The 144179-nt window shown below is 42.5% G+C and overlaps 3 protein-coding genes and 1 pseudogene across 25 annotated transcripts; 3 read left to right on the top strand and 1 right to left on the bottom strand.

Moving 5' to 3' along the window:
• Positions 1–12071: 12071 nt before the first annotated feature.
• gnrh2 (gonadotropin-releasing hormone 2) lies at positions 12072–12982 on the top strand. The gene is made up of 3 exons (XM_029684101.2): positions 12072–12209; positions 12360–12443; positions 12944–12982. The coding sequence occupies exons 1-3, from the start codon at positions 12072–12074 to the stop codon at positions 12980–12982; spliced, it is 261 nt and encodes an 86-aa protein (XP_029539961.1).
• Positions 12983–20411: 7429 nt separating this feature from the next.
• LOC115143600 (uncharacterized) lies at positions 20412–24267 on the top strand. Its single transcript, XM_029684100.2, has 6 exons — positions 20412–20601; positions 21633–21992; positions 22490–22588; positions 22757–22843; positions 23308–23341; positions 23703–24267. Exons 1-6 carry the CDS (start codon positions 20553–20555, stop codon positions 23719–23721), a joined length of 648 nt encoding a protein of 215 aa, XP_029539960.1. The 5' UTR covers positions 20412–20552; the 3' UTR covers positions 23722–24267.
• A 10586-nt stretch (positions 24268–34853) lies between these two features.
• LOC115143599 (T-cell surface glycoprotein CD8 alpha chain-like) lies at positions 34854–36931 on the top strand (annotated as a pseudogene).
• A 3618-nt stretch (positions 36932–40549) lies between these two features.
• LOC115142755 (calpastatin) lies at positions 40550–112657 on the bottom strand. 23 transcript variants are annotated; one of them, XM_029682438.2, is made up of 33 exons: positions 112500–112656; positions 110667–110756; positions 78726–78821; positions 56438–56503; positions 54584–54733; positions 54149–54244; positions 53653–53781; positions 52720–52842; positions 52301–52345; positions 52084–52185; positions 51873–51953; positions 51066–51101; positions 48555–48641; positions 48309–48389; positions 47768–47842; positions 47516–47590; positions 47198–47239; positions 46918–47016; positions 46708–46824; positions 46451–46564; positions 46071–46184; positions 45618–45839; positions 45394–45492; positions 45130–45246; positions 44786–44899; positions 44494–44583; positions 44265–44369; positions 43954–44046; positions 43462–43500; positions 43195–43311; positions 41989–42018; positions 41761–41867; positions 40550–41572 (listed from the first exon to the last, which is right to left on the bottom strand). In XM_029682438.2, exons 1-32 carry the CDS (start codon positions 112551–112553, stop codon positions 41769–41771), a joined length of 2997 nt encoding a protein of 998 aa, XP_029538298.2. In that variant the 5' UTR covers positions 112554–112656; the 3' UTR covers positions 40550–41572; positions 41761–41768. The 23 variants fall into 23 exon arrangements, with proteins under 23 accessions (XP_029538298.2, XP_029538299.2, XP_029538307.1 ...); XM_029682439.2 differs by lacking the exon at positions 112500–112656 and adding an exon at positions 111757–112090; XM_029682447.2 differs by lacking the exon at positions 45618–45839 and having other exon boundaries at positions 112500–112657.
• Positions 112658–144179: the final 31522 nt, after the last annotated feature.

The raw sequence follows: 144179 nt of genomic DNA, 5'->3' as shown, positions 1-144179 counted from the left end.
GTCTGCTGCCTTGCTTTTGATTTTATTTTCTCATTTTTTAAGAATCTATATTAAAACTGTACTGGGACCATTTTGAAATGTATTTGATGTTTTTTGTTTTGGCTATTTTTAATTTGTATTATTATTGTTTTAAATCATTTTTAATTTGCGTTTGTTTCATTTTATAGTGTTTTGTTATTCAAAAATTTGAAAATATATGTATATATAATTATATATATGATAAAAATTATATATAATTATATAATGCCAAATGGCCTTTCAAAGCAAGATACTTGTTCAAACCTAAATAAAGTGCTTGAGATTGTTTATTGGCTACACAGCATTATCTGGTGCAGTCTGCAATAGTTACTGCAGTTCAGTGCTCATTACAGTTAATTGTGTGCGTGGATGCGCATATGTATATGAACTCAGGACACTGTCTTTCAAAGATAATTTGTAAAAATCCAAAAATATTCATTGTAAAGGGTTTAAACACTGTTTCCCATGCTTGTTCAATAAACCATATACAATTAATGAACATGCACCTGTGGAACGGTCGTTAAGACACTAACAGCTTACAGACGGTAAGCAATTAAGGTCACAGTTATGAAAACTTAGGACACTAAAGAGGCCTTTCTACTGACTCTGAAAACACCAAAAGAAAGATGCCCAGGGTCCCTGCTCATCTACATGAACATGCCTTTTATGCATGCTGCAAGGAGGCATGAGGACTGCAGATATAGCCAGGGCAATAAATTGCAACGTCTGTACTGTGAGATGCCTAAGACAGCCCTACAGGGAGACAGGACGGACAGCTGATCGTCCTCGTAGTGGCAGACTACGTGTAGCAATACCCGCACAGGATAGGTACATCACACCTGTGGGACAAGTACAGGATGGCAACAACAACTACCCGAGTTATACCAGGAACGCACAATCCCTCCATCAGTGCTCAGACTGTCTGCAATAGGCTGAGAGAGGCTGGACTGAGGGCATGTAGGCCTGTTGTGAGGCAGGTCCTCACCAGACATCACCGGCAACAACATCTGTTGGATCGGAAGGTGAGGGCTAGTGCCATTCCCCCAGAAATGTCAGTGAATTTACAGGTGCCTTGGTGGAAGAGTGGGGTAACATCTCACAGCAAGAACTGGCAAATCTGGTGTAATCCATGTGGAGATACACTGCAATACTTAATGCAGCTGGTGGCCACACCAGATACTGATTGTTACTTTGGAATTTGACCCCTCCCCCCCACCCCTTCAGGGATACATTATTCAATTTCTGTTAGTCACATGTCTGTGGAACTTGTTCAGTTTGTCTCAGTTGTTGAATCTAATTTTCATACAAATATTTACACGTTAGGTTTGCTGACAGGGAGAGGACGTTTTCTTTTTTTGCTGAGTTTACATATGTACGTGTAATATATATACAGTTGAAGTCGGCAGTTTACATGCACTTAGGTTGGCGACATTAAAACTTGTTTTTCAACCACTCCACAAATAAGTTAAATAATCTGTCTGTAAACAATTGTTGTAAAAATGACGTGTCATGCACAAAGTTCATGTCCTATCTGACTTGCTATAGTTTTGGCAAGTCAGATAGGACATCAACTTTGTGCATGACATGTCATTTTTACAAAAATTGTTTACAGACAGATTATTTCACTTACAGTGAATTGTATCACAATTCCAGTGGGTCAGAAGTTTACATACACTAAATTGACTGCCTTTAAAAAGCTTGGAAAATTCCCCAAAATGATATCATGGCTTTAGAAGCTTCTGACATCATTTGAGTCAATTAGAGGTTTACCTGTTGATGTATTTCAAAGCCTACCTTCAAACTCAGTGCCTCTTTGCTTGACATCATGGGAAAATCAAGAGAAATCAGCCAAGACTTCAGAAAAAAATTGCAGACCTCCACAAGTCTGGTTCATCCATGGGAGCAATTTCCAAACGCCTGAAGGTACCATCTGTACAAACAATAGTACGCTAATTTAAACATCATGTGACCACGCAACCGTCATGCCGCTCAGGAAGGAGACTCATTCTGTCTCCTAGAGATGAACCTACTTTGGTGCGAAAAGTGCAAATCAATCCCAGAACAACAGCAAAGGACCTTGTGAAGATGCTGGAGGAAACCGGTACAAAAGTATCTATATCCACAGTAAAACAAGTCCTATATCAACATAACCTGAAAGGCCACTCAGCAAGGAAGAAGCCACTGCTCCAAAACCGCCATTAAAAAGCCAGACTATGGTTTGCAACTGCACATGGGGACAAAGATTGTACTTTTTGGAGAAATGTCCTTTGGTCTGATGAAACAAAAATAGAACTGTTTGACCATAATGACCATCGTTAAGTTCGGAGGAAATAGGGGGACTCTTGCAAGCCGAAGAACACCATCCCAACAGTGAAGCACGGGGGTGGCAGCATCATGTTGTGGGGGTGCTTTGCTGCAGGAGGGACTGGTGCACTTCACAAAATAGATGGCATCATGAGGCAGAAAAATTATGTGGAAATATTGAAGCAACTCAAGACATCAGTCAGGAAGTTAAAGCTGGGTCGCAAATGGGTCTTCCAAATGGACAATGATCCCAAGCATACTTCCAAAGTTGTGGCAAAATGGCTTAAGGACAACAAAGTCAAGGTATTGGAGTGGCCATCACAAAGCCCTGACCTCAATCCTATAGGCAGAACTAAAAAAGGCTTACAAACCTGACTCCGTTACACCAGCTCTGTCAGGAGGAATGGGCCCAAATTCACCCAATTTATTTTGGGAAGCTTGTGGAAGGCTACCTGAAAGGTTACCGTTTGACCCAAGTTAAGCAATTTAAAGGCAATGCTACCAAATACTAATTGAGTGTATGTAAACTTCTGACCCACTGGGAATGTGATAAATAAAAGCTGAAATAAATCATTCTCTCTGCTATTATTCTGACATGTCACATTCTTTAAAATAAAGTGGTGATCCTAACTGACCTAAGACCGGGAATCTTTACTAGGATTAAATGTCAGGAATTATGAAAACGGAATTTAAATGTATTTGGCTACAGTGCATGTAAACTTCCGACTTCATCTGTATTTGTGTGTGTGTGTGGTGTGTGTGTATGTATGTATGTATGTATGTATGTCTTGTTAAAAGTTTGGACACCTACTCTAACAGGTTTTTATTTTGACAATGATATACATTGTAGAATAATGGTGAAGGCATCAAAACTATGAAATAACACATGGAATCATGTAGTAACTAAAAAAGTGTTAAAACTAATCAACATATTTTATATTTGAGTTTCTTCAAAGTAGCCACCCTTTGCCTTGATGACAGATTTGCACACTCTTGGCATTCTCTCAAACAGCTTCATGAGGAAGTCACCTGGAATGCATTTAAATTAACAGGTGTGCCTTGTTCAAAGTTCATTTAAGGAATTTATTTCCTCAATGCTTTTGAGCCAATCAGTTGTGACAAGGTAGGGGTGGTATACAGAAGATAGCCCTATTTGGTTAAAGACAAATTCCATAATATGGCAAGAACAACTCAAATAAGCAAAGAGAAATGACCATCCATCATTACTTTAACCCTTTGTGTAGTCTTAACATTCTGTTTCCTCCCCTTGTCCTAAGGGTCAAAAAGGACCCGCCTTCACTAAACGCCTAAAATAAATCAGCTAAATTAAATTTTAAACCCCAAATATATTTTGTATGAAGAAACAACCTGTCGTTCATCACAAACTGTGAATATCTGGGTTTTCCCTCTTCCCAATGCAGAAAGTCTGCATCTAATCAGTGGACACCACTCGTATTTATTACATCACACCTGGCATAATGGTTTTCTTTACTAAAGTAGAGGTTTATTATTATTATTATTATTATTATTATTGCTAAAGGTACTGCATAGGTATAAACATGATTATTATTTTTTTGCGAGAGATAGCACTTGTATAGCCTAAGAAAGTAGCAAAAATGTGCAGAAAGTTGTTTTGAATGCATTTTATTGAAGGGAAACAATAAGTCTTGAACTTTTTTGACAAAATAATATGTTTTTAAACTGTACAATGAGGAATTCAACTGCAAAATAGTAGTCTACTCCTATTTTTTTAACTATTGCCCCCACCCACAAGGTGTATAACAACAATAAATAAGAATAAAATAAGATGATGGATAACAAAACGTGAAGAACATAAATCAATCAACTCTAATTAGCACATGTAGGACAGTATGCAAGTGTGGGTGCATGAACTTTGCAGATGTATTTCTCACATGTGCAGCACATGGTATTTGTTTTACAGTCCTTTGGGGGGCAGAATTGACATCTCCTCCTCTTGCCTGCACCAGCTGCAGCCTCAGCTGGATCAGGACAGTTTTCACACGCGCTGCAGAGGCTGCTGTGTGGGGGAAACGCTCCCTTCTTTGAATGTGTTAAGTTACAAGTGCCTTTCCCAGCTGCTCCAGGAACACCCTCTTGTTCCGCTCATCAGGCATTCAGGTAGGGTTGATCTTGTTCCAGATCACGAAGGCATTGTATGAGGACACATCAGTGATGTTATGGAAGATGACCAGGAGCCAGTGGGCAGTCATCCTCCTGCAGCTGTAAGTTCCAATCACCTTGTCCAGGTTGTCCACGCCTCCTTTGTTGTGGTTGTAGTCCAGGATGATGGCTGGCTGGCTTCCTGTCCTCACGATCACTGGTCTCAGCCGTTTTGTGCAGTGAGCTCAGGAGGACCACATTCTTGTTCCTCTTTGGGAGGTAAGAATCTAGAGTGGGGGTGAAGGCAAACTTTGATGAGAACGCCTCACTCCCCCTTGTTGAGAGGAGTGCAGGGGGGAACTCAGGCTTGTTCTTTCTAACTGTGCCAACCATGGTGATCTTCCTCTTCAGGAGCTGCTGGCTGAGTTCAATCAGTAGCACACATATCAATTTCTCATTGTGTTTTTGTGGTGTGTGCATGATTTTATAACTGTCGGGTCTATGACCCTAAGACAATCTTTATACCCTGGTGGTGTACAGCTTTCATGGAAATATGAACAAATAAGTGGTTTCATTTTTTCTAATGTTGGGGTCACTCTAGGAAAAGAAAAAGTAATTTCAAGTTGAAAAAATATAATTTAGGGGGGTTTCTCTGCTGTTAAACATAGTGGCGGGCCATTTTTCACCCTTAACCCTTGTTGTCTTAAGACATGGTCAGTCAATCCGAAAATTTCAAGAACTTTGAAAGTTTCTCCAAGTGCAGTCGCAAAAACCATCAAGTGCTATGACGAAGCTGGCTCTCATGACGACCGCCACAGGAAAGGAAGACCCAGAGTTACATCTGCTGCAGAGGATAAGTTCATTAGAGTGAAATGCACCTCAGATTGCAGCCAAAATAAATGCTTCACAGAGTTCAAGTAGCAAATACATCCAATGAATCAGGCCTTCATGGTCAAATTGCATCAAAGGACACCCAATAAGAAGAAGAGACTTGCTTGGGCCAAAAAAACATGAGCAATGGACATTAGACTGGTGGAAGTTTGTCCTTTGTTCTGATGGGTCTAAATTTGAGATTTTTGATTCCAACTGCCGTGTCTTTGTGAGATGCAGAGTAGGTGAACGGATGATCTCTGCATGTATAGTTCCCACTCCTGAAGCATGGAGGAGGAGGTGTGATGGTGCTTTGCTGGTGACACTGTCAGTGATTTATTTAGAATTCAAGGCACACTTAACCAGCATGGCTACCACAGCATTCTGCAGCGATACGCCATCCCATCTGGTTTGAGTTTAGTGGGACTATCATTTGTTTTTCAACAGGACAATGACCCAACACACCTCCAGGCTTTGTAAGGGCTATTTGACCAAGAAGGAGAGTGATGCATCAGATGACCTGGTCTCCACAATCACCCGACCTCAACCCAATTTAAATGGTTTGGGATGAGTTGGACCACAGCGTGAATAAAAAGCAGCCAACAAGCACTCCATCACTTTTGACTGGTACTGTGTGTGTGTGTATGTCTGTGTATATATCAGAGGTGGGACCAAGTCATTGTTTAACAAGTCACAAGTAAGTCTCAAGTCTTGGCACTCAAGTCAAGACCGACAAGTCTCCAGTCAAGTCTCAAGTCCTAAACTTTGAGTTTCGAGTCCTAAACATGTCATGATGTGCTCTTCACCAAATGTCATACCATTTCATATTTTAAACAAAAATAATAGTTAGTATATTACATTTACGCAAATCATGAATGTTGTTAATATATATATTTACAACTTTCCAAGTAAACTTTATATTTCCATAGAAATACAAGGGTAGCCATGAGAAAGACCTCCCCCCCCCCCCCCCCCCCCATAGCGATCAACTATCAAGGATCACTATGGGGCGATGTAGGCTTGCACACAATCACCCAACCTTAACACACACCCGTTCCCTGTGTGGTTACAGGCTAACGTATGGCATTAGCAACGGGAGTAACATCAGGCAGGATTTAGGATACCAATTGACTAGCCAGTTGTACCTCAATCTTGGGTGCAATGATCACGTTCCCGCACTGACTGTTCGGAGGCTCATTGATTTAACGTTACGTTAACCTACATGCAACACGAGCAAAGTTATAAATGATGTAATGTTAGCTGTCGGCTATATTAACTACGACTTACCGTTCTTTGTGCAGCTTCAAATGTGGAAAATCTGTCATTGCCAACAAAGGGTATATAACAAAGTATTGAGATAAACTTTTGTTATTGACCAAATACTTATTTTCCACCATAATTTGCAAATAAATTCATTAAAGATCCTACAATGTGATTTTCTGGAGAAAAAAAATCTCATTTTGTCTGTCATAGTTGAAGTGTACCTATGATGAAAATTACAGGCCTCTCTCATCTTTTTAAGTGTGAGAACTTGCACAATTGGTGGCTGACTAAATACTTTTTTGCTGAATGGAAAAAAAAGCTGAAATAAATCATTCTCTCTACTATTATTCTGACATTTCACATTCTTTAAATAAAGTGGTGATCCTAACTGACCTAAGACAGGGAATTTTTACTAGGATTAAATGTCAGGAATTGTGAAAAACTCTGTTTAAATGTATTTGGCTAAGGTGTAGGTAAACTTTTGACTTCAACTGTATATATATATATATATATAAAAATCCAATGTTATGAATATTGCTAGCAAAAACAGAAGAAACAACATTTTAATTATATACCTTCAGTAGAAAAAGGGAATATCTTCTTTCTAACAATGTCAACTTTATTTCTCAACTCCTAATAGATTAATTACACTAATTGGAACCAATTACACTCACTGGAGTATCTGACATATGCTTTGAAAAAGCCCCTGCGAATACCAGTCACAAGTGCTGCTGGCAAGCTTTCTTGACTTGGACATTCATTTTTGCCAACACAATGCTAACCTTTGTTTAAACAGCAGCTACAGTATTAGCGAACGCGTTTGGAGTTACTTTTCTATCTAATAGGCTATGTTACTGTTGACACTTCTTCCAGTTATAATGTGGGGAGGTCAAAATAATGCTAAACTATATACCAAGTCTATTCCATATAAAATGTTGGTTACCTGTCCTTGCTATTTATTATTCAGCAGATGAGAGAAGACGTGGGGGGGGGGGGGAACATGTTACTGACTTGCCTAGTTAAATAAAGGTTCAATAAATAATATAAAATAAAAACATGATGGGGGACGCTGGTTTGCCTGGGCAAGAAAACGTTGAAGACCCCTATTTTAATCCATATCCAAATAATCCATGATCTAAATTATGCAGCTTGTCGTAAGAACTTGATTGAGCCTACTCATACAAGGATATGGATATCTGGACCTGGAAGGCCACTGTGTGTGTAGGCTTTTATGCACTAACACACCTAAACCAACTAACCATGGTCTATCCCACGGGTGGGCAAACAAACAAACTCATTATACCCTACTTTAAAAATGACTGAAACCAAATGGAAACTGTAGAAATCATAGTGGACTTACATTCATAGAGATCCTTGACTGTGTCCAGCTCGCTAATAATCACCTAAATGAAAGCTAGACAGTCAATGAGTATCAAAATTTTCCCAAATTATAGATTTTTTTTGCAAATTTCACCGGTGAGGAAATAGGAAATATAACCAATTTTCTGTGCAGCCCTCCAGACCTCGTTGCGGGCCCCCAGGACAAAAATAGTTTTGACGCCCCTAGTCTAATAAGGATCAGGTCCCTCCTGTTATTCATTATGGTTTAAAAGGCTCAACTGATCCAAGATCAACTGATCATACATCCTACTCCTACATCCTAATCCTACATGTTTTTTGAATACGGGCCCAGGTTCTCCTGTTCCGTTGGCGCATCTCAGAAAAGTTTGGCGGACAAGGCGATGTCTCCTCGGTGACTCATGCAGTGCTCTGTCATCATGTCCTTCTGCTTCCTGCTCTCCCCTCGCGCTGTCAGTGCCGTGTCAGTCAGCAGATAAAGTATTTCTGTCTAAGTCAACAGAGAGACGACACTGTCAAACAACTGCCTGATAGGAACTTCCCCTATGCATTTTAAACATGAAAATTAGCCACTCTCCAATTGATACCCCTTCCCCCAATCAAAAAGGCCTGTCAGACCGGAAATGAGAGTGATGGTGGCGGCTGGTATGTTTGATCGTGCTCGTGTTTGCTCGTCTGGTGTCCCCATGGTCACCGTGTCCTGGCGGTCACTCCAGTGTGATGGAGGCCATGTGACAGGCCACGGCACCACTTTAAGCATGGGCAAATACAGAGGAAATGGGATTTGGCCTAGGTCAGTGATCCTCAACCCCCGGACTGCAGACCAACACTGATCCCTGGGATGATGTTGACTGGTCCCACATACTGTTAGCTAAATGACACCAATTTGGTCAGTTCTCAAGTGATAGTTGTACTTGTCAGTGGCAATTTTAGCATGTAAATCTTGGTGAGGCTAAACATAAAAAAATTGGGATGCATGCCAGCAAAGCCACTACACAACACAACACCAAACAATACATTAATTGCACTATACCAGTGACAAACGGTGCCTACAAACTGTTAGGATCTACATAAAGCTGTCCCAACAGCAGAATACCAACAGCAGTCCCAACACCTTACCAGTGCTACACCTGGCTATTAGCGGAGCCTTGTCTGGCAACGAAACAGTTCATTCAGCCTCATTTACTGCCTTTAAAAAAAACATAGCTGATATGGCTGACTTGCTTAAACAAATGTGGTTTCTACTGGCAATTGAGATGTACAAAAGGGGACGACAAGCAGATATAATGCTATCGATTAAGACATTAATGAGCGACCTAGGACGAACGTAGTCAATATAACTAACTATTTGTTCAGCACTTTTGAAATGTACAGCGACAGAATTCAGAACATGGGCTGTTCTTACAGTGTTCTCCCTGTACACCAAGTCAGAACCGTAGGATAAATAAAGAGGGCATATAAGCATACAATGAAAGCTCTTACAATATTCAATAATTACATTTCTCAAAAACAGGTTATAGGCTACATGTGCACCACCAAGTCAGAACAGTAGGCAAAATTAAGAGGTGAAAACAGACCAAATTGTTAGGGATAGGTACATGGGCTACTAACAGCTTTTAAAATGATAAACTTGGATCAGCTAACACAACGTGCCACTGGAACACAGGAGTGATGGTTGCTGATAATGGGCCTCTGTACGCCTATATAGATATTCCTTTAAAATCAGCCGTTTCCAGCTACAATAGTCATTTACAACATTAGCAATGTCTACACTGTATTTCTGATCAATTTGATGTTATGTTAATGGACAAAATGTGTTTTTCTTTCAAAAACAAAGACATTTCTAAGTGACCACAAACTTTTGAACGGTAGTGTATGTGTATATACTGTAGGGTGAGTATCGGTAAAGTGGGACACTTTCTGAAAATGTGTTTTCTGGACACCTTACAGAGCCACCCCATTGTCTTAACCTCCAACATGATACCATTCTAAATATCTTAAGAACTCTAATACACTTTACAAAAGAGCAAAGCAAGAAATGTTAAACACAGGATGGATGACTCTTCTACAAACGCAAATTGTGCTGAGACCACATTTTTTACGTTGATACTGTCAAATTGAGACACCTTGATTGGCAAAGTGGGACACTTAATTATTTATTGTGAAGAAGGATAAATTAGAGGATATATGAGTAATTTCAATATTTTTGTGATAAACTTCAATTATTCATACTAACATTCTTTATGTATTTTTGTGGAACATTAAGATTGATAATTTACTATTATTATTATCATCATACTTTTTTATAGTTATATGGTGTAGCCTATATGTAATTGTATAGACTATAAATAAAATGAACTTAATCTCGGCCTATCAGCTCAACATTCTAAACACTACACTCTAATGGACATTTTGTAGAATGAAACCAGAAAGACCTTATCCCTCATCAGTTTCAATGACATTTATTGTCACCAGAGTCAAATACAGCAAAATAAATGTTTTGTTGTCATATACCTGTATGGTTATGAGTATACAGTAGTTAGCTAGGAGTTTTTATGTTGGTTAGGTTATATTATTCTAAGTAAAATGCAGCTATGCAAGCTTTTTCTAGCAAGGAAAATGAAATTGAACATTTGATTATTCACCTCAGAACCCTATGTCATTTTACTAACCATTATGTGTCTAGAGACACGTGTCATTACACGGGATGCCACGCCCATAATGATGACATCATACCCACTGAACCCTTTTTTAATCATTTCTAACACACAGGCATTGATTGTTGGTTATGTTATTGTACACATGCAACGATATCCGTTACAAAGTGTCCCACTTAACCAATACTCACCCTGCATCACTAAATGTGTTGATTTTGGTGTTATAGGGGGCAGGGAGGGAGGGTGAAATGGGGGTATTAGATAGAGTGAGGACGGACATCCCGAGGGAGGTCAGGACTGTTTGGCGATGATAATTGGAATTGAGCGGATCTTACGGACACACCATGCGTCCCTAAACACCGCTCAGCTGACCGCAGGGAGGGGAAGGAGCAAAGGGGTCAGCGATGGGCAGGGCCAAGTGGCGTGGGGGTGGGGACATAAATTGAGGAGGAAGAGGATGCTTCAGAGATGCCATAAGAGACCAGCTCTACAACACTCATTATCGGCTCAGGAAAAGTGACGTGCCACTGAGTTGCTGTATACCAACAGGTTAATAATAGGAAGCAGGGAACAGTGGACACAGACGTACCTGGGGGGCATCAACAGTGACAACCGATTAAATACCACAGTGATTATCGAACTAAGGGTCTAAGGTAAGGATTGCTATGATTTTTGCTCTTGAGTATCAATGGGTATGAAGTGAGATCTTGGATAGGATTATTGCATTTGCTTTGGGTTTGATGCTGTCTATGAATAATTCAACGTAAAAAAAAATCCTTGATATTTATCGTCCTTTTACAATAAATATTACGCTGTTCACATATTCTTTATTTTCAATCCTGCCTTGGTGGAATCTTGAGAAGAAATGACCTCAACAATTGCCTATGAGAAACTAATCTTTAAAACCCACTGCAAAATGTGTTTGTGGAGATTCCCCCCCCCCCCCCTGCATAAATATTATTTGATTGTGTCAAATATATCTCCTGCGTTGGATAAGTTATGAGTGGCACAAAGAAAAACACATGTTAAACTTTAAGGCTTGTTGCGTGTTGCTGTTTGCCTGTCCAATTGTTCCTCTTCGCCAACATTTGGATACCCTGATTTGCAAGTCTGGCCGATCAGAAGGCGCCATCACACTTCTGACACCAATGTCACTACCGGCAGTAGTAGGACAGGCCACATAATCTGCGTTTACACAGACAGCCTAATTCTGATCTTTTGCCCAATTATTGGAAAAAGATGTGATTGGTCAAAAGACACATTTGTTTAGATAATTTTTGGGGGGGGAATTGAGCAGCCTGTATTAAAGCAGCCTCTCGCACTTTCTCTCGTTACTGAGGCATTCATTGTATAACCAGCCCCCATCCCTCCCTTTCTTTCCTTGTGAAGCCTTATTGCACAGACTAGTGTCGCATGCTGTCTTCACCTACAACTTCCCTCTCCTTACACCTCTCCATCCCTCTCCACTCAGATCCAGTGATGGTGAGTGTGGCTAGACTGGTGTTTATGCTGGGGCTGCTGCTGTGTCTGGGAGCCCAGCTGTCTTCCTCCCAGCACTGGTCCCATGGCTGGTACCCTGGAGGCAAGAGGGAGCTGGACTCATTTCCCACCTCTGAGGTGGGTCACAGTACTACAATCTCAATGACTCAAATGGATATTACATACAGCACTTTTCATCAGGAGTCAAGACGGGTGTTTTTAGCACCTGTCTGGGTAACACCCAGTAGCCATTTGTGTCACCATCATGCTGTTGTCTCTCTGTCTCAGATTTCAGACGAGATTAAACTCTGTGAGGCAGGAGAATGCAGCTACCTGAGACCCCAGCGAAGGAACATCCTTAAAAACGTTATTGTGAGTGCAGTGGCGGGACGAAAGTAATACATTCATTTAATGATACTGTATCATGTGGCAATCATATAGGGCAGGGATAGCTCAAATCTGAGCCTGAGGGGACGGAATACTTCTCGTTTTCTTTTCTACGTGGTCGATGAATAGGCAAATGTCGCGGAACATTGCATATGTGATGCCCTTTTCACTGTCAGAGGCATGTTTGTTCTACATCATGTATTTCTATCTGATATTTCCATAATGTTGTGCCCTGATGAATGTAGCCCTGGTGTCCCAAGTCTAAATCAGTCCCTCATTCAGGGTGAATAATGAAATGCCACTAGTGTGTGCTCGAGCATAGTATTATTATTTGTCTACAGGTGTTACAAGCATGTTGCACATCCAGGGGTGGAAATGGTGGAGGGAACCGGGTCCGGAAGTAAAATAACTTTGACATGTGGAATAAATTAAGGCAAAAAAAAAATACTGTACCTGTAATTCTTGTCATGTTACTCTCTTTGCAGTTGGATGCCCTGGCCAGAGAATTTCAGAAGCGAAAATAACCTTAGACAACTTATCAACCGTGGCTGATTTAAATCCTTCCTTGTCTCTGTCTGTTTCCTTCATGACCTCTATTCTAATCTCATGTGATTTGGTCCAATTTTGTGGTTCATCCACTTTGATAATCATATAGCATCACTCTTTACCATTTGCATTCTCCTTCTGTCCCCTTTTTGCTGCTGTAGACTATCAATTACAGATGTAACATCATGCACATGCCATTTCCTTGAATAAAGTATCTATTTTGTTATTAATGTCTTCATCATTGTCCTCTCTTTAATTGATTTGTTTCAACGAAAGAATAGGTCAAGAGGCATATGACGAGAGCAATGTTATCCTTTTTGAAAACATGATTTGAAAATGCAAACAAAAAGAAAAACAAACATGTGCTCAGTTATTATATGCACATTGAGTACAAAATTCGAACTTTACAGAGAGTAAATAAGATCTCAAAAAGCAGAGAGGAAGAGGCAAAGCGAGAAGGTTTACTCCGCTCAAAGTCTGTCCACAAAAATAAGACCACTAAGGGAGGAATATTTGTATGGTGGTCATTTACCTTCACCATTTTTACCTTCACCATTTTAAATATCAATATCAAGTCAGAGTTGGGACATCCCAAGGAACCCAGACAACAAGGACCATTCTGCAACATATTGTTAGTTATCTATGCAATGCACATGCGCTGCTCAGGTAGGAACAAAGATGGAAGAGCAAAGTATGTTCTCCGCTGCTATTGGAGTCAGATACTGAAAATAACATTATTTCTACTCATAACGTGGGTTCTGTATAAACACTAATAATACCAATGTTTCACAGATTGAAAGGGAGTTCAATAAGAATGTGAAATTACAGTTCGTAGCTAAAAAGCTAGGTGGCAAACAATCGTGTTTCCAACTTGAATGTCGTTTTGCACTTAGCCTTGTACCTACTCCAATAGCTAGGTCCAAAGGCACGTTGTGTTAGCTAATCCAAGTTTATCATTTTAAAAGGCTAATTGATCATTAGGAAACCCTTTTGCAATTATATTAGCACGGCTGAAAACGGTTGTTCTGATTAAAGAAGCAATTAAACTGGCCTTCCTTAGACCAGTTGAGTATCTGGAGCATCAGCATTTGTGGGTTCGATTATAGGCTCAAAATGGCCAGAAACAAAGAACGTTCTTCTGAAACTCGTCAGTCTATTCTTGTTCTGAGAAATGAAGGCTATTCCATGCGAGAAAATGCCAAGAAACTAAAGATCTCGTACAACGCTGTGTACTACTCCCTTCATAGAACAGCGCAAACTGGCTCTTAACAGACTAGAAAGAGGAGTGGGAGGCCCCGGTGCACAACTGAGCAAGAGGTCAAATACATTAGTGTCTAGTTTGAGAAACAGACGCCTCACAAGTCCTCAACTGGCAGCTTCATTAAATAGTACCCGCAAAACACCAGTCTCAACGTCAACAGTGAAGAGGTGACTCTGGGATGCTGCCCTTCAATCTCATGAGAGAAAAGAAGAGTGCTTTTTGTTAAAAAGAAAAAGAAAAAGATCTTACCTCTTCTATGCTTGGGCCAAGATTTACCACAGGGGGGCAGCAGTCGATCAATCCAACTCTGCAATCTTGGAGTCTGTCACTGCCATGAAAAATACTAAAATGAGCAAGCACACATGTGGTCTTCAACAAATCTACTTTTCTAGATTGTAAATTAGAATGCATATCTGTTATGTTGACTATAAAAGATATCAGGTTCTTAGGAATTAGGGCTGAAATGACTTTACTATTAGTTAGCTACAATGTTGTAGGACTGTGTTACTCTCAGTGTAATACCATTAGCTGTAGGAGGAAATGAAAACAAATGTATCTCTGATTGAATGGAGAGGTTGCCTGATACCTCGATCTACATACCGGTAGATCTCGTTTCGAAGAGAGTGAGGATCTCTGGAACAATGTTCTGCAGAAAATGCAATGTGTCTGTGTTGGGTCAAACAGGTGCAAGTGGTAAAAATGAGGACACTTGGCTTGCTATGGTTTATTGTAGAATGAATGACAGTTTATATACAGCAGTTACATCTGGTGTATATTTGAACAATGTCAATTGGATCATTGTTATCAAGATTCCAATGTTCCATGTTTTAATTACTTTTTTTGCAAACAATAATACAAACATACAGATGGTAAATAATGCTTGAACATTCTTAGATCTCCTACACTGTGTTCCTGAACAGACATGAGACTAAATGTTTCTCCATTTCAGCTTTGCGACTCAAGAGCCCAACAAAGGCTTGACTGTTCTGAGGCGCGTAGAGATGCTCTGAAGCCCTCTGAGATCTCCTGTTTTCAAAGAATCCTGTGGTTTGGTTCGTTGTCTCTCTCAAACCCTCGACCCCCGTAGAGCTGTGCCGTGCCCACATCCTCCTCCTATACGACCCCCACCTAGGCCTTGTCCCCCCCCCCCCCCCCCCCCACACACACACACACACTCTAAAAAACCAAGCTCCATAGCCATACAGTTTTAGTTAGGCATTAACAGCTTACCATTTCAGAATGCTTTTGCTTTACTGCAGCAAGGTACATTGTTAAAGGGAGGGTTCACCCAAATTACCAAATGTATTTTGTTACTCAGTCCTTGGAAAGGGTATGACAGCTTTGGTTTTGTTTACCTGACTTGACTGTTTCCAAATGCCAACCTTTTAGCATTTGTGGCACAAATCCAAAGCAAATCAATGGTACCAATATGAGCATTTTTCACACTTCACTTAAGTTACTTGGACATGAAGAATGTAAAATGCTAATATCAATATCATTAACTTGCATTAGATTAAGCATTTGGAAACACTGGCCTGGTAAATAGACCAAAGCATGGATTGCTGTCATATTTGTTCATAACTTGTAATTTGGGTGAACTTTCCCTTTATGACAAACTCTCTCGCAGGATGACGTTAAATGCCAAGTTCATTAGCAATTATATAACAATAACCGATTTTATGAAAAGCATTTCTGAAAAGTTCAGTTACATGGACTTTTAAGCACTTTTTTACTGCATTGTAGTACAGGGTAACTTTGCATGACCCCAACTGTATTTCTCCATCACCCTGCAATATATACAGTGAGGCTCCAGAAGTATCAGGACTGTGACACATTTGTTGTTGTTTTGGCTCTGTATTCCAGCATTTTGGATTTGAAATGATGCAATGACTGAGGTTAAAGTGCAGACGGTCAGCTTTAATTTCAGGGTATTTTCATCCATATCGGGTGAACGTCTGGGAAATGCAGAACTTTTTGTGCCAAGTCCCCCCATTTTAGGGGACCAAAAATATTGGGACAAATTCACTTAAATGTATTATAGTAGGCTATAAGTTTAGTTTTTGGTCCCATATTCCTAGCACACAAGGATTATATCAAGTCTGTGACTCTACAAACTTGATGAATGCATTTGCAGTTTGTTTTGGTTGTGTTTCAGATTATTTTGTGCCCAATAGAAACGAATGGTAAATAATGTATTGTGTCATCTTGGAGTCACTTTTGTTGTAAATAAGAATAGAATATGTTTCTAAACACTTCTACATTAACGTGGATGCTACCATGATTACCGATAGTCCTGAATGAATGGTGAATAATGATCAGAGAAAACGTTTATATCATTCCCTCAAGACACACAAATATCGTACCCTCAAGACATGCTATTCAAACCAAACTTTATTTGTCACATGCGCCGAATACAACAAGTGTAGACTTTACCGTGAAATGCTTACTTACAAATCCTTAACCAACAGTGCAGTTCAAGAAGAGTTAACAAATGATTTACCAAGTAGACTAAAATAAAAAGTAATAATAAAAAGTAACACAATAACAATAACGAGGCTATATACAGGGGGTACCGAGTCAGTGTGCGGGGGTACAGGTTAGTTGAGGTCATTTGTACATGTAGGTGGGGGTGAAGTGACTATGCATAGATAATCTCCCCTGTTATTGTAATGGTGAGAGGTTAGCATATCTTGGGGTTAGGATCTTTGTGCGTCTAACTTTCTCACTCATCATTATTCATTCAGGACTATCCGTAATCATGGTAGCATCCACGTTAATGTAGAAGTGTTTAGAAACATTCTTATTTACAATAAAAGTGACTCCAAAATGACACTACATTATTTACCATTCATTTCTATTGGGCACAAAATAATCTGAAACAACCAAAACAAACAGCAAATGCATCCAACGAATTTGTAGATTCACAAGCTTGATGTAGTCATTGCGTGCTGTGAATATGGGACTAAATAAGTACTTAACTTTTGACTACTTTAATATACATATAAGGGAATTTGCCCCAATACCTATTAGTCCCCCCCCCCCCCCCCCCATTTTAGGGGTCTATGTACAAAAGTACTGTAATTTCTAAACGGTTCGCCCGGTATGGATAAGAAATACCCTCGAATTAAAGCTGCCAGTCTGCACTTTAACTTCATAGCCATTGTATAATTTCAAATCCAAAGTGCTGGAGTACAGAGCCAAAACAAAAAATGAAATATCACTGTCCCAATACTTTTGGAACTCACTGTATCTGATGTAATGTTCTTACCGAAAGGAAATCTTTTGGAAATACAAAAATGAACCAATTTTGCGGATCGTTCCACATTCTATTGAATTGTATCCCTTAGTTGGTGTGCTGTGTGCGTCTCTCAGGGTGCCCATATAAAGGCAGGCATAAAGGGGATATAAGATAATGTACATGAACAAAACACGAAAGCATGATCACATGTGGGTTGTAAGTGAGTGGTGTTAAATATATTTGTTCATGAGAACCAAAATTAAAAACGTATCCACAACATTGAAAATCTTGCTGTAAGGTTGTGAACAAGTAAATGTGAGTTACAATATTTGCTGTGAAATATAATTTTTTAATATGAAAAATAGGCTACTTATAACTGAACTTTTATTGTAGGAAAGGTAACCTCAATGCTGCTTCACATCTCACAGTGGTAAGGTTCATGCTTTGTTGAAATTGTCAAGACTCAGACATTTTCAGGTATTTATCAGGTTTAGCAATTACAGAAGTACTCATTGAGCTTCATTTTTGGTTGGTTTTGTATTTCTTTGACATGAACTGGAGTTGAGGTAGCTTGATCTGCAGCCGTGCTCCAGTACTCAGTGCGGCTGCAGCTGGGCTAGGTCACACACCTGGGCAGAGAGGTTAGGAGAGGTGAGACTTGGTAATTGTGCAAACTAGTCACACCAGAAAAACTTGGCCTTTGTTTTAAATGCATTGGTATAAAACAATTCCATATACAGTGCATTCGGAAAGTATTCAGACCCCTTGACTTTTTCCACATTTTGTTACGTTACAGCCTTATGCTAAAATGTATTCAATTAAACATTTTCCTCAACAATCTACACACAATACCCCATTAATGACAAAGCAAAAACAAGTTTTTAGAAATTGGCAAGTTTATTAAAAATAACAAACAAATACCTTGTTTTCATAAGTATTCAGACCCTTTGCTATGAATCTCAAAATTGAGCTCATGTGCATCCCGTTTCCACTGATTATCCTTGACATGTTTCAACAACTTGATTGGAGTTCACCTGTGGTAAATTGATTGGACATGATTTGGAAAGGCACAAACCTGTTTATATAAGGTCACACAGTTAACAGTGCATGCCAGAGCAAAAGCCAAGCCATGAGGTCGAAGGAATTGTCTGTAGAGCTCCGAGACAGGATTGTGCCATGGCACAGATCTGGGAAAGGGTACCAAAAATTTCTGCAGCATTGAAGTTCCCCAAGAACACAGTGACCTCTGTCATTCTTAAGTGGAAGAAGTTTGGAACCACCAAGACTAGAGCTGGCTGCCTGGCCAAACTGAGCAATCGGTGGAGAAAGGCCTTGGTCAGGGAGGTGACCAAGCACCCGATGGTCACTCTGACAGAGCTCTAGAGTTTCTCTGTGGAGATGGGAGAACCTTCCAGAAGGACAACCATCTCTGCAGCACTCTACCAATCAGGCCTTTATGGTAGAGAGGCCAGACAGAAGCCACTCCTCAGTAAAAGGCACATTACAGACCGCTTGGAGTTTGCCAAAAGGCACCTAAAGACTCCCAGACCATGAGAAACAAGATTCTCTGGCTCTTTGGCTTGAATGCCAAGGGTCACGTCTGGAAGAAACTGGCACAATCCCTACAGTGAAGCATCGTGGTGGCAGCGTCATGCTGTGGGGTTGTTTTTCAGCGGCAGGGACTGGGAGACTAGTCAGGATCGAAGGCAAAGATGAACGGAGCAAAAGTACAGAGAGATCCTTGATGAAGCCTGCTCAGGATCTCAGATTGGGGCGAAGGTCCACCATCCAACAGGACAATGACCCTAAGCACACAGCCAAGACAACGCAGGAGTGGCTTTCGGACAAGTCTCTGAATGTCCTTGAGTGGCCCAGCCAGAGCCCAGACTTGAACCCTATCTAACATATCTGGAGATACCTGAAAATAGCTGTGCAGCAGCGCTCCCCATGCAACCTAACAGAGCTTCAGAGGATCTGCAGAGAAGAATAGGAGAAACTCCCCAAATACAGGTGTGCCAAGCTTGTAGCGTCATACCCAAGAAGACTCGAGGCTGTAATCGCTGCCAACGGTGCTTCAACAAAGTAAAGGGTCTGAATACTTATGTAAATGTGATATTTACGTTCTTTAAAAAACAAAATAGCACCTATTGTTTTGTCATTATAGGGTATTGTGTGTAGTTTGAGGGGAATAAATAAACTTAAAAATATATATATATATTTTTTAAATAAGGCTGTAACCTTACAAAGTGTGGGAAAAGGGGTCTGAATATTTTCCAAAGGCACCGTAGTACAAAAATAGTGTAGACCAGCACTGTTGTTACAGATTGTAAATACTGCCGACCCTGACTGAAATGTCTGCCTATGGTTCCAGATGTCCATCGGTTGGGAAAAGTCATTGTTGATATTATGGAATTGTTCACTTTGTTGGTCCATGAGCGTTACTTTATTCTGAGTAGATACATCTTTGTGTAGCATCCCCTTTACTGCAAAGTAATAGCAGTATATTCCTGATGAGGGTTATAACTGGTGAGGTAAGTTTCTTAAAACCAAGTGAAATTATTTAGAAAGTGTCTGGGCACTTCTACAGCATACCGCAATAAACATTTTGAATTAGGAGTCAAAAGTGTTAATGTATACAAACTTCAAAGGATGATGTGTTTTTAAAATTATATTTTACATGACTGTATCATACACTTTTGATAATAGTGTATGATACTGGGACATATACAGACAAAGCCTTTTGAGCAATCAACAAGAGGATATGAAGCGTCTTATATGTGGAGAACTTCTGACATGTTGCCATTAGATATACATTGAACTTCATCTCCTCTCTTCATTAGAAGTATGTGTGTGTGTGTCTCACTCTCTGATAGGCCTGGTGCGTGGCTGTGTGTTGTCACGTAGGGGTGTTACCCAGGCGACACTTGGCCATGTTAGTTCAGTTGCTCCCCTGTTCTCTGACAGATGCAGAAAGGGAAAAGGAAGCAGTTTTGCCGACCCTCAGCTAACCCTCGAGAAGACACGCATCATAATCACACAACCACTCAAGATGACCCCGTTGGCAATGGTATGGACAACGGTGTGCTTGTGGAAAACAGGTAAGGACCCCAATATTCTCTCTACCTCACGGTCAACAAGTTATTTTCTGTTGAGGTCTCAGGAACAGCGTGAGGCCTACCTTGACAACTAGTGAGAGTCAGAATGACAAGTGTATGCGCTGTTGTTATTTACTTCTCATTCCATTTTGGCGAAGGTTGTTATTTCTGTCTAGACGTGTGTATGTTTGCAAGAAGGTTTGACACCAGGAAATGTTAAGTGTTAAAGGAGTGTGGATGAGGCCCCAGTGTTTTCTTTGTATGAAGTCCTGTCAAATATTTTTGGTGATTTGAGTGATACGTTGTTTTAGTGATGATCGGATAAACGTCAACGAAAAACAGTAGGCCGGAGCCAAAAATGCACAGACCTTCAATAATTGTCACATCTCCAAAACATGACTGACATTCAACGACAACCAATAGCTTTTCTTAAATCCAAACGAGAGCTCTGAAGATAAGATATGTATACATATTTCTGTGAAGCATTGCATGTAAAGAAGCGAAGCGAAACAGTTCAGCATTGTCTCTTGCAACGTTTGCCTCAGAATGTCACCTTTTATAGATAAGTCTCTCGTCTAACCTTTCTGTTGTGTTGCTACATGTCATGGTTCCAAGGTGCCATAATTTAACACTTCCATTCTTGCAAAATTATCGGTTTGATCACAGTGTTTGTGTCTATCCCTCCACCACGTCAGGTTTTTTTGCTTCATTTTAAATGGAACAATCTCGACCCTTTATCTCATTCTGTCTCGCTTGATGTATTTCTGGTTAAATGTACCTGTCGTAAATAAACAGGTTTCAACAACACTGTTGAAAGCACAGTCATTTATTTACAGTGAAGCACAAGCAAATAATGTTTCAATCTAGTAAAAAAGAGCATATCAGTGTTACGGACGTCCGTCATGTCTTCTTATCATTGTGATCTCTGCACAAATGACAATAGGACCTTCATTTCATCAGTATTGTTGGTCTTCTTTGATGTGGCGACAGTTTGTCCAGCCAAACTCAACCCCCATTCACTTCTCCTTTTCCAGTGTACAGCCTGACACCAACCGAGTCCCACTTCGTCCAGTATCCCCCAATCAACAACACAGAGGTCGTCAGCTGTGAGTGTTCCAGCCGCTCCTGCCAGACAGTCTTTTGGTTCCGCACACACCACAACAACTCCGGCTTCCAGTTCCTTCTCAGCCTCAACAATGCTGAGCGGACCATCTACGGACCCGGGGTGGATGAACACGGGTTCAAGGCCAGTAAAAGGGACATGGGGAGCAAGGTTGTTTTCACACTGCGCATCATTCAAATAAAGGCAGAGGACGCAGGGTTGTACTCCTGTATGCTCCAGAACCAGAAAGAGAACGAGTTGTGGAGGCCAGGAGTTCTTCTCAGACCTGGAGGTGAGAGGAAGCCATTACTCTGCACGGCACTGACGCTTCCCATTGTTCATATGACTGATTAGAAATGAGAAGATTTCCTGAATCAATCCAGAATTCCTAAATTTCCCTCCTAGAACGAGTTACACGACTGTGGAACTCACTCACATCTGCCATATTATATTTAGAATGACCCGGGAACACAGCAGTTTCCTCATTTTCCATGTTCTTCCCGAAACAGTTCAACCTTTGATTCAGATTTCGCTTTGTGTCCCTTCAGAGCTGGGTTGGAATTCATGACCAAATATTGTGAAGTCAGAACGTCAGTGCGGAATTCAGCCTTGTTATAGAAAATAAAAGCCTTTAGAAGTTTCCCTTGCGACCAGTTGCAGACCTGTATTTTGAGTTGTCATCCTTAAGCTTCTTCATCTGTCCAAATCTCTCTCCGTTATGTTTTGTTTATTTTCTTTCTCTCACAGTGTGTCTCGTACGTTTGTCTGTCTATTTTTGTGTCCCACCAGAAACTCGCCCAACATTAACCCCTGTCACGAAGCCCAAGGCCAAGCCCCCAGGAATCCCAACCGGCCGCTGCACCAAAAGGAACTATCAAACCCCAGAAGGTGAGGTTCATAACTTTTAAGAAGTCTGTCTAATAAGTTGTTTGTTGTCTGCGTAACAAGTTGAATGTGTTACAGGTTCATTTTGTATGTCTAGTTATGTTACAACTGGTTGTATGTTGTGTTACAAGCTGCTAAAACACTGTAACAGTGTGTTGTATTGGGTTCCAGGCTGTGGCTACAAAGTTCTGTGGCCGTTGGTCGGAGTACTCCTCACCCTGGCTGTGGCTTTGATCTACACACTGTACTACTTCAGCCGTGAGTGTCTTTTCGCCTTGCTTACCTGCCGGTAAAGCAACATAGCAGAAGCACCCAGCTCCAGTGCTGTTTGTAATTCGGATTGTCAATTGTCAAAGACACTGCTCACGCAGGGCCTAATCCTTACTTGAGATGTACGTGCTTAACTCTCGTGTAAACTGTGTATTGATGTCAATGGAATATTTGCGGGAAAACTTGAGTTACGTGGATATCAAATGATAAATGAAGCCCGACCAGGGACGAACAACATTTTAACCTGCAACATTTAACGTTTGACAAGGGAAAGACAATAAAGTGCATTATTTTGGGAGTAAGCAACAACATCGTAATTGATGTATTCTGTGTGGGATATCAGTATACCTGCTGCTCCTATGGGGTTGAAAGGGGGAGACAGTAATGTATTCATGTTTATGACTGTTAGTATGCTGTTCTGAATTAATTGTGTGTGTGTGTGTGTGTTGCAGGACTACCCAAAAAGTGTCGACATCAGTTTGCCAAGTAAGTTCCATGTGATGTTTATCTTCTCCTCCTCTCAACACAATAAAATATCTCTACCTGCTTCTGTATGGATTTCTGTGACTTACTCTTTGACTCTTTGATCTGAGCCTGTATTCATAAAGCGTCAGAGTAGGATCAGTTTAGCCTTTTAGATCACAGTGAGTACGATTACATGGACAGCGGGGACCTGCTCCTATACTCTGAGCCGTTTTGTGAATACAGGTCCTGGTCACGCTTCTAATCTCAAATGTTGTGTGATCGATCTGACTTTCTCTATAATTGAGACAATCTTTGTCCCTGTATTCATCTCTGTGTAGTTGACTCTCTTTGACTGTTTGTCTGTTTTGTATCTGCCTCACAGGAAAAGACCAATGAAGTAAGACAGAGAGCCCGCACTGCAGACTCTGAGACAGTGCTCTATGTGTCCTTGGCTCTCCTTCCAGGAATCCAATTCGACTGAATCTGAACACGGTTTTATTAGCATGTCACTTTTCTATTCTTTGTTCATTGCAGCAATGAACTTACCTGAAAATGCAACTGTCTAAAAGGAAACCCTTAGGATGCTGTCCACAATGTTACTGCCTCTGGCTATGGTTTTCTAATTAAGTGGATGTATTTAACAGAAGACATGTTTTATGAACTGGTATTACTCTCATGTGCTAGTATACCACAAATGCAGCTTTTAATAAATCAATAAAATACATGACTTGTAAATAGGTGCATACTGTATATCTATTGTTTTGTGTTTGCCATGCATTGCCCATCTGGAAGAACAATACCGTGGTTTGCCTATTGATATTTGGCAAAACTGTACTTTCAATAGAGTCAAAGCAATATGAAGCATTGTATTCTGGTTCAGTAGCCTAATGTGATTATTGTCTGTGTGCATCATGTGTTGATGAATAAAATCGTTCTTTTTTATCATTCATTACTTCATGTCCATTTACTGTCATCTTATCATAGGGACCAGAGCGAGGTGTGTGTGTGTGGTATTTCCTTGTTTAACTGTTGAGTGGGAGACTTTTAATCTGACTGCGTTTAAACACAAACATAATCAAGCCTGCTCCACCATTTCACTTCATATTGCATTGAACAGAAAGCAGAGACATGTAACACACTATATAAAAACTGTCTTTCTTGATGTCAACCACAATATTAGTGTGTATATATATAATAAACACAACGATAAGGCTTGTATGAAACAGCATGCACGCCTGCAGCAAAAACATCTGTCTTCCGTGGTTCTTCAGGTCTCAGCGAGTGAACAAGACCCTTTCCTGTGTGACAGAAAGAGAGGGCACGAGAAAGAGAGAGGAGAGAGCGCACTGTGCACACTGAGACGCTATCACTCTTTCTCTGTTCTTTCAACTTTGAGCCCCTCTTCTTGACGCTGAAACAAAACAACCACAGAGCGACCACAGAGCCCGCCACAGGCAGAGACAGAAAGAGAGAGAGAGGGAGGGAGGAAAAGTGAGAGAAAACACTGTCGTCAGACATGAAAAAACCCTCAACTTTATTAAAACTCCTCTCATTGTGTTGTCTCATTCTTTATTTCATTTGATATTTTGTCATGACTAAATAAATGGGAAAAGTTGACTGCAGTGGTTGAGATGGTGGAAGATAAGTGGGCATCAGAAATGTACACAGAATTTCAGTTCATTGTTACACTTTATTTTACAGAGTTTTTATCTAATCACTTTGTAATAATTAGGGTAACATGGGGTAATTAGCCACCTGGGGTAACCATTTCTTCCCCCCAACACATTCCCTGTTTGCTGTCACAGATCCCCCCGGAACTTTCATCACGCACACCTGCCCCATATTCCCACTGACTAGTATTTGTATATATGTGCCCTTTGTTCACCATGGTGCTGTCTATTATTGTTACAATGTCCGTTGGTGCGTGCGAGTACCTGTGCTGTGTGTTTTGGCTTTCGTGCCATTGTGGATTGCGCAGATGATTACAGGTCTCGTTCCTTGTGTTAATCATTGTGCGCGTATGTTCATTATTCGAGGTACTCCTCGCTCTTTTGTTTGGGTTTCAACCCTTTGTTTTTTGTATAGTGTTTGTTTGGTCTTCGTCCCCGTGCCTTTACATGGCACGCCGTAATTTGGGTACAATAAAAACCCTTATTACGCATTCCTGCGCCTGTCTCCCAAATCATTGTAACCAAGGTCACAGTTTCCACTACTCTTGCTCAACTAAAAATGTTATCTGTCTCATTTAAGTCACTTTAACAATTCTTATGTAAATTTATCAAATATTTCATCATTTAGATAAAGTTAAAATATATATATATATATATATATTAATCTGATTAAGTTAGATCTATAAACTTGTGTATAGATACAGTATATACCATTAGGGGAGCCTAAAGATAAATAATCCACTTGTTTAGAGATACACATTTTTATCAGTTTTTAATAAAGCAGTAGATCTCACTAAGGTGAGAATGTTGGGGGTAACTGCCTCCCCCCTCCAATGGGGCATCTTGCCCACCCGGCAATCCAATGCAAGTGAATGGTGCCTAAACTAGCATTTACCAAATCATCTACAAGTAAATTAATCGAGTTACACAGTTATCTTTTATACTTTACGATGACTTGGACATGGTTTGTCGCGAGGCACCTTACACAGCACTAGTTACCCCACGTTACCCTACACATAGTTTTTTTTTAAAGAGTAATTGAAAAAAGCATCACTATGTATTTGGTAGCCTATGGTTGACAAACAATGTTTCTTTGTCACAGGTAACAGAACAAAAGTACCCATTGATACTATACTAAATACATAGGAAAACACTTTATTTTACAGTCCTGCCTGGTAAACACCAGTGGAAACAGTACTATCAAATTAACATTACTCATTTCACTTGCCCTAAATCAAGCATCCTATGTTCTTGCTCTGCACATCAACATGTTCCAATTTAGTGCACATGTTCACAACAGCCAATACATCTATCTGGAATGGTATTTGGTTATCCTAAAGAGAGATGTACTGAACGTGTATTAGAATAAAATATATATACAAAGAATAGTAATCACTTGAGAAAAAATATATCAATGATTGTTACGGAAGCATATACAGTAAAAACTATCATTGAAAAGTAATCCTATGTTTTAATATATGGTATCTGTATGAGCATAGTAAAAAATAACGTATATCCCTTTTATAAATATTCACTTCAGCAAACACACATTAGCCTATGAATGTAATGTGTAATAAGGATTATATGAAAAAACAAGAGTACTCCTAAAATTCTTCTTCTCTTTTATGTTTTTGAAAGATATCAAATCAAATCAAACTTTATTTGTCACATATGCCGAATACAAGTGTAGACCTTACCGTGAAATGCTTACTTACAAGTCCTTAACCAACAGTGCAGTTCAAGAAGTGTTAAGAAAATATTTACCAAGTAGACTAAAGTAAAAAAATATATAAAAAGTAACACAATAAAATAACAATAACAAGGCTATATACAGTGGGTACCGGTACCGAGTCAGTGTGTGGGGGTACAGGTTAGTTGAGGTCATTTGTACATGTAGGTAGGGGTGAAGTGACTATACATAGATAATAAACAGTGAGTAGCAGAAGTGTACAAAATAAATGGAGGGGGGGGGGGGTCAATGTAAATAGTCCGGTGGCCATTTTATTCAGTTCAGCTGTCTTACGGCTTTGGGTAGAAGCTGTTAAGGAGTATTTTGGTCTTAGACTTGGCACTCCGGTACCGCTTGCCGTGGTTGTAGCAGAGAAAATAGTCTATGACAATTTTATGGTCTTTCCTCTTATTTGACGAGAAAATGAAACAACCAAACATAGCTTTTTATGTTACAAACAATAGTACTATATTTTAGTTAGAAAAGTATATGTTTAAACCTTTGCACAAAATATTATGTAAGTATTGCTGAAGATATTGTTGCTCTTCTAGTCTCATAATGTTTAGTATTTGTAGTCTCAGTTGTAGATTGTCCTTCTGACAGTAGCCATAATAGTAAACTTGGGCACATCCATTTCTGTTACGTTTTCTATTGTTACACCAAAGGCCAATCTACAGCAATGTCAAGAACCACATTTATTTACATTAGTTATTGTTTGGTTTTCCCCCTATTATGTGCATATAACCTACACCACAGTCCCTGTGCATATTTGGTCAAATACTTTACCGAACATTTTTCATCTATGATCACTCGGCCATGGCTTGATTATGTAATGTACGAAACATTGAAATATAGTTGACTATACACAGTGATTAATTCAACAATGCTAGACAAAACATTTGACAAAACATTTGAATGAAGTGCTGTATACAGTTTACATTTACATTTTAGTCCTAAACAAACACAGACAAAGCATTAGCTAAACTTAACGCATAAAGTTAAGACATCAATCTTTAGAAACAACGGAAACAATGTCAACCATGATAATAGATATCTCTCTCAGACAGCTTAAACTGAGAACAAATTATGTTGAAATATTTCAAATCTGCATCTTGAAAGGCCTCATGTCATTGGCTTCAGCATTCCCAATTAGAAACCCCTTAGCAAAATGTATTTAACTAATGTAGCCTTAGTTCATTTACAATGGACTGATAATATACTTGATCACTATTGTTTTACACACTGTCCTAGTGTCTTACAAATTGTCCTATTGTCTTACACATTGTCCTATTGTCTTACACATTGTCCTATTGTTTTACACATTGTCCTATTGTCTTACAAATTGTCCTATGGTCTTACACATTGTCCTATTGTCTTACAAATTGTCCTATTGTCTTACACATTGTCCTATTTTTTAACACATTGTCCTATTGTCTTACACATTGTCCTATTGTTTTACACATTGTCCTATTGTCTTACAAATTGCCCTATTGTCTTACACATTGTCCTATTGTCTTACAAATTGTCCTATTGTCTTATACATTGTCCTATTGTCTTACAAATTGTCCTATTGTCTTACACATTGTCCTATTGTCTTACAAATTGTCCTATTGTCTTACACATTGTCCTATTGTCTTACAAATTGTCCTATTGTCTTACACATTGTCCTATTTTTTTTTACACATTGTCCTATTTTTTTTTACACATTGTCCTATTGTTTTAAACATTGTCCTATTGTCTTACACACTGTCCTATTGTCTTACACATTGTCCTATTGTCTTACACATTGTGCTATTGTCTTACACACTGTCCTATTGTCTTAAAAATAGCCAATTCCATATACTTTTTTGGGGGGTTACACATCTGCGAGTGTATACTTGCATAGGTGCATGTACGTGTGTACATAGACTGAAAGTATTTGTCCTTTTGTAGGCCTGCATAGGACAAAGGCAAAGCAGATAGCAAGCTACTGCTCCGTGTCAGCTGTCATGGGCAGCTTAGTTGTTTGGAGAAGGAGGTGCTTTCTGTGTCCATAAGTGTCCAGATATCGGTGTCCTTTGAGTTGCTTGAATCCTTCTCAACTGTAATGAGATTTCTTGATTCAAATAAGGTATTTAAAATCTGTCTGTCTGTCTGTTTGTCGAGTCGGCCATGGCTACTTACTGTACGCTGAGTTCACCCAACTGAAACTTCTCCGTCTCTTCCCTTCCCACAATCCATAGTGCCCCTATAAGGGCAGAGGAAATGATCCTAATACTGCTTTTGTTGCATCTCCAATGACGGGAGCCTTCTTCTGACTACATGTCAATGGCACGTTACTCACACTCTCCATTTGTCTAATGTGGTGCTTGGTGCTAAATGTTCAGGGAACTCTCTTTCTCACCGGCATCCCCCGGTCATCCCCCCCACGTACACACACACACTGTTTGGGGTCAGAGAGGCCTCGGTGTGACTAAGACAGGGAAGCCCAGGTGGGGGTAGACAGAAAGCACCATGGATGGTTAGGTGAGTCAATGCCGATACAAAGGAATGGAAACTGGCTAACTGTCAGGGCCCCTCTGTTTCTGTCTGACTGGCTCTTCCTGGACACCCACCTTCTAACTACAGAACACACCAACACAATCCCCCCCTGCTGACTGAAAAGGTTATGAGTTATTGTCTCAGTATACAAGATGACATTCAGATTTGGGTTACTATAGTATAATCTAAAGTAAGTAAAAGTGCTCTTTCCTTTTCCAACGTAAAGGAGGGGCATGAAGGGACACACGCTGTTATTGCAACATTAACCAAACGAGAGGAGCACTTCATCTCTAAAATGGAAAGTCAAATGGAAGCGTGTTTACGCCCACATCTGCAGGTCGAGTGAAGATTGCTTCATATTGAACATACAATGCATTTGGAAAGTATTCAGACCCCTTGACATTTCCCACATTTTGTTACATTACAGCCTTGTTCTAAAATGGATTCAATTGTTTTTTCACTCATCAATCTACATACACTACCCCATAATGACAAATGAAAAACAGGTTTTTTAGAAATTGTTGCAAATGTATACATTTACATAAGTATTCAGACCCTTTACTCAATACTTTATTGAAGCACCTTTAGCAGTGATTACAGCCTGAAGTATTATTGGGTAAGAAGCTACAAGTGTGGCACACCTGTATTTGGGGAGTTTCTCCCATTCTTCTCTGCAGATCCTTTCAAGCTCTGTGAGGTTGGATGGGGAGCGTCGCTGCACAGCTATTTTCAGATCTCTCCAGAGATGTTCGATTGGGTTCAAGTCCAGGCCACTCAAGGACATTTAGAGACTTCCTGCGTTGTCTTGGCTGTGTGCTTAGGGTCGTTGTCCTGTTGGAAGGTGAACCTTCGCCCCATTCTGAGGTCCTGAGCGCTCTGAGCAGGTTTTCATCAAGGCTCTCTCTGTACTTTAATCCGTTCATCTTTCCCTCGATCCTGACTAGTCTCCCAGTCCCTGTCGCTGAAAAACATCCCCACAGCATGATGCTGCCACCACCATGCTTCACAGTAGGGAAGGTGTCAGGTTTCCTTCAGATGTGACCCTTGGTATTCATGCCAAAGTGTTCAATATTGGTTTCATCAGACCAGAGAATCTTGTTTCTCATGGTCTGAGAGTCCTTTAGTTGCCTTTTGGCAAACTCCAAGAGGGCTGTCATGTGCCTTTTACTGAGGAGTGGCTTCTGTCTTGCCTCTCTACCATAAAGGTAGAGAGTGCTGCAGAGATGGCTGTCCTTCTGGAAGGTTCTCTCATCTCCACAGAGGAACTCTGGAGCTCTGTCAGAGTGACCATCGGGTTCTTGGTCACCTCCCTGACCAAGGCCACTCTGCCCCGATTGCTTGATTGCTCAATTGCTCAATTCCTTCGACCTCATGGTTTGGTTTTTGCTCTGACATGCATTGTCAACTGTGGGACCTTATATAGACAGGTGTGTCCCTTTCCAAATCACGTCCAATCAATTGAATGTACCACAGGTGGACTCCAATCAAGTTGAAGAAACATCTCAAGGATGATCAATGGAAACAGGATGCACCTGAGCTCAATTTCAAGTCTCATCGCAAAAGGTCTGAATACATATGTAAATATGGTGTTTCTGTTTTTAATTTGTAGTAAATTTGCAAAAATGTCAAAAACCTGGTTTCAGTTTGTCATTATGGGTATTGTGTGTAGATTGATGAGGATTTGTTTTTCTTCGTCCATTTTAGAATAAGGCTGTAACATAACAAAATGTGGAAAAAGTCAAGGGGTCTGAATACTTTCCGAATGCACTGTGTGTATTGAAGCTAAAGTTATGTTTCCACACTTTTACAGGATGTATAGATTACAGCGTTGCGCCACAGGTGATGTCACTTGGCTGATCGCATGAGTTGGTTTCTGAAGCCTACACTCTTCCGGTAAGTCTGTCTTTGAGTCAGGACTCTTTCCATCGAATGTACAGAAGCTTCTTTTTATATATCTTAGCTAACTGAAGAGAAACAAACCGGAACAAAGGTATTAGGAGAAAGGACACCGGATTTTCTGGAACAGACCAGTAGAAGTGAAGGGAAGAGGAGAACAGGCCAGTAGAAGAGTAGAACAGACCCGTCATTGGTTCTGTCCAGCGTGCTGAAACTGTCATGTCCTTGGCTAAGTTTTGAGAGTGTGGCCAAACTTCTAATATAATGCGGGCGACACATTCGCCTACGCCTACGCCAGGCAAGAAATGATTATAATAGCCATTATAGGGCTGGTGAGACTGTAGCGTAATAGCCTATCCATGTTGATATGCGTAAAGGTGATAAATGAAGTGGATACATGAGTCTACAATGAGTCTAGACTACAATTGAGTTGCCTTTTGAAAAATGTAAATGTCTCAAAACATTGGGTTCTGCAGGCGGGTTTCCTTGCTCATTTTGACCTCCATCCTCAAATCCTCCCCACTGAGTCATCGATACAACAGGTGCAGTCATTCTCGTTTCCTCGACTTGAATCATCAATGGAAGTAGGCTAAAGTTAAACGTGGCATATTTATATAAGGAACATCCCGTTGGGCAGATATATCAATTCAACGTCTATGCCACGTTGGCTCAACGTGGAAACAACGTTGATTCAACCAGTTTGTGCCCAGTGGGATGAGTTTGGAGGTTTAAAATGATTAAATATGAAGGCATTAAACCTCTCTCTTAGAGCCAACATTATACCGAAATTATATCTAAATCCAAACCTGGTTTCCAGCAGGCTACTAAGAGAGACACATCTAATTTTCAAAACGTTTAAAAAAAAAGTTTTTTAACTGTCATACAGATTAAAACCAACCATTTCCGGTGGATTGACAATGAAACCCTGTTTAAAGTATCCTCCTTTTTAAATGAAACCATACAGAGTTGGGTACAATTCCAACTACATCCTCCAGAAGAGACAGAACAAATATTACAGCAAATGAAAAACATCAATGTACCAATTTGTAAGTCGCTCTGGATAAGAGCGTCTGCTAAATGACTTAAATGTACTGATAGAGGAAAACCTTGTTTCTTTGATAAATAAAAAGCTATAAGGAAGGTATCATGTTTATGAATGACATTGTAAATAAGAACGGTAAAATTGTCACACCAGCAATTATCGAATGTGTATGGAGACGTGTTCTCAATTACAAAAGTAATTCCAACTCACGCAGCTCTGCCACAAAAATGGAAGTAATTACTAAAAAGAAAAAGAAATGCATGGGTTTGTCTGCCTTCAGTGAAAAACCATGCATGGCTTAAAATGACTAGTGTAAATCGTAAAATGGAGCAGTTTCACTGAAGGTAGAGAGGTTTGACAACTATGCCGTATAAAGTTCAAGATAGTTGGGAACGGGGGTTTATGAACGTATATACAAAACAACAATCGATACATCAATCCGTTATTTTCACTTAAAATATTATATAAAATTCTTGCCACAAAAATAATGCTCAATATAGGTTTGATTTATTTTACCTTTATTTAACTAGGCAAGTCAGTTAAGAACAATTTTTTTTAATTTTTTTTTTTAATTTCACCTTTATTTAACCAGGTAGGCTAGTTGAGAACAAGTCGCAACTGCGACCTGGCCAAGATAAAGCATAGCAGTGTGAACAGACAACACAGAGTTACACATGGAGTAAACAATTAACAAGTCAATAACACAGTAGAAAAAAATGAGAGTCTATATACATTGTGTGCAAAAGGCATGAGGAGGTAGGCGAATAATTACAATTTTGCAGATTAACACTGGAGTGATAAATGATCAGATGGTCATGTACAGGTAGAGATATTGGTGTGCAAAAGAGAAGAAAAGTAAATAAATATAAACAGTATGGGGATGAGGTAGGTAAAATTGGGTGGGCTATTTACCCATAGACTATGTACAGCTGCAGCGATCGTTTAGCTGCTCAGATAGCAGATGTTTGAAGTTGGTGAGGGAGATAAAAGTCTCCAACTTCAGCGATTTTTGCAATTCGTTCCAGTCACAGGCAGCAGAGAACTGGAACGAAAGGCGGCCAAATGAGGTGTTGGCTTTAGGGATGATCAGTGAGATACACCTGCTGGAGCGCGTGCTACGGGTGGGTGTTGCCATCGTGACCAGTGAACTGAGATAAGGCAGAGCTTTACCTAGCATGGACTTGTAGATGACCTGGAGCCAGTGGGTCTGGCGACGAATATGTAGCGAGGGCCAGCCGACTAGAGCATACAGGTCGCAGTGGTGGGTGGTATAAGGTGCTTTAGTAACAAAACGGATGGCACTGTGATAAACTGCATCCAGTTTGCTGAGTAGAGTATTGGAAGCTATTTTGTAGATGACATCGCCGAAGTCGAGGATCGGTAGGATAGTCAGTTTTACTAGGGTAAGCTTGGCGGCGTGAGTGAAGGAGGCTTTGTTGCGGAATAGAAAGCCGACTCTAGATTTGATTTTAGATTGGAGATGTTTGATTCTTATTTTCAATGACGGCCTAGGAACAGTGGGTTAACTGCCTGTTCAGGGGTAGAACAACAGAATTGTACCTTGTCAGCTTGGGGATTTAAACTTGCAACCTTTCGGTTACTAGTCCAACGCTCTAACCACTAGGCTACCGTTGAACAGTCAGCCCTGTGCAGCACGAGGAAACTGAATCAACAGATCATCTCATTTGTTACTGTCCTTCAGTGGCTCGCTCTTGGAGTCAGGTCCATGAATGGTTGTTAAATCATAATGTCTGTGTTCAGATGGACCTACAAACAGTGCTAGCAGATCTTGAACAAATAACACGACCAATCAATGGGAAATATGATTATATTCTTAGGTAAAGTATTTATTTTTAGGGCAATCTCGGTAGAAATTGTACAAATACAGAGGTTCAAGACCCTCGTAAGACATCCCAGTAAAATAGTAGGAAGTATTGCAAAAGGAAATATTAAAATTGTAGAGTACTGGGAAAGATGGGTTAGTCTGTGGACATCTGAGGGTTGAAATGAAGATTAGAGTGCACTGTGTGAGTAAAAAATAGCTGTAAGTGTTGTCTATTAGTTTACTCCAATCAGGGAAGGGTTGGTAGGGTTGAGGAAAAATAATTTACAAAAATGTACTTTTGGTGAACTATTTCTTGCATTTAGGGGGCGATGTAACCAAACATTTATTCACATCACTCTATCTTTCATGAATAGGCCTTGTTATTTATGAGCTTTATAGTGTCAGATTGTTATCAAAATTGATCCAAAAGTTATCCAAATTCATTTCGATTCAATGTTATTCTATTTGCACAAGAGAGGAACCTTAACTAATCTTATAAGCAGAGCCTCACCCTTCAAAACAAAATGTATTTGAACGTTATCTTACAGTATGCCAGGATCTATGGCTGTGTGAAACTCTTTCAGGGTTATTTCAGATGTCTAATCTGTTAATGTCTAGGCTATCTATTAAACTTTGACACCATGCACTGATTTAGGCTGTAGATTAGTGAAATATAGGCCTATAGCCTAATTTGGACACGATATAGGCGTCCTACATGATAAGTACATTTTGTTGCAAATATAATAGCAATACTACAAATAAATAACATATTCAAAAATGTGTTAACATTATTTGAAACAAATAGTCTCAAGGCTCGATAATAGCCTTTATAATTATAGGCCTGCTGATGATATTATTCGGATATTCTTGCAACAGATGTTTATCAACCGGGCAGCACAGAATCTCGTCCTCAAAAGTGCAGCTGCTGCTCTTGTCTTACATTCATTCCCCCTCCGTTGAAAGTTTGACTGCATTCGTATTTGGCCTAGTCTTTACCTCGTTTTTGTCGCCACAATGTGCTGTGGGTGAGCGCACAGACCGCGTGCAATTTGTGCACAAAGCCGCCAGCCTGTTGTGAGGCGCCGCGCGGATTGTTGAGCTCTGCTTGAGCAGCCTTTACAGACCACCTGCAATGACTCCTGCAAATGATTCGATTTAACAGTGATGAGAAATGACTTGGGGCGGGGTTTAAGGTCGTTTTGAGCTCCTCATCATACCGGGTTCTACTGTACATACCATGATGGAGATCTTGGAAGTATTGCTGTGCCAAAATACATGAAAATGGGCCAAAAGTGGTTGCAGACACTTGTTTCACTGTTCTTTTGTCAAGGTAAGCATGGTATAGCCTATGGAGTTTTTCCCTTCAATGTAGGGCGGATAGTTTAAACAACAGTGATCGATGGATTTCCACGTCGCCAGAATACATGCACTCTAAAATGCCTAGTTCATAAGTGTGGCTATATATAATGTTTTAGCTTTTTCAATCTGAAATACAATTAGCCTAGGGAGGCCTATATGCACAACGTTCTTGGCATTCATGTAGTAAACTGACTAAATAGGCAACTTTTATTGGAACAAACAATACCATTGTAATAAATAGCATTGTCTACTGCTATTTAAATTTCGATGTGAAGGGTAAATTCATTTGTGTTGTAGGTTTGTCTCTAGACTGTCTTATTGTGAACAAAATGGTTTTAGGCTATACGCTTGTAACCCAGTTGTATAATTGATCACGTTTCAGTCATTTCCTTTTTTTAAAAATACATCTTTAAATAAGAAATGATTTATGTATTTATTTGTTGAATCTCAATTATGTTCACAAACGCTATCAAAAACTCTCGAACTGTGTTCTCTAACAGAGAAAAGGGATAGAGCCCGAAACCTAGGGGCAACATGTTGATTTGGTTTCGAGTGAAGGACAACGCTGGAATGGAGTTTATTGCAACGTTAAATTCCAAGAATTAAGAAAAGCACATACTTTTTTGACTCCGAAGTGTTCAGTGGGGACCAGATAAACAAAGACATCTTGATATTGAAGGCTTTCAAAAAGGCCCGAGATAGTGTGGTCTACAGCGGTGCATCAATCAACAGTAATGCGCAAGTATTTGGTGAAGTAACTTGACTTGCTGGGCCAGGTGAGTAAACTAGCTAGGCTACATTTTATACATTAATTTGATCGGAATAATCCAGTTTCAGACAACAATGGCAACAAGGGTTTTTCAATCAGAGGTTTATTGTGGCCAAAGTTAGCCTAAATAAGTTTTAAACCGTCTGAAAGTTATCCATGCTAACACACCTCACTCCACTTAAAACAACCACGACAACGCCACCAATGACCACAGGCATAGAGGTATCCAGATCTACAACTGCCAAGTTTTGCTTCATCATCATCAACATGATTTAAATCATCATTGATAGGGTTGTTTTGGATAACCAAAGTTACACTGACTGGGTATTTGCCATTATCCAATGTGGCTGAACAAAAATGTGTTCCCTGTTTGACTTGTGCTTTTGCAGTGGGAAAAATGGACCCTAGTGCATCCTGTGATCTGATCATTTGGGCCCATTTGCTGCTGGCTGTGGCTTCCTCTTCCTCCTCTTCATCCCTATATGCCACTGCAATCACGAGTCCTGCATATGTCTACACCCACTCATACCCTCGTGTATTTACGAAACACCCACTTACAGTATATACACTCACATGAAACACCCACTTACAGTATATACACTCACATGAAACACCCACTTACAGTATATACACTCACATGAAACACCCACTTACAGTATATACACTCACATGAAACACCCACTTGCAGTATATACACTCACATGAAACACCCACTTGCAGTATGTATATACACTCACATGAAACACCCACTTACAGTATATACACTCACATGAAACACCCACTTACAGTATATACACTCACATGAAACACCCACTTACAGTATATACACTCACATGAAACACCCACTTACAGTATATACACTCACATGAAACACCCACTTACAGTATATACACTCACATGAAACACCCACTTGCAGTATATACACTCACATGAAACACCTTTGCCCACCAAGCAAAACAAGAGCATTGAACCTAGTTGATGGAAATACAATATCAAAACAGAAGCATATGCTTCATACATACAGTAAAATATGGTGGTGGATCAGTGATGTTATGGGGCTATTTTGCCTTCACTGGTCCTGGGGCCCTTGTTGAGGTCAACGGCATCATGAACTTTACCAAGTACCAGGACATTTTAGCCAAAAACCTGGTGGCCTCTGCTAGGAGGCTGACACTTGGCCGCAGGTTATCTTCTAGCAAGACAATAACCCCAAGCAGTAATCAAAATTCACAAAGAAAAGGTTAATTGACCACAGAATCAACATTTTGCAATGGCCATCTTGGTCTCTGGACTTGAACCCCATTGAAAACCTGTGGTTTGAATTGAAAAGGGCAGTCCAGAAGTGCAGACGAAGGATATCAAGGATCTGGAAGGATTCTGTATGGATGAATGGTCTAAGATCCCTCCAAATGTGTTCTCCAATCCCAATGTCGTTATCCTCACAATAAGTTTGAATAATTTTGACCCCTACCTTATTTTTAAACTTGTTAAACAAAATCTATTTTTTTTGTGCAATTTTAGTAGTATAAAATAATATACTATAAACCCAGGATTTATAATACAATACTTTCCCATTTAAATTTTTTTACAAAAAATTAAACATACAAATGTAGCATACAATATAGCTCAGTATTTGAATCATATATTTTATACAGTCATTTTTGATAATATTTATCAAGGGTGTCAATAATTTCAGGCCTGACTGTATATGTTTCCATAGTAAATACAGTTGAAGTCGGAAGTTTACATACACCTTAGCCAAATACATTTAAACTCAGTTTTTCACAATTCCTGACATTTAATCTTAGTAAAAAATATCCTGTCTTCGATCAGTAAGGATCACCACTTTATTTTAAGAATGTGAAATGTCAGAATAATAGTAGAGAGAATGATTTATTTCAGCCTTTAATTATTTCATCACATTCCCTGTGGGTCAGAAGTTTACATACACTCAATTAGTGTTTGGTAGCATTGCCTTTAAATTGTTTAACTTGGGTCAAATGTTTTGTGTAGCCTTCCACAAGCTTCCCACAATAAGTTGGGTGAATGTTGACCGATTCCTCCTGACAGAGCTGGTGTAACTGAGTCAGGTTTGTAGGCCTCCTTGTTCGCACACACTTTTTCAGTTCTGCCCGCAAATCTTCTATAGGATTGAGGTCAGGGCTTTGTGATGGCCACATTTTGCCACAACTTTGGAAGTATGCTTGGGGTCATTGTCCATTTGGAAGACCCATTTGCAACCAAGCTTTAACTACCTGAGTGATGTCTTGAGATGTTTCTTCAATATATCCACATAATTTCCATCCTCATGAAGCCATCTATTTTGTGAAGTGCACCAGCCCCTCCTGCAGCAAAGCACCCCCACAACATAATGCTGCCACCCCCATGCTTCACGGTTGGGATGGTGTTCTTTGGCTTGCAAGCCTCACCCTTTTTCCTCCAAACATAACGATGGTCCTTATGGCCAAACAGTTCTATTTTTGTTTCATCAGACCGGAGGATATTTCTCCAAAAAGTACAATATTTGTCCCCACGTGCAGTTGCAATCCGTAGTCAGGCTTTTTATGGCGGTTTTGGAGCCATAAAAACTTCTTCCTTGCTGAGCGGGCTTTCAGGTTATGTCGATATAGGACTCGTTTTACTGTGGATATAGATACTTTTGTACCTGTTTCCTCCTGCATCTTCACAAGGTCCTTTGCTGTTGTTCTGGGATTGATTTGCACTTGTATTTATTTATTTTTTTACCCCCTCTTTCTCCCCAATTTTCGTGCTATCCAATTGGTAGTAGTTACTGTCTTGTCTCATCGCTTCTACTCCCGTACGGGTTCGGGAGAGACGAAGGTCGAGAGCCATGCGTCCTCCGAAACACAACCCAACCAAGCCGCACTGTTTCTTAACACAGCGCACATCCAACCCGGAAGCCAGCTGCGCCAATGTGTCGGAGGAAACACCGTACACCTAGCGACTTGGTCCAGCGTGCACTGCGCCCGGCCCGCCACAGGAGTCACTAGTGCGCGATGAGACAAGGATATCCCTACCGGTCAAGCCCTCCCTAACCCAGACGACGCTAGGCCAATTGTGCGTCTCCCCATGGACCTCCCGGTCGCGGCCGGCTGCGACAGAGCCTGGGCTCGAACCCAGAGTCTCTGGTGGCACAGCTAGCACTGCGATGCAGTGCCTTAGACCACTGCTCCACCCAGAAAGACCTGATGTGCACTTTTCGCACCAAAGTACGTTCATCTCTAGGAGACAGAACGCATCTCCTTCCTGAGCGGTATGACGGCTGCGTGGTCCCATGGTGTTTATACTTGCGTACTATTGTTTGTACAGATGAACGTGGTACCTTCAGGCGTTTGGAAATTGCTCCCAAGGATGAACCAGACTTGTGGAGGTCTACAATTTATTTTCTGAGGTCTTGGCTGATTTCTTTTGATTTTCCCATGATGTCAAGCAAAGAGGCAGAGTTTGAAGGTAGGCCTTGAAATACATACACAGGTACACCTCAAATTGACTCAAATGATGTCAATTAGCCTACCAGAAGCCTCTAAAGCCATGACATAATTTTCTGGAATTTCCCAAGCTGTCCCATGGGAGACCCATGTGGTGGCGCACAACTGGCCCAGCGTCGTTCGGGTTAGGGGGGGTTCGGCCGGCAAGGATGTCCTTGTGCTCTATTGACTCAGCTATAATTTATCATTGTGTATTTCAATGTTATACATTCAAGCTCTGCAGTGAAACCCCCATAAAACTCTTAACATTTTATGCCTCAAATTGTTGGACTTCTTCCCCATACTATTCATTTTTGTATATTTGGAGGAAAGCAATATTTTTGGAATACTTGAATGATTGTAACATAGTGTATGTAAAATGTGAGTGTTCGTGTAACTGTAAAGGCATGTTAATGTGAAATCTCCATTACTCATCTCTTACAATCTGAATGATGAGACAGAAATGGTAAAGCTACATCTTTTTTTATTCAAATGTTTTGTTTACAAACACTTGACATCTATTGAAATTCTACTCTACAAGCGTCCAAGGCTGTTGCACTTCGAAAAACAGCCAATATCAGAGGAAGCAGCGTTGTAAAACTTAACAAAATGTACAAACTACGGAGCTGCTTTGCACAAGATAAAGATTTTTCTAATATTGCATGTGAAATCCTTTCTAAAATATATTAAAAAGTATTCTCTGCCCTGCAACAAAATATACAGTAGGTTCCCTATACCAAATTACCCTCTTACCAATAGTGTATTCTACTACAATTAATGACAATTGTTTTTGACATTTTCTTATTGCCATTTTATAGGACAAAGTACATTTAGGCTACCCCATGTTAGCTTCAAAATGTTTGTTTTTCTGTTGTTGAGGCACAAGCAGTTACTACAGACACTTGAATACTGAATACACACAGCAAACCAATTATTTTTGACATTTTTATTAAATTAGAATTCCCATTTCCAAAATATCTCTCAAGTTTTGAGTTTGAGACCGGCACCGAAATACTGTATGTAGAATTCTGTCATACCAGCTTTTGACTTTTTGAGTAGAAGTGATAGCTCTTGGGACTGTTTTACAGTATACAAACAAAGGCAGTTTACAGAGGTAGTGACCACCCAAGTTTACTTGTAAGTGCACTTTCGGAAACCAATACATGCTTCTACGAGGCAAAGTACACACATATATACCCTTCTGTAAAGCGATATCTATCAAGAAAGTAAATATATAGTATTGCATGAGCTATCAGATGCATCCGTACCAAGCAGATCACTTCCTGTAAATCCTTTTACACATTTCAATATTGTAAACTAAGTATTATCATCAAACTAAGCAAGACTATGCTGTACGCTAGTGTCTTATGTTGGCTGTCCACATAATAGAAAACATGCTTTTCTGTGTACAGCAAGATTGCAAAGACATCACAATCCTATATACCCACTATACACTGTTCCTAAACCCAGATCACGCTTACTATTACCCAGATCACTCTTACTATTACCCAGATCACGCTCACTATTACCCAACATTGTAGCAATGTTGAAGCAACATCACTGCAACATTGGGGCAATACAGACTGTTAGCTAGGGCAACACCTCCATTTTATTTTTCTCACAGGATTGGACAGCTGCTCTGTCATTCATGAGGAATAAATTACAACAAACTCTCTCTCTCGCCTTCTCTCTCTCACTCTCTCTTTATTTTGCTCTCCTCATCTCAAAGGAAAGAAACCAAAACAAGTACAATCTTCTGTCATGTGCGAAACCAAGCAGGAAAGGCATTGCACACAGCATGTGTCTGTCTGTGTGTGTGTGTGTGTGTGTGTGGTCATGTTTGTTTTTCATCCAGTATACATTCTCCACCATTTAGAAAAATAGAATCATCGTTCACAGCAGCTCCCTCTAGTGGCGCCTCCATGTGGCAGGGGACATGTAGTGCGCTAGAAACCTGAAAAAAAAACCATACATCAGTCAATCTCACAGAAGACGACAAAAGAATCCTATACTATGATACTAAATCAGACTAAATTGTAAGTATGCTAGTACATATAGAAGCCTGCATTGCAGTATCACAGTCACATTGTTTCAAGTTGGTTGAGTCTTGTAGGCTACTTTTGAAATCTGTGAAATCCTTACCTAGAGGTCTAGCTCTTGCCACCCTTATTTTTGGATCCTGGCACTACATCTGAACTCATCTTTCCAGACAGGTGGTCTTTGGCTGATGGGTTCTCCTCCTGTTGTTTCTGAGACAAAAGGTCAAGTCAATTAGAGGACATTTATATCAAATCACATGAATATGGGCATGTATCTCAAATGATTATTAGGATCTAATTTCATTTGGTTTTCTTAAGGTCTAGTTCTTACCTTTGACTTAGACCTTGACTTGCTGTTGCTCTGCAATAAACAAAATTGACACCTTGTTCAGTGTGGATATAACTTCAGGGAGGGCTATGGTAAAGTGATACGGGAGACTTGTAATAGGTCTCAATAAGACTAGAGGGCGCTGTAAGACAACCAACAACCATATCTGTTGCTCCATAACCAGAGAATCAATGGCAAGTTCATCTTCCAGTGGAAGCTGGTGGGAGGAGCTATAGGAGCTATTGTAATGGCTGGAATGGAATTCATGGAACGGAGTCAAACATGCGGTTTCAATATGTTTGATACCGCTCCGTTTATTCCATTCCAGCCCATCCTCCTCCTATATAATGAGCCCATCCTCCTTTCGCTCTTCCTACCAGCCTCCACTGTTGTAGGTTCAATTTTCTACTATGGGGAATAGTAGATTGACATAGGCTAGTGATTTTGCTGTTCGTTAGTCGTCTTGTTGGCTGAGGAAAAGTAAATGTGGACAGTAAGTATAACATCTTCAAAGTGCGCATCGGAATTAGGTTAGAAGGACCGCAAATCATTGCATCCTCGACTTGCCTGTTCTGTTAGAATTAATTACCATAATCTAAATGGGATTTCTGTCATTCTGAGCATCGTGGGTGGACGGCCCTAATCAGGTAACGCACCCAATGGGTACGGGTAATGCATAATATGCTAAGTATTTTTGCAAGGTGTCATGCATATGAACTCAAGATAGTTTTTTATTGTTACAGAGCAGACATCATCATCATGCCCGGTCTATACAAACGTAAAACAAGCAGGCCCCCTTGGAGGTTCTTGAAAGAGCAGCCAAGGAAGTAAGAGAAGAAGTCCATTTGAGCAGCAGCAAGTGATGGAAAAAAATAGACAATGACACTGAAGAAGTATATTGACAAAAAAAAAAGAAGATGAACATGTACCTGTGTGAAAGAGAGGCCATGATAGAGTAGCAAGAGGCACATAAAGGTCTTATCTGATAATGACATGGAGTCTGAGCTTAAAAAAAAAAAAATATATCAAGAATTTTGCAGACCAGCTTCATCATGGGCTTAGTAGCCTCAAATGCAGAGAGCGTATAAGGGAGCAACACCTGGAGAGTGCGTGACGCACATGCATTCGGTAAGTCTGTATGCCAACTACTGAGAAGTGCTTAAATCAAAACGCGTCAAAAAAAGTCTGTATCGGGCCCTGTGTACGTACCTCCAGACTGGGCTGTGTCTGCTTTGTTGTCACAACTACTGAGGTTGCAGCAGGACAAGGTGAGGAAGAGAAGTCTCTAGACAAGAGGTCGAGGGCACTGCTGTCATCCATAGATGGCTTTAAGGAAGGAGGAACACGGGTCACAAGTGTACATACGGTTTACATGAATTCAATAGGACTTTTATGAGTGGCACTGTGTTCAACACAGTATGACATTGAATACGACTGATCTGTACGATTATAGATACAATTGGACAGAAACGCTACCTGCTTGGGCCTAACATCCGCCTGGGCTTTGGCCTCTGCCTGTGAGGAGAAAATACACACAACCTTATTAAAATATACAGCCTTACTTACACCTGGGGTGGCAGGTAGCATAGTGGTTAGAGCGGTGGGCCAGTAACTGAAAGGTTGCTAGATCGAATTCCCGAGCTGACAAGTTAAAAATCTGTAATTATGCTCCTGAACAAGGCAGTTAACCCACTGTTCCTAGGCCATCATTGTTAATAAGAATTTGTTCTTAACTTACTTGCCTAGTAAGGTCAACAACAAAAAAAATCTTAACGTTTCCCAAACTTGGTTTTTGCATATTTTCGATAGAAGAGCGTAAAAATAACATAAGGGCCGTTTACTACCATTTTATTTGGTGTATTGCATTTACCAAGTATTAGCGTTAGCATTTATGCTATCATTAGCACATTACATTAGCATCTTCAGGAATACCCCTTTTATTTCCTACTACAACCCTGTATATGTTACCTTAAGGTCTTTCTCTGTGTGCCGGTACTCAGCTGGAAGGCTGACATCTCTCTCCCCCATCTTGATAAGCTTCTCCTCCATGACCTTCTTCTCCTAGAATAAGCAGAGAGCAGACTCAGGTAAAACAACAGATAGCATTAGCTCATATAGGCTAAAGGTTTCACTGCAGTGAGGTAAGGCTTATTTTTTTGACCAAGGAATAGCCTTCAACAGTTGTGTTGCACAAGAGTGAATTTCCAGTCGGTCACACTTTAAACTAAATACATCATGTGTAGGCTTAATGAAGCCTTCATATCACTCTTTATAAGTACCTTGACGATGTCCCTGACTGAGACAGGAACGGGCTCTGGGATAGGAGTCATGTTCACTAAGGTGTCTGACAAGGCATCCAGAGCATCTACCGTCCCTGTAGACAGCTACACACACACACACACACACGGTTACATGTCACTGCTGACAATGGGTATCTGACTGAGCCACTAAATGTGAATTAGGCATAGGACAACGATAATCTCACATTGTGTGTGTGTGTATCAGTACCTGGCGGTTAGCAGCAGATTTGACTGCAGGGGCAACAGTTGGAGCTACAAAATCCCCTGCCAGGGCATCCAATGCAAAGTCATCTGTGGCCTACAGACACAAAGGAGGAGAGGAGAGATGGAGGGAAAATGTATATGTTAAGTGAGTTGTTCTGCTACCGATGAAAAACGAAGAGACACTTAAAGCAACCAGACATAAAAACACGTATCGGCTGGTCATAGTTTTATAGAGAGCAGACCAATCACTGGATGGTTTGATAAGTGAGTGACCAATGGTAGAGGGTGTTGTTCACCTGTGTTGGACGAGCTGGGGGGCAGAGGACAGGAGCCTGGACAGTTGGAGCCACAGAGGAAGACATGAAGTCACCTGACAGGATGTCCAGAGCCTCACCTGAGTCCATGGAGGACTGGAGAGAGAGAGAGAGAGAGAGAGAGAGAGAGAGCAGGGGAGGGGAGGAGCGGACGGGAGAGGATAGGGAGGAGGAGAAGTGAAGAGAGGAAGAAGAGACAGTTATGATTATCAAATTCCCTTACACCAATAACTCCTGGTTATCTTTAGTTCTGTTTCTTCTCATAGTGAAAAGTAATGTATTTTTTGATCTCCCAATGACCTGTGCTTTGCGTAAATGAGGCTCACCTCTATCTTGGGAGGAGGCAGGTCTTTGCCTTTGTCCTCTGTGAACCTGTACTCTGGTGGGAGAGTGTCATCCCTTTCACCCACAAGCACAGCTTCCATCTCTGTCAGTTTGCCCTCCTATACAGCACATATAAAAATTAAAAAAACACACACATGTATATACACACACACACACAACAGAGCTGAAATGAATACTATCCTATACTGTAAGCTAGTCATTGTAAGAATTGAATAGAATAACTTTATTGTTCAGTGTATGTATACCGTGACAATGTCCTCAGGTCTGATCTTGGGAGGTTCAGGCGCTGGTTCTGGAGCAGCCAAAGTGTCTCCCAGAGCACTGAGAGCATCCAGGGACATACCCTGGAGAGAGAGAGAGAGAGACACACACACACACAGGGATCAGCTGTGTGCAGGGAAATTTTTTCTTCAGTTGAGTCTCTTACTGCGCCTTAGATTTCTCCTGTGTCTACACGTAGCGTGGTTACCTCATCAGTGGTGGTTTTAGTAGGTGCTGCGGTAGGTGCTGCGGGTTTAGTAGTGGCAGCGGGTTTAGTAGTGGCTCCGGGTTTAGTAGTGGCTCCGGGTTTAGTAGTGGCAGCGGGTTTAGTAGTGGCTCCGGGTTTAGTAGTGGCTCCGGGTTTAGTAGTGGCTCCGGGTATAACTGGGGCCATGCTGGGGGCTTCAAGGTCAAATGTACAAACGGCTCTCTATAGACAGGAAGCAAGAGCAAAACACATACACATATGATATGACCAGACAGTACGCAAGGTATACTGTACATATGCATACACACACCATGACCCAACAGCCAGCAATACACAAGGTACACACACACCTACACAAGCACTTGTACACACACATACACAAACAAACAATATGATTTGAATACAATGAACACACAACATAACTAAACATATACAAAACACCTGTGAGTTTACCTGTGGGGGGTTGTCGAAGTGAGGCACCACGGGGGCCTGGACAGCGGAGGCCTTAGTAGGGGCCACAAAGTCTCCAGCCAAGGCATCCAGGGCTGATAAATCATCTATTTTGGCCTGGGAGAGAGACTCACATACTTACAGCTTATAATGCCTTCCTAAGGCTGTCATAAGATTGACAAAATGGCTGTTATTGATTTTTACTCACATGCCATATTATGATAGCCCTAAAGTAATGGCACTGGAGTGACTTTCACTTAGACGATTACCAATAGACCCATAGAAAATGAAACTATTGGAGGGGTAAATCGATTCAAAACAGAGTTGACCAATTAGTGGATGGTTTGATAAGTGAACGACCAATGATAGAGGGTGCTGTTCACCTGTTTGGGAGGAGCTGGGGGGCAGAGGACAGGAGCCTGGACAGATGGAGCCACAGAGGAAGACATGAAGTCACCTGACAGGATGTCCAGAGCCTCGCCAGAGTCCATGGAAGGCTGGAGAATGAGAGAGAGAGAGAAAACAGAGTACAGAGGGGAGAAGTATGAGTACTGTGACTCAAATCTCAGTATACTATAACATCAGATCCCTTTGGAGGTCGCCACTGGTATTTACTATAGGTGTGGGACATGAGGCTCACCTCTTTCTTGGGAGGAGGCAGGTCTTTGACTTTGTCCTTGGTGAACCTGTACTCTGGTGGGATAGTGTCGTCCCTCTCACCCACAAACACACCCGCCTCCGATGTCAGTTTGCCCTCCTGCAGAACGGAAATGTGCACCAAAACGTTTTACACACGCGTACGCACTCGCACACACAAATGTAGCACAGGCGGAATACAAGTCAAGTGTACCGTGACAATGTCCTCAGGTCTGATCTTGGGAGGTTCGGGCGCTGGTTCTGGAGCAGCCAGCGTGTCTCCCAGAGCATTGAGAGCATCCAGGGACATACCCTGGAGAGACACAGACAGAGGGACAGAGAGGGACATGAAGAAAGAAAGGACAGACAGACAGAGAAAGGGGGACACACAAGGGGTTAGATTGAATGATCAACAAGCACACAGGATGATACATAGTACAACAGTAACAGTATTTCATTGGTTAGATAGAAACTGTATCCCTCCTATGACAAACCTCATCTGTCTTAGGCTTGGTGTCCATTGGGGAGTCAGCCAACTGAAACGCAACAAACGTCAATAGATAACAGCTTCATCACCCGACAGAAGTGTTACATGGAATACATATTTTGCATGGAAATATTTTTTGCTGCCGACACAGTACAGAACCCAACCCGCCTCAAAGCATGACAGGCTGAGCTGCAATGATGGACAACCCAATATAACATTGGAAATAAGTGTTTGTCAATGTTTATGTAGTGCTGATGACATTGTTGCGCATGGCGTATTAATGTGTGGTCATGCCGTAGGACTTGCTTTCTTTGGGGTTACTTACCTTTTCCACCTTAGCTTTCTTGTCCGCGGGGGGAGCAGCAGACTTGGTCACAACGGGAGACTTAAACTCAGCTTTCTGGAATGGAGGAGAGATATTATTTGAGTCCTTTGGCTGAGCTGCAATGATGGACAACCCAATATAACAGTGGACATAAGTGTTTGTCAGTGTTTATGTAGTGCTCGTGACATTGTTACGCATGGCGTATTAATGTGTGGTCATGACGTAGGACTTGCTTTCTTTGGGGTTACTTACCTTTTCCACCTTAGCTTTCTTGTCCGCGGGGGGAGCAGCAGACTTGGTCACAACGGGAGACATAAACTCAGCTTTCTGGAATGGAGGAGAGAGATTATTTGAGTCCGTTGAATACTGTTGCTTGGGTTCTAGTTGAGAGGAAGATGGGGAAACCCTTTGGTAAAAAGCTCACTTGAACCCTTCACTATAAAGCGGTCTTCACAGCAGCGTATCTTTACATGACATAACAGTTGTCATAAGCTATTACAGCCGACATTGGTGCGTCAAAATGACATGACACTGTCATGTTGTTTGCAACAGTATGCAGGGCAGGCTATTCATCCATGACATAGAACCATGACATAGTAACCAGTAGGTGGCTAGAAAGTAGGCAGTCCGACAAGCTAGCCAAAATGTTGCCAGGTGTCATTATGACCATGTTATGTCAATTGACATTCCCTGACATGGCTTTTCATAAGAGTTTACCATGTCACGCTAATTTCTTTTAGAATACAGTTTTACAATGGAGGAGTCGAGTGAAATATCAGCGCTCTTCAGTTACCTTGACGGGAGCGGGTGGAGGGGGAGCGAAGTTGGAGAAGCCTGCAGACAAAGCATCAATGGCAGCCAAGTCCTCCACTTTCTGTTAATAGATGAAATTGTATCACTATCATATGTTAAACATGAAGAGTCGGGGCCGCTGTCTCAACCGAAAGACTATGGGACTAATAACGATCCTGTTACCCAATGTATGTTTCAGGGAACATGACCCATAAGTGATTATAACCTGGAAATAGTGAAGTCTCACCTTCTCCTGTTTCTGAGGGATGGGAGCAGTAGAGGTCGTGAACCCAAAGGAGAGGGAGTCCAGAGCTTCATCTGTGCTCATGGGTTTCTGATACAAGCAAACAAAGCATAGTTATACACAAAGGATTACAGTAAAAGTTGTGTTTTCATAATCTGTCACTAGATGGCGCTTTAGACTAACTCCAACCATTGAAAGAGGGCAGAATAATGTAGACCAGACCACACTGTAGCAGACCAGAAGGAAAAGTACTGACACACCCATTACATTCCCTAGGATCTTACTCGCAACCAAGCACTTGGCAAAGAATCCCTTTACTTAGCATCAGTTGTATTATCATTTTAAAAAAACAACACATAACCAATGGCCAATTTTAGACAACTCACTTTGGCCAAATACTTGATCGGTAAAAGAGTTTGCCTCGTATCCAAAGAATTTCTTAGAAGCAGAGGTATACAACAGAGAGAACTACAGTGCAAGATAAGGTGTGGCCCAAAGTTGGGACAGAGGGTGAATAAGTGCGTGTGTATGGGTCGTTCCACGAAATGGGTTTCTTTTGCGTCCCTTTAAATATTTAAAGTAAAAATAGTGCACCAATATTGAATTTGAAATGCCTGTTATATTAAATTAAGTGCCCTTTTATAGACAACATGAATTAAATAAATCTGAAGAAATCAAAGTGGCAAAATTCTGCATTTTGACATGTCCCTACGCCAACCCAGTGTATTTTAACCCATTTAACAACAAAATTTCGCCAAGTTTCACCATCATCGTACAGCCCTAGTTAATTTGTTGCTTTGACAAAGTCATTTTGTCACGACTTCTACCGAAGTCGTTGCTTCTCCTTGTTCGGGCAGTGCTCGGCGGTCGACGTCACCGGTCTTCTAGCCATCATTGATCCATTTTCCAATGGTTTTGTCTGGTCTTCCCACACACCTGTTTTCAATCCCATTCATTACCTGTTGTGTATTTAACCCTCTGTTTCCGCTCATGTCTTTGTCAGAGATAGTTTATTGTCAGTGTTGTGTTTATTGTATAGGTGCGCGAGGGGTCCTCGTACCCATGTTTGTTTATATTCTGTTCTTATTAGTGTTATGGAGCTTGTTACGTGGACATTCATTAAAAGACTCCATTTTACACTCCGTTTGACTCTCCTGCGCCTGACTTCCCTGCCACCTATACACACACACATTTCTGAAGATTATTATTTATGTCATGTGATTAGTGATTCATTTACATCTGTCCCTCATTTTAAGGTCAACCCTGTTATGTGTACTGAACTCTTGATTTAATATGGTGAAACTATACCTTTTTAAATATTTTTTTCCCCCAAAAGAAACATTGAACATCTAGTCAAATCATAGAGTAAAAGCAGGTGAGCGGTTTCTACTGTTTTTGGCCATGTTCTGGTGTAACACGTCAAAACTTAGACAGGCACATTTTTATTTAACAATTTCAACGTTTTTGTAAAGCTTGCATTTAATTGCCACTCCCCATTGCACACAACAAACTTCCATTTCCCCTGTCACAATTTATGGCTGATTTAAGATGAAATTGTCAACCCTGTTACGGTCAACCCTGTTACTTTATTTGGCACTTAATTGAATAATAGGGCAACATTTTGATTTCCGCCAAAACAGACATAACCAAACGATATTCTTTTTATTGAAAACAAAGTGGGGCAATATGGCTTAAAATTACTAAAATGCTTTCTAAATATAGTAACAATCAAATTCTAAACAACTTTCACATTTCTTATAACTGTAAAATAAATATGATCATACTTAATATTAGCACTATTTCATTTAACTGCCGACAGAGAATGTTCTATTAAACGTCCACTGAGCGACACCATTCAAATGTGTGCAGACTCATTCCAACTTCAGCTTTAAGCATTGTTTCAATTCTATGAAATTATTTTGTATTTTTTCATGTTGAGAGCTTTAAATCCGGCAGAAAATATCACAGTGAGAGGAAACCACAACGGCTGGATTCACTAGACCGTCACCGTTCATATGCTGTCTCCCAGGCTGGGCTGGGTCGCTCAGAGGAAGAGCAAATTTATCTGGATAGTCCAGAAAATGTGACACGTCACTTCCTACACAAATGTGGGGTCTGTGTATGGGTGAATAGGCGTGGAGTAATGAGTGATTGCGTGTTGACAATGTATCCTCTTGTAGTGTGTGTGCACAAAAGGGTGTGGCAGAACTAGAACCGACTGGTTGAGATGGCTCTACTGTTGTTTGCAAAGCCAACACCCCTCAGTGCAATGCAACATTCCACACTGTAGAGGTATCCAACACTGTCAGAAGAGACCGGGGAATCAGGCCTATGGTTTATTTTGTTCATGAAGTGTGTGTGCGTGAGTCCGTGTGTGTATGTGAGAAAGATTGAGAGAGAGAGGCAGAGAGAAAGAGGAAAGGAGGAGGGGGGGGGGGGGGGGGGGGAGTCAATATCTCTGTGTTTTCGCCACAGCATACAGTGCATGGCCTGGTAGTAAATACAATGACTTACCGGGTCATCCTTTGGCTTGACATCTGCAACTGGGGCCTACGAAAATGAAAAGAAATCAGAAGTTCATTAATTACATAGTTGAGTACGCCTACATTTAAATCAACTCTGATCATGTTCAGAAAATAAAGACAAAAAGGTTATTCAAGGGCGGTAACGGCACACAGGCTTTTCCCCACCTGGTCCAGAAACAAACCCTGGCTCTGACCCTCTAGGGCACATCACGTAGATCTGAAAGAATTGCATTGATATGGTAGTAGCTCCATCTTGGTCTCTGATCAGCTTGGTGGACCTTTGGCCCTATTGCTTACACCTATCAAGTCAAGTGTCCAGGGATAGGCTAAGGGCTAAGAGACCTGATGACCAAGAGTTCCAGTCAAGTGTCCAGGGATAGGCTAAGGGCTAAGAGACCTGATGACCAAGAGTTCCAGTCAAGTGTCCAGGGATAGGCTAAGGGCTAAGAGACCTGATGACCAAGAGTTCCAGTCAAGTGTCCAGGGATAGGCTAAGGGCTAAGAGACCTGATGACCAAGAGTTCCAGTCAAGTGTCCAGGGATAGGCTAAGGGCTAAGAGACCTGATGACCAAGAGTTCCAGTCAAGTGTCCAGGGATAGGCTAAGGGCTAAGAGACCTGATGACCAAGAGTTCCAGTCAAGTGTGTAATGTCAAAGTCAGTACTGTAGCGCAACGCTAAAGACACACAAACGTAAAGCTCTCTAACAGCAACATAAGTGATGATGACGACGACGAGGAGGAGGAGCAAGAGGAAGGAGACTTGAGGAGAAGGGGGATTAAGAGTTAGGGACTGACCATGTCCTCAAATCGGTATCCTGGGGGCAGTGGGCAGTTGTTCCCCCCACATATCACTCCCTCCTGATGGGTCAAGCCATGCTGTGTGACACATGCAATAACACACATTGTTACATTTGGTGACTGGGTGGACACACACATACATTTATCCAACTCGCACCATGCGCAAACACACACACACACACACACACACTATGTGAGGGTGCTGTACCTCTATAACCTCTGGCCCGGTGTATACGGGGGCTGCAGGGGCGAGAGGCTCTGCCGAGGGCAGGAAATTAGCCAGGGCATCAAAGGGGTCCGCAGCAAGCTCCTACACATGACACGACAACTCAAACACAAGCAACGCAAATTCCATGCCATGCCATTCATTATTTTTTGGGTGCAATATAAAACTCACAGAGAGAAAAGATAGATCAATGATTTACCTCTTTGGCTGTCTTGGCTGCTGGGGGACCTACTTCCACCTGTACCTGCAACCCAGAGCAGGAGAGGTTAGTGAATACAACACTGGGTTACTATCTGTGACACTGCTCAGCTCCTATGCCCAACTGAGCTTCTGGGTGGCTGTGGACTCAATTCAATCAAACCCACAAAGGTAATACTTACGCAGGAGCAAAAGCACTCTCTTTTTCCTGTCGTCAAATAAAATATAGAATGGTACAGTAAACATTCCTCACCGCTTCCACTGCTTTAATTCACGGCTACATTGTGTGAAAACAGAGAAAGAATGACAAGGACACAGGAAGTGATCAATGATAACCCCCTAACACCAGGGATAGCCCCACCCCCAAGAGTCTTCTTCTACTATGGCGCAGTTAATATCGAACAGTAATCCGGAATCTACCTTGGTCTCTGGACCTTTCTGAGAGGGGCCTCCAGCCGCGGCACCGCCTGCAGAAACAGCCTGGGGCAACTTAGCAAGATCCTTTTTAGCCATGTCAGCTTTGCTTGATGTGGTGGGCACACTCTATAAAAAGGCATATGGTTCACGCCATTAGACGAGGTGCAGAGCAGAGCTCAGAGAGCTGCGCATAGCCTTAGACTGAAAGTTTAGTAGAGTGATAGGACGATAGTTAACAGCTTAACAGCTTATCGCCCATAAGGATAATGACAAAGGCACCATGATAAGATAAGTGCCTAATCAGAATGTCATTTGCCATCACCGTTAAGAAAAGTATTAGGACGGCAGTAAGCACCCCTGTAAGGCATCAAAGAGGGTACAGCGAAAACAGAAATATAACAACAGGTCCCCCCAATCAACGTAAACCAGGTAAACAAAGCCAGAAGCAATACAAGATGTGGTGCAATGCAACCAGAAGAAAAAGTTAAAAAAGGTGGAAATACCATTGTGCCTTCTCTGTGGTGACGTGTCAGACACCGTTTGTCTTGACGTGTTGAGCGTAACACAAGTATGGACATGCTGATAAGACTCAGTCGCATTAGAGCAGAAGTGTCCGTTCAATTCCCAGTCAGACACCCGAGGGCCAGAAGTAAGGAAGTCCAAAAGCAGAGATATGTTTTGAAGGATATCGCCGGAGAGAAAAAAACGGAGAACGGATACTATATAAAAGGCGTGGAAGAATATGAAGATAAAGAGAGTGACTTAAACCTCAAGGTCACGGGGAGAGATTAATGACGAAGAAGACGTGGAATAGTGACCCAGGAAGAGAGTGTTGAAAAGGGGAGTGAGTTTAAAAAGAGAGCCAGGCCGGGCAAAGAATAAAAGATTGAGAAGAAAGCGGCCTCGCCCCACACTCATCGACAGTCTGCCATCTACCTTAGCTGCCTGTTTCGGGGACTCTTGGAGCTTCGGTACGTCAGCTCTCCACGGTGTCGCCGACACTCCGACAATGTTTACTCCCCCAGGGGCAGGAGGTGTAGCTTTGGCAGGGTGCATGGGTGCAGTCTATATTTAAGAGGAATGAGTTAAAAGTCAATGGCTACAACACAAACAGAGCGGATTCAATATATTGGCACCCTTTAAATTCAAATATGTAAAGGTGAATGGGGCTCCAGTGAGTATGAGGTACAGGGGATATTAAAATCTAAAGTAGGCTAAAGTTGTCCCTAGACACTAAACTACGGTCAGTTTGGTATTCCCTTCCCAAATTGGTTAAGTTAGGCATTTAGAGAGGGTAAGCTGATCCTAGATCTGTGCCTACGGGCAACATCGACCTGGAATCTGAAACCCAGCAGTCATTCAGGCCATTAAGAGGTCCAGGGCCAGAGGATGAGACCATTACTATATTTAGTTGAGGGGTGTTTGGCATTACCTTTGGGGTGTCTTTAGGACTGCCTCTGGTCCCAGGTGTTGGTATGTCAATAACAGTAGCACCTGCTCCAGCAGCGTTTGGAGAGACAAGTGTCGTCTACAAACCAAGAAGCAGGCGTAGAACACATTATGGAAACGTGGTTCAGAAAACCAGCCAGCAACATGTTATGCACATCACCAATGGACAGTGAAGGGTCCTAATCCCGTACTCCAGCATGTAAAAAAAGCACAGTCAATCAATAAGCTCATAGGGGTCATTGTGAATAGTGACGTAAGCAGATCGGAACACACCCTAGGCCAAGCTGTGAAGGAGGCAATGGTAAAGAGTGAGATTCCATTTAACAGAGTGTACACTATGCCCATGGGAACGCATTTGGGAAGAGAGTGAAAGATGTCAGAATAAACCATGATTGTCCCACAAGAATCTCCAGTCTACCTCTGGCATCTTCACTTTGGCCGCTCCACTCTGCTTTGTCCCGGCTGTCGTAGGACTTCCTCCCGCTGCGACACCACTTCCTGTGGTTCCACCCATTGTCACGGACTCCGCCCTTGGCTTCGTAGCCATGGTCGAGGAGGCAGATGCACTCTGCAATGCAACAAGGATTGTGATTGGCTCGGTAACATTTGATTATTTTCAGCTTGCCTTATCCAATTGCTTATCTATATAAAATTCCGTGCCTAGTGATGCTTTCCCCTCAGCAAACGAACAAAATGACTGACAAGTAAAAATGACGGCGATACGGCAGAGTATGTACATAACCGTGTGCGTATGCATACATCTCTACATAGGTATGCAGTGCATGCATATGATACAAGTGAAACATTAGTAGCTTTCCTAAGTGGCAAACTGTCTGTCACATCTTCACAAGGCAAAGGCATTTTCACTCTTCCTGGGTTTTACGTCAGATACCAGAACAGGTGACATTTTATGTTGTGTTGTCATGGAGTTGGGGGACACGTGAATACGCCACCTCGGGTTGGCATCTATGCCCTGTGCTGTCACCATGGAATTGTTTGGGCATAGGAGAGAGGACTTTTGGAATAGATTCAGGAAAGAGATTCAGGGAACTGATACATCTTCTCTAGGGAAACCAGTTTGGTAATTCCTTTATCCTGAGTGGTCAGTGACCTACCTTAACCAAGGTTATAAACTTTGTGTTTTGCATGTTGATTAAAACCCATTTACAAAAAAAACTACTTTCAGTTCCCCCACTGCCAGCCCAAACCCACAACAACAAAAACCGACATTCAGCCAAAGGAAGTTTGTCCAATCTGTAGTTCCCTATAAATATTGGGCTGGAGACCAGTTAAAGACAGTGCTGTGCAATGTGTGCTGACTATAGGTGTTCTCTGTAGTTAAGCTCTCTCTTTTCTGGAGAGAAAGCAACTAAAAGAGTGCTACTGTTTAGCATAGAGCTTTTGCACTGACATTAGTAGGGAAGACACTGACTGTTGTGTTGCGGCTGGCCAAGTACATCGCTACTACCCCCCAGAACTAGAAATACTGCCCCCCCCCCCTTCTCCATAACAACCTATTTTAACAGCCCATTTCCTGAATGGGTGACAACATAACAACACTGGTGTGGAATTATGTCTGGAGGTCATCACCTATACAGAGTCAAGAATTTAAAAACGTGTTGCAAGCGCTGCGTTTTCCCTCAATAAAGCCAAGCACAAAATAAACACAAAATACCAAGCCTATTGGAAATGTATAGAATAATTCAGGATATGTTTCAAACATTCTAGTTGGAAGCAATTGCAAAATCAAAATGAGCTGAATAACATAATAACATAATAACATAATAACACATTATAACACATATAATAACACATATCTAATTCTAAAGCCATTGTTCCACTCCCTGAACATTTGGGTGTGACCAACTCTTTGCCTGAATGGGAGGAAGAGGGGAGTGTTGTTTTTCTATGTGATCTTGCTTTTTGTTTCCCCTGTCCTTTATGGTGTTATGGTAATAACACAGACTGGGACACACTGAGCAGCCGCTACTCTGTCGCAACAGGAAATATATTAACAATACCAAGCATCGCCCAAAGAAGGGGTCAAATACACTGGAAGCCAGATCAGAAACTGGGACCTATCCCAAAGAAAAGAAGGTGAAGGCTGGGCAGAGGAAGAAGAGGTGTGTGTGTGTGTGTGTGTGTGTGTGTGTGTGTGTGTGTGTGTGTGTGTGTGTGTGTGTGTGAGAGAGGGGGAGAAAGAGAGAGGGGCATGGTGAGAGAGAATGAGAGAAGATAGGTTAAGGAGTTAAGGAGTGTGTAGTAATGGTACCTCAAATTGTGCTGGATTCACGGCAACCTGGGCCACTGAAGTGGATGAATATTGTCTGGGCTGCGACTGGGGAGAGAGAGAGAGAGAAAGAGGGAGAGAGTTAAAAAAACATAAAATGAATGGAGGAGTATCACTTATAGTAGGACACACAGACTTAATCCTTGTCAGAATCACTGACGCAATTAAGCATAATCTTAACTTGAAATTAACCACAGCAAATCAAAACATTCCATGCTGCTCAAATGTCTGTACAATTTCCTCATAAAGGTAGGTGTAATTTCAATCATAGAAATATCATTAATAGAATGGACCTATCCCTTCAGACCACAGCAATATAGCTGGTCAACACTGGCATTTAAAAGGTGCAATAGGCAATATGTTTGCTATAATTCTAATAGTTTGTCTAATTTCAGTTTATGTGACAAAACAAGCAATCATTGTGTAGAGTCATTGTACCATCTAAACCACTGTAAAATATGTTTTCCATAGCCCAAAATATTGTATTTTCAAAACCGAAAGTAAAATATAAAATTGTTTAACTTAAGCACAGAAGCATGGAAATAGTGCACATAGAACAGATCTACCGCATCTTAGACTTGCTTTCTATGAGAATGACAGATCTATAACTCACATTTCTATGTGAATTTGGTCAGGTTTCCCAAAAAGTTAAATATTGCTGCTTTAAACTAAATTTGAAATGACGGCCATCTTTGTCTAAACCTCGCTCGTCCACCCACCGTCGAATGTGAACTTAAATGGTCATGTTTATTCTATTATCTATGATTTCAATAGGTTTCCTATGGAGGATTGACCGTATAGTTTAAAACAACAGATAAGTCAACATTCTCTGATGTGTGGACCTCTAACCATGTTTGTGGTACCATTTGAATGTCTACATTTCAATTGTATTCCCATTTTAGTACATTTATCAGCCAAAACATGGACACCCATGCTATATTCAAGAGCATATTGTGTTTCAACCGATGGCGAGCACAACAAACACCTCAGATGATGTAAACTAGGGTCTAAGCTATAACATATGCAAATATGAAAATAATCAAGAGTTTATGCATTTTTTTGTTGATAAATTACGTTTAAGGGAGAAAAAAAATTACAATAGAAAATAAAAAATGTATTACAAGAAAGGATAAAATAGTTTAACAATACTGTTTGTAAGCTTTTTACTTTTCCAGTGATGAAGACATGTATGTTTCATGGTATGCAACTTTGATGTGGTGCTGTCAACTCTGAACACCTTTATTTCTTGAATGTTTTGGTATTCAGGTCCAAAAGGTCACTTTCTGAACCCTTCTAAAAACGGGCAAATATGTATTTAAAGTGTTGTTCAAATCAAAAAGGGGTGCTGTCAAAAGGTGATTGAATTGTAATGGATTTTAACCGTGTGTTATTATAATATAAGTTGTAGTTCTTAATGATATCAATTTTCAGTTATATATTCAAGACCACAGGAGTCGACAATACATTTCCGAGAGAGAGAGAGAAGAGAGAAGAGAGAGAGAGAGAGAGAAAAGAGAAGAGAGAAGAGAGAAGAGAGAGGAGAAAGAGAAAGAGAGAGAGAGAAAAGAGGAGAGAAGAGAGAGGAGAAAGAGAAAGAGAAAGAGAGAGAGAGAGAGAGAGAGAGAGAAAAGAGGAGAGAAGAGAGAGGAGAAAGAGAAAGAGAAAGAGAGAGAGAGAAGGGGAAATGATATGACAAGACTGACACCCCACGTGTCAGTGGACTGATAGCATTATATAATAAAATCAAAACAGTTTGTCCAAAGACCTCTATACAGCTTTTCTCCTGATATTACGTAACCAAGCACATCCCATATCCCTACTGTTTGGTGTATGTGGGATGTACACATTGTGACTGAAGCGGTGAGGGTAACTAACATTGCACACAGTTAGAACCCTTTTGAGTTCCATATAGAACCCTTTCAACAGAGGGTTCTACGTGGAACCCAAAATAGTTCTACCCGGAACCAAAAAGGGTTATTCAATGGGGATGGCCGCAGACCCCTTTTAGATTCTAGATAGCACCTTTTTTTTTAAGAGTGCATAGATTAAGTAATGTTGTCAGAGTGAACATCGAATCAAATTTTATTGGTCACATACACATAGTTAGCAGATGTTAATGAGAGTGTAGCGAAATGCTTGCCTTGTCAAAACCCAGCTAAGGGCCTTAGCGAGCTGGGTTTGAGGCAATCACTGATTTGTACTGTACGTGATTAGATATGTGAAATAATGGTTGCGGCCTGCTGTTTTCACCAGTAAGTAATACTCAGTAATGAACCTCAAAGGAAGGAAGGAAAGGAAGGATGCATCTGTGAAGTATTGGAACAAGTCCCCACTCAGATGGGTTGGGAGGAAGTAGGGAGGGGAAAGTGAGATCACAGACACCCAGGGGCGGAAAGTGGGCTAACGAGTCACACTGCCCTCTCTTTGGATAAATATTTTTGCACTAGGCAACACACCAGACTGACGGCGAATGAAAGGACAGACAAAGAGAGGGTGGAGGCTTGGGCGTGGCACCTGGAATTCTGACTGGCTCATCTTTTGGCAACCAAAGAGATACAATTAGTTTGTTATCTGTAGCTCTATGTTGGCAAAACTATACCAGAGGACCCTACTTGAATGACTCTGGTTTGATCCAAGCTACTCAAGTATGACTCATGTTTATTTCAAATTGAATGATGGTTTATAAACTAAAACAAAGACGTTGATTCAAAAGGCATTTGGTTGCACATCTACTCGTGATCATGGCAGCAAAGGAACACGGGCATCTCACTGCGAGCTTTCTCCTCTGTCTTCCAACCGACAGCACATGACAAAGGAAGTGGCTTTGGGTGTGTAAACAAACTGCACTTCTCATTTCTAATGCAACAAAATCTACTTCAACAAACCCCACTGACTAACTACCCTGCCCAACTGACTAACTACCCTGCCCAACCTAACCTAACCCTAACCTAACGTAGCAGGCGTAAAATAAATGCCTGAAACTAGATCCCCTACATACTGGTCTTGACGAGAAGACTGTAGGAGGAGGTTCTCTTCAGCACTGTTCAACCAATCCAGTAAATGTGGAGGAGGAGTTACGATGGAGTGTTGCCTTGTTAACAGCCTCAATTCGTCGGGGGCATGGACTCGACAAGGTGTCGAAAGTGTTCCCCGGGGATGCTGGCCTATGTTGACTCTAATGCTTCCCACAGTTGTGTCAAGTTGGTTGGATGTCCTTTGAGTGGTGGTAACCATTCTCGATACACACAGAACATTGTTGAGTCTGAAAAACCCAGCAGCGTTGCAGTTCTTATCTTGCCCATTCACCCTCAATGGCACACATAAAACAATTGAGGCATGGATTGTGTAAGGCTTTAAATGAATCTTTAACCTGTCTCCTCCCCTTCATCTACACTCATTGAAGTGGATTTAACAAGTGACATCAATAAGGGATCATAGCTTTCACCTGGTCAGTATATGTCATGGTGTTCTTAATGTTAATGTTAAGTATACTCAGAGTATAACACACACCTGAACACAGAGGCTAACATCAGTACACTATAGATAGCAACAGCAAACCAAGCCCCGGGAACCTGAACACAAGAGACTGACGTCAGTACAACATAGATATACAGAGATTTAACACGGGCACATCACTGTTAGGACTTAGTAGAAAGCTAGATTATATGAACACATGCTCATGTCCGCATTTAACGGTTTTAACATGTATAATGCCATTGTTTTTACTCTAATTGTAACTCCTTATTCACTGTGTATTTATTGTTTGTGTCTATATTATATAAACAAATGTATCTTAAACTCTGCATCATTGGAAAAAGACCCGTAAGCATTTCACAGTTTGTCTACACCTAACCTAATTATATATACTGCTTTGTCGAGACAAGGCCCAAATCCCCATCATCCGCGTGAAGAAAAGACGGAAAAAAAGGGTGAGGGCGGAGTGCCTTGCAAGAATTCGCTGACAAGTAGGCAAACCACCACTACCTTCCGTATTATTGGCCAACATGCAATCATTGGAATAAAAAAACTGGACGATCTACGATTAAGACTATCCTACCCAACGGGACATTAAAAACTGTAATATCTTATGTTTCACCGAGACGTGGCCATTTATGCTCGCTTCGAGGCATGCAACACGGAAGCAGGTATGAGAGCACCAGAGCACCAGCAGTTCCGGGCGACTGTGTGATCACGCTCTCCGGCCCAGACGTATTACCAGGACGTGTACTCAAAGCATGCACAGACCAGCTGGCAAGTATCTTCACTGACATTTTCAACCTCTCCCTGTCTGAGTCTGTAATACCTACATGTTTCAAGCAGACCACCATAGTCCCTGTGCCCAAGAAAGCGAAGGTAATCTGTCTAAATGATTACCGCCCCGTAGCACTCACGTCGGTAACCATTAAGTGCTTTGAAAGGTTGGTCATGGCTCAAATCAACACCATCATGCCGGAAACCCTAGCCCCACTCCAATTCACATACCGCCCCAACAGATCCACAGATGACGCAATCTCAATCGCACTCCACACTGTCCTTTCCCACCTGGACAAAAGAAACAACTATGTGAGAATGCTGTTCATTGACTACAGCTCAGCCCCCTCCTGTACTCCCTGTTCACCCACCACTGCGTGGCCAAGCACAACTCCAACACCATCATGTAGTTTTCTGACGACACAACAGATCACTGACAACGATGAGACAGCCTATAGTGAGTGTGGTGCCAGGACAACAACCTCTCCCTCAATGTGAGCAAGACAAAGGAACTGATCATGGAATATAGGAAAATGAAGGCCGAACAGGCCCCCATTAACATTGATGGGGCTGAAGTCGAGCAGGTCGAGAGTTCTCATTTCCTTGGTGTCCACATCACCAACGAACTATCATGATCCAAACACACCAAGACAGTTGTGAAGAGGGCACGATAACACCTTCTCCCCCTCAGGAGACTGAAAAGATTTGGCATGGGTCCTCAAAAAGTTCTACAGCTGTAGCATCGAGAGCATTCTGACCAGTTGCATCACCGCCTGGTATGGTAACTCCTTGGTATCTGACCGTCCGTAAGGCGCGCTACAGAGGGTAGTGCGTAAGGCCTAATACATCACTGGCAACTGCATACAAGCTAATAGCCATGCCAAACTTACCACGGTCTGCCTTAGCTCTTAATTCAGTGTCAAAAAGTACACACCAGACATCAACTCAGAGACATGTTTGTCAAGTCAAGTGAAAAAATCAGTTGGATCAGTTAGTCTGCATTCACTACACAAGTGTAATGATGAACAGAATTGTAGCACATTTGGCTAATGTGTACCAATGGGATTTCTCGCCTAGTGTGCTAACTGCTAGCTAGGCCTGACAAGAATAATGTTAACCAGGCATATGAGGGCCTCAGGAATGGGAAACATTTATCACCTAGCTGATGTCAGACCAGTGTGCGATAATTGTTGGCCTTTGACATCTCATTCACATTCCGTAGTCGGTGACCTCACGGCAGCAGATAAAGGATGACTGACCTTCTGCAGCATGGTTACTTACTTCAGTTGAACACACTGATTCGCTATAGCTCTTCCAGCCATACCGTTCCACACTCCAGCTATATACAGCCTATGACTAGGGATGGGAATTGCCAGGGACCTCTCGATACGATATTATCACGATACTTTGCTGCCGATACAATATGTATTGCAATTCTCACAATTCTATATGTATTATGATTCGATACTGTGACCTTATTGCGAATTAATGTTCCAAACATTTCTCACCATATATCTGCTGCAGAGGAACAAGAGAGAGCCATGAGAAAAACAAGTTTTGATCAGTCATGGAAATAAAAGTGCTGAAAATAAACTGGCACCCTATTTAAAAAGAAGATGGAGAACAAGCTATATAAACAATGCTTTGGCAAGTTCAGACCCCTTCACTTTTCCACATTTTGGTACATTACAGCCTTATTCTAAAAGTCCATATATATATATTTTTTTTTATCCCACATCAAATCTACACACAATAACCCATAATGACAAAGCGTTAACAGAGTTTTAGAAATGTTTGCAAATTATTATTTTTTTAATTTAAAAATCAGAAATACTTTATTTACATAAGAATTCAGACCCTTTATGAGACTCAAAATTGAGCTCAGGTGCATCCTGTTTCCATTGATCATCCTTGATTAAATTCAATTGATTGGACATGATTTGGAAAGGCACACACTTGCCTATGTAAGGCCCCACAGTTGACAGTGCATGTCAGAGCAAAAACCAAGCCATGGGGGTAGAAGGAATTGTCCGATGAGCTCCGAGACAGGATTTTGTCGAGGCACAGATCTGGGGAAGGGTACCAACAAAATTCTGCAGCATTGAAGGTCCGCAAGAACACATTGGCCTACATCATTCTTAAATGGAAGAAGAATGGGACCACCAAGACTCTTCCTATAACTGGCTGCCCAGCCAAACTGAGCAATCAGGAGAGAAGGGTCTTGGTCAGGGAGGTGACCAAGAACCCAAATGGTCACTCTGACAGAGCTCCAAAGTTCCTCTGTGGTGATGGGAGAACCTTCCAGAAGGATAACCATCTCTGCAGCAGTCCACCAATCAGGCCTTTATGGTAGAGTGGCCAGACATAAGCCACTCCTTAGTGGCGTTTGCCAAAAGGCACCTAAAGGACTTTCAGAAACAAAATTCTGGTCTGATGAAACCAAGATAGAACTCTTTGGCCTGAATGCCAAGCGTCACATCTGGAGGAAACCTGGCACCATCCCTACGGTGAAGCATGGTGGTGGCAGCCTCACACTATGGGGATGTTTTTCAGCGGCAGGGACTGGGAGACTAGTCAGGATCGAAGCAAAGATGAACAGAGCAAAGTACAGAGAGATCCTTGATGAATACCTGCTCCAGAGCACTCAGGACCTCAGACTGGGGCACCTTCCAACAGGACAATGACCCTAAGAACACAGCCTTAGTTTTTGTTTTGTCATTATGGGGTATTGTGTGTAGATTGAGCGAAAAAGCAATTGAATCAATTGTTAGAATAAGGCTGTAACGGACATGGGTTGTGAATACTTTCTGAATGCACTGTCTACACTGGAATTTTGGTGCAGGTACAGCCAACTAGTGCAAAGATATTGCAATATTGTCAAAACTATACCAAATACTGTCAAAAATAATATCCTGATATGTAACTGTATCAATGTTTCCCCCCCATCACTACCTATGACCCCCTATTCTCAAATCCGGCCTCAAGGTCCACAGCATTCTTCCTCTCCAATAATGGACTGATTTACATTTGGGACACCAGGTGAGTGACATTAAATGAGTGACATTAAGCCCATGCTAGTGTACACAAAAGTATGCTGAATGGATTTGTATCTGCTTGAGTGGCACACCAGTAAAACTACCAGTCACAACAACAAGGCTCTCTCTCAGGGAAAATCCCTGAGTAGGTGTCTACCCATGCAGACATACGTAGACAGGTTAGGCTATTTCACCTAGCTCCCAGAACCACCCAGATACCCTTTAATACAGGCAGATAGATAAACAATCAGCCCTACTGCATACAGTCCATTAAGAATCACACAAAGCACTGGCAGGGTAGAGAATAGAGGGCGGGTACCAGGCAGCATAACAACAAGTCTTAATGTCAACAGTGACTGTACAGCAGAAACCAGTCAACCACACACATGCATCTCTCAGGGGCCAACCTAAACAGTGTTATAAACTGTAATCAGTCCCTTTTACTGCTGATTGTGATACAAGACTGGGTGTAACTTATTGGAGTAGGCCTACTTCATAAGTCTAACCGGGAATTCTGTTCTGCTATTATTATTATTATTGAATAATAGCAAAACACTATTATTGCCAATCTGTTAGTAGTTAATGTATAGACTAGCTAGGCCAAACATTGCTTCTATAACTAAATTGTGGCAAAGCTACTGTACTACTGCTTATCAGAAAGTATCAAAACACAAATATTGATTAGCTGAGAGCTAACCAAACACTATTCCAGCAAAAACAAAGAGTAACAAAAACACTATCATCCTTATCAGACAGTTCCAAAACACTATTACTGATTAGAAGTCCAACCAAGCACTACTACTTCTCACGAGACAGTATAACCCAAAACTGTATCACTGAGGTAAAAACGTAGTTGATTTTGGCTCACAAGAGTCTGACCTAGCGCTCCTCCAGCTCACCTGAGTCTAGCCCAGAGTCTCAGTGTTTGTCTACCTACCTGCGTCCAACGTCGTTTCAACATTCCTCATGCATTCCACAGTGAACAGGTCTGTGGGGGGGTAACCAAACCCAAAATGCTAGCCATGACAGCCCCTTGTTTACAGTCAATAAACGGTTCTTATACATGTTCAGAACATGACAGATACATAATGATCTCTCAAAAACTTTTCAACCGTCTCAAACTGGATGTTATTTTGTCCGGGGTCAATATGAGATAAGACATTATAAATATTCACGACAAGTCTTACAATGGGGCGGCAGGTAGCCTAGTGGTTAGAACGTTGGACCAGTAACCGAAAGGTTGCTAGATAGAATCCCCGAGCTGACAAGGTTAAAAAAAAAAACATCTCGTTCTGCCCATGAACAAGGCAGTTAACCCACTGTTCCTAGGCCGTCATTGAAAATAAGAATATGTTCTAAACTGACTTGCCTAGTTAAATAAATAAAAAAAAGTTTTAAATGACAATGCATTATAACCCGCATCATAATACAGAGTGCTCATGTGTTACAATGATTTCTTCTCCATTTCTCATAGTTGTACTGGGTTGTGATTGACATGATAACGGGAAAGGGGGACGGGGCGGGAGTTGTCAGGCTTCTTTTTTATGAGGAAGGAAATAATGAGATGGTATTATTGTCCAAGGTATTATTGTCATTGAAAATGTTATTTGCAAAGAGTACGCAAAGAGGAGTACGCATAGGATAAACATGCATTACTGTAACATTATTGTGTACACAGGTACACACACACACAATGGGAGCTACTGGCAGCCGTTACCAAAACGGGACATTGGGCCAGAATAGAAGTGTCTGTTTTAAGGGACATTTGCCCTGAAACCAGTTGAAACGATCTACGCACACACACAAAGTCAGAGTCCTATAGCCACACCCGAGAAGGGTGTGTATCAATTGGTGGCACAGAAACATTACTCACAGCACCATTTAAATGGTGCATACAGGGGCAGCCAGGAGCCAATTTGATTTATTTTACCTTTATTTAACTAGGCAAGTCAGTTAAGAACAAATTCTTATTTTCAATGACAGCCTAGGAACAGTGGGTTAACTGCCTGTTCAGGGACAGAACGACAGATTTGTACCTTGTCAGCTCGGGGGTTTGAACTTGCAATCTTCCGGTTACTAGTCCAACGCTCTAACCACTAGGCTACCCTGCCGCCCCAACGCTGCCATGGTTAATAATATATTCATATGTCAGTCTGTGTAACCAGGAGGGAGTAGGGTTGTTCCTCCTAGGGGTTTAATAGGAGCACTTCTTCAACAATAGGGTTAATGATAGTCTTTACTTTACTGAGCTGGGCTATGAAAAGTGTTGACTTATACTGGGCCCCACCCCACAGACAGACATGTGAAAAGGGCTGGGTATAGCAACACAGCTAGCTGCTATAGTGATGACAAAACATTTGGCTAACCCGGGGACAAAGTATGTCATTACTTTGGAATTGACTCCAACCCTGATAGCAACAGAAAGCTAGATGCTACAGTGATACCAAATGAGTAAGCTAACCAGTGTAGGCTGCAAAGTATGTCATACTGACTTAAATAGGGACAATTCTGCCTAGTAGTGTCATGTACTGGTTCAGCTTGTGTTATAGCTATGCTAATGGACATTTACATTCAAAGGGACCCATGAGCACCAACATGTGAAGTTCGCTGCTCTGGCCCCCAATGGTGGAACAAACTCCCTCACGACGCCAGGACAGCGGAGTCAATCACCACCTTCCGGAGACACCTGAAACCCCACCTCTTTAAGGAATACCTAGGATAGGATAAAGTAATCCTTCTCACCCCCCCCCCTTAAAAGACCTAGATGCACTATTGTAAAGTGGCTGTTCCACTGGATGTCATAAGGTGAAAGCACCAATTTGTAAGTCGCTCTGGATAAGAGCGTCTGCTAAATGACTTAAATGTAATGTAATGTAAGTTCAAAGGAGCATGTCAAATTGGGTGTCAATGGAAGCTAAGAGTCTATATTTTTGAGAAATGAAGACATTTATACATTCTATACACATTTCCCATCCTACAAATTAGGAATAAGCAAAGGCTTTGATTTCTGGTCAAACAGATGGAAAATGGGTCTTAGACAACATCTACCAGAAAAAAAAGTCAAAAGGTATTAGAAATCAATCAAAACACAATCATGTTGAAGTAAACACGCCTACCCAACTAATATCAACACTTACAGTCGAAGTCGGAAGTTTAAATACACTTAGGTTGGAGTCATTAAAACTAGTTTTTCAACCATTCCACAAATTTCTTGTTAACAAACTATAGTTTTGGCAAGTCGGTTAGGACATCTACTTATTGTTCCAATAATTGTTTACAGGCAGATTATTTCACTGTATCCCAATTCCAGTGGGTCAGAAGTTTACATACACTAAGTTGACTGTGCCTTTAAACAGCTTGGACAATACCAGAACATTATGTCATGGCTTTAGAAGCTTCTGGAAAATGATGTCAATTGGAGGTGTATCTGTGGATGTATTTCAAGGCCTACCTTCAAACTCAGTGCCTCTTTGCTTGACATCATGGGAAAATCAAAAGAAATCAGCCAAGACCTCCATTTTTTTTGTAGACCTCCACAAGTCTGGTTCATCCTAGGGAGAAATTTCTAAATGCCTGAAGGTACCACGTTCATATGTACAAACAATAGTACGCAAGTATAAACACCATGGGACCACGCAGCAGTCATACCGCTCAGGAAGGAGCCGCGTTCTGTCTCCTAGAGATGAGCGTACTTTGGTGCGAAAAGCGCAAATCAATCCCAGAACAACAGCAAAGGACCTTGTGAAGATGCTGGAGAAAACAGGTACAAAAGTATCTATATCCACAGTAAAACAAGTCCAATATCGACATAACCTGAAAGGCCGCTCAGCAAGGAAGAAGCCACTGCTCCAAAACTGCCATAAAAAAGCCAGACTACGGTTTGCAACTGCACATGGGGGACAAATATCGTAATTTTTTGAGAAATGTCCTCTGGTCTGATGAAACAAAAGTAGAACTGTTTGGCCATAATGACCATCGTTATGTTTGGAGGAAAAAAGGGGAGGCTTGCAAGCCGAAGAACACCATCCTAACCGTGAAGCATGGGGGTGGCAGCATCATGTTGTTGGGGTGCTTTGCTGCAGGAGGGGCTGGTGCACTTCACAAAATAGATGGCATCATGAGGTATGGAAATGATGTGGATATATTGAAGAAACATCTTAAGACTTCGGTCAGGAAGTTAAAGCTTGGTCGCAAATGGGTCTTCTAAACGGACAATGACCACAAGCATGCTTCCGAAGTTGTGGCAAAATGGTTTAAGGACAACGAAGTCAAGGTATTGGAGTGGCCATCAAAGCCCTGACCTCAATCCCATAGAAAATTTGTGGGCAGAACAGAAAAAGCATGTGCGAGCAAGCGGGTCTACAAACCTGACTCAGTTACACCAGCTCTGTTTGGAGGAATGGGCCAAAAATTCACCCAATTTATTGTGGGAAAGGCAATGCTACCAAATACTAATTGAGTGTATGTAAACTTCTGACCCACTGGGAATGTGATGAAAGAAATAAAAGCTGAAATTAATAATTATCTCTACTAATATTCTGACATTTCACATTGTTAAAATAAAGTGGTAATCCTAACTGACCTAAACCAGGGAATGATTACTAGGATTAAATGTCAGGAATTGTGAAAAACTGAGTTTAAATGTAGTTGGCTAAGGTGCATGTAAACTTTGGTAACGTTACGGTCTATTTTTGAAACTATCCGCCGCCATTGTCGCAACCCCTATTACCAGCCTGTTCAACCTCTCTTTCATATTGTCTGAGATCCCCAAGGATTGGAAAACTGCCGCAGTAATCCCCCTCTTCAAAGGGGGAGACACCCTGGACCCAAACTGTTACAGACCTATATCCATCCTGCCCTGCCTATCTAAGGTCTTCGAAAGCCAAGTCAACAAACAGGTCACTGACCATCTCGAATCCCACCGTACCTTCTCCGCTGTGCAATCTGGTTTCCGAGCCGGTCACGGGTGCACCTCAGCCACGCTCAAGGTACTAAACGATATCATAACCGCCATCGATAAAAGACAGTACTGTGCAGCCGTCTTCATCGACCTTGCCAAGGCTTTCGACTCTGTCAATCACCATATTCTTATCGGCAGACTCAGTAGCCTCGGTTTTTCGGATGACTGCCTTGCCTGGTTCACCAATTACTTTGCAGACAGAGTTCAGTGTGTCAAATCGGAGGGCATGCTGTCCGGTCCTCTGGCAGTCTCTATGGGGGTGCCACAGGGTTCAATTCTCGGGCCGACTCTTTTCTCTGTATATATCAATGATGTTGCTCTTGCTGCGGGCGATTCCCTGATCCACCTCTACACAGACGACACCATTCTATATACTTCCGGCCCGTCCTTGGACACTGTGCCATCTAAACTCCAAACGAGCTTCAATGCCATACAACACTCCTTCCGTGGCCTCCAACTGCTCTTAAACGCTAGTAAAACCAAATGCATGCTTTTCAACCGTTCGCTGCCTGCACCCGCACGCCTGACCAGCATCACCACCCTGGATGGTTCCGACCTTGAATATGTGGACATCTATAAGTACCTAGGTGTCTGGCTAGACTGTAAACTCTCCTTCCAGACTCATATCAAACATCTCCAATCGAAAATCAAATCAAGAGTCGGCTTTCTATTCCGCAACAAAGCCTCCTTCACTCACGCAGCCAAACTTACCCTAGTAAAACTGACTATCCTACCGATCCTCGACTTCGGCGATGTCATCTACAAAATTGCTTCCAACACTCTACTCAGCAAACTGGATGCAGTTTATCACAGTGCCATCCGTTTTGTCACCAAAGCACCTTATACCACCCACCACTGCGACTTGTATGCTCTAGTCGGCTGGCCCTCGCTACATATTCGTCGCCAGACCCACTGGCTCCAGGTCATCTACAAGTCCATGCTAGGTAAAGCTCCGCCTTATCTCAGTTCACTGGTCACGATGGCAACACCCATCCGTAGCACGCGCTCCAGCAGGTGTATCTCACTGATCATCCCTAAAGCCAACACCTCATTTGGCCGCCTTTCGTTCCAGTACTCTGCTGCCTGTGACTGGAACGAATTGCAAAAATCGCTGAAGTTGGAGACTTTTATCTCCCTCACCAACTTCAAACATCTGCTATCTGAGCAGCTAACCGATCGCTGCAGCTGTACATAGTCTATTGGTAAATAGCCCACCCATTTTCACCTACCTCATCCCCATACTGTTTTTATTTATTTACTTTTCTGCTCTTTTGCACACCAATATCTCTACCTATACATGATCATCTGATCATTTATCACTCCAGTGTTAATCTGCAAAATTGTAATTATTCGCCTACCTCCTCATGCCTTTTGCACACAATGTATATAGACTCCCCTTTTTTTTCTACTGTGTTATTGACTTGTTAATTGTTTACTCCATGTGTAACTCTGTGTTGTCTGTTCACACTGCTATGCTTTATCTTGGCCAGGTCGCAGTTGCAAATGAGAACTTGTTCTCAACTAGCCTACCTGGTTAAATAAAGGTGAAATTTAAAAAAAAAAAAAAAATTGTAAGAAAAAATGAACACATCACCCTTTAAACAATTAACTCTTTATTCTGCCTATAGACAAATAAAACATTTAGAAAAATGACTGCATGACTGACTAGGCCTGGTTTCTGTCTCTACTGTATGAAATCAAGGGGAGAAAAGCATTACAATTAAAAGGTGCTTCTTAGCTTTGACTACCTGTAGGTGCTTTGCCTGCTCTATTTTAAATAAACAGGGTATATACTTGTATAGGCAATATTAAATGTAACCACCGAATAGGGCTGCAAATCGTTGGCTATGAATACTCCCACTGCTTTCGTTATTTCTTTATGTTTTTCTGAATGTGTTGCTAATTGTTGTGTGGAAGGCAGCAGCGAGAGATTGCTGTGTTTTCGCTAACGAGTGGACTCTCGCTTCAGCTCCACCTGACATACGGCTTTGTGATGGTGACGTAAATGACACATGGTTAGAAGTGTTTCCACTCGAGTAGCCGACAGTGGAAAAGCAATGCTTGCAGACTTACTTTGTTTGTTTACGGTCTTCTTACCCTCGTCATCGTATTGAACGCTCCATCCAAAACGTTCCCACACAGCGGATTTGAAAGACGGCGGTACCTCTTCAAATGTGCTTCTGTCTGCCTCGCTAGCGCTCGCCATAGTCACGTTGGAGCTGAGAGAATATTTGTTTTTAGTTTCCGCTCTCTACATGGGGCCCCTTTAGGGAGTTTTCCTACTGAGGTGTCATTGCAAGTCTTCCATTGGTTGTTTAAGGGGGAGGTGGTTGCGGTCACTGCGGTTGCCACATTTTGAGACATTGCTGTGGAGTAAAGTTTGTCACTCCTCAGGAGCCCCCTAACGGCCTGGGGCCCCAAGCAGTTGCCTGCCTTGCCTGTTCACAGGCTGTGCTTCTGGTTCTATGGGTCTGAATGTACAACGTGAGTTTAGTCTGCAGCGCAATAAGCAATTTTTGGAAATGATAGAAAAATGACTGGCAGACTGTGTATTGAACCGAACCGAACGGTTCGACAACATACTGTGTACCGTTGCATCCCTAGTATGTATCCCTAGTATGCAGTAATCATATGCCTATGAACCAGAGTAATACTGTTAGCACTGAGGTGGTGTGCCCCAGTAGGAAGTCCACCATGTGCAGCTCACCCTCCACTATTAAAGATGACCTGAGCATGTCTAACTCTGCTAAGCTTCCCAGTAAAGCAAGAAAAACAATCAACCAACCCAAAAGTATTAAAAATAGCCCACATTAACATATGTAGCTTAAGAAACAAGGTTCATGAAATCAATCATTTCCTAGTAATAAATGACATTAATATTCTGACAATCTCTGAAACTCACTTAGATAATACCTTTGACGATACAGTGGTAGCAATACATGGGTTATAACATCTACAGAAAAGACAGAAATGCCAAAAGGTGTGGCTGTCTATATTCAGGACCACATTCCTGTAAACCTTAGAGAGGATCTCATATTAACTACTGTTGAAGTAATATGACTACAGGTTCATCTGCCTCACCTAAAGGCCATTCTGGTGGGAAGATGCTATAAACCACCAAGTGTTAACAGTCAGTATTTGGATAACGTGTGAAATGCTTGATAATGTATGTGATATCAATAGAGAGGTATACTTTCTGGGGGATTTAAATATTGACTGGCTTTCATCAGGCTGACAACTCAAACTGTAACTAGTGCCTGCAACCTGGTTCAGGTTATCAATCAACCTACCAGGGTAGTTACAAACAGTACAGGAATGAAATCAACATGTATTAATCATATCTTTACTAATGCTGCATCAATTTGTTTGAAAGCAGTATCCAAATCCATCGGCTGTAGTGATCACAATATAGTAGCCATATCTAGGAAAACCAAAGTTCCAAAGGCTGAGCCTAATATTGTGTATAAGAGGTCATACAATAAGTTTTGTAGTGATTCCTATGTTATTGATGTGAAGAATATTTGTTGGTTCGTGGCGTGTAATGACAAGCAACCAGACGCTGTACTTGACACATTTATGAAATTGCTTATTCCAGTTACTATTAAGCATGCACCCATTAAGAAAATGACTGTACAACTGTTAAATCCCTGTGGATTGATGAGGTATTAAACATTTGTATGGTTGAGATGGATGAGGCAAAAGATGTGGAAAATAGGTCTGGCTGGACAACTGATTGGATAAAAAGAAGAAGAAACTACACTATGAAACAAAGACAAATGACAAAGAATGATAGTAAAAAGCTTTGGAGCCCATTCAATGAAATTTGGGGAAAAAAGGCATTCATTGAATCAGATGGCTCATTCATCACAAAACCCACTGATATTGCCTACTACTTTAAAGATTTTTCATTGGCAAGATTAATGGGAGGACCATCCTCCTCAGTGAATTTCATAAAAAGGTACAAATATACTAAATATGTTCACATGTCACCAAATAATTGATTAACACCCAGTAATTGCAATGAAGGTCTACAGTAGCCTCAACAGCACTCTGTAGGGTAGCACTATGGTGTAGCTGGAGGACCGCTAGTTTCCATCCTCCTCTGGGTACATTGACTTCAATACAAAACCTGGGAGGCTCATGGTTCTCACCCCCTTCCATAGACTTACACAGTAATTATGACAACTTCTGGAAGTTGTGCTCCAACCTATCAGAGCTCTTGCAGCATGAACTTATGTCCACTGAATCAAAGGATCAGATAATGAATCATACTGAAGGGCTACAGCTAGCTAGCACTGCAGTGCATAAAATGTGGTGAGTAGTTGACTCAAAAATAAAGACAATATGTGAATAGTTAACAAATTCATTTCTTCAAAAATGAAGGAGAAGCAAGAGAGAGAGACAGAGAGGTAGCTATATATATATATATATTTTTTTTTTAACGTTCAATTACTTAACTAGCCATTGCAGCTAGCTATTTTAGCCTACTCAAACAGAGAGGGATGATACGTACCTAGCTTCCTATGGCTATCCGACACTGGAACTCTTTCAAGTCAAGGTAAGCTTTCGGTTTTATAAATGTATTGCCACCGGGGCCCGGCGGTGTAACTGCTAAACTGCTTGCTAACTGTACACTGTACTGCGTGATTGTAGCCGGTTTACTAACATGTTAGTTCTAGCAGCTATGTTGACTTGATGTTACTTAATTTGGTGACAACGATGTAGGCTGTGTTTAGCGGTTAGCAGTTATGATATGAGATTTGTCTTGGAAAGGTTTTTCTGATTGGTCACTGTGGGGACATTTTGTTGGTCCCCACAGGGTCAAATGCTATTTCTAGGGGGTTAAGGTTAGAATTAGTGTTAGGGTTAGGTTTAGGGTCAGGGTCAGGAGATAGGTTTAGGGTTAGAGTTTTGGGTTAAGGTACAGGATAGGGGTTAGGGAAAATAGGATTTTGAATGGGACTGAATTGTGTGTCCCCACAGTTAGCTGTACAAGACTGTGTGTGGGTGTGGGTGTGTTCGTGTATAAAAGTAGACTCTCTCTTATCCTCAAATGATGTGGAGAATGTTTTGAGTCTAACTGTCTCATTGTGAACCTAATATAATCTCAACAGATCACTATATTTACACCGCCAGCAGCACTCTGATGACATCACAGAGTTCCCTTCCTAGACCCTTGCCAAGTAACATCTTACAGTACGGAACAAGTCTGCCTGAGTTCAACTGAATGACGAAGCAATTTGCCTCCAAGCGATGCATATAAGTATCTGTATTTTCCCCCTCGGTCACATACAGCAGTTTTGAGCTCTTCGCCAAGTTTGTAAACGACATATAAACATCAGAAGCCCCATGGCTTCGTCTGACTGACTTAAGTAACATCTTTGGTGGATATGTCTGCTCATAACAGATAAAACATGACGTCACTCACAACAACAGCGTCTGTCAACTGCCCCCTCAGCGATATGACAAAACCATCAAACTAAATCTATAGGGCTGGCACCAGAAGAGGAAACCACAAATCACACACACATAGAAAAGCTTTGTTTAGGTACATACCATAGATTTGAGTGTATCCTATATTTATCTGGATAGTCCCCGACTTTGTCCTGATGCTAAATTACCTTATATTCCCTATGGATGAAGCATATACGTCCCACAAAACACACATGCATACACTTTCACACACTCACATAAACAGACTAGAGATAAAAACATCTGCTCCTCCCAATGGGACAAGTCTGACAGGACAGTACTGCTCAAGCCCCTCCCCTTTTCAAAAAAGGAAGTGGAGAAGCCTGGATCCGATTGGTTGAAAGGGGACACTGTGCCCGCCTCCTTCACAAGACTAGCCAGGAAAAACAAACAAGACCAGTCAGTTCCACCAAGGGAGTTTGATTAAAATAAACTGCGGTTCACCGGTCTATGGCCCGTGGCGTGACGGAAAAAAACGGTGAGGGAGGAGCGGCCTTCTAAAATCGAACAGTAATCTGCGCCGCTCTGCCATGTTGTCAATAAGGCAGCATGGTACATCGTTCAGAAACATCACGTTTCCATAAAATATATATTGGAATTTTCAAGCTTGTTCTCATTGGGAAGGCAGATAAAGTATTTTTATCAAAAGCAATCACTTTTGAATTTGAAAACAGAATCCTACGCATTACTCCACGTGCTTAACCTACGCCACTTTTGTTCTAAGCTGACTTCGCCGCCAGCCAGAGCGGGGCACCTGGATCACGCCTGGGAGGCAGCCTGGTTCCAAAACTAATGCAATCACTTTTCACCTGGTGCAAATTCCTCCCACCGGGGCAACACGGGCCAGATAATCAAATCCCCTACATGTGTGAGGGAAGGTTTGGGCTGAGTCTTGTGACTGTATGTGTTTGTGCATATGTGGCAGTAGTATAATACAGATACAACAGCCTACATGTAGAAATTAGTAATGATTACTAAGCAGTGAATGTACCGTATGTGTTGTAATGTGAGCTGACCAAGTCCTAAGCATAGTGAAGTGCTGGTCATCGGCATATATTTAATAGTGATAGAGATGGGTGGAGCTGAAGCAGGCTGGGCAGAGGTGGCTTTGCTGCACGGACTGTCTGTCTGGCAGCAGTAGGGTGCGTCTGATACACTCACTGCTTAGGAATCTGAACAGCAGAGCCCCTCAAAAACAGAGAGGCAGAGAAAGGGGGTGAGGGGGAGAGAGAGAGAGAGAGAAGGACAGAGCAAAGAGAGAGAGAGAGTTACAGTTGAAGTCGGAAGTTTACATACACTTAGCTTGGAGTCATTAAACTCGTTTTTCAACTACTCCACAAATGTCTTGTTAATTAACAAACTATAGTTTTGGCAAGTCGGTTAGGACATTTACTTTGTGCATGACACAGGTAATTTTTCCATCAATTGTTTACAGAGAGATTATTTCACTTATCACAATGCCAGTGGGTCAGAAGTTTACATACACTAAGTTGACTGTGCCTTTAAACAGCTTGGAAAATTCCAGAAAATGATGCCGTGTCTTTAGAAGCTTCTGATTAGGCTAATTGACATCATTTGAGTCAATTAGAGGGGTACCTGTGGATGTATTTCAAGGCCTACCTTAAAACAGTGCCTTTTTGCTTGACATCATGGGAAAATCTAAAGAAATCAGCCAAGACCTCAGAATTTTTTTTTACCTCCACAAGTCTGGTTCATCCTTGGGAGCAATTTCCAAACGCCTGAAGGTACAACGTTCATCAGTACAAACAATAGTACGCAAGTATAAACACCATGGGACCATGCAGCCGTCATACTGCTCTGGAAGAAGACATGTTTTGTCTCCGGAAGATGAACGTACTTTGGTGCGAAAAGTGCAAATCAATCTCAGAACAACAGCAAAGGACCTTGTGAAGGTCCTGGAGGAAACAGGTACAAAAGTATCTATATCCACAGTAAAAATGAGTCCTATTTCGACATAACCTGAAAGGCCGCTCAGCAAGGAAGAAGCCACTGCTCCAAAACCGCCATTAAAAAGCCAGACTACAGTTTGCAACTGCACATGAGGACAGAGATCGTACTTTTTGGAAAAATGTTCTCTGGTCTGATGAAAGAAAAATATAACTGTTTGGCCATAATGACCATCGTTATGTTTGGAGGAAAAAGGGTGAGGCTTGCAAGCCAAAGAACACCATCCCAACCATGAAGCATGGGGGTGGCAGCATTATGTTTTGGGGGTGCTTTGCTACAGGAGGGGCTGGTGCACTTCACAAAATAGATGGCATCATGAGGTAGGAAAATGATATATTGAAGCAACATCTCAAGACATCAGTCAGGAAGTTAAAGCTTGGTCGCAAATGGGTCTTCCAAATGGACAATGACCCCAAGCATACTTCCAAAGTTGTGGCAAAATGGCTTAAGGACAACAAAGTCAAGGTATTGGAGTGACCACCACAAAGTCCTGACCTCAATCATATAGAACATTTGTGGGCAGAACTGAAAATGTGTGTGCGAGCAAGGAGGCCTACAAACCTGACTGAATTACACCAGGAGAATGGGCCAAAATTCACCCAAATTATTGTGGGATGCATGTGGAAGGCTACCCAAAACGTTTGACCCAAGTTAAACAGTTTAAAGGCAATGCTACCACATACTAATTGAGTGTATGTAAACCTCTGACCCACTGGGAATGCGATGAAAGAAATAAAAGCTTAAATAAATGACCCTCTACTATTATTCTGACATTTCACATTCTTAAAATACAGTGGTGATCCTAACTGACCTAAGACAGGGAATTTTTACTAGGATTAAATGTCAGGAATTGTGAAAAACTGAGTTTAAATGTATTTGGCTAAGGTGTATGTAAACTTCTGACTTCAACTGTATATAAAGACAAATGGTAAAAAGAACGAGAAAGAGGGGGAAAAGGGAGGGAGTGAACGCAAGAGAGAGAGGGAGAGTGTCACATGGAGCCTCTAGCTCAAACCGCACCCTTTTACAGAGAGGAGCAAGGGAGGGGGGAGAGGGCGAGCAATGATTATATGCTAAGAATGAAAAGAGAGGGAGGATGAGGAAAGACAGGAGCGAAGATGAGAGAGAGAGAAGAAATTAGAGATAATAATGGAGGAAAAAATATGTGGACCCAAACACAAGCATGGACGTGCTTCTTCCCTTACCCAAAACAGTCTTCAAAGACCTTGTAGCTACTATGAAAACACAAAGGAAAATGTTGCGACAGGATATTAGCCAAGCCTTATGTAAGATTGTGGAAAAACATGGCTACGTGCTTGTGTTTAAACTATGATGCCATACGAGCTTGGATTCAATTGATTTACCAATGGTTCAATACTTCCATGTCACAAAACTCAATAGATATTAGACGTCATCTTCTAAGATGCAGAACCATTAAGTAAACAGAAGGGCCTGTCTAGCAGGCTGGCTCCCACTAGTGTCCAGAGACAGTATGACACTTATTGTAAACTACAGATGTGAGTGTTTGAAACAACAAATTCTATTTCCTTCTAAGGGGGAATCCCAAACTCTGTACCATCGTAGTGTGACACTTCAATGTTCCTTTCCATTCAATGTACGTGTTACTTTGTATCTGTAAGTGTCATTGTTCGCTGCTCTGGCCCCCAATGGTGGAACAAACTCCCTCACGACGCCAGGACAGCGGAGTCAATCACCACCTTCCGGAGACACCTGAAACCCCACCTCTTTAAGGAATACCTAGGATAGGATAAAGTAATCCTTCTCCCCCCCCCCCTCCCTCCCCCCCCTTAAAAGACCTAGATGCACTATTGTAAAGTGGCTGTTCCACTGGATGTCATAAGGTGAAAGCACCAATTTGTAAGTCGCTCTGGATAAGAGCGTCTGCTAAATGACTTAAATGTAAATGTAAATGTAAAGAATCAATGTATTCTGTGTGACAGTTTGTTTAACTGACAACGATCAAATCTACAGTACAATACATGGCATGTCCTCAGTCAACTTTTGTTGACAACGACACATGGAAGATAGAATGGGACAGATTATGTATAACTTGCCCTGGAAGGTTTTAGTTGTTTTATGTAATAATGTCACGCAATATTGATATATCCATGCAGTGTATTGTTTGTGTCGTGTAAAAAAGTTGAAAACTATACTTTGTTATGATTGATAATAATGCATGTAAATGTGAAATGCATTTCATTTGTTTAATGTAACATTTTTGTTTTGTGTTTTGTGCACACATACTTGATATCGTGTCTATACACGATATGTACGGGCTGGGCATCAAATGGTGCACAACATGGAAATGAGTGTTCCACAGATGTCTGCACTCCTCCAACCAGATTGGGTCTGTCAAAACATTTCCTAAAAAGGAAAACCAAACAAACCACTGACCTCTCTGCTTGTTACGTAATCACTCCCCTTGGCATTCTTTTGTTTTTTTATTTGTTGTTTTTATTCAATTGTCTTTATCTTTATCTTCCCTACTGACTAAGTCAAGTCCTCCCCACTAGTGTGTGTGTGCGCGCATGCATGCGTGTGTGTGTGGGCGTGACATGCTTACACTGGGGTGGAACAACTCGGGTGGGACCGACTCACTCGGTAACTCTTGGTAACCTTTGGGTGCGTTCTTAAAGCATTGACAGCAGTCATAATCAGGCTGTTGCAGTCGGGGGAGAAACAGAAAGTTGCTGTTAGTGGTTGTCTAACAGCAAGGTCTCATAACATGGCATTGTTTAGAAAAGTTGTTTGTTAGAATGTCAAAATAAGTTATTCTCTAACACCCCCATATCATTATAAAAACACACTCACAAACGAAATATCACAGAAAGGCTTTCTTAAATTTCATTTGAATAGCTTGTAAATGGCGGCAGAGCATCTTCTCCGTTTCAGTCACATCCACATGGGTTGAGAAAAACTCCCTAATGATTGGTGGACAATTGTGCCTCTCATTGACTGCCGTTTGCGAGCATAACATGATGTGATGCATTGTCCGTAAACGGTGACAGACTGACTGATGTACAAACAATAATGATTAGTTGTTTAGGACGCAAGTTGATTTGTAGATCAGTCAGTCTGCAGTTGCCGACTGCAATGCAGTTGACCTTAAACGCGGACATTATGACGGTGACGGCTGCGGTTGACGGGAAAGAACCGCAGAGATGGCAAAAATCAAAAACTGCGTGAGGTGGTGGTACACATGCATATACACACACTCTCATTCAAAACGCACACACATGCACACACACACATATACGCATATGTATATAGCGCCATACATGCACTCAAATGTATTCAGTTTTCCTTGCTGTTATGATTTTTGCATTGTTGTTTTCTGTTTTCATTGGTCTTTGTCTTTTTTTCTCTTTGGTTTATTTTGTTGGTTGTCGGTAAATTGGGGGACGGGGGAGGGGGCATGGGGGTGGGGAATTTTTTTATTTTTTGTGGAGGGGGTGCGGGGGCCTCGGATGGTTGAGGGGCAGCTCTCGGGAGCCTTTGGGGGGGGGGGGGTCTTGAAGGTCTGGTGGCCTGGCGGTTGGGAGCTTGGGCCGGTGGCAGATAGGTCGCTGGTTCGGGCCCCCGTTTTTGGCCTTGTGGGAGTTCTGTCGACGTGCTCTTGAGCAGGGCGTTGACCCTGGTTGCTTCTGTGGGTCGCTCTGGATGGGAGTCTGTTAGATGACGGAATGTAATGTAAATGTTTAGCGCCTTTCACTGCAAGTAGATTGTACATTTTAATATGCAATATATATATATTTGTATACTGCATGACCCTCGATTTTGTGGTTATTGTAAAGTTCATGCAGTCAACATGTAGGCGCAAGTCAGATAACTTTCATCCCAATATGCAACACACATTAAAATATGCTGATCAGCAACTGCACAAAATGTATGCTCTCCAACACGTCCCATATATCTGCAGACAACTGAATACTTAGCCAATGCAAGTCCCCACCCATCTCAGGGATCTAGACCAATCAGATAACTTGGCCTGCGTCATGAACAAATCAGTGCAGGTGGGAGGGTTCAGTCTAGAGATTTTGTTCCTAGGGAGATACTCGTCAAACTGAGTGTGAACCATGGAGATAGTTAGAGGAGGCAGCATTGTATTGGTCCCGTTATAGCGTCTGTAAGAGCATGGGCAGCACTAGCGAGGCCATCTTCTTCTACTACATCTATAAGTTGGTAAACAAACTAAAGGGTGCATACTGCCACCTGGAGTTTGCTGTTTGAACAGGTATAAAGCCAGGGTTGGTGATTTACTGCCACCTGCAGTTATTGAATGTTTGCTCACGAGTATAATTAATTGGCTAATCCCTCCTGATCACCTGGATGGAATTATGTGATCCTTATGTAACCCATAAGAAGTCTCACCCAGTTGACTACTTCAAAATAGTAAAAGTCCTCAATGGGGCTGCATGCTAAAATGGGCTTTTGGTCACTAGTCCTCAATATGGTGTGAACTCATACTACAACTGCAGTGTAACAATAGCTTACTGCAATTGCACTACATGGGTCAGTACAAAGCACAGTCAATGAGGGTAAAAACAACATACTTTTGTATATATATTGTGTGTGGACATCCCTTCAAATGACTGGATCTGGCTATTTCAGCCACAACCGTTGCCGACAGGTGTATAAAACTGAGCACGTAGCCATGCAATCTCCAAAGACAAACATTGGCAGCAGAATGGGCTTAATGAAGAGCTCAGCAACCGTCATAGGATGCCACCTTTCCAACAAGTCAGTTCGTCAAATTTCTGCCCTTCTAGAGCTGCCCCGGTCAACTGTAAGTGCTGTTATTGTGAAGTGGAAAGGTGTAGGAGCAACAACAGCCCAGCCGCAAAATGATAGGCCACACAAGCTCACAGAATGGGACCGCAGAGTGCTGATGCACGTAGCGCGTAAAAATCGTCTGTCCTCGGTTGCAACACTCATTATCGAGTTCCAAACTGCCTCTGGAAGCAACGTCGGCACGAGAACTGTTCGTCGGGAGCTTCATGAAATTGGTTTCTATGGCCGAGCAGCCACACACAAACCTAAGATCACCATGCGCAATACCAAGCTTCCGCTGGAGTGGTGTAAAGCTCGTTTGTCATAGTTTGGGCTAGGCCCCTTAGTTCCAGTGAAGGGAAATCTTAACTAAAGCCTACAATGACATTCTAGACGATTCTGTGCTTCCAACTTTGTGGCAACAGTTTGGGGAAGTTCCTTTCCTGTTTCAGCATGACAATACCCCGTGCGCAAAGTGAGGTCCATACAGAAATGGTTTGTCAAGATCGGTGTGGAAGAACTTGACTGGCCTGCACAGAGCCCTGACCTCAACCCCATCGAACACCTATGGGATTAATTGGAATGCCGACTGCGAGCCATGCCCAATCGCCCAACATCAGTGCCCGACCTCATTAATGCTCTTGTGGCTGAATGGAAGCAAGTCCCCGCAGCAATGTTACAACATCTAGTCTTCCCAGAAGAGTTGAGGCTGTTATAGCAGCAAAGGGGGACCAGCTCCATATTAATCCCCATGATTTTGGAATGAGATGTTCGACGACCAGGTGTCCACATACTTTTGGTCATGTAGTGTATAAGTATAATATATGTATATTTATAGGTCAAAATGTGTGTTTCACTTGGAACAAAGAGGTGAGCTTTTTTTCTCCTATTGTTGGTCAGAGAGAACATGAAGTTATTAAATCTGTTAGGAGTAAAGCTTTGTTGAACAATATATACAAGCTGTCCTATATTCCACCCCTACAGTAGGCTCCTATATGTGGCTAATGTATTTGCTACACCATAAATAACTATACTGTATGTAGGTTGCCTGTCAGAGTTAGCGCCACCCTAAATACACACAAAGAATCCCAATGTCACTATTGACTAGAGAACAACCAAAATGTGTTTTTAAGGGCTGATACCCATTTTTGGGAGTCAAGGAGGCCGATGGCCGATATTTAATGCTGATAATAAATACTATTACATTTTGAAATTTTGGGGAGAAATATTCACAGGGACAACCATGTATGCAATAACAAATGAATTATACAACCACACAATCAATTTCACTTTGTGTTTAGCAATTTAACTACATAACATAATGGTAATAATTGTATTTGAATGGTATGTCTCTTGAAGAACTGGGTAAATCAAGATGTAGCCTAAGCCTATTCACAATACAGGTGAATGCATATTCAATCGGAGTGTATGCATGCGTTGAGTTATTGAGCTAGTTTTGGCTGATTTCAGTGGTCTTTGGTGCTACAGATGAAAAAAAATCTGTTTCCCTTTCATTTGGTCTTCCCTTTCATTTGGTCTACTGATCAACAACATTTTCATATATAAGTAGCCTATTGATTTATTTGATAAAAATGTGCGCTGTCTCCTTTAAGAGAAAAGAGACCACTTGTATGTCATTTAGCTAGGCAGTTCTGCTTGGGCAGTTCTCTCAGGAAGGGAAAGAAAAGTCATGTAGCTAGCGAACTCAGTAAATTAACTAAATGTATGGTGGCAATCAGCTTTGAAATAAGCATATTTTGCATTATTGTTAGCTATCACAAATAAAGTCTTAGTACTTGAGTACCCCTGCCCTATTTGAAAAGGTCCGGTCACACAAATTTCCTAGGTGTCAATGGTCCAGATGGATAATGTAATTTATCGGCATAGTAACAAACCCACACCTCGCAACCCATGCGACCCCAAACTGTTCACATCCCTCTTGTTGGCAGAGAGAGAATGTGCGGTTTCAAAGCTAATTTCCCACAATTCTACACATTTTGCATGGGGCAGAGATTTGGCTGTTTTAAAGCTAATTTCCTGCAATTCTATGCCTTCTTCCGGGTCTTATGTGTGTTTACATGATACCAGGGGTCGAAGCTCGAATGAGTAAAAAAGTTTGGGTCCAGATCCGGTCCACAGTCCGCCAGTTGAGTATGTTAGGTTCTAGGGTAACATTAGTGAACTGACGTTAGCTTCATATCTAGCAAAGTTAGCTCTATGCTGAATGTTGTTGTTTACCTAGCTAGCTACCAGTATGTTACATTGTAAAGTGCTGCAGACTATATGGACATCGTTTTGCCTAACACTAAATGAATTACCACTTTCTCCATTTCTACATTCAGTGTGGCATTATAAAAGTGCAGCATGAGTGGGTAGCTATAGCAAGCAGCACAGACGTTCCTCTAGGACAGGCTAACTAGCAATGAGTGGCACCGGCTTGCAGAAGTTTCACACGAGGCAAGTGCGTTCACGCTATAAAGGGGAATTTGTCTGTGCGGATACTCAAGGGCCGATAGCTGATAGACTAGAAAAGGCCAAAGATATTGACAGACCGATTATCGGACATTCTTTACTTTGGACACACATACTTTGAAACACATGTACACACACACACGTCCACACATCATGTCAGTGTTCAGAAGTTGCCACAGATTGCCAAGTAATTTCTCTCTGATAAGACACAGACATGTAATTGTCATGCAGGTGAATACTCAAAAGACAATTGTCTTCAACATCCCCTTCTGTTGAACTTACTGACATTACAGTCGACTGAATGGCTGCATGAGTGCCAATGACTGTTCTGGGCACTCTCAGATCACATCTACTGTCTCTGTACCGTGCTGCTATATTTAGCACTGTACATTCTATGGTGGAGTGTTTGCCCTCGCTGCCTGTCCATGTGGCTGAGTCCAAATATTTTCAACATTCAAATATTCATGTTGACATGAGGACCAACACAGAGCAGCTCAATGGATGATATCACCTCACCACTGTGTGTGATTGCTCAGGACATTGCTCATTGCTTCCTGTTAAACAGAAACATATTTGGTAACAGCAAATAGGGCTGTCTCTCAATAGTCTTAACTCACTTCCTTTCCTCCATTATCCAGTTATTTTTTCTCTCACCTCTCCGTAGCAATGAGGGAAAGACGACAAGTGAAGGAGGCAAAAGTTAGCGAGGAAATGAACTTATTTTAGAGTATTGGGACAGAGCCAGGGTTTACCTGAACCATAATAGATGTAAATAGACAGGAGAACAAACGAGTAAACGAATTGCCAAATGCCATGTTGTTCAACGCCCTGGTAAAAAGAACATTCTCAGGTAAGCCCAAAGGCCTGGAAATCCTCCAAGATGTGCTTTTATATAACCAGAGCATGAGGGAGCGACTGAGCGTGTCATAATTAGATCAGCAGTCAGGCTCAAGACAAACTGACAGTGGAGTGAGAAATCTGACGGGCTGGACTATCTTTCTGATACACACAGAACCGTACATATTCAAAAGGAAATGGGCAATTCCACGGTAGCGGACCACGTTTTCTCAGAAACTCTTAAATATCTGCTCCGAATTAAGATTTAAAGATGACTGCAGAAAGACCGGGATGTCAGCTATGACATGACACCTTGAGGTTTAAATTTTTTATTTTATTTTATTTATTTAACTAGGCAAGTCAGTTAAGAACAAATTCTTATTTTCAATGACAGCTAGGAACAGTGGGTTAAGTGCTTTGTTCAGGAGCAGACCTACTTTGTCAGCTCGGGATTCAATCTTGCAACCTTTCTTGCAACCCTTACTAGTCCAACGCTCTAACCACTAGGCTACCTGAACAAATATATTTTGCTTATTGAACTATTTACCGGATTTACACCCGGTAACAGAATTGCGGTAATGGAATTACATCATGGTTCCCTGATCTGTACTACACAAAAATGCATAATTATGGATATGAAAGTTATTCTCTTCATGGTGATGTATCCTAAATAGGTACACAACTGTAGAAATATGCAATATCCTCCTTTGCATATGTGGGTATTATTCTACACACTGGCTATTATTTTAATTAACAAGCTCCACCACCAAACAAGACCAAATTTGGTTGGGCCGAACCAAATCTGAACCAATCATATGTCTATGTTTCACAAGTTTGGACATCAAAGTACAGCACAGATCAGTAGAGTACAGTACAGCAGAGAACATTGGGAACCTTAACGTTGAGAAAATCCCTAACCGAGAAACAACTTTTTTTTTCACGTAGATGCATAAAGTAAAACAGCATAGTGGGATCAATTTCAGCAACAAGTAAGAACGTTAAAGTGCAAGGCTCAACTTCTCTGTTTTGGTGCCCTGGCACCCAAGCTGGGAACAGCGTGAAGCCAACCCGTGCACATGGGCAGATACTCTGTGTTACTGTGTGAGAGTGAAGTGTTGCATCTCGCTCATCTCAATATCCTAGTCCATTCATTGATGATGCCCTGCTTTCCGGAAGTTTCCCCGAGACATTACAAGCCAAAAAATCGTGAGATACAGCATTCCATTGCATGATATAGCTTCTGATTGCCGATAGATAGGCCTAGTGGACAGTTATGACTGTCTGCCCGGTGGTCGACCTGCCTATACTCTGCTCCTCCCCTCGCTCTCGGTTTCTCGCTAGCTTGTGTAACGGATGTGAAACGGCTAGCTTAGTTAGCGGTGCGCGCTAAATAGCAATTCAATCGGTGACGTCACTTGCTCTGAGACCTTGAAGTAGTAGTTCCCCTTGCTCTGCAAGGGCCGCGGCCTTTGTGGAGCGATGGGTAACGATGCTTCGAGGGTGACTGTTGTTGATGTGTGCAGAGGGTCCCTGGTTCGCGCCCGGGTATGGGCGAGGGCACGGTCTAAAGTTATACAGTTACACTTGCTATGAAAGATGGATGTGAATACTGCATCTTAGGAGTCAATTCCCAGAGGAAACTAATCTTGACAGTCAGAAATAGGAGTCGAGGAATCCATCATCTTGGAGTCGACTCCCCAACACTACGTCAATATGGCAGAGAAAAGCAAGCGACAGGAGCGAAGTCCTGTACGGCAATACTTTGAGAAGTTAAATGAGAAGGAAATGCAAGCTTTGCGAGGTGGAATTGAGGCACAGTAACAGTAGAGAGAGGCACCGTGAGATCCGAACCGTCGCTGGTAGCAGAGCATCTGCATTGTGAATTCACTTGTAATTGTATTTATTTTTCTTATCGTTTGAACGGAAAACCGATACAAAACAAGTTATGTTTAAATGTTAACATTTTTCCATTTGTCAGATCCCTATTCAGTACAGTAGTACAGTAAAGTAGAGTATAGCTCAGTACAGTACTTTATAGTGTACACAACTCTAGTGTGCTCTACTGTGTACTGTACTTAACTCTACTCCACAATGCAGTACAGAACTGTCCGGAACTATAACTTTCTTTACCATACTGTACTTTGCTCATGAAACATAGATGTATATGATTGGTTACGATTTGGTTCTGGAACCAACCATGGACGTCTATGTTTTGGCCAAATGAAGGCTCGTTTGGACCGGAACAAAACATCTGTGGATGTTCGAAATCAAAGGCCAAGAAGGACTTCAACCACTTTTGAAAGCCCATGACCGTCCGGTGTCGGTCAGTGCTCAGTCGTGATGGGGCTGGTTACAGTACATGGAAAGAGAGGGGGCTCATGGGTAGGTGTCGGTAAGAGCCCGGGGGGGAGAGGTGACATTAATTGGGTAGAGAGCGAGTGAGAAGAGAGAGAGGAGTTGTCCAGACTTTTCACACTCTTGCTTTGACCACCAGACGACAGAAAGAGAAAGAAAACAGTTATGAGCTGAACATAACAGTATGCCAGTAGGAGGAGGACAGTAGCAGTGTAAGGATGGAAAATGGTTGAAAAACATATATATGCCTTAATACATCAAATCAAAAAAATATATATATAGACTCTAAGAAAGAGACACCCAATTTGACATGTTCCAATGAACTTCACATGTTGGTGCTCATAGGTCCTATTTACAAGGAAATGACCAAATAGTCCAACAACAAACACACACTTCTGTGTGAATGTGCAGGCAGGCAGACAGACACAGACACTCACGCTTTAGGGTATAACAGACATTTCCACGTGCTAGAACATAGGTCCCTCCCCTCTTTACAGCTCTGGTCAATACAACAGACAAATCCACACATGACCACACTATGGGCCTTCACTTACCTGGATCTATAATAGGCCTATTCATTTTGTATGAATATGTTCTTATTTTCATTGTGTACAATGTAAAAGCCACGTAAAAACAAGGCATATGTGTCAATATATTACAACAAAATATAAATACAGTATATGCGGCATATACTGTGAAATATATTTTGGTCATCCCGACCCATTGCATGCTCCTCCGTACAGCTTAGAGTTACTACTGTATATATAGAGTTATATATAGAGTTACATGCACGTGGCAACACTGAATGTGTGATTAGGAAATGTATTGGGAAATATGAAATATATGACAGCAGTTTATATTTCAGCACACAGTCCTCTGCTAATTGCACAAGTGTGCAAAAACAAGTGTCAAATATCACACCTTGATACTCACTAGTCCTCACTACATCCCACTTAACCACTTACTGACACGTGTGTTTGACAGAAAGCATATATACACTTCCGTTCAAAAGTTTGGGGTCACATAGAAATGTCCTTGTTTTCCATGAAAACATACATGAAATTGGTTGCAAAAGGAATAGTAAATATAGTCAAGACGTTGACAAGGTTATAAATAATGATTTTGAATTGAAATAAGAATTGTGTCCTTCAAACTGCGTTCGTCAAAGAATCCTCCATTTGCAGCAATTACAGCCTTGCAGACCTTTGACATTCTAGTTGTCCATTTTTTTGAGGTAATCTGAAGAGATTTCACCCCATGCTTCCTGAAGCACCTCCCACAAGTTGGATTGGCACTTCTTACGTACCATACGGTCAAGCTACTCCCACAACAGCTTAATAGGGTTGCGATCCGGTGACTGTCCTGGCCACTCCATTATAGACAGAATACCAGCTGACTGCTTCTTCCCTAAATAGTTCTTGCATAGTTTTGGGTCATTGTCCTGTTGTAGGAGGAAATTGGCTCCAATTAAGAGCCGTCCACAGGGCATGGCATTGCAAAATGGAGTGATAGCCTTCCTTCTTCAAGATCCCTTTTACCCTGTACAAATCTCCCACTTTACCACCACCAAAGCACCCCAGACCATCACATTGCCTCCACTATGCTTGACAGATGGTGTCAAGCACTCCTCCAGCATCTTTTCATAGGCTAGGCTACCTGTCGCATCTCAGCAGGAAGTGATCTGGGGAAGCAGATTAACGTGACACCATTGTTGGAATGTGTAGCACAGATACATTTCCCCTTTGGCTGTTTCCTATGTGTCTGATGAAAGCAGCAGATGATGCTGAGCCGGAATGGCAGAGTGCACAGTCAGTATGTTGACAACGAAGGTCTGGGAAAGTATCCCAACTAGTCCAAAGCAGAGCCAAAAATCCCCTCAAAACACAACAGAGACAGAGGGATAATAGACTGCAGCCCACTCAGTCACAAGTGCAAAACTGATACTCATGTCATACAAATACTACTAGAACACATGGACAAACATACTATATACACACACAACTCCTAACTGAGTAACGCAACTGTAACTCATCAAAATAAGCATGTGTAAAGTATTATCCAAAATATGCTCAATCCACCACCAGAATTACATACACGCCCATTCTATGTTGCACCACGACACAAACAAACATTAAGGAACAGATATTTTTTTTTTTTGTAACTTAAAAAAAACAAACATGATCAGCTCATCAAGGCTTTTTGGTCACAGTGCCTCTTATTTATTGATCGTGCCTTCATTGAGAAAACATTCTATTTTACAATAACGACCTGAGACCTCGACCTTTTTTGGGGTCTTTGAATACTGGTTCAGCAGACAGGAAAGAAAGGCTGCTCAACAACAATAACACCAATCAGGAGAAGGGCTTTTACCAAGAACAGGTGACTGGCGTTTTGACATCAAGCTGACGTCACTCTGAGGAAGACGTCAGCTTGACGTTGATCGCCAGTCACCTGTTCACATCTTGTACAATGGATTAAAGTGAGCGATAAGAAATCAATCTCTGCCTTTTTTTTTGTTGAGTGCACCAATTCCTTTTTTTATCTTGAATGAGTTCTTTTGGAAGATTGTCTTGGTAGGCCAGTCTCACCTTGTGACTACTGCTGATGTAAAGAGTTTGATACATATATTTGATTGGTTTATTGTATAATACTCTAACTAACCAACACAAACACCATGCAAATGAATAAACTACAGACACACTGACACAACTGGACGCAACACACTTTGTTTAGGCCATGTGAAGAGCACATCCCTTCTCTTTGCCTTGGTTTAATATCCTCTCTATTATTACAGTACAGACTGTACTTCTGTTCCCAGATGTGGACAGGCTACCATGACTTCCAATGCTTGAGACACAGACACTGAAACACCTGGAAGCAACAAACAGCTTTCGTCTTTGTCTTGGTTCAATATAATACAGGTCTTGGTTCAATATAATACAGGTCTTGGTTCAATGTAATACAGGTCTTGGTTCAATATAATACAAGTCTTGGTTCAATGTAATACAGGTCTTGGTTCAATGTAATACAGGTCTTGGTTCAATATAATACAAGTCTTGGTTCAATATAATACTGGTCTTGGTTCAATATAATACAGGTCTTGGTTCAATATAATACAGGTCTTGGTTCAATATAATACAGGTCTTGGTTCAATATAATACAGGTCTTGGTTCAATATAATACAGGTCTTGGTTCAATATAATACAGGTCTTGGTTCAGTGTAATACAGGTCTTGGTTCAACATTCTACAGGTCTTGCCAACCAGTCTATGGCGCTCTCCACGGCCAGGATCTATAGGGCCAAGTTGTCTACTCTGGACACATGGGGAAAAAAGTAGCAGCAGACAATTCTCAACTCCTAACCAACGGGCCTTTACGTCCATGAATGTGTATCAATACTCTTTCATTATTTCTGAGGCTATATGATGTGTTGTTCAGTAGATTTACTGTGTAATATTAATGTGTTTGTTTTTAATCTAATGATCTATTTTACATGCTATAAGATTGCTGGGGGGGGGTATTTTAAAATATATCTATATATTTATTATAAAGGTCTTGGTTCAATATAATACAGAATGTGCTGTATTTCTGTTCCCAGACGTTGACAGAGCAGCTCTCACATTCCACCACTCCTCCTCCTCGACCAGAGAACAACGTCCGACTTGGATTAATGCCAGCAAAACTTTTCCTCCTGACTTGCATTCCCTTATAAGCCCTTCCACTAAACATTCAAAACAATACACACATTAAAGAGCTCTGATTCACAAATACAGACACAGAGCCGCACACTTTCTAACTGACACAAGACTTTCTTCATGTGTACAACACACAACTCTTAATTAAGACTCAAACAGACACACACACACACTCCTCTCTAACCTGTGAACAGAGTTACATTTATAAAAGCTCACCTGTTGTTCCACGGCCACGTCCTGTAAGGCCTGATGGTCCCGAGGAGCTCGTATCCAGCTTAGTAACTGGCCCATTTTCGCCTCTATCTGTTGTGAATGTGTGTGTGAGTGTATGTGTTTGACTCTGTTCCTACTCCGTGAACTGCAGCATGTTCCCCAGTTGCACACAGGGAAGGGGCGGGTACAGGGAGAAAGGGGGAGGGAAGGGAAGGGAGCACAGCAGGGGCAGGGTTAAGGGGAAGGGGAAGGAACAGGGTTAAAGGGAAGGGCAAGGGACAGGATTTAAGGGAAGGCGAAGGCCAAAAGGAAAGACTATATAAGGCCAATACGATTTGAAATCATTGAAAGGTTTGATTCCAAAACGCAATTTACGTACATTTTTCACATTTGTATGAATTCATATGAAATGAATGGTCATGGGTACCTTTCTATGTGTATGTATGTATTATTGCTTTTCTTAAACTTTTAAAACATTTACTTTAGATGCGGTATGAAACACATTCTAAAGTACAATATGCTATTTTCAGAGTCATGTGTTTAGAAAGTTGGGACATTTAGGTTTCTGCATTATGATGTATTTACATGACACTACAACATTCTATGACAGCCATGTTAGCTCCCAGTGTTCGCAAATTCACCCCGTAGTGCCAGAGTGCGCTCAGTGTGCACTCTGGGTGTTAGTAAATTCAGAGTGTGCTCAGATAGTCCGTTCATAAATTCAGAGCGTTTAGTTCTCAGAGCGTTCACTGGACACTCCCGCCAACGAGTATGGTTGATCCGAGCGTTCTGACCGCATAATGACAGTCAAGCACTTTTTCCTCGCCACAGCAAAGATGGATAGAGTGTTTTCATGTTATCTAGAGCGTTGGTGACTGTAACTGTGCTGCTGGCAACCATTTAATGACGTTTTCTTGCCGACGTTAACTGACAGCGGTCATATTCAACGTCTGATTATATATATTTTTTTTAAGTTATGTAACTGAATGTGTAGAATTAGAACAACATAAAAAATATATATATAGAAGTTGACCCAACTCTCTAAATATTTGGCTCTCGCTATATCCACTGTCCAGATGCATGGAGAGTTCCATATGGTTTTTGCCTCTACCGCCAAAAATGAGTCATTTAGCGAATCATTTCCATGACATTTGTCTGTTCACTTTTAAGTTAGGTTTCTCTAAATATTATTTCCAGATTTAGGAACTATTAATTTAGGTTAACCTTTGGCTTCGTCAGCCAGATGCGGTGATAGACAGCTGTCACGCTGGCCAACCTAGATTTATGTTTGCTTTGAACTCTAGAGTGTCGTGGACCTTTTGATTATTATGCATTCCTTCGACAGTTTGGAGCCTGTGATACCTGTTACTGTTGGCCGAAAGAGGAAACGTTCTAAAGGTCATGAAAAGGAGAGAGCCAAGATCCAGCGATGCGAAACCCTGCAAACATACGGAGGCTGCAAACAGCGGGCTTGTATCACTCCGATAATAAGAATCAATCCATCCTTGACTGGCAAATTAATTGCGACAGACTTCCAATGTCCTTACTATTCCTTCATTTAAAATTTTTTCCCCTTGATTTATACTAACGAAAAAAACTGTAAAACACCATGCCCGACTAGCATCACCACCCTGGATGGTTCCGACCTTGAATATGTGGACATCTATAAGTACCTAGGTGTCTGGCTAGACTGCACACTCTCCTTCCAGACTCACATCAAACATCTCCAATCGAAAATCAAATCAAGAGTCGGCTTTCTATTCCGCAACAAAGCCTCCTTCACTCACGCCGCCAAGCTTACCCTAGTAAAACTGACTATCCTACCGATCCTCGACTTCGGCGATGTCATCTACAAAATGGCTTCCAACACTCTACTCAGCAAACTGGATGCAGTCTATCACAGTGCCATCCGTTTTGTCACCAAAGCACCTTATACCACCCACCACTGCGACTTGTATGCTCTAGTCGGCTGGCCCTCGCTACATATTCGTCGCCAGACCCACTGGCTCCAGGTCATCTACAAGTCCATGCTAGGTAAAGCTCCGCCTTATCTCAGTTCACTGGTCACGATGGCAACACCCATCCGTAGCACGCGCTCCAGCAGGTGTATCTCACTGATCATCCCTAAAGCCAACACCTCATTTGGCCGCCTTTCGTTCCAGTACTCTGCTGCCTGTGACTGGAACGAACTGCAAAAATCGCTGAAGTTGGAGACTTTTATCTCCCTCACCAACTTCAAACATCAGCTATCCGAGCAGCTAACCGATCGCTGCAGCTGTACATAGTCTATTGGTAAATAGCCCACCCATTTTCACCTACCTCATTCCCATACTGTTTTTATACTGTTTTTTTATTTGTTATTTATTTACTTTTCTGCTCTTTTGCACACCAATATCTCTACCTATACATGACCATCTGATCATTTATCACTCCAGTGTTAATCTGCAAAATTGTATTATTCGCCTACCTCCTCATGCCTTTTGCACACATTGTATATAGACTGCCCATTTTTTTTCTACTGTGTTATTGACTTGTTAATTGTTTACTCCATGTGTAACTCTGTGTTGTCTGTTCACACTGCTATGCTTTATCTTGGCCAGGTCGCAGTTGTAAATGAGAACTTGTTCTCAACTAGCCTACCTGGTTAAATAAAGGTGAAATAAAAAAAAAAAATAAATAAAAAATAACATTTTTCCAAAAGTTTCTTACATGTCCAAAAAGAAAACACGCATTTTATAAGTTACACTGTTCACCCTCAGGATACAATCAATCGGCTTTGTGATAGGCTATTTGCACAATATAGTTAAAATAAATGGATTATTTTAATATCGACACTTTATTACATGTAACTGTTTAAGAAAACAATTGGGAGACGTTTTCTACTGGGGTTCTGTTGTTTGGGGGCGGATATAGGACGTTTAGCCACAAATGAACATGATTATTTGTCTCAAAAATAAAATTGCCCTGCAAAATATTTCTAACAAAATCACGTCTCTCTTCACTAGTCCATGTATTGATAAGATGAACAAATAATATACATTTCACAAGATGTGTTTTTAATTAATGTCAATTTACCAACATTTCTGAAAATGGATGTATCACGTTTTGGAATGAAACGCTTCAACTTCATATATTTTTTCTGTGCTCGTTTGAGCTTGCTTGCTTAACAATGAACCAATAGAAAAGTCCAAGACTGCAAACCCTGCACATCTGACACTCAGGTAGAATTAAGAGTATTTGAAAGATAGCAAATAGTATTTGAACCCAGGTCTGCAGTCGGTACAGCCTGGCACCCTGGGCTATAAAGGGAAGGACAGTGATACTGGAGTGACACCACCTGACAAGAGGCCACATCTGAGTCACTTCTCAGGGAAGTGGCCACGGACCCACACAATTATGACCGCACACACACACACACACACACACACACACACACACACACACACACACACACCAATAAATCAGACACAAATATACAGTGGGGCAAAAAAGTATTTAGTCAGCCACCAATTGTGCAAGTTCTCCCACTTAAAAGATGAGAGAGGCCTGTCATTTTCATCATAGGTACACTTCAACTATGACAGACAAAATGAGAAGAAAAAAATCCAGAAAATCACATTGTAGGATTTTTAATGAATTTATTTGCAAATTATGGTGGAAAATAAGTATTTGGTCAATAACAAAAGTTTATCTCAATACTTTGTTATATACCCTTTGTTGGCAATGACAGAGGTCAAACGTTTTCACAAGGTTTTCACACACTGTTGCTAGTATTTTGGCCCATTCCTCCATGCAGATCTCCTCTAGAGCAGTGATGTTTTGGGGCTGTTGCTGGGCAACACGGACTTTCAACTCCCTCCAAAGATTTTCTATGGGGTTGAGATCTGAAGACTGGCTAGGCCACTCCAGGACCTTGAAATGCTTCTTACGAAGCCACTCCTTCGTTGCCCGGGCGGTGTGTTTGGGATCATTGTCATGCTGAAAGACCCAGCCACGTTTCATCTTCAATGCCCTTGCTGATGGAAGGAGGTTTTCACTCAAAATCTCACGATACATGGCCCCATTCATTCTTTCCTTTACACGGATCAGTCGTCCTGGTCCCTTTGCAGAAAAACATGTTTCCACCCCCATGCTTCACAGTAGGTATGGTGTTCTTTGGATGAAACTCAGCATTCTTTGTCCTCCAAACACGATGAGTTGAGTTTTTACCAAAAAGTTATATTTTGGTTTCATCTGACCATATGACATTCTCCCAATCTTCTTCTGGATCATCCACATGCTCTCTAGCAAACTTCAGACGGGCCTGGACATGTACTGGTTTAAGCAGGGGGACACGTCTGGCACTGCAGGATTTGAGTCCCTGGCGGCGTAGTGTGCTACTGATGGTAGGCTTTGTTACTTTAGTCCCAGCTCTCTGCAGGTCATTCCCTAGTCCCCCCGTGTGGTTCTGGGATTTTTGCTCACCGTTCTTGTGATAATTTTGACCCCACGGGGTGAGATCGTGGGAGATTATCAGTGGTCTTGTATGTCTTCCATTTCCTAATAATTGCTCCCTCAGTTGATTTCTTCAAACCAAACTGCTTACCTATTGCAGATTCAGTCTTCCCAGCCTGGTGCAGGTCTACAATTTTGTTTCTGGTGTCCTTTGACAGCTCTTTGGTCTTGGCCATAGTGGAGTTTGGAGTGTGACTGTTTGAGGTTGTGGACAGGTGTCTTTTATACTGATAACAAGTGGAGGACAGAGGAGCCTCTTAAAGAAGAAGTTACAGGTCTGTGAGAATCAGAAATCTTGCATGTTTGTAGGTGACCAAATACTTATTTTCCACCATAATTTGCAAATAAATGAATTAAAAATCCTACAATGTGATTTTCTGGATTTTTTTCTTCTCATTTTGTCTGTCATAGTTGAAGTGTACCTATGATGAAAATTACAGGCCTCTCTCATCTTTTTAAGTGGGAGAACTTGCACAATTGGTGGCTGACTAAATACTTTTTTGCCCCACTGTACATACATGAACACATCCCAACACACAAATGTGCATAATGCACGCACACACAGTGTTAAAATGCACTGGCAGAAAAGGAACTTGATAAATGCACTTCAATCTGTGTAGATGAAGGGGACGATACAGGTTAGACATGGATAGACATGGACAATTGAGACATGGATTGTGTAGGTATGCCAATCGGAGAGTGAATTGGCAAGACAAAAGATTTAAGTGCCTTTGAACGGGGTAAGGTAGTAGGTGCCAGGCGCACTGGTTTGTGTCAAGAACTGCAATGCTGCTGGGTTTGTCACGCTCAACAGTTTCCTGTGTGTATCAAGAATGGTCCACCACCCAAAGGACATCCAGCCAACACAACTGTGGGAAGCATTGGAGTCAACATAGGCCAGCATCCCTGTGGAACGCTTTCAACAACTTGAAGAGTACATGCTCCGATGAATTGAGTCTGTTCTGAGGGCAAAAGGGGGGTTCAACTCAATATTAGGAAGGTGTTCCTAATGTTTGGTGTACTCCGTGTATAAATCTACAATATACAGTGCACACTCTTAACCACAGAGGAAAAGTACACACCCTCTTCCACATGGAGTACAGCTCACACAATCACTAAGCAATAAGAGATAAGTTGTGCAAACAACATGACAAGCTCCTTATGTGGAGGAGGAGGAGGGAGGGGCAGGAGTTCTGTTTCTATCAATTTTCACTGCCAAGTGTGGCCAAGTTCAACCTCAACTTTCTTGACTGTGTTACCGTAACCACCAGTTCTTATTGGCTACTGGAAGAGGCTAGCATTCCACTGTTGGAAGACTAGCAATGAAATCAGGGGGAGAATCAAAATGAATAATGCACTTAGCCAGTGAGAAATTGCAATATAAGCTATTACTAGTTCTTAGGTGTGCAAAGATCTGTGGCAAATTGCCTTGTGATACATCCAGGCTGTATCACAACCGGCCGTGATTGGGAGTCCCACAGGGCGGCGCACAATTGGCCCAGCGTCGTCCAGATACAGTATGTCCGGTGCAGGCAGTCATTGTAAATAACAATTTGTTCTTAACCAACTTGTCTAGTTAAATAAAAGGTTAAATAAAAAATTAAATAAAAAATTAAATGACTAATTTGTCTTGAACAAACAACTTTACTCTGATGTGAGTTGTCGATGTGACACCTACTCACAAAACTCCAATAGTTTGTAGGTCAGCAACATGATGTTGGTCCATGGTCCAGCAATGATTAGCATTGGTTAAGATATCTAACTTTTGGACCTTACAAATCTACCTTGTGCTTTTGAGTGGACTGTAGATAAAGGGAATGCAAACAAGTTAGTAACACATGTAAATGTTCTCCTGCCTTGCATGCAGGTGTTGCATGTGCAGGATTCAGTATCGTTCCCTAAAAACTAGAGTATAAGTCAAATAACAATACCCTGTGTCCCTTGAGGTAATCATTAGGCGGGGTGGGATGACAATGCAGTCTTGAGTGAGTCATTGTGACAAATCAGTCTGTGGCCAAAGGGTTGAGCTGTGTCCTTGGTCCCCCCAGTATTAGAACTACTAGGGGTGGTCCCAGTATTAGAACTACTAGGGGTGGTCCCAGTATTAGAACTACTCGGGGTGGTCCCAGTATTAGAACTACTAGGGGTGGTCCCAGTATTAGAACTACTAGGGGTGGTCCCAGTATTAGAACTACTAGGGGTGGTCCCAGTATTAGAACTACTAGGGGTGGTCCCAGTATTAGAACTACTAGGGGTGGTCCCAGTATTAGAACTACTAGGGGTGGTCCCAGTATTAGAACTACTTGGGGTGGTCCCAATATTAGAACTACTAGGGGTGGTCCCAGTATTAGAACTACTCGGGGTGGTCCCAATATTAGAACTACTAGGGGTGGTCCCAGTATTAGAACTACTAGGGGTGGTCCCAGTATTAGAACTACTAGGGGTGGTCCCAGCATTAGAACTACTAGGGGTGGTCCCAGTATTAGAACTACTAGGGGTGGTCCCAGCATTAGAACTACTAGGGGTAGTCCCAGTATTAGAACTACTAGGGGTGGTCCCAGTATTAGAACTACTAGGGGTGGTCCCAGTATTAGAACTACTAGGGGTGGTCCCAGTATTAGAACTACTAGGGGTGGTCCCAGTATTAGAACTACTAGGGGTGGTCCCAGTATTAGAACTACTAGGGGTAGTCCCAGTATTAGAACTACTAGGGGTAGTCCCAGTATTAGAACTACTAGGGGTGGTCCCAGTATTAGAACTACTAGGGGTGGTCCCAGTATTAGAACTACTAGGGGTAGTCCCAGTATTAGAACTACTAGGGGTGGTCCCAGTATTAGAACTACTAGGGGTAGTCCCAGTATTAGAACTACTAGGGGTAGTCCCAGTATTAGAACTACTAGGGATGGTCCCAGTATTAGAACTACTAGGGGTGGTCCCAGTATTAGAACTACTAGGGGTAGTCCCAGTATTAGAACTACTAGGGGTGGTCCCAATATTAGAACTACTAGGGGTTGTCCCAGTATTAGAACTACTAGGGATAGTCCCAGTATTAGACTTCTAGGGGTAGTTCTAATACTGACCATGTGAGACCATGGCCAACCGGCACCCTCACACCACTCCCATTGCACCATATACCTTATGACACTGAGTAAGAAAAAGGGTATGACCACATGACTGAGATTGTGAAAACTTTATTGGCACTTGCAATATGATATTGAACCAACCAAGCAGTGACACACAGCTTCAGTGCATAGCTCAGGCAATAGATATGTAAACACATAGAGGTAGGCCAGGACACCTAAGATGAGAAAGACAGATGGATTTTAAAAAATGCAATATATGTCAGTGTTGTATCAAACACTGATCAGACATAATCGTATAACTTTACATGGGAAAGTTAAAGTCAATTTCAGAAATGTAAATCCCAGTGACCATTTTAGAACTTAGTGGTTGGTCAATAATGTAACTTCTGTGTTGTGAAGATGTTCCTCCCTACCAGTAGGGGGAACCTGGAGGCATCTGTTGCTATGGCAGATCTCACTTCTGCCACCAGTTGCATTGAAATGTGGCCTCACTACTCAGTGCTTACTGTACTTTTCCCAACAAGATCTCACAGTTTGACTTCAGTATTCGACATGGGCCAGGAGGATACATGTAAAATTACATTTGGATTAATTCCCGAATGGTTCGGGTAAGGGTTAAGGTTTGGGATAGAGTTAAAACAGAAACAGCTCGACGGTTAAGTTTAGGAATTAATTCAGAATGGTTCGGGTTAGGGTTAAGGTTTGGGGTAGGGTTAAAACAGAAACAGCTCGACGGTTAAGTTTAGGTATTCATTCTGAATGGTTAAGGTAGGGGTTATGGTTTGGGATAGGGTTAAAGGGAAACGGCCTCCTAGAACCAACTTCTCTGGTTATAAACGGCCTATGTAGCATTGATATGATTCAGAAACATTCATTACAGAGTCAAAATTGACTACAAAGTGTAAATAGGATAAGTTTGGTCATAAAGTCTCATTCAAAATGAGATTTGGAAGTAAGTGTGTGTACAGGTATGGATGGGTCGGGTATGAATTACTTACATGCCCACTTTTGCCAATGATGCCAATTATTGCCCAGAGACAACAGGGTGTGGTCTGCACCCCCAGCTGCTTTGTTTTTTTATTTCACCTTTATTTAACCAGGTAGGCTAGTTGAGAACAAGTTATCCTTTGCCTGGCCAAGATAAAGCATAGCAATTCGACACATACAACAACACAGAGTTACACATGGAACAAACATACAATCAATAATACAGTAGAAAAATCTACATACAGTATGTGCAAATGAGGTAGGATAAGAGAGGTAAGGCAATAAATAGGCCATTGTGGCAAAGTAATTACAATATAGCAATTAAACACTCGAATGGTAGGATGTACAGAAGATAAATGTGCAGGTTGAGATATTGGGGTGCAAAGGAGCAAGATAAATAAATAAATACAGTATGGGGATGAGGAAGATTGGATGGGCTATTTACAGATGAGCTATGTAGAGGTGCAATGATCTGTGAGGTGCTCTGACAGCTGGTGCTTAAAGCTAGTGAGGGAGGTAAAGAGCCTCCAACTTCAGAGATTCTTGCAGTTCGTTCCAGTCATTGGCAGCAGAGAACTGGAAGGAAAGGCGGCCAAAGGAAGAATTGGCTTTGGGGGTGACCAGTGAGATATACCTGCTGGAGCGTGTCTTACGGGTGGGTTCTGCTATGATGACCAGTGAGCTGAGATAAGGCGGGACTTTACCTAGCAGAGACTTGTAGATGACCTGGAGCCAGTGGGTTTGGCGACGAGAATGAAGCGAGGGCCAGACAACGAGAACATACAGGTCGCAGTGGTGGGTAGTATATGGGGCTTTGGTGACAAAACGGATGGCAATGTGATAGACTGCATCCAATTTGTTGAGTAGAGTGTTGGAGGCTTTTTTGTAAATGACATCGCCGAGGATCAGTAGGATGGTCAGTTTTACGAGGATATGTTTTGCAGCATGAGTGAAGGATGCTTTGTTGCGAAATAGGAAGCCGATTCTAGATTTAATTCTGGATTGGAGATGTTTAATGTGAGTCTGGAAGGAGTGTTTACAGTCTAACCAGACACCTAGGTATTTGTAGTTGTCCACATATTCTAAGTCAGAACCGTCCAGACTAGTGATGCTGGATGGGCAGGCAGGTAAGGGCAGCGATCGGTTAAAGAGCATGCATTTAGTTTTACTTGCATTTAAGAGCAGTTGGAGGCCACGGAAGGAGAGTTGTATGGTATTGAATCTCATCTGGAGGTTAGATAACACAGTGTCCAACGAAGGACACGTGTGTTATAGACGTGTTGTTAAGTCTACAACGTACGCCCAATTGCTCGGCATTGGAGTGAAAATAGGCTTCCATAAAGTTGGTACAAACTTCTACAGCATCAACAATATTGCATAAGATGGCAAGGAATGGATTACATAAAACAAACGCACGACATGATGGCTGTAACTGGTGTGTGGTGAGTAGCTAGCTAGCTAGCTATGATACTGTGCTTTAACTAACTAAATACATACTAGTAGCCCCTCCCTAATGTGTAATGTGATGTAATGTCAAAGAGAGGAAGATTTGCATAGCTAACATTGCACCTGACGTTTAGGTTTGATTGAATGTAACGTTAGCCAGCTTGCAATCGATAATGTTTCATCTCAAACTGGCTAGCTAAGAAGATCCCTGCTAGCTAATGTTAGCAGGCTAGCCAATTCATTTAAACTCAGACAAAGATATTGATAACTAACCAGGGTTTGCAAGTTAGGTAGCTAGCAACTTTTATGAGAATAGTGCTACTAGTGCTAAAACAACATGCCTGTTCTGATTAAAGTCGATTGTGTATTTTTTAGGGCAAAAATAAATGAAGAATGGTACTTGTCTAGCATGAGTACCAGTATTTTTAGCTAACATGCTACAAATATGTGTCAGCATGCATTCAGCAACATAACGCTACACAGCTGGTTGCATATGATGCATTCAAGACAACTGGGAACTCTGAAAAAAACAAGATCAAATCATGATATCAGTGATCTTCGGGTCGGAAAGTCGGAGCTCTAGAAAGATGCCGAGTTTCCAACTTGGGTTTCCGAGTTGGATGACTGTTCAAAAGATTTTTTCCATTCGTAGCTAGTTTTTTCCAAGTTCCCAGTTGTTTTGAACATCAGCGTCACTGGCCTGAATCTATTCTGTACATACAGTCACTCTATTAGTATTGTAATGAAACAGGCAGGGAGCAGGTCTCGAACCCTCGACCTTCCAGCCCGAAGTCCAGCGTGCTATCGACTGTGCCCCAAAAGCATGCTCGAGCGGCAGAGTCAATATCCGCGCTTATAAACCCAGGGTCGTTATAGTATGATTACTTCCACACTTTAGAAAATGTAATTTTCTCGCTATACTGTATGTTTATTTAATTTAATTCACAGGCTACTTACAAACCTGTTGGATTTGTTGTTCAGCAGTGTTGTGGGAACCCGCCTACCATATCAAATCAAATTTTATTTATCACATACACATGGTTAGCAGAAGTTAATGCGAGTGTAGCGAAATGCTTATGCTTCTAGTTCCGACAATGCAATAGTAACCAAGGAGTAATCTAACCTAACAATTTCCCAACAACTACCTTATACACACAAGTGTAAAGGAATGAATAAGAATATGTACATAAAAATATATGAATGAGTGATGGCCGAATGACAAAGGCAAGATGCAGTAGATGGTATAGAGTACAGTATATACATATGAGAAATGTAGGGTATGTAAACATTATATAAAGTGGCATTGTTTAAAGTGGCTAGTGATACATTTATTACTTCAATTTTTCCATTATTAAAGTGGCTAGAGTTGAGTCAGTATGTTGGCAGCAGCCACTCAATGTTAGTGATGGCTGTTTAACAGTCTGATGGCCTTGAGATAGACTGAAAAACAGCTTCTCTCGGTCCCCGCTTTGATGCACCTGTACTGACCTCACCTTCTGGATGATAGCAGGGTGAACAAGCAGTGGCTCTGGCTGGTTGTTGTCCTTGATTGTCTTTTTGGCCTTCCTGTGACATCGGGTGGTGTAGGTGTCCTGGAGGGCAGGTAGTTTGCACCCGGTGATGCGTTGTGCAGACCTCACTACCCTCGGCAGTTGCCATACCAGGCAGTGATACAGCCTGACAGGATGCTCTCGAGTGTTTTTGGTGACAAGCCGAATTTCTTCAGCCTCCTGAGGTTGGAGAGGCGCTGCTGCACCTTCTTCACCACGCTGTTTGTGTGGGTGGACCATTTCAGTTTGTCCATGATGTGTACGCCGAGGAACTTAACTTTCCACCCTCTCCACTACTGTCCCATCAATGTGGATAGGGGGCTGCTCCCCCTGCTGTTTCCTGAAGTCCACAATCATCTCCTTTGTTTTGTTGACATTGAGTGTGAGGTTATTTTCCTGACACCACACTCCGAGGGCCCTCACCTTCTCCCTGTAGGCCGTCTCGTTGTTGTTGGTAATCAAGCCTACCACTGTAGTGTCGTCTGCAAACTTGATGATTGAGTTGGAGGCGTGCATGGCCACGCAGTCGTGGATGAACAGGGAGTACAGGAGAGGGCTGAGAACGCACCCTTGTGGGGCCCCAGTGTTGGGGATCAGCGGGGTGGAGATGTTGTTACCTACCCTCACCACCTGGGGGCGGCCTGTCAGGAAGTCCAGGACCCAGTTGCACAGGGCGTTGTCAAGACCCAGGGTCTCGAGCTTAATGACGAGTTTGGTGGGTACTATGGTGTTAAATGCTGAGCTGTAATCGATGAACAGCATTCTTACATAGGTATTCCTCTTGTCCAGATGGGTTAGGGCAGTGTGCAGTGTGATTGCGATTGCATCGTCTGTGGACCTATTGGGGCAGTAAGCAAATTGGAGTGGGTCTAGGGTGTCAGGTAGGGTGGAGGTGATATGGTCCTTGACTAGTCTCTCAAAGCACTTCATGATGACGGAAGTGAGTGCTACAGGGCGGTAGTCATTTAGCTCAGTTACCTTATCTTCCTTGGGAACAAGAACAAGGGTGGCCCTCTTGAAGCATGTGGGAACAGCAGACTGGGATAAGAATTGATTGAATATGTTCATAAACACACCAGCCAGCTGGTCTGAGCAATGCTCTGAGGATGTGGCCGGGGATGCCGTCTGGGCCTGCAGCCTTGCGAGGGTTAACACGTTTAAATGTTTTACTCATGTTGGCTGTAGTGAAGGAGAGCCCACCGATTTTGGTAGCGGGCTGTGTCAGTGGCACTGTATTGTCCTCAAAGCATGCAAAGAAGTTGTTTAGTCTGTCTGGGAGCAAGACATCCTGGTCCGCGATGGCACTGTTTTTTCTTTTGTAGTCCGTAATTGACTGTAGATCCTGCCACATACCTCTCAAGTCTGAGCTGTTGAATTGCGACTCCACTTTGTCTCTATACTGACGCTTAGCTTGTTTGATTGCCTTGCGGAGGGAATAGCTACACTGTTTGTATTCTGTCATGTTTCCGGTCACCTTGGCGTGATTAAAAGCAGTGGTTCGTGCTTTCAGTTTTGCGCGAATGCTGCCATCAATCCACGGTTTCTGGTTGGGGAATGTTTTAATAAACGCTGTGGGTACAACATCACCGATGCACTTGCTAATTAACTCGCTCACCGAATCAGCATATTCATCAATGTTGTTGTTTGACATTATGCGGAACATATCCCAGTACACGTGATCAAAGCAATCTTGGAGCATGGAATCCGATTGGTCGGACCAGCGTTGAACAGACCTGAGCGCGGGTGCTTCCTGTTTTAGTTTCTGTCAATAGGCTGGAGGCAATAAAATGGAATCGTGGTCAGCTTTTCCGAAAGGAGGGAGGGGGAGGGCCTTATATGCGTTGCGGAAGTTAGAATAACAATGATCCAGGGTTTTGCCAGCCCAGACTGCGCAATCGATATGCTGATAGAATTTAGGGAGCCTTGTTTTCAGATTAGCCTTGTTAAAATCCCCAGCTACAAAAAATGCAGCCTCAGGATATGTGGTTTCCAGTTTACATAGAGTCGAATGAAGTTCTTTCAGGGCCGTCGATGTGTCTGCTTGGGGGGGAATATACGACTGTGATTATGATCGAAGAGAATTCTCTTGGTAGATAATGCGGTCGGCATTTGATTGTGAGGAATTTTAAGTCAGGTGAACAAAAGGACTTGAGTTCCTGTATGTTGTTATGATCACACCACGTCTCATTAATCATAAGGCATACACACCCGCCCTCCTTCTTACCAGAGAGATCCTTGTTTCTGTCAGGAGCAGAAGGCTGAGGCATTATGTGACCAGGCACCAGTCCTACTTCGGGTTGGTCACATTTGATCTGGTCATAGGTCAAAATACTATCACTTGTCTGTCCTGGAATTCACCTAACAACCATTGATGTAATCAGTGCCGTGTGTATCAACTCTACCTTGTTTTTCTACAGATGGAGGACAAGAGAGATGGTTTGTCATGGAGTCCCCTGACTAAAAGACAGGTTGATACAGATGTATGAACTGGCAGAGATCTTGCACTCAGCATTATTTTGTTGTTTGTTATTGTTGAATTGAATGGTTGAGGGATTGTGGGTATGGAGGGATTTTTTTAATGACTACCTCATCTCTGTACCCCACACGTACAATTATCAGTAAGGTCCCTCAGTCGAATAGTGAATTTCAAACAGAGTCAACCACAAAGACCAGGGAGGTTTCCCAATGCCTCGTGAAGAAGGGCACCTATTGGTAGAAAAAGTACCTTTGAGAATGGTGAAGTTATTAATTAGACTTTGGATAGTGTATCAATACACCCAGTCACTACAATGATACAGGCATCCTTCCTAACTCAGTTGCTGGAGAGGAAGGAAATTGCTCAGGGATTTCACCATGAGGCCAATGGTGACTTTAAAATAGTTACAGAGTTTAATGGCTGTGATAGGAGAAAACTGAGGATGGATGAACAACATTGGAGTTACTCCACAGTACTAACCTAAATGACAGCGTGAAAAGAAGGAAGCCTGTACAGAATAAAAACATTCCAAAACATGCATCCTGTTTGCAATAAAGCACTAAAGTAAAACTGCAAAAACAAATGTGGCAAATAAATTAACTTAATGTCCTGAATACAAAGTGTTATTTTGGGGGCGAATCCAACATAACAAACACATCACTGAGTACCACTCTTCGTGTTTTCAAGCATGGTGGTGGCTGCATGTTATGGGTATGTTTATTTTAGGGTACAAATAAAAGGAATCGAGCACAGCCAAACACCTGGTTCAGTCTGCTGGACAGACACTGGGAGACAAATTCACCTTTCAGCACGACAATAACCTAAAACACAAGGCCAAATACACACTGGAATTGCTTACCAAAAACGACATTGAATGTTCCTGAGTATTCTAGTTACAGCTTTGACTGAAATCGGCTTGAAAATCTATGGCAAGACTTGTAAATGGCAAATATTGTACAATCCAGGTGTGCAAAGCTCTTGAGAGACTTATCCAGAAAGACTCACAGCTGTAATCACTGCCAATGGTCATTCTAGCATGTATTGACTCGGGAGTGTGAATACTTATGTTCATTAGATATTTCTGTATTTAAAATATATATATATTCACAAAAAAATATTACTTTGCCATTATGGGGTATTGTGTGTAGCTGTAACAACAAAATGTGGAACAACTCAAGGAGTATGAATACTTTCTGAAGGCACTGTAGTGGTCACATATTTTGAGCAATTAAAAAAAAAATATATATATATATATATATATATATGCAAGGAAAGAAGCGCCTTGCTTGCTGGATATAAAATAAGCTACAGCGTTCACACAGAGAACTGGTGGGGAAGTTTGAAGGGCGAGAGCTTCTCTGGTGTGTTGTGATCACATTGGCTGGTGGTTCAAATGCAATAAAGGGGAATCCTCTGTTCTTCCTGTGCCCAATATTTATGTTTACAATGAAAAGTACTGCGTCAGAATGCCCAAATCACTGCTAAAGGTGATTCTAACATGAATTGACTCAGGGGTGTGAATACTTATGTACACTAGATACTACTGTATTTCAACAACAACAAAACATTAACTTTGTCATTATGGGGTATTGTGTGTAAATGGGTTTGAATTTTTATATTTAATCCATTTTGAATTCAAGCTGTAACACAACAAAATGTAGAATATGTTAAGGGGTGTGAACACTTACTGAAGGCATTGTATATAAGTTCAGAAATAGCACTCTTCTCATATTACTCTGTAGGCTCCTGACAAATTCCTCCTGGAGGAAGCTTGTTGAGTAGCCACAGAGTGGTATGAGAAAAATGCCATCTTCCTGCAACTCACATCTGCCTGTAATTATTGAACTCTGCCTGCTGGACCCATGGGTTGAGGCAAACTTTGTCATATCCAGGATGGAGAGTCATGCCCTCCAACCCTCCAGCCACCACCTGACTGCACCTGACCACAATCTGTAACACATTACATAGATGGAAAGGGACTTCATCACCCACTGGAGACTTGAATACCTCACCCAGAAGGGCTGTGCATGTTAGTGTGTGGTTAGACATCCAAATCCTTAGACTAGAATAGAATGCAATGTTAGTTCTGGGGCAGCAGAAGTTGTACCAAATATTTGCATGCTCTTTGTTTTATCTGTGGTTGTACTCTACACACAACTTATTTTCATTTGCTAGAGTAGGCATACTGTCTTTATAAGCAAATCAATATGATAGCCTATTTACTGCAGAATTGTTTTTGTAACACAAACACACCCACAGGAAATATCTATCAGCGGACATAAGGAGACGAGACTAGCCAGTTATAGAATATTGTGTTGACAGCTGAGCTCACTGAAGACTGGCCATTCAACTCACAGTTGATGATATCGGTTTCACGGTAATGTGTCTTTACATGACCTGATAAAAACTTAAATCCGCAAGCTACTTTTGTAGCAAGGTGTTGTAGAACGAGTGTTTCATGAAATACATTCCAGACACTGGTACTTCTTGTTATCTTGGCATAACTGTGATTCGTCAGAGAAATATCAGTTAGCTAGATAGACTAGCCAGCTGTAGCTAGCTATCCTCAAGCTATGCTAACTAGCTAGCTGCTGTAAGGTTGGCTAAACATAAGATCAGCGCAGGCTTTAGCAGTGGTGTAAGTACTTAAGTAAAAATACTTTAAAGTACTACCTAAGTAGTTTTTTGGGGTATCTGTACTTTACTATTTATATTTTTGGCAATATTTACTTTTACTTCACTACCTTCCGAAAGAAAATAATCTACTTTTTACTCTTAACCCTAACCCTACATTTTCCCTGACACCCAAAAGTTCTCATTACATTTTGAATGCATAGCAGGACAAGAAAAGGATCAAAATCACACAATTATCAAGAAAACATCCCTAGTCATCTCTACTGCCTCTGATCTTGTGGACGCACTAAACACAAATGCTTTGTTTGTAAATTATGTTTGTAAATTATGTCTGAGTGTTGGAGTGTGCCCCTGGCTATCAGTAAATTTAAAAAACAAGAAAATGACACCTGGTTTGCTTCATATAAGGAATTTGAAGTGATTTGCACTTTTACTTTTGATACTTAAGTATATTTTAGCAATTACACTTACTTTTGATACTTAAGTATAAATAAAACCAAATACTTTTTGACTTTTACTAAAGTAGACTTTCACTTGAGTCATTTTGCTTATGAAAATGATGTACCTTTTCCACCACTGGGGTTTAGCCTACACATAGAACTGAATTAGCAGATCATCTTGAGATGGCGAGTCAGTCAAGAGAAGTCCTCAACTTCAAAACTTCTCTCCATAGAAAAGCTAGCTGTTTTGAAGCCACCGCGCCTCCATCTTGGCACTCCCCCACCGTTGTAATTTTTTAATTTTTTTTTTGATATTTTAGAATTACATTTATTAATGTCTACATTCATTTTTGCCACATTTATTCTATTACAGACACCTTCATTCATATTTGTTTTATTATATTATGTGAGCTAAACATAAGAAAATATATTTTGGAAAGTTCTAATGTCGCTGGCCCCACTACACTAAAATATACTTAGATACCTGTCATTTCTTCCTTGAAACATTTAATTTAAATGCTGTAAAATTCCATTAATTCCTATGTAGGACTGCTCTTTTTGGGGAGTGCCAATATGGCAGTCTGGTGGCTTTAAAGCCTCTCATTGGCCAATGGATAGCATCAGCATTCCAGGGTTTATATACATATTTGGATTGAAAACCTCAAAGTCAGAGCTTGCTGCTTACACCCAGCCGCCATCCCCATCCCCAACGTCCTAGCAAGCCACAAGGATACTTGATTGTAATAGTGCTCACCGTTGCCCCTAGTGGCGGGTTTTAAAAGCATCTCCCAAAGTCCTGGGGACCTGGACGAACTTCGACCTGACTTTTTCACAGTTGAAAACATGCGAACACACATCAAAGCACATGTGTACACACGCATCGCCTACATATATACATTGAATGTACAAAACATTAGGAACATCTTCCTAATATTGAGTTGCACCTCCCTTTGCCATCAGAACAGCCTAAATTTGTCGGGGCATGGTCTCTACAAGGTGTCGAAAGCTTTCCACAGGGATGCTGGCCCATGTTCACTCCAATGCTTCCCACAGTTGTGTCAAGTTGGCTGGATGTCCTTTGGATGGTGGATCATTCTTGATACACACAGGAAACTGTTGAGTCTGAAAACCGTTGCAGTTCTTGAGACTCAAACCTGTGCGCCTGGCACCTACTACCATAGCCCGTTTGAAGGCACTTAAATATTTTGTCTTGCACATTCACCCTTTGAATGGCACACATTCACATTCCATGTCTCAAGGCTTAAAAAATATTCTTTAACTTGCCTCCTCCTCTTCATCTACACTGATTGAAGTGGATTTAACAAGTAACATCAATATGGGATCATAGCTTTCACCCAGATTAACCTGTTCAGTCTATGTTTTGTACACTCTGTGCATGTCACGTTCTGACCTTTATTTCCTTTGTTTTGTATACATTATTTAGTATGGTCAGGGCGTGAGTTGAGGTGGGCAGTCTATGTTTGATTTTCTATGATTTGCAGATTTCTATGTTTCAGCCTGGTATGGTTCTCAATCAGAGGCAGGTGTCATTAGTTGTGTCTGATTGAGAATCATACTTATTTCAGTTGTACCTTTCTCATTTCCCCGTGTTTGAGGCCATTATTAATAAAAGAGCACAGCCTTGCACTCTCTGTCTCCTGCGTCTGACCCCACGCCACCCGGAGCATTACAGTGTATAGATAGGCACTGAGGCGCACAAACACACATTCCAGACTTGTCTTATCCACGCATAATCATCAAGCACACTCATTCTTCTAAAAACACCTTCAGAGATGTGTTGTGTCAGCTCACCAAGCCTGTAAAACCAGCTGTTGCATCTTGGGAAGACACACTGGAACCTAGACACACTGGAACACTTGCTAATATGTGCATGTAACATAAACATTCAATTTAAATTAAGTCAGTAACTTCAAGAAAACCTTTTGAAGCAAAGAGAGAGTTTACCACCTCCCTCTGAAGCGAATTGGTATGCACAAATGTTTGAATGTTGTGCATGTGTGTAAGTATGTGCATTTGGGTTCAACATGCATGCATACTGTGTGTGTGTGTGTGGGGGGTGGGGGGTGGGGGGGGGGGGGTAATTTAATTCCTCCCTGGTTTAATTGTCTCAGAGTACTGGGCTGTGTTCCTTTGGCCTGGACTGTTTGTGTCTGTCTGTGTAACTGGACTACTCAAAGAAGGGGAGTGAAGCTCATCACTATATTTAGATACGTCATTCATCACAGTCCCTTACTGCTCCAGCCGAGGCTGTTGAGGGGAGGACGTCATTATTATGAGCCGCCCTCCCCTCAGCAGCCTCCACTGTACTTCTCATGTCACCAGACTTGGAACCACAGCCAAACGCTGCCTCAGAAGTCCCCTCAGAAGTCCCTTATCAATGAATATAGATGTTTCTAAACAATCATGGGCAAGTTCATTCCTTTTTCCCGTCTCCTTTATTAAACCGTGACCAGGAATAGATTGATGTCAACTATAATAGATAACTAATCTTTAAACTCTGATGAGGTCTGCTTCATAAGAAAATGGAAGGAAGCCAAATCACAACCTAAAATGGTGAAAAAATGCCTGTTAGATGTAATAGTGGTTTTAGACTTCCAACTTTTACAAAAGTTGCAACCAAACAAACAAAGTCCCAGAGAGCCTTGTGAAACCAGATCACTGATATGGATAAACAAATGGATCCAGTCAAGTGTGTGGTGAAATTACCAGCCTGCATGCCCACATGTTCTCCCACTCATTCATGTGACTAAGTACATGCCTCTTTACCCCACCAGAGGGCAACAAAGTCTACAGAGTTAAAGTAGAACAGAATAGGATAGAATAGTATCGTGTAACTTTATTTTTCCCCAAAGGGAACGTCAGCTGTGGCACAGACAAAAGTCTAGCCGTTGACTCGGAGCAAACACAGGTCCTCAGTTCTACGTCAGTTATTCATCCCATTAGTGTAGCTGAGTGCCCCACCTCTGCACTAACAGAGGTAACTGTCAAGTGTATCCGCACCAAGATGTGGACGTTGTTTAGAAGTGTCTTACCTGAGCCTTAGAGGCTGCAGCAGCTCCAGTATCATAAGACCTGTCATCCACCTGCTTCTCTCCAAGTGTGGTACTAGGACCTGTTCTCTGCTGCAAAAGACACACGCACACACACGCACACACACACACGCACACACACACACACAAATATACAATGTTAATGTTGAACAAATCACATGTAGTCAAGACAATTGAGTGTGCGTGTGCTCCAATAACTAACTGCACCCTTTGAAGGCCGTAGGTCCACAGACAACCACCTGGGTCTTGTAAGGAAGTGGTCATCTGCACCCACTGTCTGAAAGGTCACTAATGTTGGTTTGGATGTTACAGTAAAGTCCCTAACTTGCCGTAACGCCTATAATGTTCTGAAGGCAATTAAGTTATGCTCCATTTTATTATATTAGAAGAGTGACATTAACCTGTAATAGCGGGTTATAACAACCAGCTTATGATACTGTAAAAAGTTCCATCAAAATTCAGATGGAACTGCCATATTGGGTTTTTACAAATGATCACATATGTGCCAAACAACTTTATGAGATATGTAAGTGAAGAGGTAACAAATGATTCAGTCTCTACTTGTACTTGCACACAGGAGACGTTCAGAGGGTGGACATAAAGACCATATTTGGATATCTAACAGTTGTATTCAAATAAGAGTTAAAGGTGATAGGCTGACCAACCATAATGCCTCTCTAAATCTGCATCTGTAAAAGTCCAGGCAATTGTGCCAGGAGCTGAATGTGTATTTTATCATGTCTAATGTTTAAACAGTCACACGCCCTACAAAATAATGCTCTAACCTGCCAAACCTGCCAAGAAATGCTGGTCCAACCCTTGTTTTAATGGTTCAGAACATAAGTCATTAATTTCATATCAATAGGCTTCTTGTTGATTCTACAACTTATTGTAAACTAATACGTCAACACAACTTTACCATGACAGAAGTTGGAAAGGCTGTTTGTAGAACTATTTAAGTCGAAGTCCCTACTACAATAATGCTTCCTAGAATGGACATGGATTTACTCAGACACATCGCTATTTTAATACAGCAGTTGGAGAAATCGGTGGCTTATAATCATATACTCACAAGGCTGATCCAATATGCAGCATACGCCATGGTGGAAACTGTGACGATGAGAAGAATCGTCTATTGTCTACGGATACCTCTTGTCTAAATGTGTGTAGCCTCTAGTCTAGCCTGTCTCCCGTGTACCTTTAAAGCATAATTATTTCTCATGCGTTCCAGAGGGCCACTCCCGTCCCGTATGTTCAAACAATGTTTCAGTGGAGCCGACGGATCATTATCATACCCTAAACGAAGTGTCTATATAGCGCGGCTGTGGTGATGTCAAGAGACTGCTAGGTTTGCATTTCACGGCATATAGCTAATTCTCTTTTTAGTTAAGTTTGCCAGACGAGTATATCGTTTCCGCATAACCCACTGACAATCGACGGCTGATATGCATTTATAGCCTATCATCCAAAACCACAATTCATGTTTGGGGTTGACGGGGGGGGATTGCGCAATTGGTGCGTAATGCAAACGCCTCAGACAAAACAATTACTGTTGCAATATAGTAGCCTATACTCTTTTCCATAAGGATATCAGCTTATCGTTTCTCAAAGTTAGCTATTAGAGATATGTACCTGGCTACGATCTATAAGAGGATGCCAATTGAGGCAAAACTCAAAACATTGGACATTCCTGCATCCAAACGTTGGACCATTGTTTGGTCGATTGCACAGTTGTGGCCAGCTTTTGACCGAGGTTAATTCATTTAAACATTTTAATGAAAAACTCTATGCCAACTATTTAGAAGGAAAACTCACCTCCGGTGACTTTTTATGATGGCCATGGGCATGGCTTCTCTTTTTGTGTGGCATCGCTGCAACGGAAATACCTTTTTTTATGTCCAAAACTTAACGGTGGCTCAACAGATATTCTTATAGGAACCGCTAGCTGGCTGGGGAACGGAGTGAATCAAATTGGCCCCTCTGGCGCGTAAGTGTGCCCCTCCCGCTATGAACTCCAAATGTTTTTGCTCAAATGAAATCAACGTGTGTGTGTGTGTGACGGTGTGATTCAGGAGGTTAAAGCACTTAAGAATGGGGGCTTTTGTCTTTAGTTTCTTATCTTACCAGTAGCACCCTTCCTTCCTATTGTTCCCCAGTTACTTTAATAGACCAACAACCCCCCGAAAATTATACACAGTAGCCAAGAATAAAGAAGCTGAAGTAACATACCCATTAAATCTCCTGTTAATCTCATTTGAATGTATTTCGTATGACATCACATCCCAATGATTTACTTAGTGAAGTAAATAAGTAAAAAAAATAGGGAAGGATCAAAGCCAAATCCTCAAACATATCTACATGTATATGGACACATCTGGTCTACCAAATACAACCGACAGATAGGGCTTGTTCCTGATAGGCCATAACATACTTCAATACGCTATATGCCTAGATTTTCCCTCTTGATGCATGTTATTCTTGACAGCTTCATATTGTTGGCCTGATGTAGCCTCACCAGCTGCATGAGGGGGTATACTACATATATTCTGAAATAACGTTTTATATTTTAGAAAGATTAGCTTGAAATGGGCCTGGTCTAATTGACTCAACAACCAAAAACACATATCTAAATTCCGATTTCTTAATGAACCAGAAAATCTGTAGTTATTTCTGGTTGTTTATCACAGTTAGCGGACTAACTCATTGGTTCTGTTTGTAGTAGGCTACACCCCTCCCGCAAGCGTACATGAATGTTGACGCTTATCTAGATTGCGGATTTCCTTTATTTTCTTAGGCTACTAGATGTAAAGATGAGTTCTGTCGTTTGTAAACATACTTTTTTCCTGGTTTTAAATTGCAGAAGAGGGAGAAGCCACATTCTGTTATTCAACAGAATGTCTGAGTCACACATGGTTGTTTTCGTTACACTCCCAGTGGGCGTTCTATCATTTATGCCCCCTGGTGGTATTCAATGGTACTGGTTGCCACAGGGATATTCCATAATGGATATTCCCACACATTTGATCTATATTGACCTGACTCAAATAATACAAGGACCAGCCAAAGTAACACAGACATCCCAGACTTTGATTGATCTGGTGTTCTTTAAACAGACCTGATCGAATAACTAAGTCCATTAACTTATTAACTGGCATATCTGACCACAATGTGACATTGATGGTTAGAAAGCTCACTAGAAATAGTTTTAAGAACCATATCAATGTGCAACAGTACATTAAAAATAAATCCAGAAAATAAAGCAGAGTAACTAAGATGCAGCTATAAGTCAAATTGACTGGTCTGATCTGTTATGCAATGAAGACCCAGTGTAATGATTGTCGTCGGGAGAAGAGGACCAAAGTGCAGCATGGTACAAATTCATAATAATATTAATAAAGATGAATATTGAACAAAAACAACAAACCGACAAACAAACAGTTCTGTAAGGTGCAACAAATACACTAAACACAAAAATAACTACCCACAACCCATAGTGGGAAAACAGGCTGCCTAAGTATGGTTCTCAATCAGAGACAACGATAAACAGCTGCCTCTGATTGGGAACCATACCAGGCCAAACACAGAAATAGAAAAACATAGAACAACACATAGAATGCCCACCCCAACTCACGCCCAGACCAAACTAAAATAGAGACATAAAAAAGGAACTAAGGTCAGGACGTGACACCAAGAGTCTGGAAACAGAACATTTCTGTCAGCTATTGACAAAGTGAATACATCTTTCACCAGGAAATGTCGACGTAAGCCAAGAAGTAAAACCTCTTTACCATGGCTCAACGAGGACATCTGGAAGCAAAAGAGAGAACAGGAGCTTTCCTTGAAAAAAAGCACTGAAATATGATCAGAATGACAACATACCTATATTTATATCACTGAAAAATAATTTGGTATGGAATATACAAAAAGCAAAAGCAGAGTTGGTCTTCAGAGTGATCAATGAAGCAAAGGAAATGGCAAAGTCATTTGGGAAAATCTCAGCAAACTAACAGGGAGAGGAGCTGAGTAGTCCAAAAACCACCCTGATGTAAAGGTTAATAATGGGATTCTTATTCAAGACTCCAATTTTATATCCACCACCTTTAACCATTTTTTTGTTGACTGTCAGGGAACTGGCTCAGCGATTTAAGCACGACGACAGTTCTCACCCCCCATGGATAATAATAAACCAATATTTGAAATTCCTGAAATCTCAGCCTCCGCAGTGAACAGTATTGTTAGCTTCTTCAGGAGCTCTAGAACAAAATATGTATTTGGATCAAGACACTGTATTCCTGAAGACATACAAATATTATTTGATTTCCCCTATTGTACATCTAGTTAATCTGTCCATCAAATATGGGTTCTTCCCCAATGCTTGGAAGTGTGCTGCAGTGATACCCGTTTTAAAGTCTGGGGACCCAAAACTGGTGGAAAATGACCGACCTATAAGCATTCTTTCAGTGGTTTTAAAAGTAGCAGAACGATGGGTGGCTGATCATCTGACTGATCACCTCAATCAGGGCAACTCCATACATCAAATGCAATTTGGATTCAGAACTAACCATTCTACCGAAACAGCCAATTGCTATTTTCGGGAGTGCATTAAATCTAAACTGGACATAGGTGGTGAAGTCAGCGCAGTCTTTATGGATCTTCATAAAGGCCTTTGACACTGTGAATCATGAGGTCCTCTTTTCCAAAATACCCTCCCTTAATGTGTCCACTGAAGCCATTAGTTGGATGTATTCCTATCTGACAAAAAGAAGCCAAAGGGTTAGTCTGGGACTCAATATTAGGCCCCCCTTCTGTTCACCATCTATAAAAATTCTCCCACTTGCTTGCCTACAAGTTGACATGCATATTTATGTAGATGATAGAGCCCTGTATGTACACTCAAAAAATAGACAACAAGTTAACTGAAGCTATGCTAAATGGATGACTGATTCTTCCCTGCATTTAAATATTGACTGGACTGTTTGTATGTACTTCCCTAAAGAAAACCAATGATTCTTCCCAACGAGCTGTTCTGGTCGACGGGGAGAATCTGAAGATTGTGTCTAACATCAAGTATCTCTGCCTCATTTTGGACTCCAGCATAACATTTAAGAAACAGGTGATAGAAGGTGGTTAACACGGTCAAGTTTGGATTATCCAACTGTAGACCTTTAAGACCTTATCTTCCCCTGTTGGGGCAAACGTCCCATTTGTTTTTAGACGCATGCCAGCAAAGCCACTACACAACACAACACAACACTAAGCAATACTTTAGTTGCACTATAACGGTGACAAACGGTGTCTGTCTGTCACGTTGTATAAGGACCAGAGGCAGGTGCAGGAATAGGTAATAGGGGGTTTTTATTACTCCACCCAAAATACAACATGTCATGAAAAAGGCACCGGTTGAAATGACCAAAACAAACACTTATGTAAAATACACAGGGATGTAACCCAAACAAAAGAGCGAGGTTTAAACCTCTAAATATTACACGGGACGAGACCCGAAATAACAAGTGCATAATACACGTAGCACGAAAGCCGAATCAATGCACAGGTACCCACAAGACCAACGGACAATGGGAACAATAACCGACCAGGACAATGGGGAACAGAGGGCGCATATATAACATACTAATCAAGGGGAATGGGAACCAGGTGTGCGTAATGAGACAAGACAGTCCGGGGTTGGTGATAATGAATCCAGTTTAGTGACGCCTAGAAAGCCAGTGACATAGACCTCTGAAGCTGGTGCACGGAATGAGCAGCAGTACCGGGGGAGTCCGTGACAGTATCCCTCAACGAGCTGCACCAGCAGCGGGACGACACCGGGCTCAGGGAAGACCACAGGGGCGCTGTGCGGGTCGGTCAGGGCGCCGACTCCAGGATGTCTACCTCAGGAACCCAGCACCGCTCCTCTGGGCCGTACCCCTCCCAGTCTGTACTGGAGACGCCTCACCCGACGCCTCGATTCCAGAACTTCACGGACCGAGTACGCCGAACCTCCCTCGATGTCCAGAGGAGGTGGGGCGTTACTGGGTCCAGCCTCAGCGAGGGGACCAGGCACCATTGGCCTGAGGAGAGACGCATGAAAAGTTGGGTTAATGCGGTAATCAGCAGGGAGTTGCAAACGGAACGTTACCTCATTAACCTTCCTCAAGACTTTGAACGGCCCCACAAACTGCGGGCTCAGCTTCTGGCAGGGCAGGTTCCGGGTGGAGAGCCAGACCCGGTCACTTGGAGAGAAAACAGGCCTCTCACTGCGGTGGCGGTCGGCCTGTTCCATGTGCGGACGCACAGCCTGCTGGAGACGAGTGTGTACAGCTTTCCAGGTCTCCTCAGTGTGTCAAAACCACTCATCCACCGAAGGGTCCTCGGTCTGGTTCGGATGCCAAGGTGCTAGGGCCGACTGACCGTGACCCCCAGGCGATCCATGAACGCTTTCTATGTGCGTGAGGTGAATTGAGGACCACGATCTGACACAATGTCCTCCAGGATCCCGTAGTGCCGGTAGACGTGCGTAAAAAGAGCCTTTGTAGTTTGCATGGCCGATGGGAGCCCAGGCAGAGGAAGGAGGCGACATGTTTTGGAAAGCGGGTCCACAACATGAGAACGGTGGTTTTCCCCTGGGAGGGGGGAAGTTCAGTGACAAAGTCCACCGAGAGGTGAGACCAGGGCCGTTGTGGAACCGGCAGGGGAAGGAGCCTTCCATAGGGGAGTTGTCTGGCTGTATTTGACTGAGCACAGATGGAGCAGCAAGAGCCATAAACCCAGACGTCCCAAGTCAAGATGGGCCACCAGTACTTCTCAGACAGGCAGGCGATGGTACAGCTTAACCAAGGATGACCCGACATAGGCATTGTGTGTGCCCAGGTAAGGAGGTGGTCTCTCACAACGTTGGGCACGTAGGCGTGGTTCTCCGGGCACTGTGCAGGTGTGGGTTCTGTGCGCAGGGCCTGCCGTATGTTGGCGTCCACGTCCCACACCACTGGAGCGATGATACGTAACGGAGAGATGATGGCCGCTCCTCTGCGTCATAGAGGCGAAACAGGGCGTCCGTCTTCACGTTCTTTGAGCCTGGCCTATAGGAAAGAGTGAATTGGAACCTGGCAAAGAATAGAACCCACCTGGCCTGTCTCGAGTTTAGCTTCTTCGCTGCCATGATGTACTCCAGGTTGAGGTGGTCCATCCACACCAGGAAAAGGTGTTTGGACCCCTCCAGTCAGTGCCTCCAAACCTTCAGAGCGTTCTTGACCGCCAATAGTTCCCAGTCCCCTACGTCGTAGTTCCTCTGGGCGGGGCTCAGCTGCTTGGAGTAGAAGGTGCAGGGTCGCAGCTTTGGAGGGGTTCCGGTGAACTGGGACAGCACTGTCCCGACTCCTACTTCGGGGGCCTCCACCTCGACGATGAAGGGGAGTGAGGGGTCGGGGTGTGCCAGCACGGGAGCAGTGGCGAAGCGTGCCTTCAGTGTCTCAAATGTCCTCCCCGTCTCCTCCGTCCAACGAAGCCGCTGGGGACCTCCTCTCAGTAGGAAGGTAAGAGGCGAGACCACTGTGCTGAAGCCCCGGATGAACCTTCGGAAATAGTTGTCGAACCCCAGGAATCGCTGGATTGCTTTCACAGAGTTGGGGATGGGCCTTGACCTGACTACGCTGACGCATTGCTCTTTCATCTCCACTCCCTCCGTGGATATGAGGTAGCCCAATAAAGGACACAGACCGCTGGAAAAACAAAGGTTTATCTTGTTTGACATATAGATCATGCTCCAACAGTCTTCTCAGCACACACCTGACTAACGAGACATGCTGGGCGCAGTCGGCAGAATACACCAAAATGTTGTCTATGTAAACCACTACGCCCCGTCCCAGCATGTCCCAAAACACTTTGTTAATAAAGGCCTGGAAGACTGAAGGAGCATTAGACAGGTCAAAAGGCATTACAAGATACTCATAACGGCCTGTGGTCGTGGACAAGGCCATTTTCCATTCGTCACCTGCACGAATGCGCACTAGATTGTAGGTGCTCCTCAAGTTCAGTTTCGTGAAGTACTACGCCCCGTGCATTTGTTCGATGACAGTTGGGATAAGGGGTAAACGATAGCTGAACTTGACTGGCGCTTTATTCAGAGTATCGATAATCAATGCAGGGGCGCAGTCCCCATCTTTCTTTTTAACAAAAGAGAAGCTTGAGGAGGCTGGTGATGTGGAGGGGAGAATAAAACCCTACTGGAGGCTCTCCTGTGGGTAGATCTCCATGGCCTCGGTCTCCGCATAGGAGAGGGGATAGACGTGTCTTATCGGGCGGGCCTCGTCAGACATCAGGTCAATGGCATAGTCTCAGGGGTGATGAGGAGGCAGGTGTGTAGCCTGGGTTTTAGAGAACACCCGGTGCAGATCCTGGTATTCCTCTGGTAAATCCACTTGAGGGGCGTGGTCTGGACTTTCCACAGTAGTGGTGTTGTAGGGGGGGGCCAGGAAAATTCCCTGGCTTGTCACCTCTCGGCTATTTGAGGATTGAGGGCAGGTCGGGTAGAAATGACCCCTCTCTCCACAATAGGAACATTTTTGGACTCACCTTTGTTGTGCTGTGCTCACTTGAACAAGAAGGTGGTGCGGCGGTCCTTCTTGTGGGAAAATTTTATCATCAAAACAAAATGGCACCGGAAGAAATGGCAGCAGTTTTACGGATGCGCAACCCATTGTGCTATTATGTGGGGGTTTTTCGCGTTATTTTGTAACTTATTTTGTACATAATGTTTCTGCAACCGTATCTTACGGCAAAAAAGAGGTTCTGGATATCAGGACAGCGATCACTCACCTCGGATTATACAAAGATTTTTTCTTCAACAAACAAGAAGCACAAGACATTCTACAAACACCCGGCAGGGCCGACATCCACGTTGTTTGCAAGAGGAAGCGACGCATGTACAGAGGACAAAGAGCCAGATGCCTGGTCAGGACCCGAAAAAGGCGAGTGGGAAAGCTGCCGTTAGGGTCAATACTACCCGCCAACGTGCAATCATTGGACAATAAACTAGACGAGGTACGATCACGAATATCCTACCAACGGGACATCAAAACTGTAATATCCTATGCTTCACGGAATCGTGGCTGAATGACGACATGGATATTCAGCTAGCGGAATACACGCTGCAACGGCAAGATAGAACAGCACACTCCGGTAAGACGGGGGGGGGGGGGGGGGGGGGCAGGGGGCAGTCTGTGCATATTTGTAAACAACAGCTGGTGCACGAAATCTAAGGGAGTCTTGCTCGCCTGAAGTAGAGTATATTGTAATAAGATGCAGGCCACATTACTTGCCTAGAGAGTTTTCAGCTATACTTTTCGTGGCTGTTTATTTACCACCACAAACGAATGTTGGCACTAAGCCCGCACTCAGTCAGCTGTATAAGGAAATAAGCAAACAGGAAACCACTCACCCAGAGGCGGCGCTCCTAGTGGCCCGGAGACTTTAATGCAGGGAAACTTAAATCAGTTCTACCTAATTTCTATCAACATGTTAAATGTGCAACCAGAGGTGAAAAAATTCTAGATCACCTGTACTCCACAAACAGAGACGCGTACAAAGCTCTCCCTCACCCTCCTTTTGGTAAATCCGAGCATAACTCTATCCTCCTGATTCCTGCTTACAAGCAAAAATTATAGCAGGAAGCACCAGTGACTTGGTCTATAAAAAAGTGGTCAGATGAAGCAGATGCTAAACTACAGGACTGCTTTGCTATCACAGACTGGAACATGTTCCGGGATTCTTCCGATGACATTGAGGAGTTCATCCCATCAGTCACTGGCTTTATCAATAAGTGCATAGAGGACGTCATCCCCACAGTAACTGTACGTACATACCCCAACCAGAAGCCATGGATTGCAGGCAACATTCGCACTGAGCTAAAGGGTAGAGCTGCCGCTTTCAAGGTGTGGGACTCTAACCCTGAAGTTTACAAGAAATCCTGCTATGCCCTGCGACGAACCATCAAACAGGCAAAGTGTCAATACAGGGCTAAGATTGAATCATACTACACCGGCTCCGATGCCCGTCTTATGTGGCAGGGCTTGCAAACTATTACAGACTACAAAGGGAAGCACAGCCACGAGCTGCCCAGTGACACAAGCCTACCAGACAAGCTAAATCACTTCTATCCTCGCTTCGAGGCAAGCAACACTGAGGCATGCATGAGAGCATCAGCTGTTCCAGGCAACTGTGTGATCACGCTCTCCGCAGCCGACGTGAGTAAGACCTTTAAACAGGTCAACATACACAAGGCTGCGGGGCCAGACAGATTACCAGGACGTGTGCTCCGGGCATGTGCTGACCAACTGGCAGGTGACTTCACTAACATTTTCAACATGTTCCTGATTAAGTCTGTAATACAAACATGTTTCAAGCAGACCACCATAGTCACTGTGCCCAAGAACACAAAGCAACCTGCCTAAATGACTACAGACCCGTAGCACTCACGTCTGTAGCCATGAAGTGCTTTGAAAGGTTACTAATGGCTCACATCAACACCATTATCCCAGAAACCCTAGACCCACCCCAATTTGCATACTGCCCAAACAGATCCACAGATTATGCCATCTCTATTGCACTCCACACTGCCCTTTCCCACCTGGACAAAAGGAACACTTACGTGAGAATGCTATTCATTGACTACAGTTCAGCGTTCAACACCATTGTACCCTCAAAGCTCATCACTAAGCTAAGGATCCTGGGCCTAAACACCTCCCTCTGCAACTGGATCCTGGACTTCCTGACGGGCCGCCCCCAGGTGTTGAGGGTAGGTAGCAACACATCTGCCATGCTGATCCTCAACACTGGAGCTCCCCAGGGGTACGTGATCAGTCCTCTCCTGTACTCCCTGTTCACCTACGACTGCATGGCCAGGCACGACTCCAACGCCATCATTAAGTTTGCAGATCAGAACGACAAGACAGCCTATAGGGAGGAAGTCAGAGACCTGGTTAGGTGGTGCCAGAATAACAACCTATCCCTCAACGTAACCAAGACTACGGAGATTATTATGGACTACAGGAAAAGGAGGACCGAGCACGCCCCCATTCTCATTGACAGGGCTGTAGTGGAGCAGGTTGAGAGCTTCAAGTTCCTTGGTGTCCACATCAACAACAAACTAACATGGTCCAAACAGGCAGCCCCAAAAATCTATTGGGGGAGGCACACGGGGAGTGTGGCGAAGTCAGGTAGGAGACCTGCGCCAACTTCCTGTGCTTACCGGAGAGTGAGAGGGACCGAGTGAGAGGGACCGGGCAGGCACCATGTTATGCGGTGGAGCTGTGTCCCCAGTACGGGTGCATAGCCCTGTGCGGTACATTGCAGCGCCTCTATAGGCCGGGCTAGAGTGGGCATCGAGCCAGGTGCCATGAAGCCGGCTCAGCGCATCTGGTCTCCAGTGCGTCTCCTCGGGCCGGGGTACATGGCACCAGCCTTACGCATGGTGTCCCTGGTTCGCCAGCACAGCCCAGTGCAGGCTATTCCACCTCGCCGCACTGGCCTGGCTACGGGGAGCATTCAACCAAGTAAGGTTGGGCAGGCTCGGAGGACGAAAACCCTTACACAACCAGTGCTCCCATACATTGGCTAACCGGGCTATCTGCATTGTGTCCCACCCACCACCCGCCAACCCCTCTTTTACGCTACTGCTACTCTCTGTTCATGATATATGCACTTTAACCATATCTAAATGTACATCCTACCTCAATCAGTCTGACTAACCGGTGTCTGTATGTAGCCTCGCTACTTTTATAGCCTCTCTACTGTATATAGTTTGTCTTATTACTGTTGTTTTATTCCTTACCTACCTATTGTTCACCTAATACCTTTTTTTGCACTACTAGTTAGAGCCTGTAAGTAAGCATTTCACTGTAAGGTCGACACCTGTTGTATTCAACGCACGTGACAAATAAAGTTTGATTTGAAGTCGAAAAAAACAAGGTCGATTCATGACGTCAGTGACTTCAGGTCGGAGCTCTAGAAAGAGGACAGAATTCCCGGTTTCAGCGTTTCCAGTTGTTTTCAAGGAGGCAGAAGTCATGCTGGATTGACAGCGTGGCCAATGTATTCAAACTTTTCTGGCCCATGTTGTTGCGAGTGAATGTTTATTCTTTTAAGCTTGGAAAAGATACAATTTCAGATACATGCTTTAAATCCTTAAACCCAGACCTGGACCACACACCCTCTCCACTGAATAGCAGGCAGGCGAAGCAAAATAGTGATTGCTTTGCAATGCTTGCAGTTAGCCACTGATTCCTTCCAAACCCTTCATTGTGGAATTTGCGATTTCCGACTTGTTGTGTCCAGTGGCCGATGAGCACCAATACCTTTTATCTATAATTATCTTCAAATGACAAGGATTGAAAAGGATTTGCCAGTAGATTGTTGACGTGATTCATGATGACTAATTGTTTAGCTTGCGAACTAAGATTTGAGAGTAACATGATCAGTCCAATCACAGCTATGGTAGATATAATGTGATTTGATGTCATTTTATCTGTGGCCAATGACCTTGAGCCTTCTCGCATGGGCACTTATAATGTAAATCTATGGCAGCACCAAAAGGGCGCTTGAACTGCCTAAATCTCCCTGTAGATTCTGCAGTGACGTAGTGTCCCCATGAGTGACAGAACACTGAGCCAATCACGGCGCAACTAAAGAAGATCACCAGCCCCTAAGCTCTGTATATTCCGCCGGCTACCCCTCCACCACAGAAAGCACTGAGCTAGGCTGAAACACCCGCATTTTGGAGTTGCCTTGACTAAAAAAAGAGACCATGTTTGTATGCGGCTTTATTAACTCAATAATATGCTGTATATATATTTTCTAGCTAAACAGGTGGGGCTCAAAACAGGTGGGTCTCAAACCTGAATGACGGGTCGCCACTGAATACCAGGCTAGGCCTAGTGGCCAGTTGTCTTTTATCTAGATTGTGGATTTCCTTTCTTTGCTTAGGCTACAAGATGGAAAGATGAAAGATACTTTTGTCCTGGCTTTAACTTGCAGAATAGAGAGAAGTGAGTGACACAAGATTGTTTTCATTATACTGAAGTGAACTGAAGTATTGATAGACATGATCAGATTTAAAGTCTGTAAGGGTGAAATGTCGGATTTTGATGATGCACTAAGCTGTCCACGGAACATGTGTGGTTGTTTCATGTTTCATCACATTTTAGGTATGTTTCTCTATATGTACCAAGATGTTCAAATAAAGCTAAACCTATATAGGACCCTTTTGGTACATGTAATATAGAATATGCACGTTTCACTCGTTTGTTACATTTTCACAACAGGTGTTGGACTGACAGTCCCAGGGACCCTGATTATAGAAAGTAATAGTCTGCAGGTATGGTGACGCAACCACGGGTCACACTCGCAGCATGGGAGTTTTGCCCAGGAGGTGGTGCAATTTTCAAATGTATCTGTTCCATTGTTATTGCTGTCAATGTTACTGCTAATATTCTTACAATTCTCCACAAAAGCACTGTTTTGGTCATAGCCAGTACTAGCAATTGGTAACTATTGGTGGTACTGATTCAAACTCACTGCCATTTCATGGCATTTACCTATTTTAGCAGTATTCCCAATGCTCCTCGTATATTTCTAGATATTCAGTATGGCATGAAACATCTGAAAGCATATGGTGCTCAATAGAAGAGAGCATTTAGAGGTTCCGTTGTATAATGTGAAATGTGTTGAGGGCATTTCATCAGAAGTGCTGGGTTGGGAATGAAGCAGTGAAAGCCTACCGCCCCCACCCCCTGGTGTTTAGACTGTGACGAGAGAGAGGGAGATGTGCGTCACCAGCGCGTGTGTGTGTGTGTGTGTGTGTGTGTGTGAACATCAATGAATGTGACCCAGGGATCAGACCTGTGTGTGTGTGTGCGCCGCGCGCGCGTGTGTGTGTGTGGGGTCGTGCCTGTCGAGTGTTTGTGCAAGCGCATGTGCGGAAGTGTGTGCGTACTTGGAGGAGAAATTATGCTGACTGACACATGACCCTATTTCCGTCGTGATGAATCCCTTTTCAACTGAGAGATATGGCCAATGGGATATGGTAGCTCTTCGGAAAAACGCAGTGCCTTCATAGTCCCGTCATAAGAATGGCATAACATCTGTCATAACATAACATGTCATAAGATTTTCTTTATACATTACTTGTGTGGCTGTACACTTGTTCAAGTATTATCTTTCAGATGAAATGTCAGAGGTACTACAGAGCAGGCGGTGTCTTGGCTAAATTCGCAACATGCCCCTCATACAGGTCATGTTGCTAGCTGACTAAATTGCAAACACAGGCCAGATCTCACAACGCCTTGACAGGTGTTTAATATCTCAGACAACCACATCATATGATGTAGCAATCTGATGCCCGACTGCAAAGTCGATGACGTGGCACACAACCATTGGTATCGGTTGATGGAGTCGGCCGGGAACACAACTTCTATCTGGGCCATCTAATCATCCCCTGCTTCCTAACTGGTATGATCACTCCTTGGCTAAGGAGACGCTCTTAGCATGGAAGGTTTCATTGAGGAGCAGACAAGATGGTAGCGTTCCGATGCCCAGGATGAGGCGTTTATTTACTCTGGAGAGTAGTTGGCAAGCGGTACACTATGATAGTATGTAAGGCCTACAACAAAACAAGAAACATGATGTGGACTGGAAGGTAACATAAACTGAGAGTTAAGTGAATGTATATCAAATAATAAGTTGAGCTCAAAACGAACCAGGCCTCAGTATGCCAACGTTATCTGGTCAAGAGAAAAATGACAAGATTTAAAGGAAACTGGGAATTGAAAATGAAATCCAAATAAACATGAAATCCTAATAAACATACACGTTTTCATTTATCATAAATATACACACTTTATATAATAGGGTATCACCTTGCAATAAGCAGAATTAAACCGGGGTACACATTTCTCTCCCTAATTAAAACAGGATAATTAGGGTTAGGGAGAATGCAGCTCTGTTTCAGAAATTCAACCCCCTACCCAAGCCAAAAGTATTCTGCTTTCATAACCAAGTGGGAAGGTGGTATTTACCACATATGACTGGGAAAGATCCACATGAACGCCCCTCCAACTGGTAATTATTAGTGGGAAAATTGTCTATCATCCCTGAGCACCGACTTCTCCCACATGTTGACCTCTGACGTCACCTACGAAGGAAATTACCTTGATAAATGCATTTTCAGCAGTTAAATGTAACAAAACATTCTTTCTAAAAAGCAATCTTTTAATATGATTTTTAAATACTATCATTTTTTCCCCCAAGCATGATAGCTGTACAAATGTACGATCTTAATTTGATCTAGTTTGCTACAGCAACAGGAAATGTGAATTATTATGTGGATTATAATTAATATAAACCTTTGAAAGGGTTGATGCATTTTTTCATAAGGGAAAATCAAGTCTGACATTTCAAAGTGAAAACTACAAACATCAGAAGCATTTTTAAACCTCAAATAGACTAAAAGTTTCACATTTCTTGCAAAGTTCTCCTGCCACAGGGTGATCAAATTAAGATCCTACATCTGTACTTTTAGCGTATGGTTGACACAGCTTGTTGGCCATTAGCCAATCATAGTTCCTCTCAACCAGTTAAAAGCACATGAATGCATTCAACTGGTCTTTATGACTTCACAACCACCTTCCCACTTGATTATGAATGCAGCATAGCAATTATAAACCAGGTAGTTTGGATCCTGGATGCTGATTGGCTGAAACAGCATTTCAGCCGTGTGTATATCAGACAACATCCCACCGGTATGATGCAAAAATGCTTGTTTACTGTTCTATTTATGTTGGTAACCAGTTTATAATAGCAATATTGCACCTCAGGGGTTTGTGGCATATTGGCAATATACCATGGCTAAGGGCTGTATCAAGGCACCCCACTTCGCATCATTCATAAGAACAGCCCTTAGCCATGGTATACTGGCTATATATCACACCTCATTTGTGCTTTATTGGTAAATTCACCTCTTCAATTATGAGGATTAACAGGTACATTTGCAGCATTTCTTAATGTATAAATAGTGATTTAATTATCCAAAAATATGAACTTTGCAGTGGTAACAAAAGATATGATTAGAAGTGGTAGTGTTAGATCAACAACAAACAAAAGGTTTGCACGCTAAAACCATTTCCCTGCCGGCGTTCAACCAAATAACTGACGCGCGTTTACTTTTCTTTTACATTGGCAGAACCAGAGGACAGAGATTATAAACGAACATTCAATTATTACATTATCAATAAACCATTTAACACATCTGGTTAGGCGTATTCAATAAGGCACGGACTGACAGGAACTCCATCCAGCATCAACCAGATGGGTGCTACACATCGGGGGTGGTGGATAAAGTGAGTTGTTCCTTACTATGTAAAGTGCTTTGAACACTTGGAAAAAAGGTGCTATCTGTCTGAATGGCTTTTTCTTTTGTCTTCCTGAATGGGGCTTTCTCGTTTGCGCAATGAGTCCTTGTAAGAAGGTTGGATTGGGGGGGAGATGCTGAGATTGGGCCAATGGCCCTGAGCACTGTAGTGGTGTGACACAGATGACATTTAATCCGAGACGACAGGGAATGAAGAAGGCTGCTGTTGATAGGGTTGTCTCAGGGCCAATGGGTAAGCTTTGTATGAACTGAGCTCAGAACAGCTCTCCTGACCAAAACCACTCAATTTGAGAGAGAAAGGATACAATGGAATCATGATAAAGCAATACTAAATAAGAGTGTGTGCCTACACCTAACCTTGGCTTACCCTAACTAGAACCCTAACCACTCGCTAGCATTGTCTCAACGTTGCGCTTGCATGTAGATATCAGACGTTTTGTGTTTTGGAGAACAAGTTGTGAGAGTGTTTGTTAGGGAGTGTTTGTTGTGAACCCAGGAGTTATTCCGATATTATGGCATACAGCCTTATGCTCTTTTACAAAGGAGAGTAAGTATTGTCGCGTCCTTAACCCAACATCTAGCAACCTCGTCAAGCTCCTCGGTTCTCTTGGCGTAATGGCTAATTAGATGGTTTGACAGATGCTGGACCCAGGTTCTGTCTCGGTCGGGCAACAGTACCCCTCGTTTCTTTTTCAAACACTTTATACATTTTTTTTGTTAAAATTAGATTATCCAAAACATTAAGAACACCTGCTCTTTCCATGACAGACTGACCAGGTGAATCCAGCTGAAAATGATGATCCCTTATTGATGTCACTTGTTAAATCCACTTCAGTCAGTGTAGATGAAGGGGAGGAGACGAGTTAAAGAACGATTTTTAAACCTTGAGACAATCGAGACATGGATTGTGTATGTGTTCCATTCAGTGGTTGAATGGGCAAGACAAAAGATTTAAGCGCCTTTGCATGGGCTATGGTAGTAGGTCCAAGCGCACCGGTTTGTGTCAAGAACTGCAACGCTGCTGGGTTTTTCACACTCAACAGTTTCCCGTGTGTATCAAGAATGGTCCACCACCCAAAGGACATCCAGCCAACTTGACACAACTGAGTGAAGCATTGGAATCAGCATTGGCCAGCATCCCTGTGGAACGTTTTGGACACCTTGTAAAGTCCATGCCCCGCTGAATGAAGACTCTTGTGGAGTCGAGCTGTGGAATGATCTCACCTGCTCCACTCCTATGGAATACGTCTCTGGACGTCAGCTGTCGGTCAAGATGGAGGGGCTGTACCTGGTTTCCTAAGACTTCAATGGCTTCCATTCTTAAACAATAAATAAAAAACCTTTTCTTGAAAGTATTGTTTTGAATTGAAATGTAATTGAAATCATTGTTAATGATGAATCGTAAACACAAAATGTGTGTGCTTTTTTTGATGGTAGGAGAAGGTGTAGTGGTACTGGGATTGATACATTCATTTTGAGATGAGGAGGGTTTTGAAAAACAGTCAACATTCACTCCGACTTAATTTCTCCCCCTTGTGTATGACTCAACGAACGTTGGTTTTCTATTCACACAAACACACAGGTGCACCACTTGTACACTCCTACACCCACCGATTTATTTTCAGCCAGGGATAGTTTCAGACACAAGTGCTCTCCTTGGTAGCTTGTTAATTGTCTCAAATCTAGACTGTTTCTATTGTAGCCTATACATTTTCAAAACGATGAATGGGAGGGATCGTTTTAGATGCTGATGACTAGGAGATTCTGGGAAACAGAAATGATCAGAGACAATTATGTCAATAGTTGAAGTTCCTCTCTGGGTTATTGAAAATACTTCATATGAATGAATATTTTGTCATGAAAGGTCTTTCTTCTTCAACTGGACAACGCATTTTTATAAAGAACTTCATGCATCTATTGAGTCATCTACATTCACATGGTAGCGGGTGTGTTTTCACGTGATCTTGTTTTTCAGCATCTTTGATCGGGTTCTGTTGTAGGTTATATTTGGGATCAAAGAGCATGCCCAGAAGGATGACTCACTGTCTAGTTTGATTGGATTTTAAAAAGTAAGTCAACCCTCTCGCTTCTACTTCCACCCCACTGGTAGAAATAATTTACTGGAGGTCAATATGACCACTGCATCAAAATCCACGTGTATGGGCTCAATATTGTTAGACATTATATGGTAAGGATTGTAAGCAATTCTTACCGCAAGACTCAAAACAAAACAGTCCCTTTCTTTCTAATTTCCTCTACCACCTCTCTCTCTCTCTCTCTCTCTCTCTCTCTCTCTCTCTCTCTCTCTCTCTCTCTCTCTCGTTATTTCTCCCAATTCAATTCAAGGGGCTTTATTGGAACATATGTTTACATTACCAAAGCATGTGAAATAGATAATACAAATAAAAAATACAAAATTGACAGTAAACACTGCACAAAAGTCATTACAGGGTTGTAATGATGTGCAAATAGTTCAACTACAAAAGGGAACCATTTATAAAGATGGGTTGTATTTACAATGGTGTTTGTTCTTCACTGGTTGCCCTTTTCTTGTGGCAACAGGTCACAAATCTAGCTGCTGTGATGGCACACTGTGGTATTTCACCAAATATATATGGGAGTTTATCAAAATTGGATTTGTTTTCAAATTCTTTTGTGTGTCTGTGTAATCTGAGGGAAATATGTGTCTCTAATATGGTCATATATTTGGCCGGAGGATAGGAAGTGCAAGTCAGATTCCACCTCGTTGTGTGGGCAGTGTGCACATAGCCTGTCTTCTCATGAGAGCCAGGTCTGCCTACAGAGGCCTTTCTCAATAGCAAGGCCATGCACACTGAGTCTGTACATAGTCGAAGCGTTCCTTCATTTTGGGTCAGTCACAGTGGTTATCTCTCTCTCTCTCTCCCTCTCTCTCTCTCTCTCTCTCTCACTCTCCCTTGCTCCATCTCTCTGTCAATACTCCTATTTCTTCCCACTATCTCCTTTGTCTCTCATCTCTGTCTCTCCTTCGTCAGAAAGGGCATGGATGACGTGTGCAATAGGGTGTTTTGTTTAGCTCAGCCCCCAGATGCAGATGACCGTTCGTGGCCAGGTGGAACGCAGAGCCAATTAGGTGACAATGACGCTGTGAGCCGTGGCGATTGCTCTCACAGATACAGCTGACCTTCAGACTCAATCTCCTCCATACAGATAACAGCCTATCGCTACCACACAAACGTTGGGGGAACGTAAGGGAACAAACATTCCTTCAATGTTTCCAAGGTCTACGAGCCACGTTGCGTTGGATTTTGGAGGTTGACGGAGAGGACACAATTTCAATCAGGGAGACATTTTAACCGTGTTAAATTGTGGAGATCCAGTAACGTATGTATTGTTCAATGCCCATTATGATGCTGTCACACCCTGACCATAGTTTGCTTTGTATGTTTCTATGTTTTGTGTGTTCAGGGTGTGATCTGAATGGGCACTCTATGTTGGATGTCTAGTTTGTCTGTTTCTGTGATTGGGCCTGATATGGTTCTCAATCAGAGGCAGGTGTTAGTCATTGTCTCTGATTGGGAACCATATTTAGGTAGCCTGTTTTGTGTTGGGTTTTGTGGGTGGTTGTCTGCACAAGACAGAACTGTTTCGGTTTTTTCACATTTGTTATTTTGTAGTGTTCACATTTATCGTCTTTATTAAACATGATGAACACTAACCACGCTGCACTTTGGTCCTCTCCTTCGTCCACAGAAGAAAGCCGTTACAGAACCACCCACCACAACAGGACCAAGCGGCGTGGTGACAGGCAGCGGCAGCAGGAGCAGCGCAAGGAGGAACGGACATGGGATGTATTGGACGGCAAGGGTTGCTACACATGGGAGGAGATCCTGGCGGGAAAGGATCACCTTCCATGGGAACAGGTGGAGGGAGCTAGGAGAGCAGAGGCAGTCGGACAGAGGAGCCGGCGGATATGAGGGAACACGGCTGGCAAGGAAGCCCGAGGGGCAGCCCCAAAAATGTATTGGGGGGGCACACAGGAAGTATGGCGAAGCCAGTTAGGAGACCTGAGCCAACTTCCTGTGCTTACCGGAGGGCGAGAGAGACTGGGCAGGCACCGTGTTATGCTGTGGAGCGCACGGTGTACCCAGTGCGGGTGCATAGCCCGGTGCGATACATACCAGCTCCTCGTATCGGCCGGGCTAGAGTGGGCATCGAGCCAAGTGCCATGAAGCCGGCTCTATGCATCTGGTCTCCAGTGTGTCTCCTTGGGCCGGCGTACATGGCACCAGCCTTGCGCATGGTGTCCCCGGTTCGCCTGCACAGCCCAGTGCGGGCTATTCCACCTCGCCGCACTGGCAGGACGAGCGGGAGCATTCAATCAGGTAAGGTTGGGCAGGCTCGGTGCTCTAGAGCTCCAGTGCGCCTGCACGGTCCGGTCTATCCAGTACCACCTCCACGCATCAGCCCTCCGGTGGCAGCTCCCCGCACTCGCCCTGAGGTGCGTGTCCTCGGCCCAGTACCACCAGTGCCGGCACCACACACCAGGCCTACAGTGCGACTCGCCTGTCCGGCGCTGCCGGAGTCTCCCACCTGTCCGGCGCTGCCGGAGTCACCCGCCTGTCTGGCGCTGCCGGAGTCTCCTGCCTGTCCGGCGCTGCCAGAGCTTCCGCCCCTCAGTCCAGAGGCGCCAGAGCTCCTCCGTCCAGCGCTGCCAGAGCTTTCCTCCTCTCCAGCGCTGCCAGAGCCGCCAGTCAGCCAGGATCTGCCAGAGCCGCCAGTCAGCCAGGATCTTCCAGAGCCGTCAGTCAGCCAGGATCTTCCAGAGCCGCCAGGATCCGCCAGAGCCGCCAGTCAGCCAGGATCCGCCAGAGCCGCCAGTCAGCCAGGATCCGCCAGAGCCGCCAGTCAGCCAGGATCCGCCAGAGCCGCCAGTCAGCCAGGATCCGCCAGAGCCGCCAGTCAGCCAGGATCCTCCAGAGCCGCCAGTCAGCCAGGATCCTCCAGAGCCGCCAGTCAGCCAGGATCCTCCAGAGCCGCCAGTCAGCCAGGATCCTCCAGAGCCGCCAGTCAGCCAGGATCCGCCAGAGCCGTCAGTCAGCCAGCATCTGCCAAAGTCGTCAGCCAGTATGGAGCTACCCCTCAGCACTGAGCAGTCCCTCAGTCCCGAGCTGTCCCTCTGTCCCGAGCTGCCCCTCAGTCCAGTGGGGCCATTTAGAAGGGTCGCCGTGGTTAGGAGGCCACGGAGGCGGACAATGAGGCGGACTAAGACTATGGTGAAGTGGGGGCCACGTCCAGCACCAGAGCTGCCACCGCGGACAGATGCCCACCCAGACCCTCCCCAATAGGTTCAGGGTTCAGGTTTTGCGGCCGGAGTCCGCACCTCGGGGGGAGGGGGGGGGGTACTGTCACACCCTGACCATAGTTTGCTTTGTATGTTTCTATGTTTTGTTTGGTCAGGGTGTGATCTGAGTGGGCACTCTATGTTGGATGTCTAGTTTGTCTGTTTCTGTGTTTGGGCCTGATATGGTTCTCAATCAGAGGCAGGTGTTTGTCATTGTCTCTGATTGGGAACCATATTTAGGTAGCCTATTTTGTGTTGGGTTTTGTGGGTGGTTGTCTTCTGTCTTCGTGTATCTGCACAAGACAGAACTGTTTCGTTTTTTTCACATTTGTTGTTTTGTATTTTGTAGTGTTCACGTTTATCGTCTCTATTAAACATGATGAACACTAACCACGCTGCGCTTTGGTCCTCTCCTTCGTCCACAGAAGAAAGCCGTTACAGATGCACTTTGAAATGCTGTCTGTGGCCATTGAATTCCAGCCTTAGGCTCTGTTACCACATTTGGGCTGTCATCCAGCTCTTCAGTCTGCTGCAGTCCTCTCCATTCACCTAACCTGAATGGAGAATCAATGGACTCTAAGGCAAACAGTGTCGATAACTGTCTTTCACTCACAGATGCTTGATAATGGTTCCCACTCTGTCGTCTCTTCACATTATCTTCCCAAGCAGCTGGAATGTACACACAAACACACACACAGGGCTAGCAAGGCTTGGCAAGGACTGATAATGCCTGGACCTTGGCTCAATTTCAACTGGTCACATCAATACAGTTGCACACTTCATCCTCAATCTGGATTTCTCTAAGGGGAATCCAAATGGCAGGAGTGTACAGTGGGAGGGAAAGTGTGCAAATAACAGATTGATATTTGGTCCCTCTCTTATTTCCTCTCATACTCTTCTTCAATGTTTTATCTATCAATTTTTACAACAATAAAACAAATTGTACAGATATATTCTCATGTTCACTATTCACTTGCTCCAGCCTTCTGAGGGCCGTTTGTGTTGTACCAGACAAGTCCAGAGGCACTTTTATGGCTCATAACATTCAAAGCTTTTGAAGGATTGTTGTTTGTAGAACTGTTCCTGTAAGAGTTATGTTTCAATGAAACATGGTGAAGCCCCAAAATTGCCCTCCCTAGAAGCCTGTGTTTCAGACATAAGGAAGTGGATGGCTGCAAACGTTCTACTTTTAAACTGGGACAAAACAGAGATGCTTGTCCTAGGTCCCAAGAAATAAAGAGATCTTCTGTTGAATCTGACAATTAATCTTGATGGTTGTAGAGTCGTCTCAAATAAAACTGTGAAGGACCTCGGCGTTACTCTGGACCCTGATCTCTCTTTTGACGAACATATCAAGACTGTTTCAAGGACAGCTTTTTCCCATCTACGTAACACTGCAAAAATCAGAAACTTTCTATCCAAAAATGATGCAAAAAAATTAATCCATGCTTTTGTTACTTCTAGGTTAGACTACTGCAATGCTCTACTTTCCGGCTACCCGGATAAAGCACTAAATAAGCTTCAGTTAGTGCTAAATACGGCTGCTAGAATCTTGACTAGAACCAAAAACATTTGATCATATTACTCCAGTGCTAGCCTCCCTACACTGGCTTCCTGTTAAGGCAAGGGCTGATTTCAAGGTTTTACTGCTAACCTACAATGCATTACATGGGCTTGCTCCTACTTCTCTTTCCGATTTGGTCCTGCCGTACATACCTACACGTACGCTATGGTCACAAGACGTAGGCATCCTAATTGTCCCTAGAATTTCTAAGAAAACAGCTGGAGGCAGGGCTTTCTCCTATAGAGCTCCATTTTTATGGAATGGTCTGCCTACCCATGTGAGAGACACAGACTCGGTCTCAACCTTTAAGTCTTTACTGAAGACTCATCTCTTCAGTGGGTCATATGATTGACTGTAGTCTGGCCCAGGAGTGTGAAGGTGAACGGAAAGGCTCTGGAGCAACGAACCGCCCTTGCTGTCTCTGCCTGGCCGGTTCCCCTCTCTCCACTGGGATTCTCTGCCTCTAACCCTATTACAGGGGCTGAGTCACTGGCTTACTGGTGCTCTTTCATGCCGTCCCTAGGAGGGGTGCGTCACTTGAGTTGGTTGAGTCACTGATGGGATCTTCCTGTCTGGGTTGGCGCCCCCCCTTGGGTTGTGCCGTGGCGGAGATCTTTGTGGGCTATACTCGGCCTTGTCTCAGGATGGTAAGTTGGTGGTTGAAGATATCCCTCCAGTGGTGTGGGGGCTGTGCTTTGGCAAAGTGGGTGGGGTTATCCTGCCTGTTTGGCCCTGTCCGGGGGTATCATCGGATGGGGCCACAGTGTCTCCTGACCCCTCCTGTCTCAGCCTCCAGCCTCCCTCTAAATACTCCCTCTAAATACTTATGCTGCAGTAGTTTATGTGTCGGGGGGCTAGGATCAGTCTGTTATATCTGGAGTATTTCTCCTGTCTTATCCGGTGTCCTGTGTGAATTTAAGTATGCTCTCTCTAATTCTCGCTTTCTTTCTTTCTTTCTCTCTCTCGGAGGACCTGAGCCCTACGATCATGCCTCAGGACTACCTGGCATGATGACTCCTTGCTGTCCCCAGTCCACCTGGCCGTGCTGCTGCTCCAGTTTCAACTGTTCTGCCTGCAGCTATGGAACCTGTTCACCGGACGTGCTACCTGTCCCAGACCTGCTGTTTTCAACTCTCTAGAGACAGCAGAAGCGGTAGAGATACTCTCAATGATTGGCTAAGAAAAGCCAACTGACATTTACTCCTGAGATGCTGACTTGCTGCACCCTCGACAACTACTGTGATTATTATTATTTGACCATGCTGGTCATTTATGAACATTTGAACATCTTGGCCATGTTCTGTTATAATCTCCACCCGGCACAGCCAGAAGAGGACTGGCCACCCCTCATAGCCTGGTTCCTCTCTAGGTTTCTTCCTAGGTTTTGGCCTTTCTAGGGAGTTTTTCCTAGCCACCGTGCTTCTACACCTCCATTGCTTGCTGTTTGGGGTTTTAGGCTGGGTTTCTGTACAGCACTTTGATATATCAGCTGATGTAAGAAGGGCTATTTGATTCGAAAGAGCCCATGGGAGACAGACAGGGCTAAGAAAGAGAGAACCTGTAATTATCTCTCTGTCATTATCTCCCACTTTTCCCCTTTGTTTGACTCTTTCCATGCACAAACACAGGTGCTTCCACACACACCGCACACTCCCTTACATTAAGAGAGATAGGGGGAAAGGGATGACAAATGGTTAATGACATGGCTGAGCTAGGTGAAGTAGAGACTCAGAGTAGGTGAAGAAAGAGTGGTAGAGAGAAATAATTGTTTTTAATGAATGTCTGAGAGGGGGTAAATGGAGAGTTGTGATCCTGAATCTGTGTTGGTTGATTTCATTTGATTTGGGATAGAGAGTTCAAGACGTCTCTACTATCCTCTGACTTTATTGAATGTATGGAATGTTTGTGCTATCAACCATACCCATATAGGTTAGCTGCCCTGAGGCTAAAATGTATGTAGTCAGGAGTGGGGGATTTCCAAGCCTACAGACCATACTGTCTCCATTAGTCTTCCTCTGAAAGCAATAAAAATAGTGTGCGTGTGTTCCCAAACTTGCTTTAGGTACAGTATCTGTGTTGCCTTCTACAGTATGCCAACAAATCTAGTGCACGTTATCAAGAACAAAGCCTGAATATCAGACCTTCCATAGAAGGGTAACGGTTCTGATACCTCTGTTGGTTGGAGCACAGGGCTAGCAACACCAGGGTTGTGGGTTCGATTCCAACACGAGCCACATATGCTGTAATTCAATTAAGTTAAAATATTCTGTTCCAATGACCATGAATTGCCTTAGCAGTAGCACAGTGCAATCCATTCAACAGAACTCTATTCTGATCTATTCCAGAGGAAGCCAGTGATTGCGACACTAAGAAGCTTGCTGCTGTCCCCCTTTGGAGAGTGACACGTCTCCTCGGCTGACTCAGAGTCTCCACTGAGCCTATACAGGACAGTCATTTCCTGTGGTAGGGGCTCTTTAGCTGTTGGGCTCCACAGACAGACGTCATTCTACACATCATTAGACTTGGAAATTCCCCTTTCATGCACCTCTCTGTAGACACAACCCTGATTGGAGCTGGAAAAAGCAACACAATTAGGTGACGACAATAGGACCGAGCGTAAGTTGATCTTTTTTTTGTAACGCTACTTTAAAATATACAGTACTTTGTAAGGGATTTATTGTAGTTTCTCTTCCCTCCTTTAATTCTTCCTCCTCTTCTTCTTCCTCCTCCTCCATTTGACATAGTGCCCTCCTCCGTCCAAAATGAGAGAATGGTTTGGACACAAAAATAGACAAAGCTTCAGAAATGTTCCTTGTATGTTTTAAAATGTAATTTTTCTTGCTTACACAGCCATCAGTGGATTTATTATAACTTCATATAGACGTTTCAGTGTCACCCTTCTTCGGTGTGTGTGTAACATGTTCCTAAAACGTCAGCGGGTTATAGAGTCTCCTCCTCCTCTTCCTCCTCTGCAGCCTGTTTTCCTGTGTAAATCCTAACAGGCCATGCTCTTAGTGAGTGTTCTACTAAAGCAAACAGGTGTTGCTAGGTAGAGGTGGAAACCATGTCAGATCTACTCCTGTACTGTTTGCTCACAGCCAGGTAACAAGATGAGAAGAAGCCACCACATCCTGCCTCCTCACTCTTGGCTCAATGTGTAGATTTAGTAAACTGTTTTATTTCCAGATTTCTATTATGTCTTAGATGTGCATAATTCGATTAAAATAAAATCTGTTTGCTATCATTTCATTTCCCTCTTAAATGTAGGTTGTTTGTTAGTGGGGGAACATGGAGGTCAATATACACCGAACAAAAATATAAATGCTATTTTTTGTCCCATATTTCATGAGCTGAATAAAAGATCCCAGACATTTTCCATACGCACAAAAATCTTAATTCTCAAAAATGTTGTGCACAAATTTGCTTGCATCCCTGTTAATGACCATTTTTAAATTGCCAAGATAATCCATCCACCTGACAGGTGTGACATATATGAAGGTCATTACACAGGTGCACCTTGTGCTCGGGACAATAAAAGGTCACTCTAAAATGTACATTTTTGTCACACAACACAATGCCACAGATGTCTCATGTTTTGAGGGAGCGTGAAATTGGCATGCTGAATGCAGGAATGTCCACCAGAGCTGTTGCCAGAGAATTGAATGTTAATTTCTCAACTATAATCCGCCTCCAACGTAATTGTAGAGAATTTGGTAGTATGTCCAACCTGACTCATAACCGCAGACCACGTGTACCCAAGCCAGCCCAGCCCAGCACCATCACCTGCGGAGAACACAGCGGGATCGTCTGAGACCAGCCACCCGGACAGCTGATGAAACTGGGTTTGCACAACAGAAAGATTTCTGCACAAACTGTCAGAAACAGTCTCAGGGAATCTCATCTGCGTGCTCGTTGTCCTCACCAGTGTCTTGACCTGACTGCAGTTCAGCATCGTAACTGACTTCAGTCGGCAAATGTTCACCTTCGCTGGCCACTGGCACGCTGGAGAAGTGTGCTCTTCACAAATGAATCCAGATTTCAACTGTACTGTGCCATCTTCCCCATTATCCCCTGTGTATTTATACCTGTGTTCTCTATTTGTCTGTTTCCAGATCATCTTGTTTGTCAAGTCAACCAGAGTCTTGTTCCAGCTACTGCTTTTCCCCAGTCTCTCTTTTTCTCGCCTTTCAGGTTTTAACCCTTGTCTGTCCTGTCTCCGAGCCCGCCTGTCTGACCACTCTGCCTGCCCCTGCCCCTGTTCCTGCCTGCCGTCCTGTACCTTTGCCCCACCTCTGGATTACTGACCTCTGCCTGACCTGACCCTGAGCCTGCCTGCTGTCCTGTACCTTTTCCCCACTACTCTGGATTATCGACCCCTGCCTACCTTGACCTGTCGTTTGTCTGCCCCTGTTGTTGTAATACACATTATTACTTCGACACAGTCTGCATCTGGGTCTTACCTTCAAACGTGATAGTACGAACTGGCCATGACTAACCCAGCAGACCCAGGCCAGCTGCGCAACACTGTATCCATCCAAGAAGCCACCATTGGTAGGCGCAAAGAATTGCTTCGTGGCCTTGTAGAGGGGGTGCAAGTGTTGGCTGAACACCATGACAGGGCGTTGGACAGTTTGCTGGAGAAATTCCGTGGGTTGTCTGGGAGGCAGCCTACCATGGTGGTAACCCCACAGCCCCTCAGCAACTCAGCTGCCATTTTTTTTCTGATTGGAAAAATACTCTGTCAACAGGCTCTGCATTTTAGGAATCACAGTGGCAAGCACCCCTGGTGCACTGGTCAATTATTTAGCCAAATAATCAATACAACTTTTACAATTTTTTAAAAATACAATTGTATTTGTCACGTGCCAAATACAACAGGTGTAGTAGATCTTACAGTGAAATGCTTACTTACAAGCCCCTAACCAATGATGCAGTTTTAAGAAAATACCTAAAAAATACAAATAAAAAAATGAAGAGATAAGAAAACAAATAATTAAAGAACAGCATATATACAGGGGGTACTGGTACAGAGTCAATGTGTCAATGTGTGGGGGCACTGGTGTCGAGATAATTGAGATAATTATGTACATGCAGGTAGGGTTGTTAAAGGGGCTATGCATAGATAATAACAGAGAGTAGTAGCACTGTGGGGGGTGCATATAGTCTGGGTAACCATTTGATTAGCTGTTCAGGAGTCTTATGGCTTGGGGGTAAAAACTGTTTAGAAGCCTCTTGGACCTAGACTTGGTGCTCCGGTACCGCTTGCCGTGCGGTAGCAGAGAAAAAGTCTATGACTAGGGTGGCTGGAGTCTTTGACGATTTTTAGGGCCTTCCTCTGACACTGCCTGGTATAGAGGTCCTGGATGGCAGGAAGCTTGGCCCCGGTAATGTCCTGGGCCGTACACACTACCCTCTGTAGTGCCTTGCGGTCGGAGGCCAAGCAGTTGCCATACCAGGCAGTGATGCAACCCGTCAAGATGCTCTCGATGGTGCATCTGTAAAATCTTTTGAGGATCTGAGGATCCATGCCAAATCTTTTCAGTCTCCTGGGGGGGATTAGGTTTTGTCTTGCCCTCTTCACGACTGTCTTGGTATGCTTAGACCATGTTAGTTTGTTGTTGATGTGGACGCCAAGGAACTTGAAGCGCTCAACCTGCTCCACTACAGCCCCGTCAATGAGAATGGTGCATGCTGGGTCCTCCTTTTCCTGTAGTCCACAATCAACTCCTTTGTCTTGATCATGTTGAGGGAGAGGTTTTGTCCTTGCACCACATAGTCAGGTCTCTGACCTCTTCCCTATAGGCTGTCTCATCGTTGTCGGTGATCAGGCCTACCACTGTTGTGTCATCAGCAAACTTAATGATGGTGTTAGAGTTGTGCCTGGCCGTGCAGTCATGAGTGTACAGGGAGTACAGGAGGGAACTGAGCATGCACCCCTGAGGGGCCCCCGTGTTGAGGATCAGTGTGGCATATGTGTTGTTACCTACCCTTACCACCTGGGGGCGGCCTATCAGGAAGTCTAGGATCCAGTTGCAGATGGAGCTGTTTAGTCCCAGGGTCCTTAGTTTAGTGATGAGTTTTGTGGGCACTATGGTGTTGAACGCTGAGCTGTAGTCAATGAATAGCGTTCTCACATAGGTGCTCCTTTTGTCCACGTGGGAAAGGGCAGTGTGGAGTGCAATCGAGATTAGTTCACCTGTGGATCTGTTAGTGCGATATGCAAATGATGTATGTACAGCTGCAGCTGTACATAGTCCATTGGTAAATAGCCCACCCAATTTACCTACCTCATCCCCATACTGTTTTTATTTATTTACTTTTCTGCTCTTTTGCAAACCAGTATCTCTACCTGCACATGACCATCTGATAATTTATCACTCCAGTGTTTATCTGCTAAATTGTAATTATTCACCTACCTCCTCATGCCTTTTGCACACAATGTATATAGACTATTTTTTTTACTGTGTTATTGACTTGTTTATTGTTTACTCCATGTGTAACTCTGTGTTGCTGTCTGTTCACACTGCTATGCTTTATCTTGGCCAGATCGCAGTTGTAAATGAGAAATTGTCCTCAACTAGCCTATCTGGTTAAATAAAGGTGAAATAAAAAAATAAAAAAATAAAAAAATTGGAGTGGGTCTAGGGTTTCTGGGATAATGGTGTTGATGTGAGCCATGACCAGCTTTTCAAAGCATTTCATGGCTACAGACGTGAGTGCTACGGGTCGGTAGTCGTTTAGACAGGTTACCTTAGTGTTCTTGGGCATAGGGACTATGGTGGTCTGCTTGAAACAGTGGCAAGTGTCTTCACAGTCAGTGAAGACACTTGCCAGTTGGTCAGCGCATGCTCACAGTACACGTCCTGGTAATCTGTCTGACCCAGCGGCCTTGTGAATGTTGACCTGTTTAAATGCGGAGAGCATGATCACACAGTCATCCGGAACAGTTGATGCTCTCATGCATGTTTCAGTGTTACTTGCCTCTGCAGCTTATCATAAGATACTCCACCTCAGGCAAGCAAAACTTTGAGACTTCCTCAGATATCATGCACCAACTGTTGTTTACATAAATGCATAAGCCCCCGCCCCTTACCAGAGGCTGCTGTTCTGTTCCCACTGCCCTCATTGGCTTTCATGCGTTTCAAATGTGAGCTTGTCCGAGCAATATGTTGGACTTGACAGTTGCTATCCATTGGAGGGCTGCGATTGGTTGCCCAAAATTCCGTGATGGGGCTAACCGAAGGCTCAATTGATTTAGCTGCTCGAGAAGACAAGATAACTCTTCTCAAATGCACAATTGCATGTCAAAGAAGGGAAACACAACATCAAAAAGGACACTTAGATTTAATACAACCAAGTGAGTTTGTCGCTATGGTCATCAAAGCCAACCTGGACTCAGGGGTAGATGTAACATAGTAAATGTAAATCCGGAACATTCCAATTAGTATAATATGTTACGTTTCGTATGGTATGTATTAATTTGTGGATGTCCATCATCCATTTCATATGATTTGTTTCGAATTAAAATGTGTATGATATTTAAGTTAAGAATTGCATTATGAATTTTTAAAACGTATGATATGTTACAAATTCAAATGTATTGTTGCTAACATTAACTAAGTGGCTAACATTAGATAGGGGTTAGGGATTAAGGTTAGGGTTAGGGTTAGGAGTTAGGTTAAAGGTTAATGTTAGGGTTACAGGAAGGGTTAGCAAAGTAGCTAAAAAATAGTATGTTTTTTTTATTTTTTATCAGGTAAATTGACTGAAAACACGTTCTCATTACTAGCAACGACCTGGGGAATAGTTACAGGGGAGAGGAGGGGGGATGAATGAGCCAATTGTAAACTGGGGATTATTAGGTGATCGTGATGGTTTGAGGGCCAGATTGGGAATTTAGCCAGGACACCGGGGTTAACAACCCTACTCTTACGATAAGTGCCATGGGATCTTTAATGACCTCAGAAAGTCAGGACACCCGTTTAATGTCCCATCTGAAAGATGGCACCCTACACAGGGCAGTGTCCCCAATCACTGCCATGGGGCATTGGGATATTTTTTTTAGACCAGAGAAAAGTGTGGCTCCTACTGGCCCTCCAACACCACTTCCAGCAGCATCTGGTCTCCCATCCAGGGACTGACCAGGACCAACCCTGCTTAGCTTCAGAAGCAAGCCAGCTAGTACTTGCTGCTGGCAAGTACTAGCAAAGTTGTTAATTATCTAAAATACTAAAGTTGTCTGTGATGAGATTTGAACATGCAACATTTAGGTTGCTAGATGTTCGCGAATATATATTTTGCATAAGTAACATTCTGTCTTATGTAACATATCATACCAATTTACATTTACTATGTTACGTCTAGTCTATGAGACCAGGCTGTCAAAGCACACAACACACTCCTTGGTTTGATGGGAGGGCATGGAATTAGCATTAATTACGTGTGAGAGCATATTATAAGTGAGCCGGATTACAATTAAACCAATTTTCACCGTTGTGGCTGGATGATTCATTGTGACGTTAGTGTAGGTGGTTTAGGTTATGCCTATTCATGAGTTTATTTGAGCCCTTAAAGGTCCTGAACAGTCATTCTGAAAAGTACCTTTTCTCTCATGGCTAACTACCAAGAACTTTGAAAAGACAGGCTGAGTGGACGGGGAGCTTATATTCATGAGCTTGCCTTGACTGACAGCTCTGTGAAATGCCTATGTCAAGCAACTTGGATACAGTGAGCAGTGTTGCAGTAAAATCATCTCAAGCTAATTCGGTGATACATGAAGCAACTCAAACATTGAAATTGCATCAGTGATATATATTTTTTCATATAGATCTCTCGTTTGGCATGTCTGCTGTGATGCGTTTCACAGCAGCACTGACGGATGTGTTGACTTGACAACTGTGTCAGAGTTTTCAATAACCCTTCCCCCCTTTTGTTCTATGCTGTCTGAAACACCTAGCTAGCCAGTAACTAGTTAACACCAGACACAGATGAAAGAGGAAACATATAGTATCTTTGCCGTAGGCCAATAGGGTCAACTTTTAATGATAATTTCTGACACCCTACAGTCAAATTCCAAATAACATACACTACTTAGGCTACTTCGTTAGTCTATTCTTATCATAAGTCTCGATTACATAATAGGCATGTGCCCCCCCAAAAAATGAATGATCATTCAGTATCATAAACATAGGCCTAGTATTACGTTGTATGCTCTTTATGCTCTTTAAGTTTCTCAAATGATTGCCTCGCCTGGTTCACCAACTACTTCTCTGATAGATTTCAGTGTGTCAAATCGGAGGGTCTGCTGTCCGGACCTCTGGCAGTCTCTATGGGGGTGCCACAGGGTTCAATTCTTGGACCGACTCTCTTCTCTATATACATCAATGAGGTCGCTCTTGCTGCTGGTGAGTCTCTGATCCACCTCTACGCAGACGACACCATTCTGTATACTTCCGGCCCTTCTTTGGACACTGTGTTAACAACCCTCCAGGCAAGCTTCAATGCCATACAACTCTCCTTCCGTGGCCTCCAATTGCTCTTAAATACAAGTAAAACTAAATGCATGCTCTTCAACCGATCGCTACCTGCACCTACCCGCCTGTCCAACATCACTACTCTGGACGGCTCTGACTTAGAATACGTGGACAACTACAAATACTTAGGTGTCTGGTTAGACTGTAAACTCTCCTTCCAGACCCATATCAAACATCTCCATTTCAAAATTAAATCTAGAATTGGCTTCCTATTTCGCAACAAAGCATCCTTCACTCATGCTGCCAAACATACCCTTGTAAAACTGACCATCCTACCAATCCTCGACTTTGGCGATGTCATTTACAAAATAGCCTCCAATACCCTACTCAACAAATTGGATGCAGTCTATCACAGTGCAATCCGTTTTGTCACCAAAGCCCCATATACTACCCACCATTGCGACCTGTACGCTCTCGTTGGCTGGCCCTCGCTTCATACTCGTCGCCAAACCCACTGGCTCCATGTCATCTACAAGACCCTGCTAGGTAAAGTCCCCCCTTATCTCAGCTCGCTGGTCACCATAGCATCTCCCACCTGTAGCACACGCTCCAGCAGGTATATCTCTCTAGTCACCCCCAAAACCAATTCTTTCTTTGGCCGCCTCTCCTTCCAGTTCTCTGCTGCCAATGACTGGAACAAACTACAAAAATCTCTGAA

Source organism: Oncorhynchus nerka, linkage group LG15 (genome assembly GCF_034236695.1).
Source record: "Oncorhynchus nerka isolate Pitt River linkage group LG15, Oner_Uvic_2.0, whole genome shotgun sequence".
In the NCBI taxonomy this organism is placed as follows: Eukaryota; Metazoa; Chordata; class Actinopteri; order Salmoniformes; family Salmonidae; genus Oncorhynchus; species Oncorhynchus nerka.
The sequence above is the reverse complement of the archived record's forward strand: the minus strand, read 5'-3'. Positions and strand labels throughout refer to the sequence as shown.

What these genes read in the sequence shown, in the direction of transcription:
- gnrh2 (XM_029684101.2), top strand. Translation starts at nt 12,072, where the DNA reads ATGGTGAGTGTGGCTAGACTGGTGTTTATGCTGGGGCTGCTGCTGTGT. An exon ending in ACTCATTTCCCACCTCTGAG is followed by an intron (nt 12,210 to 12,359) that starts GTGGGTCACAGT and finishes TCTCTGTCTCAG; the next exon opens with ATTTCAGACGAGATTAAACT. An exon ending in ACATCCTTAAAAACGTTATT is followed by an intron (nt 12,444 to 12,943) that starts GTGAGTGCAGTG and finishes CTCTCTTTGCAG; the next exon opens with TTGGATGCCCTGGCCAGAGA.
- LOC115143600 (XM_029684100.2), top strand. Translation starts at nt 20,553, where the DNA reads ATGACCCCGTTGGCAATGGTATGGACAACGGTGTGCTTGTGGAAAACA. An exon ending in GAACTATCAAACCCCAGAAG is followed by an intron (nt 22,589 to 22,756) that starts GTGAGGTTCATA and finishes ATTGGGTTCCAG; the next exon opens with GCTGTGGCTACAAAGTTCTG. An exon ending in CACACTGTACTACTTCAGCC is followed by an intron (nt 22,844 to 23,307) that starts GTGAGTGTCTTT and finishes TGTGTGTTGCAG; the next exon opens with GACTACCCAAAAAGTGTCGA.
- LOC115142755 (XM_029682438.2), bottom strand. Translation starts at nt 112,553, where the DNA reads ATGCCACACAAAAAGAGAAGCCATGCCCATGGCCATCATAAAAAGTCA. An exon ending in CCGAGTTGTTCCACCCCAGT is followed by an intron (nt 56,504 to 78,725) that starts GTAAGCATGTCA and finishes CTCTCTCCCCAG; the next exon opens with TCGCAGCCCAGACAATATTC. An exon ending in AGACACAGCCCAGTCTGGAG is followed by an intron (nt 42,019 to 43,194) that starts GTACGTACACAG and finishes TGTTTATTGCAG; the next exon opens with AGCAACAGCAAGTCAAGGTC.